The sequence below is a fragment of the Podarcis muralis genome, chromosome 7 (genome assembly GCF_964188315.1).
Source record: "Podarcis muralis chromosome 7, rPodMur119.hap1.1, whole genome shotgun sequence".
Lineage (NCBI taxonomy): Eukaryota > Metazoa > Chordata > Lepidosauria > Squamata > Lacertidae > Podarcis > Podarcis muralis.
This window is the reverse complement of record NC_135661.1, coordinates 49,169,620-49,313,798: the sequence shown is the minus strand read 5'-3', so window position 1 is coordinate 49,313,798 and position 144,179 is coordinate 49,169,620. Positions and strand designations below refer to the sequence as shown.

Genomic DNA, 144,179 nt, shown 5'->3' with positions numbered 1-144,179 from the left:
AACTCTTTCTCACACGCACATAATATGCACACACAATGACTCATACCATATGTTTTCATTAAAATAAATATACTATAATCGAGATAACATACAATATAACCCCAGGCCTCACTGCTGTCAGGGTTTCCTCTTGGAATCAGCATTTATGAGCACATAAGTCATTTCAATATGAAGCCTAGTTTGCATTAATTAACTGATAAAACATATTGTTGGACTGTGTAGATAAGCACCATGTTCAGGGCATTCAAAAACAGAAAGCCAAACACTGGGCTGAAGAGCTGTTTTATAACATTAAAGATCTAGGGGAAACTGAGGTCTTAGAATGGGAACTCTTGACATAATTGTAATGCATTATATAATATCATTTTTCTTTTTTGGCCAATGAAGGCTTCTCCTTTTTATTTTTAATGCAATGGTTGCTTAGAGCTCAAGCAGACTTCTTAGTCATCTTTCCGCATCAAAGGGCAGAGGTAAATATTTGATTAACAGATGTCTGAAGGAGGAAACCTTCGTGCTCATGCCAACACTTACTTAGCAAAGACAATAATGCCTGTTCCGCAGTTATGGTTATCATTGTTCTCAGACAGAAACCCTCCAGAACCATGGTTATAAAATATCCCTTTGTTGTCTCGACAGAATAATTGTCAGACAGAGCGCGGTTAAGTGGGACTTGGCCAGAAGCTTATAAATCTCCGTCAGAAGTTTATAAATCTCCCTTGTCAACTTTCCTCATCATTGTGGTCAGCTTGCACAACCTTGTTTGGAATTGTCCCTCCTTGTCAAAAACAGTGAAGAGTGATTCAGGCAAACAAACCTTCTTGGAGCAGATGGCGTTCTAAAATCACCCTAGGGGCTGAAATGTATCTTGACAAATTTAGCCATGGTCTTAGATGCATCCCTACTCCAAGAATGGGGGATGTCTTGTCCTTCAGATGTTGTTGTTGGATTCCAATTCCCATCAGTCCCAGCCATCATGGTCAATGGCTAGGGAAGATGGGAGTTGTGGTCCAACAACATCTAGAGAGCCTTTCCCTGCACTACAGTGTCAATCATAGCTGGAAAGATTAGTTCCTTCCCCATTCATAGCCCTGCCCTTCCTCTCCTATCAGTCCATTTTGGTTTTTAAAAATTTTTTAAATTAATTTCCCACATTTTTAACATCTTTACAACGATCATTTTTCACCTCTATTTTTTAAGTTCTTTTGAACCTTTGGGCTTCCTGACTTCCCTCCGTGGGTTCTTTCCTTCTCCCATAATTTACTGCATCTTTTACATTTTCCAATTCATTATATATATCACAAGTAACATATACAGTAGTAAAATTTCACATTACAAATATCTTCACATTCCTGCCAGTGTCTTTAAATTTTTACAGTGATCTTTTAAATAAAGTATAAATTTATTCCAATCTTTTTCAAATGCTTGATCTTCCTGGTTTCGGATCTTTCCTGTCAATTTCGCCATCTCCGCATAGTCCATCAGTTTCATCTGCCATTCCTCTTTTGATGGCACTTCTCCTTGCTTCCATTTCTGGGCTAGTAGTACTCATGCTGCTGTTGTTGCATACAGAAATAATCACTTATCTTCTCCAATTGCCAGATAAATCTAGATATTACTTTTTGCCATTCCTACCCTGTTAGTTGCACTGGATAAAGGGTCTTCTACTGTTATTACAAGGTCATCAGCAAAGACTTTCAATTTATATTGTTTTTGCCCCACCCAAATTCCTTTATCACCTTCATCAGATCTTATTGCTCTCGCCAGCCTATCAGTCAATTTTGGGTTATGAGCAGAGGTTTTTATTTCTTTCTGGGAATAAGATATCTCGTAATAGTAAGTGCTTTATACATAATAACTGATCTGTAGCAAAATGTTTCTCATCAAAGGCAATTTGCAAGTTAAGAAAAATGGGATATATTTTTGTTAATTTGTCTTTGGGAGAGGCAGTGAACATGGCAAACAGAACCTGGAAAACTCATTTCCTAAAATCTGGAATGATGCCATGTCACAGCATGGTATAATTTGAAGGATCATGCTGGCAGCTGCCTTCCCCCATCCCATAATGCATTGTAATCACCTGACTTTGAGTTGGTGCTGCTTACCAGATGGTAGAGGGAGGGAAGAGGTGGTGACAATGCTGGTGCGGCGCAAATGCAGTGATGGAGCCAACCTAGAGCTCCTGCTGGTGTGTTTGCACTGAACCAATATCCCTGCTGCCTCTTTCTCCCTCTGCTTCCTGGCAAGCAGCAATGATGTGACTGACCAGAAGTCAGGAGAGTAGCACCACCCTACTATGCTGCCCACTGTTGGTTGTGATGTAATGTCATTCTGGGGCATAATAAGGATTTAAACATGGGTAGAATTGTCAGGGGACCACTGGTGAGTTTCATGTCTCCCATCTGCAACAAAATGTGAAAATCAGTATTCAAAAATTCAGCCCAGTCCTAAACAACATGATGGTGGCTGTGATTTAGCTGTGATCCCTTCATTGTGGGGGTTTGGACCCTTCGGGTACTTTCCAACTCTACAATTCTATGATTCTGTGGTACTGAATTGCGGTCAAGCAATAGTTCAGAATCTCGGGGGGGGGGGGGGATGATTGCTGTGGATAAAGTCCCATCTTTCTTCCTCTGTACTCATTGGTGCCCTACTGTTTTGATCCCTTTAAATTGAGAAGAAAAAAATAATTAAGGACACAATTATTGGAGAAAGTCAACCTTCTTTCGATGGGAAACCTCACTCCAGCAGTGTATAATAATTATTTGATAGTATTATTCAGTATGTTGTAGATTCAGTAAACAACACTGTTGGATTTTCAAAACCTTTTCACCAAGTGTCTAAAAATGGCTTTTGAGGATATTATAGAAATGTCACCTGGTAGTCGATTTGCTTGGATGAATTTTACTTATTGCAGCCAAAGAATGTGTGCAAAGTACTTTGGAGAGGTAGAGCCTGTCCATGCCTCCTCAATAACCCTTGAGTCTTTACCTAACAGTCCTCTGTCTTCCATCCATCCATTAACCACTAGATTTGGCTTTACTTGCTCCCATCACCCACCAGAATCTTGGTCCACCTCAATTCTGCCCACTGGTCCTATCCATAAGACGAGGGAGGCAATATTTTTTTTATCAAAAGCAGAGACTCTCTCACCCTCTGATAAGTGAGGAGTTTTGGAGGACCATTATGCTCTCAAGAGAAGTTTTATTTGGAGTGTAGTCAGAACGTATCCCCCCTCCAGGTTTTTGCAGCCTGGTTCCATATACTTACTTCCAACCTAAAATAATAGAAGTAATAACTGGAACAGGAACAGGCAGGGGCTGAAACGGAAACAAGAGGATACAAGCTTTTCAAGATGTGTGGTACTAATTTTCCCTCAACACAGTACAAGTTAAACAGATTCTTCTGTTTGCTGATGTGCCGGGGACAAGACCCCCAGTTCCTACACTTTTATTTTCTTTAATAAAAATCTTTATTTGTATCATACTGCAAAAACAAATGGCCTTCTTATGTCTGCAGCAGCAGCTAACAGCCTACCGGAGGGTGCCCACGACAGGAGGGCTTTGAGAGAAGCCACCCCAAAATTCAAGAGACCTGCCCTACTCATTTAGCTTTGAAACCAAAGATTCTTGAGAACTTCTTACATTTCCCTTCTGAAACTCTGTCCTGCTTCTCCTGAACGAACCAAAACAACAGCATGCAGGTCCATGCAAGTCAAAAACCGGTAGGAAAACCTGGTATAAGTTAAGAAGCAAATTCCAGTGTTTCGGGGGGGGGGGGGTTAGCTAGCAGGCTATTGTGAATTGGGTAATAATCGAGCAAAGCAACTTGCTTACAGTTCAGAAAGTACAGGTAAAAAGTGAGACAAGGCTTCATAAGTTGGATTGGGTTCCTTCTTTGGGACTGTTGCTTTAGTAAGACCACATACATGTGAAAATATTATTATTGTTATTTCTTGAATTTGTATACTGCCCTATCCCTGGAGGTCTCAGGGCGGCTCACATAAAAAGAGCACAATATATAAAATTAAAATAAAAGCAATAACCCAATAATACCCCCCCCCAAGAGCCACATTTTTAAAGGGTATGGTCAGGTCAACAAAAGGCCCGGTTAAAAAGGAACGTTTTTGCCTGGTGCCTAGAAGTATACTACTACTACTACTACTACTACTACTACTACTACTACTACTACTATTTTGGTATCAATTCTTTACATAGTAAGCTTGATAGGAATCAGAATACTTCTGGAGGTGACTGAAAGCTTCAGAACTGCAGACTATGTCTCCTTTCACCTTGGTTGCAATGGTGGCAAAGAAACAGGGATGGGGGAGAAATCAGATCCAGTTGTATTTGAGGGCAAACCTACCAAAATCATACTTTCTGAAATAATATATGAGCTGAAACACAGCTGTCTTTCGAAATTCATGCTTCTTCAAATTTTGCAATGCAGTTCTTTAGGCAAGTAATGAATATAAAATGCATATATTAGGGTAACGAATGCGTAAAAATGCATGTCTTAGGGCTCTTCCACACTTGTCTCATGCTTAGAAAGCATGGATCCCCACTCCTTTCCTAGAGAAAACACCACTCTTTAATGTTAAATTGGAACAAATGGCAATCTACTTAATATCTGAATTGCCATTTGCTCCGAATGAGCACTAAAGAGTGTTTTTCCCCAGGTGAAAGCAGCAGAACAAGTGAAAGTGTGGATAAGCCCTTAGGGAAAATGTTGTGCAAATATAATTAGTCAGGAAAAATTGCTTTGCCAAAGTGTGCATATTAAGCACACAGGAGAAATCTGCAGTAAAATGCTTATGAATTTTCATGAGGACCTCTAGATATTTTTGCACACAGATTCCCCACTCTTGCCCAAGGGCTTTGCCATAGGTCAAGGTGTGCAGATAGGTTGTTGTGCAGATGTGGTTGGACTCCTAACACCAGAAGGCTACTGGTTTTCCACTGCTAAGAGGGGCAAACCAACCACAGTTGCCTACTAAAGCAAAGGAATAGGACTTGGAAAGTAACAGGAGTTACTACAGTGCTGAAATGCCTTCTTGTCCTTTAAGCAAGGGTGAAGGGGCAATGCAAAGCAGGAAAGACCCTTTGCTCACTTTATATTCCATCAGCCTGTTTGTTGAAAGACTTCTTATTTTCCTTGTCTCTTCTTTTGCTGCCCACCCAAATAGCCAAACATTTCAAACCAAGGTTTGAGTAGTGGAATGTGGACTACATTCTTCCCCTGCCTGGTGGGAACAATATGTGCACCATGTGGGATCTCACTGGTAATTATATATTGACTTGAAGTAATTCCGGGAGCATTCATTGGAGGGAATTCTTGTGTTGTCTGTAATGAGTCAAAACACTGCTCTTGAATTAAATAATCACTGTTGCTACCTCTTCCCGCTGTTGAAGAAATCCAAGGCAATACTTGATGAAGACAATTAGCATCACAATCATGTTCTTTCAGGCCCAAAGCACGTGTCACTTTAAAAGATGTAGTGGCTGCTGATCTATGGTGATGTTTTGTTAAAGTAGACATGCAGCGCCATCTCATTTATTTAGTATTAGTTTTAAACTAAATAGATGATGTCATTTATGTATTATTTAATTGTTTGGCCCCACCTTTCTGAAATCCTCTACCCAAAAGGAAACTAATGAGGCGTTAAATAGAAGAAACAAAATAAAATAAAGGATACAATCTCATAAGATGCTGAACATCATGTATACAACAAGCAGCTAAAAGCAGAAACAGCAGCTGACTCAAAGCTATCCACCATTACCTAGATGGAGAAGAGTACACTCAACACAACAACCCAATGGCCTGTCTGAACAAGTCTTTGCCTGCCAGAGGAAAGCAATTGAAAGGTCATTGAAGAAAGTTGCAAAGCCAGTGCAGGAGTGGGGGACCTCTTTCTAGCCAAAGGGCTGCATCCCTTTCTGGGCAAGTTGATGGCCATCACCACGTCTTGTGATAGTGAAGTCCGTAAATGTTTTTCATAAAGTAATACTTTCCTTTGTCTGTCCTGAATTTCCCAACATTCAACTTCATTGGATAGCCCTGGGTTCTAGTATTATGGGAGATGGAGGGGGAGAAACCCTTGTCTTTAATCCACTTTATTCACACAATGCATAGTTTTATAAACCTCTGTCATGTTCCTCCTTATTTGCCTCCCCCAAGCTCTAGAACCAGAAAGCCCCTAAAGTTGTACACTTTCCTCCTAAGGGGAGCTGCTCCACCATCAAGAGCCTTTTGGTGGTCCTTTTCATTCATCAAAACATTATAAAAATTCACACTTCCTGAAACAAGATGCAAATAAAAATACCGTCAGCTTTCAAAATCCACACTTTACCAAATTTTGCAATGCATTTCTCCAGCCAAGCTGTTGTTGAGAGTGTGCCTCCAAGAGTGAAGTCAAACCACTGCGTTAGCAGCAGCAAAGTGACCTCTCAGGGGCAAAAGCCTGGGCAATGTGTATGGAGGTCCTTGTGTTGCCCAGATGTCAAGACCCTCCTCTCAGCCTTGCTGAGGTGGTCCAAAGGAGAGCAGAGCAATATGTATAGCACAGCTTGGCTGCAGGAGTTGCCAGAAGGAGGTGCAGAAGGCACCATCCAGCCATCTTAGAGACTCCACTCCAGATTTGTGTAGGGTTTACTCATTAGCCTTTTATTTTTCTGAATATATTTTGCAAGGTAGCAGAGGTTTAGGAGGGACGCAGGTGGTGCTGTGAGTTAAACCACAGAGCCTAGGACGTGCCGATCAAAAGGTCGACGGTTCGAATCCCCGCAACGGGGTGAGCTCCCGTTGCTTGGTCCCTGCTCCTGCCAACCTAGCAGTCCGAAAGCACGTCAAAGTGCAAGTAGATAAATAGGTACCGCTCTGGCAGGAAGGTAAATGGCATTTCCGTGCGCTGCTCTGGTTCGCCCGAAGCAGCTTAGTCATGCTGGCCACATGACCTGGAAGCTGTACGCCGGCTCCCTCGGCCAATAAAGCAAGATGAGTGCCGCAACCCCAGAATCGGTCACGACTGGACCTAATGGTCAGGGGTCCCTTTACCTTTAGAGGTTTAGGATCCACCTCTGCCCCTCACTTTCCTCTACAGCACATGCAGTAATCACCTTCTTGACCATTAGACCTACTATTGGTCTCACCCACTCAATCTGCTGGAGCAAGTAATGTGTACAAGAATTGCGTACCCATGGGGAACTCAATAGCACAGCCAAAAAATGGAGTTTGAAGTGACTGCCTACCAGCTGGTGGGTGCTTAGTTTTAGCCCCCATTTTCTGCAGGGGTTGGCTGCAAATAGCTCAGCTCAGCTCTTTGAAGTGCTGCTGATCAGTAGATTGGTGGCACTTTGAGACACAAGGGGCCTTCAAAGCACCCTATTGCCTAATGTCATTGCCACATCAGGTGATTGACAGGTGGGTGGCCTCACCCATCAAATTTGGCTTGCAAAGAGTAGGGGAGTTCCTGATACCTGATTCAATAAATGAACAAATAAATATGGCAGGAAGTGTTCCCTGAAATATTCCACCAAGTAGGGCTTTCTGCATTAAAATGAACATTTTGAAGCAGTTGCCATTGCAGCTGTTTCAGTACAGATGCTACATGAATATTTGTTTGTTTATTTATTTTTAATGCTGCCCTTCAGTCAAAGTCTAAGCTTGAAGACATCAGGGCATGGATAGCAGAGTTTAGCTCTCCATCTTCCTGCCAAGGACAAATCTGGTCTACTAGCTGAAGTTGGTAGCAGCAAATACACATACAGAAGTGCTATCTAGCACCAGTCCTGCAATTAGGCAGAGTAAGGCAGACGCCTCAGGTGATGGATACTGGACACTGGGGAGGGGCTACATTCTCTGCTCCCACAGTTGATTCCTTGTGTTGTGGGGACAGAGCTGTGCGCACTCTGCTTAGCCTAGCCCACTACCCTCAAGGCAGTTGGAGGACTCTGTCTCATTGCCAGTGTTGAAGTAAGATTCATTTGCTTCTGTGCATGGAATGTGGTGGTAGTGGAGAATCATCCTGCTTTGCCTCAGGCAGCAAAATGTCTTGGACCAGACCTGATGTAAACCATCAATCAAGGTGACTGTCAGAATTCACCAATGAGTTCTTAAACATTCTCAAAATTTGTCTGGGATTATCAACATTTGTGCATATACGTTGACATTCACCCAAATGTATGTACTTGACCATATCTGTCAAAATCAATGGACTTAACGTGACCTGGATTATACCAATTGTTAAAATAACCTCCAAAGTCCCTGGTTCCTGGGTGGCAGTGATTATGATGGATGTGTGGGTACATTTATATTTAGTCTTTGTAAGACAACAATGTGTGGGAAAAAGTTGTAGAAAGCTCTGAATCTGTGAAAGTTAATTCTCCCCCCCCTTCAAAAATGAACCTTTCTTTAGAAGAGCTGTTTATTTAAATGTCAACAGCAGACATCTCTTTTATGTGCTTGGCAAAAGGTTACCATTTTTTAATTCATTTTGACTTGATTAATTAGACCACATTGAAGACATTGGAAGGAAGAAAGCTGACTGGTGGCTTGTCTCTCTTTTGTTTGAAAAATAAACACACTCTTTGAGACCACCACATTCTTCTGCTTGAGCACAAAAGATTATATTTTCATGTGTTTTGGGTTTTTTTTAAAGAAAAGAAATCAAATATAGTTCTTTTTTGCAACTTTTTTTGCACATCTGCATCAGTAATGGAAAGCAGGAAGAAAGACACAAATAAACTTAAGTAAGGCTAGCTGTAGCAAATTGTTTATGTGCAACGCTTTGCGGAATTTTTTGGAAAAAACAAGAGGGACCAATGGAGGTTTTGCATTGGTCCTACTTTGGAAACAGACCAGGCAATTCAGAATTGCAAAGCTAGGAGAGAAAGAAAGCATCACCAGTGCTTGGCATCAGCAATGGGCTCAAAGTGAGCCAATAAAATGAAGCAGAATCCTGAAAAGACATAAGTTGTTATAAGTCCTGAGTTCTCAAGGCCAGGAAGTGGGGAGATGACTTGTCCTGAATGGAGTTGCACTCCTCTGGAAGGAGCAGGTACATAGCTTGGGTCCTGGATCCAATACTGCCCAACAATGTCATTGGAAGCACAGGTGGTCTCCGTGGCTAGGAGTACCTTTTCCAGGTCTGGCTGGTTTGCCAGCTATGGCCCCTTTTGGGCTGAAAGGAATTGGCCACTGTACTCCATACTCTAGTAACCAGCTTATTGCAATCTGCTGCATGTGGGGCTGCCTTTGAAGATGTCTCAGAAATCTAAATTGGTCCAAAATGCTGCAGACACATTACTAGCCATTGTCCCGCTGATAACTCATATAATCCCCTTTTAAAAACAGCTGCAGGTGTTACCAGTTCTTAATCTAGGGTGGTGATGTCCTAAGAGAAGGCATTTGCTGTGGCAGCCCCTAAGTTGTGGGTCACCCTCCCTACAGAGATGTATCTGGCACAATCACTATGCAGTTTTTGTTGTATGCTGAAGATTCACCTCTGTACCCTGGCTGATATGTGAGGTGTATTACTTTAGGACCTACCCTATTCCCATGACTGCAATTTTGTTTTTAATTATTTTTAATGTTTTTTAAGATCGTTCTGACTTCCACTAGCTTCTTAGTGCCACCATTCTCCATGACACTTTTGATATCCAAGGTAAAGAACAAGATGATGCCCTCCATTCCGTGTACAGACCCCTGAACTAGACCAATGGTTTAATCTCACTTCAGTGCTGGTGATGGGGCACTGTCCCCCCTGCCCATCAGTGGGCAGCAGGCTCCATCCTCCAACAACTTGTCACCACTCCCTGTCTCCAGAACTCACTGCCCGATACAGCTGCCTCACTCTGCCAGTTATGACAAATTCACCATCCCTGGTGGAAGGGTTGTGTGATGGGGATAGAGGGGCAAAACCACTGACATGGTCACTGAATGTGTGAATAAGGCTTCTGTTTGTTTTTAATTCATTTCCCACTAAGAGTGTCAGAAACCAGGGGAATGAGGTGACATGTCTTCTATAGTTATATCCCAATTGTCCTGAATTTTTTTTTAGTTCCGCATCTCATTTTTATTCTGAAATGACAGAGAAAAGAAACACCCAAATAATCACCACAGTAACCTTTCCCTCTCTTAACAGCTTCTAAAGTATCGTTTTTGAAGAAGAAAAAAATCATTAAGCCCCCATGGTCCCAGTAGCTAATTGCAACAAATGTATGTTTAGGAAAATAAATCTAACCAGGAAGGTTTAATTTAAAGTAGTGCTAAAACCTTCCTGCCTTTGGAGATCTGTTTTTCTTTCCTAATTTGTCATGCTGATTTGCAAAGCTCCCTCATTATTCTGGTAATAGAGGCAACCAAAGATAATAACAGACCTTCTTTTCCTTGGACAATTGCCAGACTTGTAAGTACATATCTCATTTGTCCAGACAGTTTGAGACTCTCTCAATTTTAAATTACAAGTTTAGCGTCAGGAGTTGTAGCAACTAATTACAGATCGCCCATTCCAAAGGGCAGGGCAAAGAGTGTGCAAGAGAAAAAACTAGAGGAATGTGCTACCAAGCATTTTTATTTTATTTAAGATTTATGATAGATTATTAAATGAATGTGATATGAGGAGTGCCAGCAATAATTCTTTCCAAACTAAAAGGCCTTGACAATTATTGATTGTTCTAGTTTGGAATAGGACAGGATTTTCCTGTGCATCAGGCTGGCTGTTGCTACTTTTCCTTCCTCTCACTTTCTTGGCTTTCTCACTTGAAGCTGGATATATATATATATATATATATATATATATATATATATATATATATATATTTGCTTTCGTAGATTTTCACGGGTACAGGAATGCAGGTTTTGGTGTCCTCGGGTATCTTCCCGTGTAAAAGTTGGGGTGTCTAGGCGACGTTTCGACGAGGTCTCACTCGTCATCTTCAGGCTGGTGCTTTCGGCTTCTTGTTACTGGAACAGAGCAGGATCTCAGTGTTTGAGTTCCTATAAATACTGTTGAGGAGGTATGGTGTATAGCCTCCAATGTTCTGGGCAGAGAGGAAGTTCCCAGGCTAGTGTGCCTTTTCTTCTTTTGTTCCTTAATTGCTTGAGGGATATCTTGAGTGATTTCTTGAGTGATATCCTGAGTACCACTTAGGTGGGTCATTAGGTGTGGATTAGTTGCTAAAGCCTTTGTGTCTTGACCTCTTGAACTTTGTGAAGAGTTTTTCTAAGTTCAAGAGGTCAAGACACAAAGGCTTTAGCAACTAATCCACACCTAATGACCCACCTAAGTGGTACTCAGGATATCACTCAAGAAATCACTCAAGATATCCCTCAAGCAATTAAGGAACAAAAGAAGAAAAGGCACACTAGCCTGGGAACTTCCTCTCTGCCCAGAACATTGGAGGCTATACACCATACCTCCTCAACAGTATTTATAGGAACTCAAACACTGAGATCCTGCTCTGTTCCAGTAACAAGAAGCCGAAAGCACCAGCCTGAAGATGACGAGTGAGACCTCGTCGAAACGTCGCCTAGACACCCCAACTTTTACACGGGAAGATACCCGAGGACACCAAAACCTGCATATATATATATATATATATATATATATATATATATATATATCCCATTTATTTGGTCTTGTTTATTCTGTTTACCACAAGTGCTGTCTTGGATAGTATGCTTTATTTGAGAAATATCATTTTTAAAGGGGGGTGGTGGTGGTGGTGGTGGTGGAATTGATGTGACTCTAACTGTTCCTTCATCAGGAATTAGGGTCTTAGGCTTTCATTTTCATCTGTTCCTAAATTAATGCACAAAACAAAAGGAAAAGATGAGAGCTCAGTGGTGCAGCACTTGGTTTTTCATGCAGAAAACATGAAGTTCAACCCCCCAAGTCTCCAGGTCAGCCTGGGAAGGTCCCCTGTCGGAAACCCTGAAGAGCTGATGCCAAGCTGACAATGCTGAATTAGATGGACCGATGGTTTCACTTGGCATCATTTGCTTATTAGTTACATTTACTTCCCATGTCCCTATGCTCACAGAGTTATGGATGGATATGAATGGGTATGTGCTTTGGTACTCCCATATGGACTAGTCATTATTCTTTTGTACCACTTTGGTTGAGGGGGAGCACTTAGGGGTCTCTGGAGGCTGAACTAAGTAGCTACTATTTATAAGTGCTTATTCCATCTCCTGTCCAGGATCTTCCAGAGGTTGCACCATTATGGAGTATTACCAGGAAAGAAAAGGCCCATGTGTGTCTGTGTCTGCTGCCATTTCTCCCTCACGGTGTCCTGGAGCAACATAGTGCCCAGGTTGTTGTGGAGGAATACAGTGGCAGCGATCAAAAACAGTTCTACATTCACGGAAGGAAGGAAGGAAGGGAGGAAGGAAGGAAGGAGCAATGATCTTGGCTGTGTAATGCAACATCAACCTTGCTATGTGGGAATCAAATGCAGATGATAGCAGTGCCTGGAAGCAGGCTGTGAAGTCGTTTATCCATAGCAGTAACCAGAGGAGAAATGACCACTGGGTGGAGTGCAGAGAGGAGAAAAGCCATGGTGCATCTACAGCAGCAGCACAACTGAGCACCTTCATCTGTCTCAGCTGCAACAAAACATGTCTCTTCTGCATCGGTCTTTACAGCCATAGCAGGTGCTACAACCTTCCAACAGCTTGATCGTAGTGCTGGATTACCAAATAGGCATGGGCCCTACAACAATGGATCAAAATAACATTGACTTGGTCTTAAAGGAAATTAAAATCAAGCTTTCTTAGTTCAATGTTATTCCATAGAGCATGCAACCCCCCCCCCCCCGAGATTTTGACTGCCTAGAGGCCTCCACAGGGCTTAATTCAGCACTGCTTGACAAAATAGCCAGTTGCTGCAGCTGCTCTAACTTGTTAGGCTCCTGAACTGAACTGAAATTCTAGCTAGCTAGGCTGACTTCTGCGGCGCTGTGTCAGTTCACACCAGTCAGAGAATATGGCTTCATGCTCCCAGTGAGAAGCCTCAGAAAAATATAAGCTCCCCAATGGCTTTGTAATATGATGCTGGAGCTGCTATGAACATATTTGCTGAGAGGTGATGGGGATATGATGGGAGGTTATGAGAAAATCATCAGGTGTGTGGACTGAGAAACTACAGTTCCATTGAAGATGGAAAACATGTGACACTGAGGGTTGGCCTCAGACTAATGTCTACAGGTAGAGGAGTCAGCAATGAAGGCAGTGTCATGCAGTGATTGCTGTAGATGTTCACAGTGACTTAAGTTTGCATGAACAATTGTTTCAAGACAAGTTTTAGACTGGGGTGTGGAACCTTTTTCAGCCCAAGGGCTGTATTTCATCATATGTGGAACCACATGCCCATGATGGGCAGGGCCAGAGACAAAACTGGGTGGAGCAGCAAATGCAACTGTACACAAGGCTACATTGCAGACTCTCAAAAAGCCAGAGATATATCCACATTCATCTCTGCATCCCTCAAATAGGCAAGCAGGGGCATTATTGCAGATCAGGGACAAGTTCCAGCCTGGCAAAAGCACTCAGAAACAGGGCCAGTGAGGGGTGTGGCCTAAAAGGAAGGTATGGCCAGGAGAGAGTCCTCAGCACCAGATAGGACTGGGGAGCCACATTTGGCCCCGCAATGTGGGATTGGTTCCCACATCTGCTCATGACACTACCAGGAAATGGAGGAGGAGATGACCCATAGGCCACATTCTGTGACTCCCCTTCCCCAACATAGCTATTTCATGCCCAGTGGTGGAGCTTCATGCTCTAGCACCGGGGGGGGGGGGGGGCGGAGAGCAGGCAGGGGTGGGGCTGGCATGCATCCCGGGGGCAGGGTGCGCCACCTGTGGTGGCGTGGTGCCCAGCGCAAGCGGGGGGCCAGCCACAATGGCACCCTGGGGATCACGTTGCCGGGGGCGGTGCACTCCCCCCACACTCCTCTTCCTCTGCCAGTGTTCATGCTGCCTCCCTCTCTAAAACTGGTAGCTAAGGAGACCGCACCCCCAAAAGTTGAAACAGACCCTTTCTGTCCTCCATGCAATTTGAGCAATGACTACTATGCCAAGTGGTTTAAAAAAAAAATCAGCAGCAACAAATACAACAACTGATCCAGAATAGGAGCTTTTAACATGACTCTCTTGTTTTTGCTGCCATTTGTATTGGTGTTAGCTTGTTTTTAGGTAGCATTTTGATACTATTGTAATGTGTTAATTTTTTGAAAGTTGCTTTGTTTACATCTGTAAAAAGTGTAAAGTTAGTAGTAATATTGTAATAGGAGACTGTTTTCTTCTTCTTTTTGAACAATTAAAATGATCTTCAATGGTTATGGTCTATTCAAGACTACACATGTCTACTCAGAAGTAACTCCTACTGTTGCCTTGGGGCTTAGTAACACAGAAAGCGGCCTTATATCAAGCCAGACAATGGGTACAGATAGCTTAGTAATTATCTATGCTGACAGTCCGTGGTTGTCCAGGGTTTCAGACATTGAACTTTCTTTAACTGGATATGAAAGAAATTGAACCCAGGACCTTTGGCAGGCAACGTGCGCAATTTACTACAGAGCCACATCCCTTCCCCTACCTGGTTAACTCCCAGGTACATTTGCATACATACTTAATGGCACCTACAGTATGGCAAAAGTATCCTCATAAGAGGGCTATCAAAGAGTTAATTGCAAAAAGATTTAAGCCCTGTGATACAAAATCTTCAAATAGATTTTTCTTTGACCGAACAGGACAAGTGTCAGCAGCTCTGAATATGGTAGGAAGCTAGGAGGGGGTGGATGGAATAACCCTTTGGATTTCAAACATCTTTCAGTGAGGAATTAGTTTGAAAAAGATGTACAACAATAAGCCCTGAAAGGGGTCCCCAGACACCATAATTCAAGGAACAGAATATGATATAAAACTGGCAAGCCTCCAACTCTGAGCCAGGTGCTTGATTTGGCTTTGAGTCAAGTGGCCTACGGCCACCTACAGAGCTTTCAGGTAGGACGGAGAAGCTGCTCACCTCGATCTGCCCTTACTTTGGTTCTATTTCAGGTACATGCAAAGGATTCCCAGATGACTGGCTGGCGTCCAAAATAATATGCTTTCAGATCACATCATCTCTGCACGGTGATGAGGCTGCGTGGAGAAAAGAATGTATCTGGAAAAGAAATACTTCTCAAGCTCTTTGGTTTCTTCGGTGGAGAGCCTAGCTAGGAAGGGTATGGTTTGCACATGATTGTTGTATTGGTGGCTCATAATATATGATGCTGAGCACTTAGGATAAATAAATAAATACACTCAGAATTACTTGTAGGAACATCAGAGAAAACTGAAATGGAGTGGAAATTACCGATGTTCGCTTATTTGTCCCATGTCCAGAGCAAAAACCAATCCAGCAAATGCAATTGGTTACTACTTGTTGTCGTTGTTGTCGTTGTTTTCAGTCCCCAAACTATAGGTAATTGTTTTTCTCCTATTTGTATTGCATTTCCTTTGCATCGTAATGAGTGGAGTGGAAAAACGAGCATTTCAGTTCAATGCACACATGATTGGAACCTAGAAGTGGCCTGAAAAGGGGTGTAATGGGGGCGGGCATAATGGGGTGTAACAGGGTGTAATGGGGCGGAGTGGGCTTACACGTCACAAAGGGTACTGCAAGGAATGAGTACAGGGTGGAATGGAAAGTGATGCCTTGTTGTATGCCCAATTACTGGCAGGTGGTGATGGATGAAGGTGATTAACCTCACTGGAGTAGGGAGAGTGGAGGAGATTTTCAGCCTTTGATTTTGCTTTCACATCTTCAGTTGGAAGGTGGAAGGTGTCTACCGTAAATGCACCATTAATTGAGTGTGGTTTCTTTATTTAATTTGAATGTTAATGATGATACACTCTCACATATTAGGCCAATTGCAGTTAAAATATTAATTATAATAATAGCTTTTCATCTCAGTTCTTTGGTTCTGTGCATATTAAAAGCATAAAGTTGATTCCAGCCAAGTCCTACACAGAATAGACACATGGAAACTTGTTAGTTGTGTCCAGCGATTTCAGGGTGTCTACAAGACATGTCCATTAACTTCAATGGCTAGGACTAGCATTGAATACAGTGGTACCTCGGGTTAAGAACTTAATTTGTTCTGGAGGTCTGTTCTTAACCTGAAACTGTTCTTAACCTGAGGTACCACTTTAGCTAATGGGGCCTCCTGCTGCCGCCATGCTGCCACCGCACAATTTCTGTTTTTATCCTGAAGCAAAGTTCTTAACCCAAGGTACTATTTCTGGGTTAGCGGAGTCTGTAACCTGAAGCGTCTGTAACCCGAGGTACCACTGTACTACCATTAAACCTTATGGATAGGAACTATACTATTATTAATTTTTAATCTTCGACTGCTATCCTATACAGACATACCTGGGAGTAAGCCTTGTTGAAATCAATGGGATTGGCTCCTGAGTGAAAAGTTTAAAATGGTGCTGGTAATTAATGGGATTTAAGTTAAGTCATGATAGACTTTCCAACTTATTTCATTTGGATCCTGCCATCTCAGAGGATTAGACAAATTTGTAGAGCACGGGGCAATTAATATTTAATTTTATTTATTTAGAATGATCTGTAAGATGCTTGGCCCAGTGTCATCACTCAAGATGGGCTTGTGATCCAGCAGACCTTTGAGTGGGTCAAGGAATCACTTCCAGTTTCAACTGCTGATGTTTTGCCAGCTGAGAGGTAGAACACTATTGTTCTTTTTGTTAAATGTAGCTTGGAAAGAGCTGTCTGAGTTCGGGTCTTCATTATAGCTGTCAACTTTTCCCTTTTCTTGCGAGGAATCCTATTCGGAATAAGGGAATTTCCTTTTAAAAAGGGAAAAGTTGACAGCTATGGTCCTCATCACAGGCCGCAGTATGGTTTTTTGCAGCCAGCTTGAAGAACAATAGCTTTCCCCAAGGTAATTTAAAGAGCAATTGCTTTTCCCTAAAGAATCATGGGAACTGTCATTTGTTAAGGGTGCTGAGAGTTGTTAGGAGCCTCATATTACCCTCACTAGAGTTACTATTCTCAGATTTCCCAGGGAAGAGGGATTGATTGTCAAACTTCTCTGAGAACCATAGCTGCATGAGCAGGACAGGAATCTCCTAATAACTGTCAGCACCTTTAGCAGCTACAATTCCCAGGATTCTTTGGGGGAAAGCCATGGCTGTTTAAAATGGTATTATACTGCTTTAAATGTTTGGTGCAGGTGGGGCCTCAATTATGTTGCACTCCTCGACCCACTGAGCCGGGAGTGAGACCAACTGAAATTGTCAAGTCTTGCTTCTAAATAGGCATGCGTAGGGTTGCAGTGTCTTTGTCCATGGAGTTTTCTTGGCAGGGATACTGGAGTGGCTTGCTGGTTCTCCAGTAATGAGGGTGAAAGAGGAGAGCACAAAATATGGTTTGAAGCTCAACATCAAAAAAATTAAGATCATGGCCACTGGTCCCATCACCTCCTGGCAAATAGAAGGGGAAGAAATGGAGGCAGTGAGAGATTTTACTTTCTTGGGCTCCATGATCACTGCAGATGGTGACAGCAGCCACAAAATTAAAAGACGCCTGCTTCTTGGGAGAAAAGCAATGACAAACCTAGACAGCATCTTAAAAAGCAGAGACATCACCTTGCCAACAAAGGTCCGTATAGTTAAAGCCATGGTTTTCCCAGTAGTGATGTATGGAAGTGAGAGCTAGACCATAAAGAAGGCTGATCGCCAAAGAATTGATGCTTTTGAATTATGGTGCTGGAGGAGACTCTTGAGAGTCCCATGGACTGCAAGAAGATCAAACCTCTCCATTCTGAAGGAAATCAGCCCTGAGTGCTCACTGGAAGGACAGATCCTGAAGCTGAGACTCCAGTACTTTGGCCACCTCATGAGAAGAGAAGACTCCCTGGAAAAGACTCTGATGTTGGGAAAGATGGAGGGCACAAGGAGAAGGGGGCGGCAGAGGACGAAATGGTTGGACAGTGTTCCCGAAGCTACCAGCATGAGTTTGACCAAACTGCGGGAGGCAGTGGAAGACAGAAGTGCCTGGCGTGCTCTGGTCCATGGGGTCACGAAGAGTCGGACATGACTAAACAACAACAACAACAGAGTTGCAGTGTTAGGTCCCACTATGCACAAGGCTTTGCAACACCCAACAACCATCTGATTACTGGCATTTTGTGGACTATGGCAGGGGTCTGCAACCTTTAAGACAAAAAGAGCCACTTGGACCCATTTCCGAAGGAAAAAAAACTGGGAGCCACAAAACTCGTCATTATAAAAATAACTTTTTTGTCACTTTTTTATTATTTCTTTGTTTGACCCCTCAGAATTACTCCTCCTCATAGAAATAAACGTTAAATTAACAAGTTACCTTTTTGTGTGTGTGTGTTCTTCACTCCCCTTCAAAACAGTGACTAGCGTACATGCCCCCTTTCAATGCAGTGACCAGCGTACATGCCCCTTACAATGTAGCGGGCGGGCGGGAAGGTGACGTCGGGACGGTGCGTGACTATCGCACGCACCGCCCCCCATGTGACGTCACAGCCAGTACAGCACCCGCCACAGTGGGGAGTGTCGGGGCGCACAATGCACCTCCTCCCCTCGCTAGTATCCGCCCCGGAGCCGCGGCAAAGGTGTAAGAGAGCCACATGCGGCTCCGGAGCCGCGGGTTGCTGACCCCTGGACTATGGCTTTGCCTGCATGATTTGATTGAGCACCGCATAGGCAAAAACGAGTCACCTGACATCACTGTGATGTCAGGTGATTGACAGGTGGACAGCTTCTCCCACCTGTCAAACTTGGCCCATGGAGCAGGGCAGGGTGGGGTAGGAGGGAGAAGAAAAGGATCTGGCCCACCGGCTGGATCCAGTTCCCCAGCCAAAGTATATACACACACTTCCACAAAATATCGTATATCACATTAAAAATCTATTTTGAAACCGTTTTTAAAAACTTGGTTCTGCTGCCATTGAATACAGCTGGAGAATTGCTGTTGATTCCAGTGCTATAGGAACAAGCCATTATCAGAATAACAGTGTAATTTCATTTCCTGTTCATTCCACCCTTGTGAAATTTCAGATCGCACAGTTGCTGAGGTAGGCAAAACCAAACGCATTCCACTGAATGCAGACACAATAAGAAATTAAATAAGTGCTGTCACAGCAACCACTGGAAACAATGGTTTAGAAAATAACGTAAACCTCCTCGGCATGTCAGAGCATTTCTCTCTGGGATTTGATACCAGACAGTCAGTTGTCAGTTTTGTTTGCAAATTAGGAATTTTGCTTAAATAAATAAATAAATAAGATGTGTGAGAAATTAGGAATTGCAAACTAAAAACAGATACTGTCTGTTGCGAAACAAGATTTGTCAAGAATTGGCTCTTGCGTAGAAAGCAAGATTAATCTACAGTCAATGTATATTAGTGAGCAATTTGTTTTTTGTTTCTCTCTCCCCCCCCCCACCCTAAGGAAAGGATAAAATTACTGGAGGCAGAACTAGCTGCTGTGAGAAAAACAGAGATGCTGCTCTGCTGTGTTTCTCCCCAACTTCCTTGTAACAGATAGTTCAGCTTTCCTCAGCCTGGTGCTCTGCAGATGCTTTGGACTACAATTCCCATCAGCTTGTCCAGAACCCACTTAGAATAGCCCTGAATAAATAGCCCTGAATAAAGTGGCCAATGATGAAAGGGAAGGGAAACTTTGAGTGATGGCTTTGAGAAACCAGTAAACAGGACATAGTCCAGGGTTTTGAAAAATAAACAAATCTGCAAACAATGACATTTTGTAAGGGGAACAAGCCAATTTTCTCCTTTGCCTGGGACATGGATTTTGAAAACCATGACCAAAGAAGGTAGGCACTCATGTCAAGTTCAAAATACTCAACAATCATCATAACAAAGCATGCCATTGGAGGGCATAATGTTCTGGTGAGCACAGCTTCTATGGAAGGGAAGACAAAAAGTGGCTTGCCATTCATTGGCCCTGTCTCTGACCTTCCTCCTCTGATCTGTGCTCAGTTCAGTCCTCAGCATCTCCAGGGAAAGGGATTATTGGTGGAGGGCCAGCTTTGTAAGTAGAAAGTCCCAGATTCAATTCCCGGTGTCTCTAGGTAGAGTTGGGAGTGTCCTCCATCTGAAACTTGGCAGAACTGCTGCCTGTCACTGAGTGGTATGTGGCTTGCAAACCATCTTAGGAAGAATTTTTATTGAAAATCAGTGTACAAATTGATCATCATAATTGTTATTTTATTAATAATACTAAATAGATTTGTGGAGGTCAGGAGCAGGGACAGTGGATACCAAGGTTGGCACCAACACAGAGCCAAGTTCAGCAACACTGGGAGGGTCAAAGGTTCCCCATTGTTGCCTTAAGGGATCCTGAATGGAGTGGCAGCAAGTGGAGAAGCTGGGTCTTCCATCTGCCCTATTTCCTCACTGAAATCACCTTGTGAACCTGCTCTTTGCTCCCAGTGATGCAGTGTTTCAGAAGTGCTGATTTTGACCAGGAAAATAGTGTACAGTGAAGGGTCAGCTCTCCCCCTCTCTATAGTATGCTGATGTTTCTAAGAAAAGAAAGAAAACAACCCTTGCGTTCACATTACAAGAAAAATGACACAGGCCAAACATTAGGAAGAACTTCCTGACAGTAAGACGTGTTTGGCAATGGAAGAGACTGCCTCAGAAGGTGGAGGACTCTCCTTCATCAGAAGTCTCCCGCGAGAGGCTAGATGAGCTGGCTACTATCAGAGATGTTGTAGAAGTGGATTTTCTGCATCAAAACAGGGTTGGGCTTGATTTCATGGAACTTTGGAGTGTCAGGCATAGCCCTACTGGCTTTAGCCCAAACGTAGCAGAGTTTTCCTTTTTAATAAATCCTGTAAATAGTTATTCTGAGTCTAGCTGACTTGTCATTACTGCCGCAACTAGCTTCTTCGCTGTGCAGGAAAACTCTGCTACGTTTGGGCTAAAGCCAGTAGGGCTATGCCTGACACTCCAAAGTTCCATGAGGTTATGGGCATTGTGCTGCCAGCCTGAGTTGCGGTGGTGTCAGCATCAACGGCGTTGGTTCCAGTAGTTCCAGAAGTTGTTGTTCCTGGCTGGTTCCTGACCGTGGTGAGCTGGTGACGCAGCGGACAGAAGGACAACAGCTGCAGCGTGTGAGTGCTGGGTGCTGTGGTTCCTGTTCTCTCTCTCGGTGGTCGTGAGTAGCTGGTTCCGGGTTCCAGGGACATCGCTCTCAAGATGGCCTCACAACCAGTTCAGATGGCTTTTGAGCGTCTGAATGACTCCAATTACTTGCTGTGGTCGGAACGCATGCAGGCAGTGCTGCAGAGGGATCGTCTCTGGCAAGTGGTGAGTAAGTTTCCTGCGAAGCCTGATGATGAAGACCTCGATAAAGACCAAAGAGCAAGGGCCACAATTGTCTTGGGGCTGGAAGATTCCCAGTTGCCGTATGTGAGGGGAATCAAGACAGCTAGAGGTGTGTGGCAAGCACTTAAAGAACTCCATGTGCGTGAGACAGCGGTTTCCAAGCTGTTCATTCGCAAGGCATTGTACAAGGCAATGTTACAGCCTGGGGTTACAATGCAGGAACACCTACACAGTTTACAGTTAAAGTTTGCTGCGCTACAGGAAAGAGACTGTGCGTTAGACCAGCAGGAGAAGGTGGCTATTATTTTGAGTTCTCTCCCGGAAAGCTGGGATAATTTAGTTTTGTCTCTAGAAGGCATGCAGGAGCATGATTTATCAGTCAGTTACGTTACTGGGCGTTTGATTGAAGAATGGCAGAAGAGGCAAGAAAGGTCGTTGGCTGCAGAGGCTTCTACAGGCGGGCGGTTTGGAAGGAGTTCTCATGCCGTGCCAGAGGTGAAGCAAGAGCAGCGTACCGGTGAGGAGTCAGCGTTTGCTGTTAGGCGTTGTTTCCGACGTGGGTCTTCAGCGCATCTAAAACGACAATGTCCGGAGTTGGTCAAGTCTCAGTTGCCGGTGCAGGTGCAGAGACGAGATCAGCAGCAGCAGCAGCGTAAAAAGAAATTCTTCAAACAAAAACAGTCGGCTCAGCTGGTGACCGGCGAGGTCAAGATTGCTGATGAGAAACAAGCGGTCTGACCATGCCCCCTACTTTGAGAGCCCCAGATCACTCCAGATGGACCCAGTCTAACCTGGGGCTGTCTCTACATGCTTCAGCCGAATTCTGGGTTGGCCCAAACTGGTTCAATCATCAGAAGCTGATGCACAGTCCTACTGTTGAGTGTTATTGAAACCAGATCTGAGAACTATGTCCTTCCAGATGTTATTGCAGAACAGCTACCATTATCCTTGACCACTGGTTGGGACTGGTGGGAGCTGTAGTCTGGCAGCATCTGGAGGTCCACAGGTTTCCCAGTCCTAGATTAGTGGTCCACAGGATACAATGGGAATAACCCTATAAGTGCCACCATGAGCTTCTTACAGTAAGCATGATGCAAATGTGATAACTAAAATACATCTCAAGGGTGATTCCACCCCCTCCCTGAAGGTCAGGAGACAGACTGCTTAGCTAGAATGGAATGCTCAAAAATAACTTTTTGTCTGCTGGGATGAAGCTGGTTTGGTTGATGCTTAAAAGACAAATATCTGCAGAATTGCTGTTGGTTGATGGTTAAGACACACATTAAATCCCACTCCTGGTTCTTGGCAGTATCTGCTTTCTATCTCCAGTATCTCCTGTGTTAGACAAACGAGGAAGCTGCTGCTGGTACTGGCTGAGAAATGGGTAGATCAAATTTAATTCTTAATTGGAAAGGGCAGCTGAAATGTTAAATAATTCTACAGAGCAAAAGTTCAGAAAAGTCTGAAGCATTTTGGAAAGAAACACTATTGAATAAAGATGTTGCCTCTCCACACACGGAACTATTTTATGACTTCTAGTGACCCAAAGTTAAAATATAAATAATGATAAAGAGCTAAATGTTTGAATAAACATTTGAAGAACTAAACACACACTGAGTTCTCATAGGAAGATCCTTGTTGGATGGGATCAGGGGCCCACCGTGATCAGTGAAACTCTGGGTAGCCTGCAAGTCGAGCACAAAGGCAGCAATTGCCATCCATTGGTTATCCCCTGAACCGCAGCTTGAGACAAACTGCTTCTGGATACAAGATGGGATGTAGCCCAGAACCTGCTTTAATATAAATGGCTCTGCTGTGCGAAGCAGGGTCAACCTCAGTGGGGTGGTCCCTGAAGAAATTCTCCTCTTTGGCTCCTCACTTCAGGGACACGCAAGGGGAGACCAGGCACTGTAGGAGACAGGCATGTGACCCTTACCTAAGGTGAGAGCCTGTGGGAAGGGAAGTTTCATTTGGTGGGTTCCCATTGAGTGAAATATGGGGGAGGAGAGCTGTAGTGATATTACTATCTTCCACCTCATAGTGTGAGGGGAGTTGCAAAGATGCTTCCCCAATTTCATTGGTGGTGGGCAGAAGAACTTATAATTGGAGTGGAGTGTCTGATCATCATTCTAGATGCTTGTTCCTGGTACCCTGTTTCAGTCACCCAGAAGTTACCAATAGCTTATCCACTGAACCCTCTGGTTTGGTGGGGCTGTTAGTGAATGCCAGTCCAGTTCATAATAAGACTATTCCCATCCATTACTTATTCCAAACTCAATGCAACAATTTAGATGAAATACTTCATTAACAAGCGAACACCCATTTATGTACAAGATCCATCAAATGAACTTAACATTCTCAAATAGAACAAGCTAACTGACAGTCTTTCTCTTAATAGTCTATTCTTCTTAAAGATACATTAACAGAGTTGTGCGCAAAGGGAGCTGCAGAATTGGAGAGAGGTGGCGGCATGGGCATGGGGCGATCTAGGTGCAAGGGAGAGTTGAGAAAAGTAAAGAGGAGGGTGGAGAAAAAAGGAGTGAAAGTGAAAATTGGGGAGCAAAGGGGATTGCATAAAGGAGGGAACAGGAAGCATGGGAATGGGATTGAAGATGAAAGCAGGGTCATGAAAGGGTCCGAAGAGGAGGGAGTCTCTCCCTAGTTGGACAGAAGGTGAAAAGGGTACTTAGCAATGTGTGGGAGAAGAAAGATGTGGGAGATTACCATGGGAATGGCTTGTGGGGTTGCAGAAAAGGAGGGAGAGGGGGCATGGACATGGGGGTGAAGGTGAAAATGGGGAAAGGGGGACTGCAGAATAGAAGAGAGAAACAGAAGGGAGGAGGGACCCGACACCAGATCTCCATCTCCAGTGTTGTTGGGAATGGAAATCCAATGTACCATTTGGTCCCTGGGATACCCTCCCGGGAGCCAAATATTTTAATTCACAAATAACAACAAATTTATTAAAGATTATATAAACACCAGGCACATTTTCGCTCCAACAATCTTTTTCAGTGGCACAAGGAAATAATGCACAATCCTAGCCTCACCAACAAGCACATTGTGGGCAATTTAAACAAAGAAATAGAATTTAAAAGATAATGAAATATTTACACAGATTTGTGGGCCACTAACTACAGGTGTTTGACTTCCTTTCAATGATACCTAATGTACAGAACAACCTGAACCATGTCTTCCCAGTGCAATTGAATACAATGCAGTTTATTCCCAGTTAAACGGATTAGGATTTGTATTGATTTGCATTAAGTTTGCTACTTCAGTTATTTCAGATCAGTCCAGATGTTTGAATAAAATGCTTCTTTATGTATTTCTGATCCTGCTATTGCTGATTACTGTGTAAAGGTTTAATTCTATTTTTTTTATGATATTAAGAATATATTTGAAATTATGTTTTGTTTCGTTTTTACTCCCAGAACGCTGAAACTTGTATAGCATAGATTTGGAAACGACACCCTTACATCTGTCAAAAGGTGCAATTCATCTATGCCATTCCATCCCATTGTTCCAAAAGAAAGGGGGACATTTTGGCATGCTTACGACACTGTAAAGTGAAAAAAGAAATGTTTTTATTAGAGTTCTGTGAATTCAGAGTTACCTGTTCTTTAATTACGCTGGGCAAGCTTCCAGGAAACTCCTCTAAAACAGAACACTTGAAAATTCTAATTTGGGCCACCCACAATGACACCCCTTTTCCTGCCCTACATTAACTCTGCTTACTGATGGATATTTTATTTAATTTTCCTTTGGGGAGGGGGGTGAAGAGAGAGAGAAAGAGATCCATGTCCTGAATCACAGCTTTCCCCTTGTTCATTTTGCAGCCATCCAAGTGTTCAGTGCATTAAGACAGAAACTCGTGATATTTGGAAGCTGTCCAAAGGAATTTGCCCACTTTCTAGGATGTCTCTTTTGCTTTCCTGGCTTGGAATTCCCCTTTCTAGTGTGTGTGTGTTCATGTGTGTGTGTCTTTTTCTTTTTAAAAAATTGCTGGTGGTGACATTGGAAAAGCTAGTCATTTAATCTCTATTCAAATCCCAAGCATTAGCCATTAGCGATCAGTGAACAAGAACAGAATCTCAGAGAAGGTGCTGTGTGTTAGCCCTTAAGCACTCAGTATGGAGGTGCAACCTTCATTCTTCCCTGGAATCCGGATCAGGCAGCAAAGCATGGAAAATACAATACAAGGATGTCAGCAGGATAGCTGGAACTTCATTTGCAGTGCCAGGAGAGAGGATATCCTAGCAAACATAAATAAATGTGTAGAACTAATCAAATTAGGATGACCATGCTGTGCGGTACAGAGCAATTCATGAAAGCAGAAAATTGCTATTTAATATTTGTAATCAAAGCATCTATTCGGGACCGGAGCAGTTTGAACACTCTGTGGAAATGTAAACACTGATCTCTCTTGATTTCACTGAGAGTTTGGGGTGCAAGATGGAATGTGAGTTCAAGGCCTTTGTTCCATCTTAACCAGATTATGAAGCTGTGCAAAATGAAATTATCAGGATAACAATAACAACAACAATAATAATAATATGAATATGCTGACAACTAATTCCACTGAGATTGCTTTTTATTGCTCAGAGCTTGCCAAGATTTGTAGGTCTCAGTCACAGAAATTGTAAGTTTTAGAGCTCTTTGGAGGAAATAACTCTACTCCTAAAACGATGTTTTGAGGCTTCTGCAGAATGTAGAATTTAATACAGAGACTGGGGAGATGATTGGAATTTTATTTTAAGAGTGTTCCTGGCTCACAAGGCACATAAATTAATGGAGGAACCATACCATTTCAAGCCATAGATGTTTGTTGTTACCTAGTCTGTTTCCATGTCAGCTGAAATGTAGTTATCAGTATGGCGTGGTAGACTGTGTCCAGGAATAATTCAGTTAGCCATAAGCAAAATCAGCCTTCATTGTGGGATGCTTTAAATGTTATCTTGGCTGTGTGAGGGCTGATTTTTCATGAACTGTTGCTCATCGTCATGGCTTTTGACCTGTGGGGATGCATAATGGTCCATTCTGTCTCCTATGCTATTCAACATCCATATGAAACCATTGGAAGCTGACACAAAGGGATATGGACCATGGTGACTTCAGTAGGCTAATGGCACAGAGTTCTATCTTTCCATTCTATCTGAATCAAGAGAATCTGTGTGGGTGGTGCCTGGAAGCAATGATAGGCTGGATGGGGGTCAGTAAAGTGAGGCTGAATCCAGATTTTAAAAAAGTACTGTGGGTGACCAGTCCCTGTGTCCAGGATTTAGGTGGACAACCTGTTACTGGAATGGTTTTATTTTCCTTGAAGGAAGATTTTTGCAGTCTGGAAGAACTCTTGACTTTCAGTCTGTCACTAGAGTCCCAAGTTGCTTCTGTGGCTAGGGGTGCTTATGTTTAGCTTAGGCTGGTCACCAAATATGGCTGTTATTGGACCAATTTTTTTAGTCTTAGTTATACATGTCCTGGAGACCTCCCAACCCAGACTATTGCAGTGAATTCTATGTGGGACTACCTTTGAAGATGATCAGGAAGCTTAAGCCAGTACAGAATTTGGTTCATTACCTTCAGTGAGTCTACTCTGAGTATGTCTAGCATTGCATACCACTCTATATGTCCCATTAATCTATAGTATCTTATCTTCTAATATTCAACATATTCTCTATCCCAAATGGCAAGCAAAGAACACAGAAGTTTCATGGTAGGAATTGATGGGAGCATCTCTGATTGATAAAAATGAGGAGACTACCGCTTTCACCCGCATGAATTGGCATTGGAAAATGAGGCCAGAGTTGTCACATAACTGAGCACTCCCAAGTTATTTGCTTAGATATACTTAGTGGTTGCCAGTGTGTTGCACAGTGAAGAATTTGCTCAAACAAAAGAAGCCAAAGCAAATAAGCTTATTTGTTCTGCATGCCTGTCAGTCCTGCTGATGTTAATATGAATTCTGCATGTGGGAAAAGACTGGAAGGCAAGAGGAACTCTTTATCAACTGTTTAGTGCTGTGACATTGGTTTCTCAGGAGAAAGAGAGAGAAAAATACTTGTTTAAAGGGGTGCAACCTTTTTCTGGAGTATCTTAATACTTAATACAGTACTTGCCCGTGCAAGGTGAAAATAGATGACCAACAGACATTGGACTACAATTTTCATCCTTGCAGACATTGGGCAGATGGGAATTGGGGTCCATCAACAACTTTAGGGTCACAGGTTCCATGTCCCTGATCTAAGGAATTCTTTCCTACCCTGATATGGTTATGGTTCATAATTTATATGGGATTAGACAAATTCAGTGAGGATGGGCATTAAGCAAGAGAAGTGGGGCCTGCAACAAAACATGCAGAACTCCAGTTCAAAGTTGCAGCTAGCCAGGCCCAATTCCAGGATACACCTCCCTACTTCCACTTTCTCCCACAAAAACCTGCTATTTACCACTGAATCGGAGCAAATGTCCATCATGTTTTCTCCAGGCTGATGTTTACTCTGATTTAGCACTGAAAAGTGGGTTTTTCAGGGGAAAGCAGTGGGGAAAAGGCAAAACTGCTTGGACCTAGAAACCACAAGACAAGCTTTTTAAACCCATATGAGGAAAGTTGCCCATGCAAAAGTTTCCATCGACCAGATGATATTGCCACAGCGACTGCTTTTTTTTTTTTTTAAACTAGGGAGGTTGCTCAGGCATTTATTTTGGAAATGAATACATTTTATCAAGAGTGGGGATTGGGGAGAAACTGGATCTTGTTCACACTTTAATGAGAAATGATCTAATTCACGCTTCTCAGGAAAGAAACACAGCCAACCTTCTCTCAATTTTGCAATGTGGTTATCCAACCAATATACACAAAAATGCATATATTAGTGCAAAATGCATCATATTAGGGGAAATGACCAGTAAAAATGTGTGTATTAGTAAAAATTGCATACAAAATAAATTTATTAAGAGAAATTCTCATTTTAAAGTTGCCAATTTTTTATGAGTCCCTTCCTCTTTTAAACAAATTGAAATTTTATGTGAAAATGTAGAGAACTGACTTTATTATTGGAAAATGAGAAACGGAGATAAACTGAAACTGACAGATTTATCTGTACCTAGTTCTGCTTATTGTATTTAGAAAGTGATAATGTGCCTTCTCCAATTTTGTCAAGGCCACCCACAGTAAATAGCAATACCCATCACTCCCAGTGGACAGTTAGGAATGATAGGAGTAGTAGACCAACAACAATTTTGCCAGTGGAGGTTTTTATATCCAAGTCTGCATCTGTATTGGATTTGAAATGGTTTTATACATGACATTGTCCTAATTGTTTCTATATGTGAAATTGTTTTAACAGTTTTTATTGTTAGATCACTTCGAGAGGTTTCAAAGGAAGTGATTAACATTTATTTATTCATTTACTCCTTCCAACAATTGATATGCCATTTAATAACAATGGTCTCCAAGCGGTGAACAACTAACTCAATACAAATGCAGATAAAAGTCATTAGAGTTATAAAATCAGATTTCAGTTAACATTCCTGCTGGAATTCTTTCTTTCTTTCTTTTTTAAGTATTCAGTAGGCACCATTCAGCAGGGAGGGTCTATCTGATTTCAACTGGAATTGAGTTCCACAAAACTGGGCCCATAAATAGAATTAAATAAATGATTTGGGAGGGCTGATGTCCCCCTTCCCTGCTACAGAAGGTTGGAAGGGAAAGAAACCATTCCAAGCTAAGGAAGTTATTTAATGTTTATGGACAGGAAACAATGCAGAGAAGTGAAATGTGCTTATTGGGCTGCATAATCACATTGCAAATAAACACCTTGCTTGTAAAAGGCAATTGGACATCTTCTCAGCTAAGTGTTTTTGGGTTCACAGCTATGTGAGACTGGAGCTGCCAAAATGGGCCCTGGCCCCTTATTGTGAGGAAGAGCTCCCCTCACTCGACATGTTTTCAAGTGTTCTATACCAGAACAGTTCAAACAAGGGAGTTTAATCTCAAGTGTCTCCCTTGAAACACAAGTGGCAAAAGCTACACCACAAAAAATAGATCTGGGTGGATTTTCCAAATGTTAACCCCAAAAAGAAGCAAATCAAACCCTGCAATGACTTTGGGTCTAATTCAGCCCAATTCACTTCAAATCTCTTGGGTCATTTCCTCCCCACTCTAAGACCACTTAAATTTATTGTCCTTTGAGAAGGATTCATGTAGGGAAGCCAGAAGTAGCATACAGTTAGGGTCCTTTTCAGATGAAGTCTTTTCTTGCTATTTCCTTGAGATGCTAGTTTTTCTGTGGAAACCCTCCCCCTCAAATAGAGCACCATTCAACTATGCAAACCCCAAACTTGGTATAGCCCTAACATAGCTTTGGCACCTCAGCAAAAATTCAGCCTTTGGTTTAACCAGTGCAAAGTGACTGCAAAGTACTGTTCAGAGGGACCCCAACCACAATGGGTTCATTGGTGAGGGGCTTATTTTGGTTGCACTGGAATTTCATGGTAGAAACCATGTTTTTCTATATCAAGACCTGTGTCCACTCAACTTCCATGGCATGGTTGAAGAGATATGGTGGTTATCTAAAGCTGGTATGAGCTAGTATGACTTTTTTTTTTAAGAGGGTTCTGCTGGGGTGCTCAGACCCTGACACCTGTGAAAGGATGCATTGGTGCTAACCCTAAATTCAATGCTTATGTGTACACAATGAGCACAGTCATCTTCAGAAGACATAGGGACATTGGGATCTATATTATACTGAAGAATACCATTGGCCCATCTAGCTGAGCGCTGTGTACACTGACTGGCAGTGGCTCTCCAGGGTTTCAGGCAGGGGTCTCTCCCAACCCTACCTGAAGATGTCAGAGATTGAGCATGGGCTCTTCAACATGCAGATGAGGTGCAATATCATGGAGCTTTGGCCCTTACTTATTGAGCTTCTCACTACTCAGGATAGTGAGTAGCTCCACCCAGAGCATCCATGTGCTGGCCCCATGCCTGGTTTCACATCCTCTGCTCTCATGTTGTCCTCGTGTTGGTGGCAAGCCTGCAGAGGTGAGGCCTACTAAACATGCACAGGATATCCCCATTCACAGTGCTAGCAGATGATGTGATAGCAGGGGTGGGGCCAGCATGTATGGTTGCACTCTCTGCTTATATGAACACTTTCTTGGAATGTAGTACATCTTTAGATGGCTGCCACAGTTTTATAGACATGGGAGAGCAAAACAACTTTGGACCCAAACTCCTGTCTGAATTTAAGCATCATCCTGGATGTATCTTCAGATATGTGAACTTGGGCAAAAGTCCCCCTATGCTGAAGTATACTTATATTCTTATACATGCACCTTGGCTTGCTATTGGGAAAGGGTGAATCTGTCAATTTTATTTTCCTTCACTTTCTCATTTTTCCAACCTTATGTCCAGTTTGCCAGATTTTCACATCAATTTGCATTTTTTCTTTAAAATCTGCACAAAATATCCACATTTATGTGTGGATTTCTCTTGATATATATGTATTTCCACATGCAATTGGGCCTAATATATGAATTTATTCAAGTAATTTCTCCTAATATAACGTAGGTTTGTACATTATTTTCACTCATTGCTGCCCTAGGATCCCTTGGGAGGAAGGGCAGGATATTAATTTAATAATTGATAAATAAATAATATATGCATTTCTGCAAACACCTTTCACACTGGATTTTTTTGGGGTTGGAGAATTGCACCACAAAATTCAAAAAGTGCAGATATACATAATTTTTTATTGAAACTTTACATCATGCAATACAATTCAGATTGTTTATTGGTTCAGAAAGTGCAAATTAATTTGGCTTGCATGAAAATGCAAAGTGAATTCTTTTCTCCCTAAGGTGGTTGACAAGTTCTGATGCCATCTCTTGCAGAAATCTGTGATTAGTAGGGAATGTAGTGGATGATGTTTGTCCAGATAGTGGTGGCAAATTCCAGAAAGGGAAGTAGTGCTCATCTTTTCCAATAAAAATGACACTGTTAAAACTAAGCCCATTATTACAACATATGTTTTCGCAAGTTAGAAGCCACTTCATCCCATTCATGAATTTTAACATCTGTAGTGAGTGAGACAAAAAAATGTTTAATTAGGATGGGAAAACTAGGAAGACAGCACTGCCACCAATTATCACTCTGTTGTGAAGGTCGGTCACTCTTTCATTTCAGTTTTGCATGGAACAGGCACATACTGAGCAGTGATGGGGAACAGTGACAGGCCAGGATGAACTGCTACCATATACACAGAAGGGATGATGATGTCATCTCCTGGGCCATTATTTGCCAATCCTCTGCATGACAAATAAATAAGCTTGGGGTCACACCGGATAGCTAGATGATGATGTCATCCAGTGTGGGGCAGCTGTGAATAAAGGTACCGTATTTTTCGCCCTATAGGACGCACTTTTTCCCCTCCAAAAATGAAGGGGAAATGTGTGTGCATCCTATGGGGCAAATGCAGGCTTTCACTGAAGCCTGGAGAGCGAGAGGGGTCGGTGTGCACCAACCCCTCTCGCTCTCCAGGCTTCGCGCAGCTCTCCGCAAGACGCAGGAGCCCGGCGCTGGGCTCCCGCAGCTTGCGGAGAGTTGCCTGCATGCTGAAGCCTGGGCGCGCTGAGCTCAGTGCACCAAGACTTCACACAGCTCTCCGCAAAGCGCGGGAGCCTGGCACTGGGCTCCCATGGCTTGCGGAGAGTTGCCTGTTCTGGGGGCTGGGGTCAGGGGAAGCTCGGGCTTCCCCTGCCCCAGCCCTGCGCCTGGGGGGAAAATAATTTTTTTCCCCTTTATTCCCCCCCCAAAAAACTAGGTATGCCTTATGGGACGATGCGTCCTATAGGGCGAAAAATACGGTAAATCACGGTTGAATGGTTGATGGTTTCCCATTCCAGAGTCATGCCTAGTGTTGAACTAGGACTCAAGTTCAAATTGCCACTCATCTATCAAACCCACTGGGTCAGACCTTTGCTACTTCAGGGGATTGTTGTGAGGATTAAATGGGTGGGGAAAGCGCCTTGTATGCTTTGCTGCGCTCCTTTGAACAAGTGTGGGATGCAAATGTAATAATAAGGTGTGCTTCCTGAATTGTCACTATTTCACAGGAAGGATTCAAGCACATTTAGGTTTGTGCAACCTAAGTAGATCAAGTATACTGCCACCCTAGTACAACAAATCCACTCTAAAGAAAGAAAAGGGCATTTTGTGGCTAGAAAAGTGGTGGGGAAATGTATTGAATACTATGAAATGAATGAATGAATAACAGGAACACATATAAGCCTACCACAAGCAAATCAGGATGAACGATCATTTTTTATATAACCTCTACACAAACAAATCAGAATGGATGCTCAATAAAGACTGGATATAATCTAACCTCTTCATAGACTTTCTGCAAGCAAATCAAGATGCATGCTCATTAAATAAGTTGTTTGGAGTTCTAAATAAATGAAGTGTGGCAATGGGGGGAAAATCTGCTAAATTAATGTTTATGACAAAGGCTCTAGTTAATCACTGTTTGTGCCACAATGAAGCTGCAGTCCTATTATACACTTATCTTGGAGCAAGTCCTCCTAATTTCATCCAACAGAACACATGTCTGAGTATACATGCATAGACTTGTTGTCAATCTGCTTATCTTTAAGATGCCAAAATACTATTAGGGTCCTTCTTGAGTGTTGCTGTTTTGTGAGAGGGAGTCAAGCTCATGCCAACAAATTCAGGTTGCACAATAAAAGTGGACAACAAAAAAAATAACACTACAGTGGTACCTCGGGTTACATACGCTTCAGGTTACAGACTCCGCTAACCCAGAAATAGTGCTTCAGGTTAAGAACTTTGCTTCAGGATGAGAACAGAAATTGTGCTCTGGCGGCGCGGCAGCATTAGCTAAAGTGGTGCTTCAGGTTAAGAACAGTTTCAGGTTAAGAACGGACCTCCGGAACGAATTAAGTACTTAACCTTAGGTACCACTGTATTTGCTGTGATGGAAAGTGCACACTGGAAAGTGTGGCATAACAATTGCTTGTCATGATGTGTAACCCCTGCAAACAAATCAGGATGGATGCTCAATAAACAGGTTGTCTGGAAGTTGACCTTGAACTCATAGACCCTAGAAGCAGAGGGCAGGCAGAGGGAGCTAGAGCCTCTTAAGCTTGGCTGGGGGCACAGAGGGAATATTTGACTGGCACTGCAGGCAAGGCTGGCTGGTGTTCTAGAAATGTTCTGGGTTTGTTAGCTTTTATTTTGTTCTGTTACCAGTTCTGAGATTCCTTTCCCCCCCAATCAAGCATAGGTATGGCAGGCATACCTATCAACAATAGCCCATGAAGAAAGCCAGTGTAAAAATCCTCATAGAAAAAGGCAACATCATCCATGCCCTGACCACCTTTCCCCCTCTCCAATACCCCTCTCTCTGGCTATAGTCCTGTTTACACTTGCCTGGGAATGAGCCACGTTTGGAACATGCTTCTGAGTGAACCTGCTTAGAGCTGCTCTGCGATTTACTCCCTCTCCTCCTTCGCCAACGATGATGATCATTATGACCATGATTAGGAGCACAGGAACCTGCCACAACGTCATGACATTGGTCCACGTTGTTCAGCACTGTCTACACCAGGGATGGTTGACCTGCTGCCTCCAAATGTTGTTGGATTTCACCTCATATCAGTCCCAGCTAGCCTGGCCAACAATACCTAGAAGGCCACGACATAGCCACCTGATCTACACTGAGCTCTAGCAAAGTCTCAGACGGGGTTTTTTAGGATTCTAAGCGATTTACAACCAATTACACAAGTTATGATCATTCCTCCGGTGTATTAAAGCTAATACTTTATATCCAATCTTAGTCCTAGTTAGAGCAGCGCCTCTGAAATCAATGGGCATGCCTAACAGATCTATTAATTCCAATGGCTTTGCTCTGAGTAGCACTTAGATCACAGTAGCAGCACTTTGTATCCAAAGCTAGTTCCGCCGTCGAAGTTAATAGACACAACTAACTTAGCCTTGGTAACCAATGGGCCTACTGTGCATAGAGCTCGGCTGAATACAATGCAACAACAATAAGAAGAACAGTAAGATTCCAATGGCTGAAGAAGATCAAAGAAACAGAACCCAGGAAAGAGCAGCCCAGAGCAAGGGGAGCCTGCGAAGGGCCGATCCTTCTCTTCTCTTCTCTCCCCTCCCCGCGCCCGCCCCATCCCCGGTAGTTGAGAGCAGGCGCTGCTGCCAAAGCGCCCGGAGCCACCAAGCAGCCTATTCTCTCTCTCTGTCTCTCCCCCACCCCCGATTGGTGCGCTCCATCGCTGCGCCCCCTCCGAGCCGTTGCTCCCGCTCCCCGGGGGCTGCGGCGCGCAGCGAGTTAGCGAGCGAAGCGGGGCAGCTGCGCCTTGGGGCCGCCGCGTCCTGGTGGCGGAGCTGCAGCCGATTTCAAAAGCTGCGCGCTGGCCGCGGAGGAGGCGGGGAAGACAGGCGGGCGGGCAGCAGCAGCAGCAGCAGGGCTCCCCTCGGCGCTCCTTTCTGCATGGGCTGCCCTGCGCCCGCGGTGGGCGGTGCAGGCGGGGGATGCCAATCCCCATGACCATCTCCCCGAACATGTGGCGGAGGAGACGGGATCTCCCGCTGCACGTGTCTGCTGCTGCTGCTGGAGGCGGCAGCGGCGGTGGCCGCGACAGGTAAACCCACCGCACCCCCACCAACCCCGCACTCCTGGCCGCCCCCTTCCCAGATGTACCGAGGCGAGAGGAAGAATCCATGGATTGCCTCCTGCTTTTCCTGTGGACTTTGCCCGTGGCGATCGGCGACGCCACCCCGATGCACTCGCTCACCATCCTCTGGCTCGGCAGCATTGCAAAGGTAAGTGGCGGTGGGAGACAGCGGGACGAGATCCGATCGAGGTTTCCCCACGTATCCCTGAGATACCCCTCTTTTTTCTCTCTTTTTGCAGAGTCTGCAGCTGTGCTGCCTCTGTTGCGTGTCCTTGGCGGCCGCGTTAACCGGTGACAGCGGCGGCATCGGCGGATTCAACCACGGTTCGTACCCTTTTCGCTTTCAATGCGAATGAATGAGCCTCTTTCTCGCCTGTGCGGGAGCCCATGGGAGCAGGAGGCGGAAAACTGTTAATATTGTTTGGTTGGGAGTAGTTTCACCGGAGGCCACTGTGCAAACCATAGTTCAGCAGGGAAGAACCATAGTTTAGGGGCAGAGCACCTGCTTGGCAGGCAGAAGGTCCCAGGCTCAATCCCTGGCATCTCCCGGTAGGGTTAGGAATGGCCCCTTCTGAAGTCTTGCAGAGCTGCTGCCTGCCAGTGTGAATGCTCTTGAGCTAGATGGACCAATGCTTTGATTCCATCAAAAGTAGCGATGACTCGATCATTGTGGTGGATTGAGTGCTGGAAGTTGGACTTAAGCGACCAGGTGTGTTCAAATCCTGATTTGGTTATGGAGTTCAATTGAGGGTGTGATGCTATACATACTTTCCTGAGAGTAAACCATACGCAAATCAGTGGGATTTAATTCTGACTACAGATGTGTATAGGATTGCTCTGGGGTGTGTGTGTGTGTATTGCCTCAGTGTGGTTCATCTGTAAAATGGGACCGTTTGAGGGTTGTGACAAGTGAGCAATGCAATAATTGCAATTAACTATTTCTTTGCTGAGACAGAAATGAATAAGAGGCTAAACATTGTGATGGCCAGTTGTGTTAGTGGTTTGGTAAGAGTTGAACAATTTTGGGGAGAACGGCTTTGTTAATGGCTATTGCCATTGATGTTTAAATAGAATCATAGAATTGTAGAGTTGGAAGTGACTGAAAGGGTCATCCAGTCCAACAGAACGTTAAAATGGCTATAGAATCAATAGACTATAGGAATAGTCTGGAGAAATTGGTGGAGGGATTACAGAATATGTACCCTGATAGCTCAGACCCAATTTAGCTGTAATAGAAGTTCCATTAGTTTCAATATGGAGGATCAAAGGTTGGGCTACTTGGAAATTAATGTCACTGGAGCCAGAAGGGCTTGCTTCTGTGTAAATGAAATAGAGGTGGAGATCATTCCTGCTGACTGGTGAACAAAAACTGGTGAATATCAGTCTCTTTGCACAGCTCTTTCAGCAATGTGGAAAGAAACCAGTCAGAAGTGTGAAAAGAAAGGAAGACAATAAAGAATATGTGCTTAAGGATTTGTAAGAAATAGATCAAGTCTCTCTCTCTCTCTCTCTCTCTCTCTCTCTCTCTCTCTCTGAAACATCTCAGTAGAAAGAATTTTTACACTTTCAAAGCACTTCCAGCCTTCTGCCCAAAATGAAAGAAAGAGAATGAAATGCTAATGTAATGTAGCAGTGTATTAAAACGTGTGTGAACAGGCAGGCAATGATTCCTAGATTTCAAAGAGAACAGGTGATTGCAGGCAATCATGGACTGAAGACGAAGCTCCCATTTTTTAAAAAAGATAAGTTAATGTTACAAACAATTGCGTGGCATGCTTTAGCACTCCAGCTCATATTGCAGAAGAATACAAAAAAACCCTACTCATGTTCTGTATGGATATCTATATACAAATAGATTCAGCAGGATGTCCAGCTGTGAATGTTCTGTAGCTCAGGAAGATCGAAGCGTGATGCTCTTGATAGCTGGGAGCGTTAACAAGTACAGTGCGCACAGGACTGGGAAAGGCAAATCCTGGTGTGCCTTGTGTCTGTTCGCTGGGGAATTCCTCCCTCTCGCAGCTGCTTGCATTTTTGGCTACCAGCCTGTTTAGCATCCTGAACTTCTGCCACTGATTAACACCACTGGAAAGTGAAAGGCTTGTGATATATCATTTCCACTGTCTAAGACAAAGGCAACCTATTGCTGCTTACATTTAATGGAGGCATAGAGCTGTAGAGATGGAAGAGACCCCAAGAGTCATCTAGTCCAGTGTTTCCCAACCTTGGGCCTCCAGCTGTTTTTGAACTACAATTCCCATCATCCCTGACCACTGGTCTTGCTAGCTAGGGATGATGGGAGTTGTAGTCCAAAAACAGCTGGAGGCCCAAGGTTGGGAAACACTGACTAACCCCCTGTAATGCAGGATGGGCTAGTTAGCAATTCTGCACCACTTTAACTCTATCTCTAGCATTTGTCCTGCCATACAAATTTGGCAGAGAAAGGTGCTCCGCCAGTTGCTTTCCTTGTTCAGATTATCATTAAGGTAAAAAGAAAAGCATTGGATTGTATCCAACTCAATTTTATTCAAAGTAGACCCATTGACATTAATCAATCTTCACTAATTTTAACAGGCCTAGCTTTGTATATAGTCCATTATGATGATGGCATGTGGAAAGAGATGTTGCTGAAGATCTAGAACTCCTAGGAAATCTGGGATTTTTTAAAGAAATGCTTTAATTGGAAGGGCAGAATTTCCTACGGAGGCATACTTATTATGACAGCTATTCCCCCACAATGTGCAACCACTGGGGAGTTGGGGGCATATTCCAGGAAATGTTCTCAGTTCATTTAGAACTAAAATCAAGCCTCTACAGAAACCTTTTTCATTCCTTCTGGCCAAACTTCTGAGGGCTCTATTCCAGTGGTGAGCAGGACCAGAGGCAAAACTGAGCAAAGCACTTAATGGAAGATTTACCTTTGGACAGCAGGCTAGTTTACTCCAGGCCAGCAAGAGCCATGATCAGAATTCAGGGATACATTCCATCCAAGCAAAAATGTAAAGGCAGGAGCAAAGTGTGGGGGGTGGCCTGAGGAGAGGGCTAGTAGCTTGGGTAGAGTTCTGAGACCCAGCTAGAGAGACCTGCAGAGGTCACACACCCTGCTGGGCCTCCTCTAACTCCCATTGACTGTTTTGACAGGTGAGCTAGTTCACTTACCTGCCAATCATCTGATGCTTTGCAGGTGCTGCTGATCAGCTGATTGCAATGCCTGCAAATTCTCCTTTTTGCAGGAAGTCACATCTTTACCTGATGCACACCTGCTGTCATATAGAATGTCAGGTTCAGGGCAGGTGGGCATGGTTTCTTGGACCCAGAGGCACCCCATTGCTGTACCAAGCCATCTCCTGATTTTCTTTGCTATCACTGCCTATGCTTGATTGCTGTCCCCAGGCATGCAAGCCATGACATGAATTCAGACTTTCCACCTGCCAAAATGGGCGGGCAAGTGTGTGAGCCACAATGTCTTGGAGCAGGGGGCGGTGTGCTATAGAGAGAGGACCTACCCCTCTGTAGCGCCTTGTCTCAATTTCAAAACCTGGAGCCAGTATTACATGAATATGTACTCCTTTCATGTTCATCCTGTCACCTATGTGCACATAGGATCATAATCAGGTGGAGTTAGGATGCCAGTGATCAGCAGTGCAGACCAGGTTTAGGAATTTTGTTCTAGGTATATTGCCTCACAATCTTTTCATTGTACTTCTTTGCTTATTTGATCATGAACAAGAAATCACACTGCAGCTGAATTAGCAGAAACAGGCAAAATTTGCAGGTTTGAGGTGATCTTTCTCAGCAGGAGGTCAGCTACAACCTTAAAAACCAGACTAGCCAAGCTGCCATTGGTGAGTTTAGTGGAGGAGAACGCTGAATCCTTTGAGACACTAATAATTAAATCCTTTAATCCAGTTGAACAAATTGTGTGCAATTCCTCCTGGGACTGCAGTATTCTTTGCTCTGCTTTTGAGAGACAGGGAGATTGCGCGGGGGTGGGGAAGCCACCTTCCCATTTGTCATCAATTAATTGAAGGGACGAGGGAGGGGAAAAAAACGACACCTTGGTGATGACAAATGTCTTCCCCAAAGTGACTGTGGGAAACTTCACAGCTACGCCAAGCCGTCTCTCCTGGCGGGAATGATCAGAGGGCAGAGAGGAAACTAGTCCAGTTTTATAATCCTTGTCATTTATGTGGGGCCGGCTGACATTGCTTTAGAAGTATTTATGCATGCATGGCTGTATCAACACAGACTGCAGACTCCCTGTGCCACTTTGCAAATGGTGATAACGAATGTGCCCTACTGGAAACCTGCTTTGCTGCATAAAAATGTCTTACAGAGGTTAATTTTTTAGGCAAGAAAGCAAACTAACCAACTAATAAATGAACAGGCATGCCCTTGGCTCATGAAGGCTGATGGCTAATAAACCCTTTCCCTTTCCAGATTACATCTTTGTCACCCCTGTTGAAGTGGACTCCAGTGGATCGTACATCACGCATGATGTTTTGCGCAGTGCTAGAAGGAAACGATCAACCGTGAGCTCTAAGAGTTCCTTGCACTATAAATTTTCAGCATTTGGACAGGAACTTCTCTTGGACCTCCAGCTTTCGGCCTTTTTTGGCAATGGTTTCACTGTCCAAGTGCTTGGGGAAGATGGCATCGTGCATTCTCAGGAACATGAAGTTGAACAGTGTTTCTATCAGGGATTTATAAGGAACTATAGTTCTTCTTCAGTAGCCATATCTACATGCGTAGGCTTGGTAAGTGTATGTTGTCCCCTTAAATGTAACCTAGCCTCCAGTCCCTTTCCTTTATTGCCTTGGCTTGTACCAAGAACTCTGTTAGGGAACAGTGGAATCCTAAACCTGTTAAAGAGAATGCAGGTGGGGTGGACTCATTTTGACACAGTTATTATGAGCCTGCAACATTCAGTTTGACATACAATCCTTCTCCAAACTCCCCACCCCCATTACCTGTCTTGCCAATGTAATCATATTCAACAAGAGAGCTATAATTACAGATGAGATCTTTCTGTGCTAAACTAGTGGTTATCTTAAGATTGGTTCCTCAAAAGACAAGCCTTCTGAAAGTACTTCTAAGGGCAATTATGTGCAGATGTTAATCCTTGGGAATTTCTTTTCTGCCCAAAATATTCACAGTGTATATATGTGTAACTGGTTGGAAAGGTTTGAGATCCTTCCTGTGTGTGTGTGTATGTATGTATAGTCTTTGCTCATACTTCTTCTGCTGTTAGCTCTCATTTCCTCACATGAACCACAGTGAAGGGCAGGGAAGCATAGAGGTTGTTTTCACTGAAGGCTACTCATTTGATGGCCATCATGACTAACACTCTTACTAAGAACATAGGCTATCAAAAAAGGGTCCAAGTTTTTAATTGCTGCAGTTGGTGCCAACCAATTGTCTATTAGACTCTTAGACTGTGTTTCTAGTCTTTATGGATGTGAATAATTTTGGGGGGAGTGTGTGTGATGAAATCACGGAGGCTGGGAATGGAGATGGACAATGGATGCTACTGACTGGGGACTGCACTTTAGTAAACTGCAGAAAATTCTCACCCCAGAAGTCTGTTTTTTAAACTTCATAGTTGATGTTCACCAACTAACAGTGTCTCCAGCCTTCCGCCTTCTATCATCCAATACACTCCCCAGCTGCCCCTTTCTGCTGGTATCTGTAAGATTCCAGCGCAGTGCAGGATCCCACAAAGAAGGTGGCAAAGTGAGAGGTGAGGAAAGGCAGGACCAGGCTGGAGGAAGGCAGAGCAGGAGGCAAGGCTGGGCAGAAGTTGCAGAGCTACAGAGAACTCAAGGATTCAGAGGTTGTGGCAGTACCTTTCTAGATCATTGCCTTGGTATTTGCATTTTTGAGGGGAAAGTCTTTTAAAAATGTTATTAGTGTGGGCTGCTAGTGTCAAAATTCAGGGTCATTGAAGCTCTCTCTCAGTGGACTTGATAATATTGGGTACATCCTTGTCCCTTGCACGTGTGTGTGTGTGTGTGTGTGTGTGTGTGAACTTCGAGGCATCTGTGCATGCAATTTTACATCCCTTTAACAGGGGTGTTCTTAACTGTACCCCATTATGTTTTGTTTTTCTGATATGTTATTTTGAGAAAGACATAGGGTTGGATCCAGATGAGGGTCCCATTGATATCAATGCAAAGATTTAGTCACAGCTAACTTAGATCCCATTGATTTTAGCAGAGCATCTGAAAGAGCAGCATGGAGCATTTTTCTGGTAGGGTCCCCAGATGCTGTGTACCCAAAAAATCATATACAAGGCTAAAATGTGTGTAAACATGCATATATTCATGAAAATAACATACAAAAATGCATTATATGAGTGGAAATTGCTTACAAAAATGTCAGAATCATTGGGTTGTATGCAATTAACTTTACACAGAATAGGCCAGTTGAAATTAATGGACCTAAGTTAGTCATGTCCATTAATGTCAATGAGTCTACTCTGAGTAGAGCTAACATTGGACCCAACTCATAGCAACAAACAAACAAACAAACAAACATTTAGAGCCCGTTCTTATGATTATACTGTTAAGGTTGTATGCAGATTGTCATATTTTGTGGGAGGGATTCAAGAACACATTGGAAATTTAGGTTTGTGCAACTGAAATGTATTGAAGTGTTTTTTGCTCCAGCACACCAGATCCACTTCAAAATACACAACAGACTTTTTGTAGTTAGGAACGTGATGGAGAAATGCACTACAAAGTATGGGAGGATTAGTGGGAAGACATATAAGCATCATGCAAGTATATTATAGTGAATGAAAATGAGATGACTGCATGTTGCAGAACTTTCCAGCATTCAAATCAGAATGAATAATCAGTAAAGACCAGGCATAGTCTAACCTCTGTGTAAGCTTTGTGCAAGCAAACCAAGATGAATGCTCAATAATCAGGTCATATGGAAGAGTCCCCGTTTTTGTTTTGAAGTAAATTGGTACATATGCTAAAAGAATGTTCTAAACCTCAAATCCTAATTAATTACTTAGCAATAGGTTCATGTAGGGTAGCTGAGTGAAAAAGAGACTAGGGGTCCTGCATATGTAAAGTTACACTTGGTAAAATTCCCTTTCCTACTCAGTTCTTCAAAGCATGGGATCCCTGTTTCCTTTTTTAGCTGGCCACCTTCAATTACTAGTCACTGTCTTTTAAGGTAACAATATCAGAATGAGATGCTATGTTAATTGCACACAACTATGTGTGTTATTGGAGGGACGCGGGTGGAGCTGTGGTCTAAACCACAGAGCCTAGGGCTTGCCGATCAGAAGGTCAGTGGTTTGAATTCCCGTGACAGCGTGAGCTCCCGTTGTTTGGTCCCAGCTCCTGCCCACCTAGCAGTTCAAAAGCACATCAAAGTGCAAGTAGATAAATACGTACCACTCCGGTGGGATGGTAAACGGTGTTTCTGTGTGCTGCTCTGGTTTGCTAGAAGTGGCTTAGTCATGCTGACCACATGACCCAGAAGCTGTACACCGGCTCCCTTGGCCAGTAAAGCGAGATGAGCCTTTATGTATGTTATTATATTACTTACATGCAACTAAAATTAGCTGTGGCCCTGGTGTGATTTCATCCAGGGTTATTCTCAGTAAGCATTGAATCCCTGGAGTGCAATGTTGGCAGCAGAGTGGATTTGAATGTTTTGTGGTTTCAGAAAAGACTGCAATGATTAAGCTTTTTAAATAGCTTTTGAAATTTAGCTCAGAAGTGCAGACAAGAATGAGATACTGACAGTTACAGTAAAGTGATGTGCCTGGCTCTCACTGATGAAACTGCGTTGGGAAAAATCTAGCACTTTTTTGTTAGGTGAATAAATGAAGTTGCCCAATACTCTACAACTAAGCATGAGATGGAGATGCAAGACATTCTTCAGAGTGATTTGTCAGAAAGGATTGGGAAGAAGGTTATAGCTTAGTGGCGGACCACATACTTTGTGCACAGAAAATCTTAGGTTTTGTTCCCTCTTTCATCTCTTAAAATTACCTCAGGTCTCAGGGCTGGAAAGACCTATCTGAATATTTTGAGAGCTGCATTCAGAGCCTCCCCAACCTGATGCTCTCTAGATGTTTTGGACTACAACTGTGATCACCCTCAGGCATCATGGTCACTGGTCAGGGATGACTGGAATTGTTGTCCTACCAGGCTGGAATGGACAATGCTTTGATTAGATGGACCACTGGTTTGATGCTGTAGGACTTCTTGCCCCTGTGAATGAGTGAGGAGTTGGACCACACCTGGTGGTCCTGCTCCTAATGTCAGCTGTTCCCAGTTCTTACATATTCAGGTCTGAATGAGATGCCTTCATTTACTCAGTGTTACCTGTTGCATGGAGAACATAAGTCAATAACCACTTTTCTATCAGTTTGCAATAACAATGCAATAACAATGATCAAGATTCTGTAAACAAGGAGTAGCTAATGTGATGCTTTTGTCCTCTGCACCAACCCTATACCCTTACTTAGAGGACAAATAGGCTTTTTGGCACTGTTACCTACTGAGTGCCACTCCTCTGCTTCTGGCAATTATGGTAGGTTCCACCTGTCTTAATAATGGGAAATCTGCCACCCTCCATATGTTGCTGGACTCCTGACTTCCATTATTCTTGACTATTGAGCATGTTGTCTGGGGCTGAAGGCAGTTGCGAGCCTAAAAACATTTGGAGAACTACAGGTTCTCCAGCTCTGACCAATCTCCTGGAATAAGAAGCAAAGCTCTTGATCAAGGGTGGGACCCTCCAGACATTGTACTCCATCAGCCCCCAGACAGCATAGCTGATTATCAGGGATGTTGGGGGTTGTAGTTCAACATGCTGTGGAGGACACCATTCTGGCTGCAGGGGTGTAACCATATGCTTGGAATCCTGTGCTGTGATTGAGAGTCTCTTGTGGACAACCACCATTTGTGTCTCCACCCCCCTTCCCTTACTATGTTTTGTCACTTGGCTAGCCTTCTTTCCTATTTGCTTTGTTCACTGCAATTAAACCGAAAGTGGTGTTGCTTCTACATGGTTGGTAGCACTAATCTTTCCATTGTTCCTTTCATTAGCAGTAGCTTCTCCACAATAAAATGGCAGTGACCCATTCTTTTAAGCCTGGAACACCACAATGTGATTTGGAAGCAATTGTATTTCAATAGACTGCAGGGATTCTTTGATCTCACTTGTTTTTTGGTCTCTCTGTGTGTAGTGCGGGGAGCAGCATGCTGGGGAGCATTCTCTAATTCAGCAGTTCAGATGTCTACTTCGTGCTTTTGCCTGGATAGAAGATTATGAAGAGAGAAGAAAAGTCCCTCTATAAGCTAGCTGGGTGGGGGAGGACCGAGGACCTGGTGCTTTACTACAACTCTGCAATGAGGCTGACATTGAACTCCATGTGTCATTGATTGACATATTCATCATGCTCTGTTCTTTAAAAAAAAGGGGGGGTATAAGAAGTTGGACCTTTGGTCGTTCTAGCTCTGTCTTGTCTACACTGGCGGGCAGAAGCTCTCCAGGATTCCAAGTGAGACACTTTCTGGTATTATAGGAGATGGAACCTGAAACAGTTGCTCTAACAGTGAGCTATGTCCTCCACTCAAAGAAGAGCAGAGGAAGTGGACTTATCCTGAGTCAGACAATTGGTCCATCTAACTCAGTGTTGTCTGCACCAGGGGTGGAAAACCTTTGGCCCTCAGGCCAAGTTTGGCTCAGCATGGCACCCAGTTTGACCCATGACTGTTTCCCATAACTCATGGCCATTTGTCCCACATGCCAGTGATGCCAAGTGTGGGGCAGATAGAGATGCACCTGGATCAGCTGCATGGCTGAGTTCTGCATGTGGGACTCACTTGTGAAGCCACTCCCTGCAGAATGCAGACTTGAAGTCACTGAATACTGGCTGATGTACTATTTTTCAAGCCTACTGCTTGCAGATCAGCTGCACTTCAAAGCACCATGCAAGGCTCTTTGCAAGGCCTTTGTAGTGCTTTGAAGTCTCAGCAATCATCACCTGACATCTTTGTGGTGTCAAACCTGGCCCATGAGGGATCGGAAAGGTGAGGATCTGGCCCACTATCCAGTTCAGTTTTCCAATCCTGGTCTATACTGACTGGGAGCAGATTTCCAGGATTCCAGATACAAGTCTTCCTCAGCCCTGCCTGGAGATGCTAGGCATAACAGTAATAAATAACTTCAAATAAATAATCAGCATGTCAATAACAATAATACAATTCAAACATTAGCATGTACAAGTGAGGCCTGCAACAGAATGCTGCAGCATAGTGTGCTGATGTTTGGGATTCCAGCTACTTTACTCCATCCCCAACCCCCTTATTTTCATTCCTCTTCCAACCGTCAATCAGAATTCATACACACACACACACACACACACACACACACACACACACACTTCATATAGACTGGACTGGCCCAAGGCATTTTGCTGTCTGAGGTAAAGGACAAGATGATGCCACCTCTCCAAATCCACATATAGAAGCGAAATGGACTTGCGCTTGAATCTTCCTTCAGCATTGATGATAGCGTAGCATCATTCACAGTATCTGAGGGAAGCAGCCTAGGTTAGGGTTGCAGGGCAGATTGGGTTGCGCACGCAGCTCTGTCTGCTCCACAGCCCCTGGCGTCTGCTGCCTATCTCACTCTGTCTAATGGTAGGGCCGGCCCTGCATGTAGACATGGTCTGAGTGTAGATTCCTTGGATAAGAAAGCCACTGATTATGTTGCTGTCTGCCTTTCTGATCCTATCGGTGGGGAAAGGGGCTTTGCTGCTTTCTTGCCAAATTCTTTTTTGGCAGGTCTGCTATGAATTTAAAGTGCACAGCAGGCACTGTGCACTGATATGCTCTGACATTGAATTGACTGGCTATGGACTGATGAAAGCTAAATTAGTTTTGGTTTCAAACAGTAGGGAATAGACTAGAATGCTGTGTATATAAAATTATATATATGGTTAAAAAAATCAGTTTTACAAAGGTGGCAGTCATGTTGACAAGGAACATGTCAAACGGGAATTTCGTTCCAGTTTAAAACTGATAACAGGGGATGCCAAATTGCAGTTGCTGACAATGAAATCTTAAAAAAAAATTTTTTTGCTGTCTTCAAATACAGAAACTTGTCAGTTCTTGAAAAATCTTGATATATGGGTTTGCTGATGATAGGAGTGTTGAGAAATAATATCAAGCAGATACTTCTTGGCTTCCTTCTCCATATTTTTTTGGGGGGAGGGATTTAACAGGTGCTGAAAAACAGTTAATGTGAGTTGTTGAAGGTCAATGCAGCTTAGCTGTAAAACCTTCCCAGAAATGGCCTGTACTACCATTAGGCCAGATGTGGAGAACCTATGGCCCTCCAGATATTGCCAAACTACAACTCCCATCAGCCCTAGCAAGCATGGCCAATGGTGAAGGGTGATGAGAATTTACTTATTTCATAACATTTTCACACCGCTTCATTGTAAAAAACCAAACCAAAGCAAACCCTCAAAAGTGGTTTACAGAAATATAAAACAAGTAAATCAAGAAAAAATGACAACAGTACTTTAAAACATAACAAAAGTTAAAATATTAAAACTGATTAAAATTACCTCAACTTTCTAAGAATCTAGGCAGGCTTGTCTAAACAAGAGTTTTTTAAGCAAGTGCCAAAAAGAAATGCATGCCTGCTTGATATCAGTAGGCAGGGAGTACCAAAGTGCAGGTGCTGCCACACAAACTGAATTCTTACAAATCAGAACCAGTATTATGTAACACTTGTATTAGCAGGGACACCATCTGGGGAGGGGCTGAGGGCCTTCTTGGCAGTGGCACCTTCTCTGTGAAACGCTCTCCCATCAGATGTCAAGGAGATAAAGAACTATACAATTTTAAGAAGACACCTGAAGGCAGCTGTGTATTGGGAAGTTTTAAACATTTGATGTTTTATTATGTTTTTATATGCACTGGAAGCTGCCCAGAGTGGCTGGGAAACCCAGCCAGATGGGTGGGGTATAATTATTATTATTAATTACTTTATTAACCTGGCTCTGGATGGATGTAATAATGTTTGGGCACCCAGTGTTGAAGAACAGTGCCCTAGAAGTTACATTACCAATCTTTGCGACCAGTTTGCCCAAGCACTAGACAGCCTTGGCATTGTCTTGCTAGACATATGGCTAGATCTAGTCCTACTTAGCATCAGTGAGATAGTTCTTACTAATGAAAAGCCTGATGCATTTCAGGTGTAAAAGCCTTTCTAAGGCAAACTCTCCTGGTGCATACTGTACATATGAAAATCATGAAGAGTGAGGAATCTAGACTGAGCCTACTCTGTCCTGCCCCAGACCCTAGCCACATGTAATTTATACATACATATGAAAGATCTGTTCTGACCTTCAAAAAGTTTTTAATTTGTTTTATAAAATGCATGGACATCCGGAGTTGGGAATCCATATGCAATCCATACCCCCCTCCATATATTTGTGGAACATCTGTACAGGGCTACTGGTACCTACAGGGTAGAATCTTGAAACAGGGGTGGCCCAAGACATGTTGATACCTGATAGGAAGGGCAAGATGGAGTCCCATCTGCATTCCATGAACAGAAGCTGGCTGGACAGGCAAGTTGAATTTTACTTCAGCACCGGTGATGGGATAGTATCTGAGCAGTGATCACATGTCTAGTTTGGTCCTTAGAGGGACCACAGATGCACTTTCTGCTAAATTACCAGTGGCAAACCAACTGAATGTTCATAGAATAAATAGATCATCATAACCCTAGCATTAGAACCAGTACAGTCATCCCCACCCCCATCTCTCTCTGCAAACTTTTATACTTAATTTGAGGAAAAAACACATATGCATGGGAATGTACTTATAGGGGAAAATAAACTTAAGTTCTGTGCCACATTCCTAATTCTGCATTGATTTTTTTTCTTCCTTCAAAAAGGCTTAGGATGTAGGATGTTATTATCAATCCCATATGCTTTCAATTAGACTAGTCCAAACCACAGGAAATGTTTAAAGTTAATATTGTAATTGAAAATGTTTCTTGTAGGTAGAAATATATATAAAAATAGTCAAAATTTAGAAAACCTGCCAGTAGTTGGAAACTGTGTCAGATGAGAAGGCTGGGAACAAATTTGAGTTAGGAAGGCAAGTTCTGAAGCATAGCACCTGTTGTGCTGAGAGGATTTCCTGGGGAAGGGTTGATGTGGCAGGTTATTTGTAGGCAGAGATTATTCATTGTAAAAAGATGTGCATGTCAGAGCTTGAGATTTAGATGTTTGAGATTGGGTAGCATGCTTCCTAAATATATTTTACTTGGAATCAAGATTGTGCCCATTTGCCCCACACCGGCCAATTTTCAAAGCAGGAGTGGCTGATCTGTAATTTCAGTCCAGATACTGTTGGACACGAACTCCCATCAGCTGCAGCCAGGGATGATGGGAGCTGTAGTCCAGCAACACTGGGGGTGCCAGAGGTTTCCCAACCTTGACCTAGGTGCTCGAATCATAGGTCACCTGTTCTGCACCAGTTACACTTACTATCTGTCTGGCATTCTGTCCCAATTCAAGGTGCTGGAATTAAAGTTTTAAGCACCAAATGTTTTCTAACCACACTATCTGAAGGATCTCCTATGCCCATGTAAACCACCTAAGCTTTAAGGCTGGCAGCTGGGGCATCTTCTCTCTTGTATCGTGCAATGCCAGACACTTACCTTCTCGATGCCAGTCTTTAAATATTTTTGGCTGACAAAAGAAAATGAGGATTGAAATATCTGGACTGTTAGGATTTTATTATTTATTATTTTTTTGATAAAAGTTCATCTGTGCAAGAGTGTCTATGTTAAGCTTTGTAAGATGTTACCAAGTAGTAATTCATTTAGAACTTGAAAAGATTACAGACAGTGAACAAATGCACCCCAGATCAAGGGCAAATGACCCTCTTAGTATGGCAAGCTAGACTAAGACATTGGCAAGTGGATGGCACAACCCAACTGTCATTCACTTGAAATCATTGACAGGTGGGTTGTCCTGCTTATCAGTCAATGTCCTAAAAATCTTCATTGTGACAGCATGGTGGTTCAGGGTCTCAGTTGCTTTGTTTTTTAGGAGGCACAAGGCAAGCCACACAACTCACACAGCTCTGTCCTCCATCTGTCATTGTCCTTCAGCATCTGCTTGAGATGGTCACTCACTCTTCCTAATGAAAGAACCGGCCCTGTTCAGAGTATGATGTGTGGCTTTTAACCCAACAGATGAACACCAAGGCACTATACCACATTGCTTCTCTTTTAAAAGAAGAACAAAAGAACTAATATCCTAGTAATGATAAATGTGATGAAGATATAGGTTTCTACCTCAGACTGTGGAACAAGTTTCTACAACCTTTTGGCATTTTTTTTTAAAATGAATATGCATTGCAAGGGGTTATTTGTGATATATATCTGCCAAAGTGGTGAGACTATGTTGTGATTTCAAACATAGTTAAATATAGCATAACACATTTTGTACTGTTGAAAATAAATCACAACTCTGAAGTGCGAATATAAGGGGGGAAATGTCTCACTTACTCCAAGGGCAGACTATGGGGAAGCAGCCCTGAAATGTCAAGGAAATGAATTAGATCTGTTTGAGATAAGTCTTTCCAATATATCATTGTATGTGTCTAGAACAAGCATGGTTACATTTTGCAGGTGGTTAAAAATATATGCTAGATATATGCAGGTAAAAGAAGATGTTCTTCTGCAAATCATTGCCTGATCCTTGATGGATAGTTCAGTTCTGGCTGCAATGCAAACAGTGTCACATGTCTTTGCTGCTAAACAAGGACTCTTTGTAGGAGTAGCATTTGATGTGACATGTAATCTTAACTTATGGTAGTTCACCTGTGATTACTCTTATAGGGTTGCCAAACGTCAATGAAATTTTCTGTCCGATTGTTTGAAATATGGCAACCCTACTTTCATGCATTCAAGCTGATTTGAGCTTGCTTCCTGCATTATCCCTTAGGTAGCAGATGCTGAGGAGTGGTGGTGAAGTGTTGTGGGACCCAGTTGTGTGGGCTGCATTACCTCTGCTGTCCCCACAATGTTAGTTTGCTACTCTTCGGAGAAAGCTATCCCCGTGTTGAAAAAAAGATTGTAGTCCAATCATTTTCTGTATGTGGGATGGAGGATGGTGCCACCTTCTTTCTCAAGTGGCAAAATGGCTTGGACCATGCAGAAGATCCTGTAGGGTCAGGCTACAAGCCCTGCCCCAATATTTCATGCCTTCCTGCCTCCCATCCCTGACAAAAGAGTTGTGTGTGGCTATCTGCATAGAGAAATCTGAAATCTTATTGAACAAGGTTCCAGATCATGTGGAATCCCATGCACATAAAACTCTGCATGCATGGGCTTTCCCTGTTCATATGCCCATATGAGATGCACAGATGTTGGAGGACCAGAAAGTTGTAGGATGTTGGAGGCAGGGTCAGCTGTGTGGGTCCACTGTCCCTTCTGTACATGGTGCTGGATAACATATGAATGGAGGCTTAGATGTTGTTTTCATCAAGTTGCATGGGGCTTCTCAAATCTGTGAAGACACACCATTCCAAATCACTCTAGAAAGCATCAGCAGTGCATACCACCTAGATAAAAAAACAGGGTAACTTCAGGCCAAGGAAATCCTCTGTTTGACCCCCCAGGCCATAACCTCCCTGAGTGCTTCTGCTGGGCTTCAATGCATGAATTGATAGTGCCTCTTGCTTGCTTAGCAGAAGGCTGGAGAGATGTGGTGTGTATGGAAACCTCTGGCTTTTGTATGGTTGGAATGCAGCCTACTGCACAAAGTTAACAGCCACATCCATTGGTTTGCATACTCTTGTGTCTGAACCTGCCCATCATGTGAACCCAGAAGGTTGCCCACAAGAGAATGCTGGCCTTGGATTGAAAAGAAGGTTCCCCACAAAATGACCTCATCATTTTGATTCAGAGCACTGGCTAGCTGTTCTTTAATTCTGCATAAGTGGTGTAAATCTGAGTCCTGGAACACCCCCCAGAATTCAAAATATCTGAAGAGTCTGCCTTCTTCCTGACTAGGAGCACCTCTGCCTTGTCTGGATTAAGCCTCAATTTGTTAGCCCACATCCAACCAATTACTGCCTCCAGGCACTGATTCTAATTTCAATAGGCTTCCTTTGTATTAATCACAATGAAGCGAAATTAAGACCAGGTCCATGCTAGTGCAGTCCTGTCCTCACTGCAGCCTTGTCACACCCTAGACCCACCTAGGTAATCAGCAGTGTCAAGTGGGTGGCTCTCTGGCTTTGTCCCACCTCATGGGTCACAACTGCTAGCAAGGCAATTCTTATATAGGCCAACGACTTAAAATATCTGAAGCTTATTGATATTAGCAGCAGTTCATGCATATAAATATACTCACGCCTTGCCTACCATTCAGAAATTCTTCAGTTTGGGATTACAGTTCTTGGAGTAACAGCCTTTTAGGCTGAACTCAAAGGGCCAAGTGCATGTAGAAGCATCACAGTAGATTAACAAGAACAACATATTCCTGAAAGAAAGAGAAATTTGAGCCAATAAAGGGATTACTGACTGTCATCCATGAATAAATCTCCAATTTGATTCTGAAGAAATCCTGTGAAGTGCACCCAAGCACCGAATTTCTGAATATTGTTATTCTGCTGGTCTGCACAAATGCCCTGAATAATGAGAGACAAGTCTCTGCTCACTGTGCAGTGGTCTGGGTCAGTTGCAGCGAGGGTGTTCTCTTTAGGTCATGGAGAAATCATTATGAATGGGCTAATGAAACTCACCTGCTATTCAAATCAGTCACAGAGTTCTTGCAAATTCTTTCTTGGAAAGTTTGCAAGGCTAAATATGGTAGCATATTGTCGCTTGGAGAAAGTGAATGCTCCCAAACAACCTCTGTATAAAATGAAGGACAGAACAATGCTATTTCATGGTGTTATTTCCTATCTACCCAAGACCACCCTCACTGGTGTAATGTGAGTTTCTTTTGTGGTGCTAATTTATCTGGTTTATGAAGATGGCTGATTTAAGAACTAGTTTCTTCTGCTACTCTGGATTGCTACTTTTCTGTGACATTGCTGTATTGTGGTACAATGAATTGTTTGTGTGCCCTTTGCGCTGAAAGGTGGGTTATAAATGTAATAATAATAATAATAATAATAATAATAATAATAATGGCAAGCGGTGTTTTCCTATTATGACTGTTGCTGTTCTTATATTTCTGGTGATCTGCATATACTAATGTGCATAAGGCAGTGATTCATGTATAAATGAGAGCAGTGTGGAGATTCTTGGTTTTGCAATCCTACAGCCCCTTGGAGGGTATTCTAGGGCCATAAGAAGCACCAGACGAGAGAGAGAGAGAGAGAGAGAGAGAGAGAGAGAGAGAGATTCAAACTTGAAGAAGGAGGTCTGATATTGAATGCTTCCTTCTTCCACAGGCCTTACTTTACTATGTCAGAGCTCTGAGTTGTTCCATCTAGGTCAGTATTGTTTACACTGACTGGCAGAGGTTTTCTAAAGTTTCAGACAGGGTTCTCTCCAACTGTACCTGGAGATACCAGGAATTGGTCCTTCAAAGCAGATTCTCTGCCACTAAGTTACAACTCTTGCACATATGATGTCAGTAGGGCTGAGAAGGCAGCATGGTGGGGGTGTACTGAAGGCATGCTAGAGCCAGAGCAGGGGGGTGGGGAGTGTTGCATCCAATGCCTCCACAGTCCCCTGATATGCCCCCAAATCAGGGAAGTAATATGTTAGCCCTAAATCTGGAATAGTTTGTGTCATCATTTCAGTTAGGAGGAAAATGGTTATCATCATCACCACCACGACCACCATCAACATAGATGGGGGGAAAATGGAGGAGCATGAGAATACCCATCCACCCAACCAACATGAGGCTAGTAGGGTGTTCATTGGTGTGGTTCGGTTCTCCTTCCTACCCCCCATTTTAGGATTGCAGCCTTAGAAAGATGAAAGAAATTCTTTGGCTGCATCTGACTGAGAGCTCTCACTAAGCAGGGAAAGTAGGCTGGAAGTTCAGCAGTCATACCCAGAGAACCAGCTGTTGCAAATAATGTACTCCCAAGTCTGGCATCTGGAGATTACAGCTGCCAGATTTACTTCCCTGTGAGACGAGAGTGCATTGACTCTGCTGCCAGAGCGTAGTAGTAACTGCAAAAGAACAAAGAAATAAATGACTGAGATCCAGGCCGCTTCACTGCTGGACTCTCAGGCAAGGCACTAAGGGAGAATGCTTGTTCCAGTGGTGCTCCAGAAAGGAGCATCTTCAACACTTTGCCTCCATTTGTTCAACACTTTATTTTCTATTGTGCTCAACACCCATTTCATGAACTTGATAAGTGATTTGCATGGGTGATTTATCACTATCACATGAGACAATAAATTCGAGCATGTGGACCTGATCACAGTCATTTTTAATCATTCACACACACAAAGGTTGTTGAATGGGAACTGCTGCTGTGAATTTTCCCATGAGTTAAGAACAAGCTAATGTTAAAGCAGCACTGGTCACATGTCCTGCATCAAAACAAAGCCTAATTGGGGTGCACGACAAGTTAAGATCCAAACACCCAAACCACTGGGTGGAGTGGAGTTACTGCACTGGCCTCCTGGAGGGCATTGATGCTTACCAGAAGGGAGAGGGGGAGTGGCAAGCCAGCAGAGAGGTCAGTGTGGGGCAAATACACTGGCAGGACTGCCATATTAGCTCCAGCAGTGTGTTTTGAACCATGCTGACCTCCACCTGCTTCCCCTTTCTCCTGCTTCCTCCCAGTCAGTGACAGTGACTCGCAGCTAGCGTAGTGGCTCTGCCTTACCCAGTAGCAACCACTTCCCCAGCCAGCCATCTCTGGGCATTCCCCACAATTGTAGTGCAGAGCCGGGTTTGCCATGTGACCTACCCGACTCCACCTGCAAACTAGTTCTGCTGCCTGCCCATCACCATGTTGAAACAATATTCAATTGCCTAGTCCAGTTGGCTTCTGTATACAGAATGTGGGGTAGGGATAGATGAATCTTTCACTTTTGGTTTCTTGGTTTCTCATTTTCCCAATCCTAAATTTGGTCCTCCACATTTTTGCAGAAATCTTCATTTAAAAAAAATAATTCAAACAGCCTCATGAAAATGTTTCAGCATTTTAGCGCAAAATTCTCCTAACGTATGCTTTTTTGCAAGCAGTCATTAAAATAAATCTTTTTTGCAAGCAATTTCCCCATATGCAATGCATTTTTAATGTTATTTTAACGAATGCACATACTTCTATGCACATTTTCCTTTAATAGATGCATTTTTGTCCACATTGCTTCTTTACAGTGCAAAATTCAGAGAAGCTGAACTTGGATGGATAATTGTGGTTTGGTTTCAATATTGGTTCGAGAAGTGAAAAGTAGGTAGTTTTTCATTAAAATGCAAATAAAATCAACTTCTCCCCCCACCTCCTCAAAAGGGATGGGTACTATTTCCTTGCTGCAGGCAGCAAAATGTCTTAGACTGCTCCTGCAGTTCCATATTCTTTTTTCCAAGTCCCCCGTGAACAAATTCATTGATAATATAATACACAATATATTATGCAACTATCTATCTGATTGATTGATTTTTTTTTGTTCCCTTTTTACACACCTCTTTTAAGAGTCAACATATACCAGAAATGGATATTATTTCCCCTGGAGATATTCTATTTGCAATTAGGGTAGAAAGTTGTCCTAATTTGTATAGATACTCTGTCAATTATAAGCAAACACCACACTTTGTCAAGCCACCCCTTCATAGACTGTCCCTGGGGGCATTTCCACTCTGAAGCCAGGTGAAATTTGGCTGCTGTTAACAAAAGGCTTATTCATTCATATTGTGTACTCGGAATAGGTTGCTCAGGGTGGATATAGAGATATGTGTGTGAAGAGGAAGCCCACCAACAAAAGAAAAAGATTCTTGACTCAGTTGAGAAGTTGCTAAGAAGTCTAAAGCTAGCTACTGTCCCACAGTCTTCCACTTGTAAGAAGAGGATAATATACAGTACAGATATTCTGTACAGAACTGTTATAGTGATGATTGAGATAATGAATGTGGGGTGCTTTGAACACTCTCAAGCAAGGACAGGAAACCTGTGATCCTCCAGATGTTGTTAGACTCCCATCAGCCCCAGCCAGCATAGCCAATGGTCGGGGTGATGGGATTTGTATTCCAGCAACATTTGGAGTACGTAGGTTCCTCACTTCTAAAGCATTGTGTTAATGCAGAAAATATTATTAAACCCACCATTAAGCCTCTTCTCGTGTCACTGATTTGCTGGTGGTCCCAAGGACCATCTTTTGAGAACATGCTGTTCTAGGTAGTAAATGTTGGAAAGCCTCCACTTGGCAAAGGTTTGCATCAAGAAATGGTACTCGCAAGCTTGAAACAAAAATTAATCTAATACATGTCTGCCATATGGTAAGAAAATGTTCAGAAATCTCTCCCCACCCCCAGACTTGTTTATAAACATCTGAAAAGAAAACAAAGTGGGGAAGGAGGGAAGGAGTATAGCTTCATGTAGCTTCTCTCATGTCACCCATTCCTCTCATCTTGGAATTTCTGTAGGACAGCATGTGACTGATCATCTTCATGTATGAAAATAAGAAAATAGATGCTCCCGCATGGTTTAGGGCATATACAGCCATTCCAAGCAAACTGCAAAGGCATAGCATGTAACTGCTTTGTATGGAGTAGGGAAGTGCATAATGTTGCTGTGCTAAATGGAACATTTTTTAAAAATAACAATCTTGGGTTGTAATCCCCAAACAGGTTGCACTGGAATGATACTAAGGCTCTTTAAGGATCTGCCTCCACATTTACTTTCTGCACCAAAAACATGAGGCATATAGCTGGCAGTGTCTTACAGCATGTACAGAATGTGCTGATGTGGTGTAGAGCCAGTGTGGTGTAGTGGTTAAGAGCGGTAGATTCATAATCTGGTGAACCGGGTTCGATTCCCCGCTCCTCCATCTGCAGCTGCTGGGTGACCTTGGGCCAGGCACACTTCTCTGAAGTCTCTCAGCCCCACTCACCTCACAGAGTGTTTGTTGTTGGGGAAGAAGGGAAAGGAGATTGTGAGCCGCTTTGAGACTCCTTAGGGTAGTGATAAAGCGGGATATCAAATCCAAACTCCTCCTCCTCCTCTGATACCACAGAGTGACTGTAGAAGATTCCCACCCACCCGGAATTGGGGAATGGGTTTTCAGAGGACAGGATGATGTTTCCAGGGATCTCTCTTCCTAGAAATTAAAGATTGCTAGTGAACACATTCCAGCCAGGCAAAAGCACTTGAGAAGGGCTTGGAACAAGACTGGTGATGGATGTGGCCTGGGGAAAGTATTGAGGGCTGAATGGAGAGGCTTGGAGACCTAAAGTTCCCTACTGTATAATTCCAGGGCAAACTATTTGTTTGTCTTTCCTAGTCTTGCCTGCTCTGAGCAGCAGTGGTTTCCCAGGATATCAGGTGGAAGTGTTTCCCATCAGCTACATACTTCCTGAGCCTTGCAACTGGAGATACCAGAAATTGAAGATGGGATCTTCTGTGTACCAATCTACTATGAAATGGCTCTTCTTTTCATAGGTCCTTCATAATATTCAATGTGTTGGGGAGGTTTGTGAACTTGTGTCACTGTGTGCACTTGCATAGATTTCTAGTCACATTTGTTCCACAAATCCTGTGTTTGTATGCACAACTACAGCTTAGTTGAGTGCTATAAAGCCAGTTTTATGACACTGGGTTTTTGGCTCAAGAATGTGTCATTTTTAACAGACAGCATAATGATGATTCAGTTGTAGTTTAACAGGCATGCTTTGCACTCTGGGATCTGTTTGCTATTAAATCTGGAAGTTTGGGGATGTTTATCTGGTTTACTATATATCTAAGGTTACAGTTGTTATCTAGGTTTCTTATTGTTGCAGAACATCTTGAGGGAAAGAGCGAAGAGATGGGATCTTTAAACCTGTTGATCTTTAGCAGAAATACTTGCTGTTCTGGAATTCAGATTTAACACAGCCTGAACTGTAGCCAAACAGGAATAAAATTTACTACTTTATCACCCTTTAATATCAGAATGGGATTCAGATGGGCCAAGAATGTTTCTTTATTGTATATGGGCAATTTCTGGAAAACAAAAAGGATGACATTTACTGTCCTTTCCCTGCTGATTCCCAAGGACAAGCCAAGTAAACTAGTATCATTCAGGGAAAAAATGATCACAGTGATCCTATGAACATTCCCATTGTGTTCAGTACAAAAGGTACCTTTTGGGATTGTAAATGGAATAAATAAGGGGGAGTAGGCTGAGGAGCAATGTGAATACATGTAGGAAAATCATGATCAGGTTTAGACCTTCATGCATTTCTCTGCAGATCTAAACAGCAATAGGGCAGAGGAAAAGTGTGCACTGGCTCTGGTTTGGACTAGAGAACATGGACAGATTCAATTTTGTTTGCATTTAAATGAGAAACTACCTAATTCTCACTTCTCAAACCAATAGGAGAACTGAAACACAGCTAGCCTTCAAAATTCACACTTCTCTGAATTTTGTGTTGCAGTCCTCTAACCAAACAGGTGCATAAATTTGGGGGAAGTGTGGCATACATTGAATGTATAACATACAAAAATTATTTCTATTAGTGAAAAATGCATGCAAACATGTGTTTAGAGGAACTGAATTAAAGACTGGAAGAAAGAGAAACAAAACAAAAATGACAGATTTCAGATCACAATTAGGCACTCAGCCTTCAGCAGGTGTCCAATTTGGTTCAGGTGGAAAACTGAATTGCTTTTTTGCTAAAACATATCTATCTCTCCCTGAAGCTTCTTTTAGACAATAAATGCATCTGTTCAAAACACTTCACTTGCCCCTCTACAAAGGTCTGTTCCACAGAAGGATGTGGTATCTGATGTTTTACCATATTTGGTGTGTTGGGTCTGTGGGCTTTTATGCAAGAGATTTGAGTGGATTGAGGTGGTGGTGATTCCCATTCAGTACTTAAGGTGTCTAGTCAGGATGAGGCCTAGGGCCAAACGTGACTCTCTAGGCCTTCAGAACTATCCACAGTCCTGCTTCGCATCAAAGCGTTTTGCCTGTCTGCAATGTGTCTTTCTTGCTTATCTGCATGGAGGGTAGAGAAGGGTGAGGGTTAGAGTTCGAGTTCAATAGCATAGGAAGGGGTGTGTGAATGTGTGTAGAAGCTAGCCCACTGTAAAAAGTTAAAATTTACATTTGTTCTTCTGCCTAGTTTTGCCTCTGGCCTCACCTACCGCAGGCATGTTGTTCTCAGTGCATTGCAGTGAAATAAATGCGGGACTTGGACTGAAGAAGCTTCCCTATTTCCTATGCTTAGTGGTTCAGCTTTAGGCTCAATTGGCATGTGAGCAAATGGAGACCAGATAGTGGATGAATGGAGAATGATTGTGGCAGATCATTTTGATAGATTTCTTTTGTGAGCTGTTAATCAGGATATCTCAACACTAGAAGTGGGGCAGGAAGTTCCATGGAGGGGGAGAAGATCTCACAGGAACCGGAGGTACATTCATTTCAGCAGCAGAGATTAAGTGCTAGCCATGGGATATGTGGCGAGGCAAGAACATCATGAGAACATCTGGCTAGCACTATTTTAATGTTCAATGTCTTTTGTGTTTTAATTTACACATATTTGTGAAAGCATGCAAAATGAATTATATTCTAATAAATCACTTTGCAAAAATGTGTATCTAAGGCAAAATTGCATACAAAAATGTTTATATTAAGAGAAATTCACACTAAATTGTTGATGAATTTTAATGAGGACTTTTTTTAATGCAAACTGATGTGGAAGTGTGGACAACTGAAGCGTAAAAAAAATGAGAATGTGAAAGAAACTGAAATTGCCACATTCTCCCATCCCTAGCTAATACTGACCAGTTTGAGCCCAATTTCTCCCCACCTGGTTTCACTTAAGATTAAAGTTTTAGAGAGTGGCTTCCTGGTATTTGAACTAAACCTTACATTTATTTTGCAGAAAATAAATGATTTGTTGCTTTTTTATCATCATTCTTTACAGGGATGCATTTGTTTCTGTTCTCTTTATGACAACTCTTTCTGTATCACTCACCTATATTTTCAACATTTCATCATTGGTTCTTGTTGGTGCATGAGAAACAGTTCAAACATATGAGAAATACTGCACTGTCTTCCTTTCACAACAAAACAAGTGAAGCATTAGGGAATTCAGAGCATAATCCCATGGCTTCCTGTTTGCTTTGCAATGCATTTTGGAACTGTCATTACTAATAAAATATCTAGATTTTTATCCTGTGCTCACAGCAGCCTTGCTTAAACAGTTCCCCTTGACATAATTGTCAAACCTATCTTAGGCCTGTTTCTTACTGTGGACCAGAACTGTTTGGAAATGCTATTTTGAAAGGGTAACATATACTTTTGATTTGAAATGTAATAGAGCAGGGGTGAGGAATCTGCGCCCCACCAGATATTACTGGTCTAGGAACATAGGGAGCTGCCTTATAATTAGTCAGACCATTGGTCCTTCTAGCTCAATATTGTTTACACTGACTGGCAGTGGTTTTCCAGAGCTTCACACAGCTCCTTTATCCATCCTTCCTGGAGATGCCATGGATTGAAATTGGAACCTTCTGCATGCAAAGCAGATGCTCTATCATAGCACCACATCCCTTCCCAATACAGCTTCCATCATCCCTGACCCTTGGCCATGCTGGTTGGCATTGATGGGATTTCAACACCATTTAGAAGGCAGCAGATCTTTCTATGAAGGACCATGGAAAAGGGACAAAAGGGGAGATTTAAGGGTGGATTTAATAATATTTGTAGCATTTACATAATGCTCTAGAGGCAGGGAACCTGTGAACTCTAGATGTTGCTAAAATGCAGCTACTATCGCATTGAACCATTGGCCATGCTGGCTTGGGCTGTTGGGCTACAGTTCCCCACCCCAAAGTATGCAAAGTGTATGTGTAGCTGGTAAGCAAAGTCCTGCTTGCTACTTTCCTTGGAGTGTCCCTAACCCCAGCTCTAAAATTGGGGTTAAAGCTGATGCACATTGCAAAGAGGTGGGTCTGGGAATAGGGCAGTTTATATCTCTGCTCTCCCTTGCTACAGGCAGGCTTACACACTTTGAAGGTACATGCAAATAAAAATCCATCTGGCATCCATTAGAGTGTGGTTTTGCACTGCATTTAACAAGGCATATCTTATGGCTTGTAGTCAGCAAATGCGGATTTAGGATGGAGTTTGGATACAAGGAATTACAAAAAAGGAAGCAATGATTGCCAAAGATAAAGGGATGGAAGATGCTTCCACCACCTTCACAGTCGTGAGCAGGAAGTGCTTTGCATATGTTGAATTGCACTGCCTGATGATGGCTTTGTGCTTGTGGTAAACATTTCTACATCCTCCCATGGCACCCCAAAAATTGCTTGAAAGTTGAGTGACTAATGGAAATATTATGAGATATGGAACAAATTGCTGCAGCTCACGAAGAGAGACTGATGAGAATCGAGTGTTTTTTTCCTTGATGAATGGAAGCTCTCATACCTGGTGAGGCCTGTACTTTCCTACATGCAGATTTAATTTGAAGCCTTACCTCATTCCTGGCCACTGACTTTGCCTTGAGTCTTCATTGGTCCCACATGAGCGACATGAGCAAGCACACTAGACAGGAAGTACAAATGTTTCCCCACAGGTCATAACATTGGCTAAAGAGAGTATACTTCCCAGAAGATCCTGTAGTGTGATGCACAACAAGGTTTGGGAAGCTGAAGCCCTCCAGATGGTTTTGGATGACAAGTCTCATCACCCCACCCAACATTACCAATGCTCAGGGATGATGGGAGCTGGAGTCCAGTAACATCTGTAGGGTACCTGTTTCCAGATCTATATGGTGTATGATGAAGGCAAATGAAAGATAAGGGAGCCCCTATGGTGTACAAAAGTCACACTATTTATTCAGCCCAATGAGTTTCAAATAAACCTTACTGGGAACACTGGGAAAATAAAGCAACACTATTCTCTGTGTGTCCCTCAGCAAAGCATACAGGAAATTAGTTTTGCTTTGTTTCCCAGGACCTCTGATGACAATCACTCAAAATGATTTTGTTTGAATAAACAGTGTGTTTTTCCACAAATTGTCTACACAACAGAATAGTACGGAACAGCATACAGCATACTATCGTGAGGCAGAAGATAGGAAACTGTCATAAACTTGTCCCGTTTCAACAGTTACTCCCTGCTTCATAAACCATGGCTTATGGTTAAACCATATTTCATGAACTGAGGATCAGGGCTGAGTGCTCCTGCCTCATTCACCCCCTCATTCTACAGGCAATCCTTGTTTTGCACAGGGGGTGCATTCTAGACCCCATTTTTGGTGGGACTCATGTAAAACATTCTGCCCTTTCCTTGACCTAAAGAAAGCCCAAGCTCTCAACGAAATAAGTCAACTAACCACAAAACAATTGTGCAGAGAGAATACCAGCAAGGGCTTAGGGGTATCTGCATGAGATTATTCAAATAACTGAAAGATGAAATTACTGCTCTTCTGTGTAACTTGTCCCCAAGAACAGTTTTGCCCCCTCTTATGGAGCCAAATGACCAAAGTCTGCCCCTCCCCCAAGCATAATGTTAAGAATAGCCATGTCCTTTTTTGCCTTCACTTTGAATTCTACTCTTTGAATCTGTTGACTGTATGTGTGGGGGGGAAATGTTAAAGATTATGAAAGAAGAAACCACAGGATTACATATAAAGTGTAATTCCATCAGACATTCATTGATGTAGGGAGCAGGGGAATAGGAAGCAAGGCATCACTTTATTTTATATTTCAGCATTTCATTTTACAGAGAAAGCCAAATAATTTAAGTACAGAGGGGAACATTCTAAGATTGAATGTAGAGTATTTTACTTTGTTCTTAAATTCTGTACTTTATAGTATGGAACAATGCATGATTTCTTAAAAACCCAGCCCAGGAAATGGATTTAAATACTGCATCATTGCTACACAACGTTGGAAACGGATGTTTCGGAGATGTTTTTAAAAGATCCACTCAACTGCCAAAGCACAAAGGCACCATTCAGTGGAACCTCGTCTCTCTCTTTCTCTGTTCATATCTGAATAATTAGAAGGGAGACTAGTTTTCCTACCTTGTTTTTAACCATTGCTGAGCATTCAGAAATAGCGTTCATTCTTGTGGCACTAACTTGAACTGAGCGGTCTTCTAGCCAAAGAACAAAATGGTTGTTTGAAGGTTCAAGATCACTGAAGATCCTTTAATTTGTGGGGGAACTAAAATGCTATGTAGTTTAAGCCAGCTTAACATTTGAAGCTTAAAAATATAGAGTCTTCAAGAAAGCTATGTCATTATGCTGAATGCATCCACACACCCCTTTCATAGCAAAACTGAAGCCAGGCAGCTTGAAAGCATTCATCATTTAAAGTTTGTCAGGATTTTTGTTTTGTTTCTGCTCATCTTTTAGTCTTATTTTTAGCCCAAGTCCACTCCTCATCCTACAACACAAGTTGTTCAACACTTGTTACTTCATCTGACTTCAATCATTTGGATCCTAAATTAACTTAAGGGATTTTTACTAGTTCTGTGACTTGTGTAATAAAATGTGTTGTTGTAACCAAAGGAAGTTAATGAAACATTTCCCCTCCTCTCCCCTGAAATGCCCTGAAAAGGCACTCTGGAGAGTATGGAACTCCCCTTGAACAATGTGAGGTGGAGTTCAGGAGGCTGTTAGGGCAGTGGGAATTACAATGTGTATCTGAAGAAGTGTGCATGCACACGAAAGCTTATACCAGAACAAACTTAGTTGGTCTATAAGGTGCTACTGGACAATTTTTTTATTTTATTTTAATGAGAATGAGAATCATCATTGGCAAGGTAGAAACCCACTTTGAATTTTTGCTTTGGATCTTCTGGTGCCTCTTCTTGGGCCTCATACACAAACTGCCATTTCTTTCACCTTTTTCTAACTTGTTCTATCCTGAAGTTTGATGGTTTTTCTAGCTACTTTGCAGTCTCAGTAGCATCTATCAAAATTTGTTGAAAGTCCCATCACACCTGCAGCCCACAAGGTAATTCTTGGTCACTTGCAATTGGTTTGTAGCTGAATTTAAATCAGCTTCCCTATTTTGTAGTAGCTTGCTTGTAAAATTAACTTCTAAAAAGGATGTTGCAGCATGTAAAAAGAGATACCACAAATTTGAATTTACAAATTGTATCAGCAAGGGCTTCAGCTTCAATTTGGGAGGTATTTTCAGATAAACTTTTTAGGCATGTATCATCAAAGATCTCTATTTTGAGATGTATCTCTATTTGAGATACATCATATGTATCTCAGTGGTTTCAAAGCATCGATCCAATTCTCCATCTTGTTTTGCTCAGTGGGTTAACAGTTATACCTAAGTCTGATACATGGCTAGTTAGAATTTGCTAATGCCAAGTCGATGCAGAGAAATAATTATAGATCTGTTGAACAAAACTGAAGAAACTAGTTGCTTCCAGGCAACACTTAGTGGCATTATTGACTACTAAATTCAAAGAGTGTGCATTTCAGGGCAAAAAAGAAAAGAAAAGAAAGAAAAGACGTGTGTTTATGTCCAGTATTCTCTTTTATACTTAATTTTCTTTGCCTTTCACGTTATCATAACCTTGACCACACAGATACTCAATTCATAAACCCTTTTGTTCAAGAGTTTCCATCATAAAGGCACTTGTAGCCTCCTTTAGTGGAACAAATCCCAATAAATGTTCTCCAGTTCAGACATCTCATTATCTGATTGTTTGATTACATCAACATAACATTCATTTGCTCAATATGACTAACATCAGGTATGCAGTCCAGAATAATTGAGTAGTATTTGGCTGAGTTTGCATGAACTAAATTTTTCTGCTTTAGTATCTGCTAGAAGTTGTATAAGGTCACCCTACACCCAGCTGTCATCTGCCTTGCCTCGCCTTGCCTTGCCTCTGCACAGAACATTCTCCTTCCTGTGGTCATGGCTGACCATTTACTTGCTGCCGCCTTCTTTGCTCTGTCCACACAGCAAACCAGAGAGTGTGATGAATGCTGAAGAGAAGAGCCAATAAACAATGAGCAGCAGCAGCAGCAAGGGGTGGGGGCACCCAGGGGTGAGCAGTTACCCCTCTGCAGTGTTATGGGTCATGACATGCATTCAACATCCAATGCTGCAGTGATCAAGTGTTGTCTGTGGAAGTGATACTTTGGCATGTATGAGTGCGCCAAGAGATATAAAATGCTACAGGTGAAACTTACATATCAGCTTAGATTATGTCAGATGCAATCCTTTTCAACTGCGTCACTTTGCACGTTCAGCTGTGAGTCATCGAGTAATGAGTAATGAAGTGATATCTATATCTACATTAGAGTGTGAACCACTTCTAGCAGATGCATCATTAAAAAGCTTAATGTTTTCTGTCTGGAGGCTGGGCTCAAAACCACGGCCACCACCAGATTTTTATTCTCTCTAACCAGATGCAATGCAAACCACCATGACATAATAGCGATACAGCTATTGTTCAATTACATTTGAAGTTTTCCAGCATAAAATCTAAAAGAAAGAAGAGGGGAAATGCAAGTTGTACTACGTAAATCAAGGATAGTGTAACACAGTGTGATCAGCTGCCAACCTGTTCCCTGCTGTCATCAGCACTGGCACTTCAGCAATAACAATCACACTAGACTGTGTTATGAAACCTATGGCTGAACCTATCTCTGGCCTTCTGGGTGCACAGATCTCATGGCTTGATAGTATATCAGCAATCTATGTTTTTTTGCAGTTGGCATGGGGCAAAGACTAGGTCACGTTTTCAAGTTGTTGAAGTGGCGGCCTGCTGTTCTGTGCATACCAGTACTTCCTAAAGCTTTTTAAAAAATATTTTAAAAATACTAAAGATACCATGTCACAACACACACACACACACACACACACACACACACACACACACACATTCTCTCTCTCTCTCTCTCTCTCTCTCTCTCTCTCTCTCTCTATTTTTCCAGTTTGTTTAAACATTTAGGCATTATGCAGATTTATTTTGATGATTCAGATATAATTTCTACTTATGTTTAGTCTCAATTGGGCCTTTTTTTGGTACATCATTGCCATACATAAGAAGATAATGACTTCTAATGAGAGATTGGAACTAGTGATGTTGTTGAGCCTCACCATTATTACCTGGTTTGTTATATGAATTGGTCCAGCTGTCCAGTGAGCAGATATATTACAATAGAATATGTGGTGGAGGCACTTAGCCAACATCCAGGCAAGTGAATTGCTGCTGATTGTTGAGGAGGAGACAGGCAAGGTGCGGGGAGGGTGGTGCAGTGCTGATAGACCAGAGGAAGTACTTGATTGACTGTACTGGTTTCAAGGGTGCCAACACGAATAAAATATTGGGTGGAGGCAGATAAGCCCCACCCTGCATAATCAATCACATGATGTGGTACACACACACCATTTGAATGGCAATGCCCATTAACTCTGTGGGGGGCCTGACCCCCTCAAATATTTTATGGGGGGACAAAGGGACCTCGGCCCCTCGGCGTTGGCTCCTGTGAGTGGTTTGATTGTGCCACAGTGCCCTCTCCTTCCCCTCCTGGTAAGCAGTAACGACTCATCACACCATCCACTACTAGTTATGAAATTATGGCTAGATTACTATATTATACTAGAATAAGGGAAGGAAGACAGGGCTAGAACAGATTTATGTATAGACAGAAATACAAAACATCTCACTCTAATGGGGAAGACTTTGACCAGAGGATCTGAATACCTGCTCAGTCTGCTGTCGATGGCCAAATTTAAGGCTCCTGATCTCTGTCTTTAGGGTTCTTTGTCTATAAATGGACCTTGGACTGGGCAGCCCTACAAACAGAAGAAAGACTTCTGACAGCACTTCAAACAGAGAACTGTCCTCTGCGAAGGGGACAACCAACCAAACAATACGAACAATTTGAGTGTTTCACTGTTTTCCGTTAAAGTCATAGGCCTCAGTCACAGCTTCAGTTCACAGCTAATGAAATATTTTAAAATATGGCAATGTGAAAAGATGCAGTGAACTTACAAGCCAACTTATGACTTTTTCAAGTCATAAACCTTACCCATTTTCTACCACAATGTTGTGCAAAGGGAAGTTTACCCCTCACAACTTTGAACTGGACTGCGGGGTTTAATTGGCTTAATCAACTGATTAATCAACTAAAGCTTTGATTAATCAATGGGGAACAAATTTAATCAGGGAGGAATAGTTAAATTGGCAAGGCTCCAATTAGGGATACATTCCTGTTTGTTTGTTTTTTGATGTAGTTTTGGCATGTTACAGTAATAGGAAATAAAAAAAACCAAAATATGAATAACAACATGTTGCTAAAATTGTTCATTAAATTATTCTTACATTCTTTTCAGTATCTCAAAAAGGCACCCATTTCCAGCCTTCTGTAATATGCAGATTTATAATAAGGGATGGTGATCAATCATCTGAGCATTCTTTAATCAGCGGACAGTCCTAATAAGTTCCTTACACATCATTGGAATTCTCAGCCCACCAATGTGATGTCTGCAATGCAGTGCACATCACAAGCAGGTTCTTGAAAGGGAAACACAGACAATTCAAATCATATGGTTCAAATCATTTATGAAATGAATCCTCTAGGAATAATTTCAGATGTTGGAAACCTTTAGAATAGCAAAATAAAGAACAGATTTACTATGTTTTTCTGTCTCTCTCTTTCTCTCTCTCTGTAAAATCAGTTAGCAGATGCCCTGTTTCTGGTGCAGAATACCAGAAGACTATGAGGTTCCCTTCCCCCCCTTTTGCCCAGAACTTCGTATGAATGGTGTCATTTCTTAATAAATGATGACATAAATCTTAAGGATTAAAATATCAGTTCTGTCCCCTGTAGGGATCTGCTTCTCCATGCCCTAGTGTGGCTTGCCAGTTTGAAGATTACCAGCACATTGAGCAAAGCAAGCAAATGAATTAAGCCCTTGCCAAAGATGAACTTCTTTTGTATTTTCATTGACAGCAAAGGTTTTACTCCAAAGAAGATGTTAGATGAGGCTGGGCAGGCTTAGTTAATTTCTTTTGAAAAAAGGAAGGAACAAATAGCTCCCGGTGAAGTCTCTTTTCTTATTTTCATAGTGTAATAAACTGCAGCCACAGCTGCATGGGGTTTGAGGAGGCCCCTGAGCAAAGTGTCCTCTGCTGGGCCTCCTGCTCTGTCATTGGCTTTTCATAGGGGCTGCTATGACAGTGATCCAGGGAGCATCAAACAGCCCTTTACATTTACAAGTATGCCCCAGAATGACACAAGGTCAGGAGGCTAGAACTCTCATAATGCTAGAACTTAAGGCCATCCAATGAAGCTGAATGTTGGTAGAATCAGACTGAAAGAAAGTACTTCTTTACACAGCACATTCATGAAATGATGAGATTTTCTCCCTGAAGAGGTAGTGATGGCCACCACTTTGTATGGCTTTAAAAGGGGATTAGACAAATTCATGGAAGGTAGGAATATCAGTGGCTACTTGCCATGATGGCTATGTTCTGCTTCCACTAAGAGACAAGATAATAATAACTATTGTTATTTATATACTTGCCCATCTGGCTGGTTTCCCCAGCCACTCTGGGCAGCTCACAGCATATATCAGAACATACTAAAACATCAAACATTTAAAACTGCTTGATACAGGGCTGCCATCAGATGTCTTCTAAAAGTCAGATAGTTGTTTGTTTCCTTGGCACCTGAAGGGAGGGGATTCCACGGGGAGGGTGCCACTACCGAGAAGGCCCTCTGCCTGGTTCCCTGTAACTTTGCTTCTCGCAGTGAGGGAACCAGCAGAAGACCCTTGGAGGAGGACCTCAGCGTCCAGGCTGAATGATGGGGGAGGAGATGCTCCTTCAGGTATACTGGGCCGAGGCCATTTAGGGCTTTAAAGGTCAGCTCAGAAATGCACTGGGAGCCAATGAAGATCCTTTAGGACCAGTGTTAATATGGTTCTGGAGGCCACTCCCAGGCACCAGTCTAGCTGCCATATTCTGGATTAGTTGTAGTTTCTGGGTAACCTTCAAAGGTAGCCCCACGTAGAGCGCATTGCAGTACTCCAAGCAGGTGATAACCAGAGCATGCACCACTCTGGTGAGACAGTCTGCAAGCAGGTAGGTACTCTGGTACTTCTTGGTGTGCCAGACCAACAAATAAATAGATACATGGAAAGGGTGGGGAAGGCATCAGCAGTAGAAACTACTGGGCAATTGGAGCCCTTGCAGTTGCTCAAGGATACCAGGTGCTGATTGCAGCAATCATATCATGTAATTTTTTTAAAAAACAACCTTCTGGGTGACAGTGAAGGTATATCCAATCCAGCATCCTGTTTTACAGTGGGATACTTTATGGAAACCTGCAGGGAACTGTTGGCCAACTACAAGTGCATGATTTTCATATAAACATATAAAGCTGCCTTCCACCAAGTTTAGATAGCACTGGTTCACCTAGGCCAGTATTTTGTTTTTGTTTTTTAAACTGGCAGCAGCTCTCTGGGACTTTAGGCAAGTTAAAACAGCAACAACAAAAACTCCCGCTGCTTCATTTCCTTTAGCTGAAGATGCCTGGGACCACGTTCTTTCTCTCTGATCTGTGGTTCTGTGAATCTTTTCCAAACTAAGAATATGCTCATATTAAAACTTACTCTGCATTCAGTGTGCTCCCACTGCTAGATGTTGAAGCCACAGTCACACATTAGCCACAATCCATATCAGTCCTGCAGTTTCTTGACAAATATTTGATGCATTTTTTCCCCTCAAACCAGTTTCCATCTGACTAGAAAACTGGATGCAGAGTAGGCAGTAGTAGGGACATTTGAAGAAGCCATTGCACACGCAGAGATCATTGTGCACACAGAGATAACAGCTTCATGGAAAGGAGTTCCATGGGAGTGGGGAAACCAATAATGTACATTGGAGGAAGACATCTCTGCCGCTTCTCAGATTGGGGATGGGGAATGACCTTGCTGTGTTTTAAGCTGCTAATGTGAAGATATCCTAATTTTCAACTAACAACATGAGATAAAATCCGTGTAGTAAGAAGGATAATAACCCAGAGTATCCTATTTGTGTGGAAACATTTTAGGTCACCTCTAGACTGTCAGTACTTTGTGAAAGGGATTCAAGTGCATACTGGAAATTGAGGTTTATGCAATGAAAGTGGATTAAAGAGCTCAGCCACACCAGTGCAACAAATCCACTTAAAAAACAACAACCTGCATTTTTTCAGTTAGGAAAGTCACAGAGTAATACATTGCAAAATGTGGGATGATCACTGATTAATGGGAAAACTTATAAACACTCCACAAGCAAATTAGAGTGTGTGCTCATTGTTGTATAATCTCCCTGCAAACAAATCAGGACAAATGTGCAATAAAGATCAGACATAGTTTAATCCCCACATCAAGTAAATCAGGATGAATGCTCAATGAACAGGCCATCTGAAGGAGTTCTTAGGATGTCATCATATACCCAGTAACCCAGGAGGAATTTAGGGTGGCCACATATGTATAGTCAAAAAAGTGTTACTACGTTACCAAAAAGGTCAAAAGAGGACACGTATCTGCATGCTATTGTATTTCTACCACAGCATTGGACCTCATGGTATTTATTTGTGAAAAAAATCTATATACTGCTTTTAAATGTGAAATGGTCAGGGCAGCTCACAAAATACCATTAGAATACCATTACAACATTGTACCTTGCTTCTGAGTACACAGTCTTTGAGTAACCAAACTTATTTGCACATCTGGTTTTGATGAATCTATTACACATATACTACAGAAGCTGACAAGTGGTTAACAAGGTTTGCAGCAGCACAGACCTCAATAAAGTCCATGTTGGCCCTTTAAACTAGAGCTGGATATATTAAGAACAATAATAAGGGAATGGGTTGTTTTTTGCATTTTCATTCCTAATTCGGGTGTGTGTGAAGGAGAGTGCACAACTTTGTGATTCACAAAGCTTTGCCAGCTTTCTGACTTGTGCACAGTTCTGTCGATATTTTAAATACTTTAATACCTAAGAAGTGAAACGTCAATAGGACTAGCAGATATTTACAAAGAGATTTGTAAATGTTCACATGCCTAGCTGCCTGCAGTTCCTTAAGAGACATGGCCGAATCTATCAATTTTGGTTTCTCTCAGTTTCTCAAATTTGCAATCTTAAATTTGATCCTCCATATTTCCACATCAGTTTGTGTGTTTTAAATTGTGAAAACAGTAACACTTTCTCCCAAAGAATTCTGTGAGCTGTGGTTTTTAAGGGTGTTGAGGGTTGTTAGGAAACCCCCTATTTCCTGCCCAGAGCTACAATTCTTAGAGTGGTTTAATAATCAACCCATCATCACAGGGAACTCTGGAAATGGTAGCTCTGGGAGGGGGATAGGGATCTCAGCACACTTAACAAACCATGGTTCCCAGAATCCTTTGGGGGGAAGCCATGATTGTTTAAGACTCTATCATAGTGCTTTCAATGTGTGGTGTGAATGTGACCATAGTGTGATCAAATCTCATACAAGGCAACAGAGCAGGTTGGTGACCTGCTCTTAAGATTCCTTGTGGCTGCATTTGAGAAACTCTTTGCCTAGTGAACCTAAGTATAACCTTATCTTTTCTTTATATTTATCTCTTTAGTCAGGTTTGATAAGGACACGGGAGAATGACTTCCTTATATCTCCATTACCTCAACACCTAGCACAGGAACACCACTATACGCCACCTGCCGGACACCACCCTCATGTATTGTACAAACGGACCGCTGAAGAGAAGGTGCACAAAGTAGATTCTAATCCCCATCACTTCCCCCCTGGCCATGACAGAAATCACACTGCCCACAAGTCTCACGTCCAAGGTCACGGTTACCACCACGGAAGGTTTCAAAAGCAGCATTTTTGTGGACGTCGCAAGAAATGTATGTAAGGAAACTTTCTATCTCTTTTCTTGACGTAGTAGTTCTTAGATTATTAGGTGTTTGTTTTTGGGGTGGTCTGCAGGCATTGCTTTGGTGATTGCTGCATTTTTAAAAAAAAATGTCCAAATAAAAGAGAATGAGCGGTGCCTCCCCCAATCTGCACTATACATTTAAAGCCCTATCGTACCATTGTAAACAGCCCCCCCCCCCAAGAATCCTGTGTACTGTAGTCTGAAGTGTGTTAAGGGTGCTGAGTGTTGTTAGGAGACCACCATTTCCCTTCCCAGAACTACAGTTTCTAGAGTTCCTGGGGTAGAGGAATTGATTGTTAAATTGCATGTAGAATTGGAGTGGAATTGTGGCTGGTCTGATGGGAATTACAGTCCAAAACATCTGGAAGGCACCAGGCTGGCAAAGACTGGCCTGCATACATAGCTTCCCAAATCCATAAACAGAGGCTCTGGGCATGTTGGCCTTAAGCATCTGGAGTTCAAGGGGCAAGAGGCAACCACAAATTCATTTCTCCTAGATTAATCCATGACTGCTTTGGATAGCTTGTTTGCTTGCTTATCCCCATTATGAACACCAAACCTGGATGTATTTGGCAATCTTATTAGGAAAGCAAACCTGAGTTACAACGGGAATTGATTGCTGCAGCTTCGGCTGAGATTCCTTGTTTTTTTCTGGATGTTAGTGTTCCCCATTAGAGACCTAGTTATTTATTTGTGTGCTTTTCATTTGCTTCAATTTGAAAGATGACTTTGTTGTAGTTTTTAAAAAGACTGTTTAGTTAAACCCACACTTGTAATAGATCAGCTTTAAAAAATAATAATGGGAAAAAGAAAACTTTAGCACAGTGCAGCATTTACGGCATATGTGTAACATTTGCCCCTTTTAACTTTCTTTAATAATTGCACTCAACATGCAGCTTGTATAGAACCAGCATTAGTCAGCATTCTTTTCAAGCCACTTATCCCAAGATACATAATTACAGAGCAAGGCATGCCAAGTGGATCGTGTTTAGCAAGTCACGCTTTAGTAAAATTCTTCCCCCATTTTTTAATAACCCCTTTCTTCCTAATAGTAACAGCAAAGACAAGACTAATCTCAAGACAAAGTGGCCTGAGAAACTACTGTCTGCATGCACTAAACATATATATTATGTGAAGAGCATATAATCTCATATTCCCAGCTAAACAAATGAAGTCATGTGCTTTGTGGCTTGACTTCAAAAGGCAAGGGGACGGAAATTTACTCACACAACTGATCTTTCCCCATGTTCTTCCTGCTGTTGCTCCCTGAGCCCCACCCCCCAAAGCCTCTGTGCAGGATTAGGGGAGGCAGTGGCAGCCTGAGGACCAGGCTATGGATCCCAGGACTGGAGTGCCTAAACAGCAGTGCTGCATCAATATCAGTCCTTTATCTTTCCTATCTTTCTAGATAGTCATGCTTGTTATGTTCATTTTTCAGAGTACTCTGTCTTTGGACCATGTGATTACCTCTGCCACTCTCACCACCTAGAAAGAGAAAGGGAACAAATGGATCCGTTTTTTTTGGGGGGGGGGGTGAGGAGAGAAAAGCGCCCCCATTTGTTCCTTTTCAGTCACTTGGTGAGTGAAGGAGAAAAAAAAGGAGACTGAGGTTGGTGATTATGCACAGGCAGGTGCACTGGATTGGTCTGGTGCAGTTGTACTGCACAAACCTCCTCATTGCCTGGCCCCTTTCCCTGCAGTAAACAGTAGTGACCCACATGCCAGAAAGATAGTGTAATTGCTTCACGCCACCCAGCAACCTGCTTCTGGCTAGAGCCCAGCTCTCAAATAAAGTATGACAAGATGAGGTGAAAAAAAAAAGTATGACAAGATAGGGGAGTCCTCATTAAATCTACAGACCAACCCCTGACTGCTTAACTTAGCTAAATCTTGCTTCCCCAAGTCAACTTCCAAAATAGTAGCTAGCGGGGTAGTCAAATATGGTGAATGTCATCTTTGCCTCTCCAACCCTTTCCTTCTGCAGCTGCAGAACAGTAGCTTGTTGGCACAGTCAAAAGATTTGGCCAGCTAGCTGCATTTGGAAAGAATTTTGACACAGTTGTGGCTGGTTTCCAAGGGGGAAGCCTATTTATTTGGAGGCCGCAGTTGGTAGTGGGTTGCCACTGGTGGATGAGTTCCAAAGGGAAAATTCCGAAGGAGAGTAAGTTTCTCCCTTGAAATATGGCAAGAGTGAGGGACCTCTGGCATGGACTATTGCTTGTGAATGTGTTTGTTCTTAGGTGAAAGGCGGAAGCAGCCTCTCTTCCCCCCTCTCTGTGATTGTCTCTCTCTGTGTTAGCCTGGTCTCCAACTGAAAAGTGACATGATTGATTGGCTGTACTCTTTATTGTACTTTTCTTTTGTATTAATATGTTGTTCACTGCACTGGAGGCCTTTGGACCAAAAAGTGGGATATAAATAAACCATAACATACCTTATGGTAGAGCTTTTCCCCCAATGTGTCCATTTTCTTTATGCAGGTATTTTACATATTTGTGAGCACCGAAACATGTGATTCCTACTTGCAGTTTGAATAGATAAGTATAGTCAAGCAGAAGCTTCATCTGGTAATACTGCTGATCTCTACAGTACCTGATTTGACCAGTCTTGTAACCCACTTCTTTGTCTAGCACAGAATGGCTTGATAATGCTCAAATGGCCCAAACGTTCTCTTGCCACAGTTTTTTTTGCAGTAGAATACCATATGCATGATCAAGTGAATGAAAGCATATTTTGTAGGGTTGTGCACTGGATTCAGCTGACGCAGAATGCCAAAATCAAATTGGGCCAATTTGGGTCGACCTGAGCTTTGGTCAAATTGGATTGATATAACCCTTGATTGCTTCAGGTTGGGTCAGCTCACTTGGAACTATCCAGAGCTGTCAAAAGGTGGGGCTGTCAGGCAAAACAGATGGGAAGAGTAGCTGAAGCCCATTTGTATAAGCTGTATGTACATTACCATAAATTGCTCCTTTGTATCACTGTAATACATAGAAGTTTCTACTCTAATCAAGACTGGTTCTATTCAGCAAGGCTCTGCGCAGACACAGTAAGAGAGATGGCAAAGAGCTTATAGATATATCGAATTCCAGGGTTTGAAGGAAGCAAAACCAAAGTTCATTAAGGGTGGCCATCTGTCTTAAGGCATGGTCCTAGTGGATTGTCTCAGATGACTCAAACAACAGAGCAACACTATACAGAAGGGAAATAATAATGTTGTGGAAATAGAAAAAGCAGCTAAATGATGGGATGTCTGGATTTATAAAATAAGGTAGTATGATAGACACATATTTCTTAACTTAGCTGTAACGATAGTTATCTACCGTACCTATCCCTATAATAAAACATTGGGCACAGAAATACATTGTCTGGTGAGAGAAACTATGAAAAGTTTAAGGTGTTGAGTAAAAGGCTTTGGGTTGCATCCAGCTAAGTTCTACTCAGACATGACCCACCAAAATTACTGAGCCTTAGTCATGTTCATTAATTTCAATGGGTCAACTTTGAGTAGAAGTAACATTGGATACAATTCAATGTTTCCCATGCTGTAGATACAAATCCCATGGTTGGCTCTGAGTCATTTCACAAATTATGCAGAGGCAAGGGAGCTGCAGCCAATCAGGATTCCTAGTAAGTGCATTTGCACAGTAGCTGTCCAAGCAGACATGTACAGGCATTCATACTTAACATTTTTAGGTGTGCTGTTAAAATAAATGATCTCTACCAAGGGATAGAGGAGAAATTCATTTCATTTCACATTGCAAGTTGAACCTAATTTGTAGTTTCCAAAACAGTATGTGAACTACATAGCCACTTGTCAAAATTCACACTTCTCCAAATTTTGCAATACAGTAGGCCAGCCAAGCAGTGTGTACAAAAATGCATATACTAGGGTAAAGTGTGCATAAAATGTCTGTATTAATAACAACAACATGCAAAATGCATAATATGAGGGGAAACTGTTTTGTAAAAATGTGTATATTAGGCAAAATTGCACACAAGTGTTTATATTAGGAGAAATTTGTACTGCAACGCTGACACATTTTCATGAGGATTTTAAAAATAAACAAATAGATCAGAAACAGATGTGAAAATGTGCAGGACTGAATTTAAGATTGGAAAAAAATGAGAAAGTAGGAGAAACTAAAATTGACCGATTCACCCATCCTCAGATGTATCCTTGACATGTCATGAGTAAAGAGACCTGAGTGTAGGCTTCTGCAGCCCTTCAAAATCTCATGTGCCTAGAAGTGCAAGTACTGTATGATAAAGACACAGAATCATAGAATCATAGAATTGGAAGGGATCACAGGGTCATCTAGTCCAACCCCCTGCGATGCAGGAAACTTGAACCCACAACTGTGAGATTAAGAGTCTCATGCTTTACCAGCTAAGCTATCCAGTTCATCCACAAGCACATACAATTCATTATAGAAAGAAAGACTCATTGGTCATCCCACCTTCAACTCTCTTAAAAATGCATGGTTTCAACCCTTATTTAGAATCCTTTATTTGATGGAGGGGTTGGAACTTTGTCTGTTAGGATAAATTAGCATGAACTATACACATCTGTTTTCATTTGGTCCAGAAGGCATCATGCTTATGGTCAACTGGTTTCCTGCAACTTTATTCCAAAGCAGTAACCATAATATTGGTTGCTGTTGCAACAATCCTAGCACAGTTTGCTTTGTGCATGTGCTCTTGGGGCTGCTGCTGCTCTGAAGATTGGTGTACAATGCAGCCTGGGGTGTGTGGAATCATCAGTGGGCCACACACACAGTATAGCTTTTTGAATTGGTCCCTAGATATACAGGAGAATGTGTGTGTGCGCGCACATACCCCATAGGGAGATAACAAATAATTAGGTAGAAATTGTGAATGTTTCCCATATAAGCTTGTGAAACTCATTCTTTTCGAGATAGATTTTTTTCCTCTCTGTGACATGTTGTATTAAGTGTCTTTAAAAAGAAAATTAACAAAGACGGACAAATCAGGACTTAATAATGTATTGAAAAGGACTCCCCAGATAACAACCCGTTTTAATCAGCATTTGGCATCTATCACAATATCCTAGATTCATTCAGGGTTCTAGTCCCTCAACACTTTAGGACTGAGCTAAACTGGTCATAAAGAAAGAAAAGTCAGTTCTGAGCAATTTCCAAATCTCTGCTCTGTTTCCTTTTAGACACACCTAAACCACCCACAGAGGACACATTCATCCTGTCTGATGAATATCGGAGCTTGGCAAGGCTGAAAAGATCCCCCATTAAAAGTCAGAAGAGTGGAAGTTTGAATGTTGAAACTCTAGTTGTGGCAGACAGGAAAATGCTGGAGAAGCACAGCAAGGAGAATGTGACTACGTACATCTTGACAGTCATGAACATGGTAAGAAAGGATAGTGCAGCTGATGAATCCTTTTATACAGTACATGAAGCCCTCAACTTGCACTTACTTTAGTTAGGCAGGTGGGGAAGTAAAATTAATAAATGGAGAGACAGGGAAACCTACTGCTTTCTGCTCTCCATTTCTTTACCCCCCCCCATCTGCGCACCCAGTGTGTTTTTCTCGTTTACTGGGAAGGGAGCTGGGAGGGCTCTGACAGCACCCCGGAACCCTTGCAACACCTTCTCAAAGTCTGGTAAGCTTGACAGTGCCTTCCTTACCAGCCTCTGCCACCTCACTTACTGGAACCACTTACCACAATGTACATTTTGAGATGAGCTTCCTAGAAAATTGTCATTAGCTGGCAATGCTACAAGCATCTACTCAAGCTCCTTACATACTGGGGCCAGTGTTAGGGGCTGGCATCTTTGTGTGTCTATTGAGCACCCACACTTTGGTACCAAGAGTCTCCTTGACCTGCTCATTCCCTTCACTGTTGCAACTTGCTTGTTCACTCTGGCCCCCACCCAGTGGTGGTGGTGATGATGATGATAAGGAAGAACAGTAGATGCTGCTGCCTGCAGTAGGCACTATTCCAATAACCTGTCCTGTTAATGCAAGAGCAGTGGGATTTTTCACCCTCTGTGCACTCTGCACCACCCCCAGATTTGCTTCATGTCATGAAGCCTATGAACACAGGGGTAGTCAGACGACAAGGTAGAGATTGGGGATTTGGAGGTGCCCAGCCTGGGGGAAGGTGCTGGAGGATTGGAGTATAGTAATCAAGAAACTAGAAAAGAGTCTGACCTCAGGGAGGGTCAAAGTGGGGATCTGGACTGGGAGAAAGGGCCAAGCAGGTAGTCAGAAGAACAGCCCATAATAATAATAATAATAATAATAATAATAATAATAATAATACCCCACCCATCTGGCTGGGTTTCCACAGACACTCTGGGCGACTTACAGCACATAAAAAAACAGTAAAACAAAACATTAGACATTAAAAAATTCCTGATAAAGGGTTGCCTTCAGATGTCTTCTAAAAGTCAGATAGTTGTTTATTCACATCTAATGGGAGGGCGTTCCACAGGGCAGTTGCCACTACTGAGAAGGCTCTCTGCCTGTAACTTTGCTTATCGCAATGAGGGAACCAGCAGAAGACCCTTGGAGGAGGACCTCTGTCCAGACAGAAGGATGGGGGAGGAGATGCTCCAGTTATACTGGGTTGAGGCCTTTTAGTTGTTTATTGTTTATTCTCTTGACATCTGATGGGAGGGCGTTCCACAGGGCAGTTGCCACTACCAAGAAGGCTCTCTGCCTGGTTCCCTGTAACCTCACTTTTCACAATGAGGGAACTGCTAGAAGGCCTTCGGAGCTGAACCAAAGTAATCAGATACCCTGAACACAATATCACTGCTGTTGGAGAGGGCCTTGGTGCCTCCCATTAGTGGGAAGGGACCATCCATCTCAAGGGATGCACCTAAGGATAGATTTGATAGTGAGGTGCCCCGGTTGTCTCTGTGGAGGTAACTGCCTGGCTTGAAGACACCTTGTGAACTTTGTCTACTTACAGGTGTGACGGCTTGCTTGTCCAGTCCCAGGTCTGGGGGAGATGACCACACAAATAACTGTGCCCCCCTGCTCTTAAAAGGGGGAGCTCAGGGTGTGTGTCAAGTGTTGGAACAATTTCTTCATTTTTGCCTTGCCATGGATTGTAGAGCCCTACCATGCCTTAGGAATCTGTAACCTCCAGTTCAACCTTTGTTGGGACCCTGTCCTATTTTTTGGAATAAAGTTTACAATCATAACACCCAAGCTGAGAGTCTGAGTTTTGAGTTGGCAGTTTAGGGGCTGTGTGGTGTTGGAGAGAGGGAGAGAACATTCTGTTGTGCAAGGAGAATTCCTTGCGCTGACAGAATGCTCGTCTTAGTGCTATGTTGAATACAACCCAATTATTCTAATTTTAATTGTAAACCAGTTTGGACTATTTTTGTGTTGGAAACGTGTGCACAAATGTTTTCTTTTTCTCTCTTTTTTTTAAACCCCCCCCCCAACATAAATGTGCACATGTGAATAGATACAGTTGTGGGGGAGGGGCAATAATGGAGGGTGGCAGCAAGAAGGAGGGCGTTGGAACAAGGTAAACTTTCAGCAAATGGAGTATTCCCTCACCACCCTGCCAGTATTTTTTTGGTTTGGCTGTGCTGACTATACGACTTCCAGAGCACAGATGGAAATGAGAGAATCCTTGGCAGAGCTTTGGTTCAAAGCTGCCTGATGGTCTTGTGTAGCAAAGATAGAATGAAATATATGTATGGAGATGTGCTTTTCTTTCTTAAATCATTTCCTTTTTCACAGCAGTGCTTGGCCTGGTCCACGCATGGCTTTTGTACTTGCAAGAAGCTGTGTCATTTTAAATTAAAGAGCACAATGGACTCAAACCCAAGGCCTTGTTTGAGTGATTAAGCCTTGCTCCGATGTGAGGAAGGAAATAAGGTTATGAACTTGCTCCTTCCTTCCCCTTCTGACCTCTCCCCTTGCTTATGCTAGCAAGAGCATTGCTCAGAAGTCTGAATGCCTCCTTCTTTGGAAATCAGTCCAGTCACCCTTCATTAATGAGGGACAGGGTACAGATGGTTGGATCTGAAGCTAAGGGCAGAGGGGAAGGATGTGAAGGAATACCACACTTGCTTTTTCTACTAGCTCATAGCTTGTTTCCAGGCACAATTCTTGCCCTATGAAGTTCTAACCAGGGTCACAACAGTACTTTTTCACCTGCACTGGCTTCTAATTCATTTCCAGCCACAATTCAAGGTTCTGGTGTTGATCTTTAAAGCCCTGACACCTGGGTATGGAATAGAAGAGCTTCTCCCATAAGTAGCTACCCAGTGGTGTTTAACTGCACCTTGTGATGTCATTAAATTGACACAATATGCTTAATGTTAATTTTGACTTCAAATGATGGGTTATGAAGCTGGCTTGTTTTGCCAAACCATAGTTAGCTGTGGTCACTGTTGAGGGGTTGAATGCAACACTAAAGTGTGGTTAACAGAAAACAGAAGTAAAAGCTTCCTTTTGCCTCCTTATGTGGCTGTGCCAGAGGAGGGGGGAAAGAGGGGGGCACATGACCTTGGGGCTTGCTGTGGCTCACTCCATGTTCAGATGTGACCATTGGTAAGCAACTGAGCTGTGAACCTGGAAGAACCCCAGTTCAAATTCTGGCACTGAGTCATCAGGCTATTGTATTGAAGACATTGGGCTGTCACTGCCATTAATGTTTGTCTGCAAAAATGTTTAAGACTGATGATCCAATTAATTTCATGTTGTGAATTGCATAGAAATATTTCCTGAAGGATCATGTCTTTGTAAATTAATATGTCATCCAGCACATCTTCGTGCTGTCTGCATTTAATATAGTACTTGTGAAGGGATGGATTAAAAACTTATTTTCCTTTTGCTTACTACTTGTTATTTTCCTTTCTTTTTTGTTTGTGCTAACCTTCACATAGGTATCAAGTCTTTTTAAGGATGGCACAATTGGAAGTGACATCAATATTGTAGTTGTGAGCCTTCTTCTTCTGGAACAGGAACCCGTAAGTGATGTTTCATCAGACTCAGAGAGGTTGTATACAAGCTCAATTCCGCAGAGGGAATTCCATAGGGGAATTCTCATGATGTTGTAAATCATACATATGAACATGTGTCATTTTTGTACTACCAATAATTGAGGCTACAGTGTGCCCAGAAAGCAGGCACAGTGACAAGGCAGGCTTGTTGCCATCTCATTGCATCTCTCTCTGGCATGCATCCTCAGCTCAGCCCCACCACTCCTGCCTCACATTTGCTGAGTGACAACAGCAATTACCCACCCTCTGTTTAGAGGAGAAGGAGACGCAGCTCACTGGCCTTGGAGCCAATCCCTTTGGAAAAGTCTCTTTCCCCATTCCTGGCCAACTGGGAATTTTGCTGCCCACCTAGCTTGCCACCCAGGTCATACACCCCTTTTCTCCCTTGATCTGGCCCTGTAAATCTTTCCTCACAAGACTTTCATTGCCTTTGAATAATTCTTCCTTTTTCAGTTGCTTGTAGTAGATTTTTTTCTTCTTGTCTGTAGGGTGGACTGATGATCAACCACCATGCAGACCAGTCATTAAACAGCTTTTGCCAGTGGCAATCAGCTCTGGTTGGAAAGAATGGGAAGCGTCATGACCACGCCATCTTGCTTACTGGATTTGATATATGCTCTTGGAAGAATGAACCATGTGACACTTTAGGTACGGGCATATTCTATGGCAGCTTCCCCCAACGTTGTGTCATCCACATGTTTCCAGCTATGGGGCTGATGGACATGATGGATGCTCTGGGAGGGGTGACTTCCTAGGCAGGAAACCATTTGCTAGGATATATTATAGGGTATCACGGCTGAGAAATGAACGTATCTCACGTTGTCATAGATGCAATCCAGCTGCAAAGTTGTGCCTGTTTTAAAAGCATTGAGAGTTCCAGAGAGTTAAGGAATCATTACAACAAGAAGCTTTTAAAATAAACTGAAAACAATGAAAGAAACTTGAGAGAAATAGCTTGGAATATGATCTTTGCTTTGGTCATGTTATAAGGAATCAAAGGAGGCACATTGCCCACGCTGTCCAAAAACCACATATGAGTTTCCCAATTTTAATGCCCTTCCCTCAACAATATACTTACCTTCATTGCTCATCCAGTCCCCAAGGCAGCCCAGCACAAATGAGTCAATTTGAAAGTAGCAAGTTTATATGTCAGTCTTTCACAGTTTTCTACAGGATTATCTGATCTGCAGCATTTTGGACTTAGTGGTATTGAAATGAAGGAAAGGGTCTTCTGGAGGATGGGCACTGTGCCCGGGGAATCTTCAGTGCAGTCAGGTTGCTTTAGATTTTTGAAAATATCTCTGGCCAAGGGCACTCTCATTCTTTCTGGCTGACCTTCAGGAAAGAGCTGGCGCCCTTTTCCAGAATAGCTTTCCTAACTGACGGGACTGTTGTTGAGTCAGCAGAGAAAAGGAGCCTGTGTTAGTTTTGTAGGCTAACTGCTGCAGACAGAATGCATTTTTCTTGGATCGGGCCCAGCATTGCCATGTGCATGTGAGTTTGCCTTGTGCATTCTTCTACATGACAAAGCTTAAATGAGCACAAAATCTTCCTAACACAAACTATGTTCTGAATCTCTGTGATGTTATGCGGCAGAATAAAGATATAATGCCATTCAACCATCCTTTCCCTGGCAGGTTTTGCTCCAATCAGTGGAATGTGCAGTAAATACCGCAGTTGTACAATCAATGAGGACACGGGGCTTGGTTTGGCATTTACTATTGCCCATGAATCTGGACACAAGTAAGCTATTCCTCGTGAGTCTTTCCCTCCCTACAAGCTACTAAAAGACTGTTATTATTATTACTAAAGACAGACACACACACTGCTTTGGCTGATATTTTATTATTATGTTTGATAGAGGATGATGACCGTGTTGATCTGGCAGTGTTCCATCATTACAGCTGTTATCTAATGCAGTGCTAAGTACCATCAGTGAAAGGATTTCTGCTTCCACAATGGGACTTTCTCCCCTCTTCTCCAACTATGCACATCCCATGCCCTCCCCAAACCTGCTCTAGAGTGTTGGGGAAAACTTCAAAAGAGATTTAGGGCAGATTTCATAGTGCAGCTGATCCTTAGTGGGATTTACAATCTGTGCTGATCAGCTGACTGGGACCTACAGAAAGCCCCTGTAGAAGAAGATCTTTTCCATTATGGCCTGAATTTAAACTGGGAACTCCAAAGGTAGAGCTGGGAGCAATTAGCATTTTTTAAAAAATGCTAAAAATTCTTCATCATTTCAGTGTAAATTTATTTTAATAAATAGTTTTGTATGTAATTTTGACTGATGCACACATTCTTGCAAACATCTCCAAATATAAGGCATTTTTGTATGTTATTTTCATTAGTTTTAATGCATATTTTTGCCTAAGATATGCATCTTTGTAAATTATTTGGTGTTTAGAGAACTGCATCACAAAATTTAGAGAATTGTGAATTTCAAAGGATATCTATGTTTAAGTTCTCACACTGTTTCAGAAAGTTCAGCTTTGAAAGATTCACCTTTAAAAGTATAGTGAATTAAATTTCTCCCCCATCCCTAGTCTAAACCCACTGGAGGGTTGGGGATCTGAGGTTTTGGATGATTTAGTTACATTTGCGTTTTAATCAACTATTTTACATTTGATCTTTAAAATCAATTATTTGCTACCTGAACTTTTGAGATGAGGGATTGATGAATGTTGCGCATATATATATATATATATATATATATATATGAATGCTTGCTATGACATTGCGTTCCCAAGGTATCAGTTGCAGGCTAACCGTGGCTTTGAGCACGGAGGCAGAATTAAATCCAGAATTTCTTTTGTTCAGGAATCTGTATGAAAACACATCCTGCACAGAAGCTCCTCATTGTTGGCTTGACAGTTCCATTCAGCTTGTCCCCTTTTGTCAATGGGCATGCTGCTGTCATCCCATTCACTTGCTACATGGATCTCTGATTCTGCATGACTGCTTGGAGCTATTCAGTTCTCATTGTGTAAATATACTGTAGAGCATTGACTGTGACCTCATGGCTATATGAGTGGTCCTTTTGCAGGTCCATCGGAAAGGAAATGAGGAATTAAAGGCTAATCCTAAACCTAGTGGTAACTTTGTCAGGGATTTCACTGGGGGGAAACAGGAACAAATATCTGATGGAATTCAGAACTATATCTTTCAGGCTATGTATAAATGTACATAATTGCGTTGGTGGGATTGAGAAGGAAGCACACTGTTAGTGGTTCATACCAATAGCCTTCTTCCTAGGATCAGGTTCCCCTGTTGGAAAAGTCTGTTTTGCTCATCACTGATTGGCTGGACATTGCGTCAGCCATGAAAAAATGTTACACCTCTTCTCAGAGCAGTACAACACATAGCACAGATTGGCTTGTCTTTCCATCCGTCACGAAATCTCCTTTCTCCCCAGTATAGGTGCCATCTCACACTGAAGATTGTGGGTGCCTGAAACAAAGGGCTTCAACTTTGCCCATTGACTTTGTGGGGGCATAGAGGGAAATGTGGGTGGAGCCAGAAGCAAAAGCAAGTAGAGCAACGGATAGGAACACAGAAGCTTATACTGAGTCACACCATTGGTCCCTTTAGCCAAGTATTGTCAACCTTGACTGGCAGTGGTGCTCCACAGTTTCAGACAGGGGGCCCTCCCAGACCTGTCTGGAGATGTTGGGGATTTTCTGCATGCAAGGCAGATACACTACCAGTGAACTTCATCTCTTCCTTTGTACATACCAGACATGCAAAAGTCAGAGGCTTCTATGCCCATCCACCATGCAAACAGTTTAAGGACATGTTCCTAACCAAGCAAAATCACTCAAGGAAAGTACAGAACAGGGTTGGTGAGGAGTATGACCTGGGAAGAGAGAAAGAGACAGGCAGGGGAGGGGCCTGGGGAGAGTCCCAGGAGCCAGACAAAGAGGTTCCTGGTTTCTGCTGTATTGGAATTAACTCCTTAAGAGAATGCTGCTGTGATGCTCTCTTGTAGAAGCCCTATAGAAATTAAATAGGGACAGTGCAAGAGGACACTTCCTACAACTGATTGATTGTGCCCAGAGAAAATAAGTAGATAAAGCTGGGTAATAAGCACACATTTTTGCATCTTACTTTCTTCTATTTATCATTAAGTAATACAGATCATTTGTCATTCCCTTTAGGAGTTGTTTCTTCTTCTTCTTCTTCTTCTTCTTCTTCTTCTTCTTCTTCTTCTTCTTCTTCTTCTTCTTCTTCTTCTTCCTATTATAACCTTCCTTTTTCAGCTTGGCATATGAATGCTGATATCCGGACAGGAAGGATTTATGAAATGCCTTCCAAAAAAAGTATCTTGGAAAGACTGCAATTCTTTCATTTGGCAATAACTGCTAGAAATTTCTTCCATTGTCATTTGTCCAAGCGTGTGCCTTTTCAGCTGTATAATATAGGAAATTGGCAGCAATGGCCTTCGGATGCCTAGAGGCAGATGATCCTTAGAAGTGTTGCCTAATGATCCTATTAGCAGTCAGATAGTAATTATAGATGGGAGGGAACGTTTCAAACAATTATAGGATTTTTTGTCAAATAAATCATTTAAAGTTTGATGGAACTTCCTTCCCTACAAAATGAAGGATACCACAGCTTAGCTCAAGTTTAATTACAAAAGCCAGAGGCTTTAAAGCTGGAAATCTGGAGGAAACTAGACCTGACAGTTAAACTTCCACAACTTGAACATAAAGTCACATAAAAAGATACAACCGGTGCTTGATTCAAACACCACTTTTGCTTTTTAAATCAGATCTCATTTCCCTGTTTTGCATATATGGGCTGGTTGTGTGTTTAAAGATATGGGATTGGATCCAAAGGCTCCCTTTCTCTGACATATGGAGTCTTCTCCCCTCATAGAAGGAGACTTTCCATCAGATAGAGTCATTCCATCAGATGAAGACTCCTGCTTCCATTGACCCTTTGGAACCAACCTGTTCTACTTTTGGTTTCATACCTAGTTTGGCCCTTTGTGCAATGATGATTGACACATCTACAATCAAAGGTTTACAGGCCCTTTATCATTTTGGTCGTCCTCCTCTGCACACATTCCAACTTATCAGCCAACCAACCAACCAAACCAATTGCATTCTGTATCAGTTGTCATTTCCAAGTGCTTACCCATGTGGAGCACTCATGAAGTAGTCTAATAATTTGCATTACCACACCATTGCCATATCATTTGTCCTTACACATTGTGAAGGCCTCTGCTTTTGTTTTATCTTGGAACTTTCTAGTTTTGGCATGATTCATGATGGAGAAGGGAATCCTTGCAGAAAAGCCGAAGGTAACATTATGTCTCCCACCCTCACGGGAAACAATGGAGTGTTTTCGTGGTCAGTATGCAGCAGGCAGTATCTCAACAAATTTCTCAGGTAGGCTTCAGCTTGGAAGGGCATCTTTTTGATTTCTGATACTGAGGAAGATAGCCTTGAAAAGTAAAACCCTACTGGAGCATAGTGAATCAAGTGATTAACATCACATTGAGCAGGATACTGGGGGTCACACCTACTAGCTGAATGTCCCAGTTGGTCCTATTCCTTACTGACATGGGCATAGCCCGGGGGGGCAGGGAGCAGCTGTCCCCCAATCAATAAAACAATAAAAATCAATACAAATCTGAGGTTCTGTCCCCCAGCAAAAGCCTGCCCCCCTAAGAAAAGCCTGCAGCCTAACAAAAATCCTGGCTACATGCCAGTGGTGGGTGGGGCTAGTTTTGTACAGTTAGCTAGTTTCTACATAAACTCACATGCTGTTCAGCCAAGCAAGCAAAAGTCATTAAATTAAATTATAAAATTAAATTAAATTAAATTAACACGGACACTTATTTAGACAGGAATAATGAAATGTTTAAAAGCAAGTGGGACTTGCAAGTCTGTTGGAGTACATTATGGTATATTCTCCCCCCCCCCCCAAAATGTGAAAGTATTTGTTAAAACTCAACAATATATTACTGTACTCATGATGCAATATACTGCCCTCTCTCTCATTTCTTTCTTCTTTTAATTTCTGTACCCCCCCTTTTCTTATAATTTTAAAACTTCAATCAAAATTATATGGAAAAATAAAGTAATATTTAGATACATATTCTTAAGACTTAAATAAAATATAATAAAACCAGACTAATACAGAAACAGACCAGAATAGAATTATGGGTGAAAACATGTGGACCTGATTTGAGCTAGAAGTAATTAAGTCCCTTGATCTCCTTATCTAAGTCTCCCATTTCAATTATTGTGTTGTTTTAATTGGATTGCTTTATTGTATTTTTAATTGCAAATATTTCTATTTTAATGTTTTAGTGGGACTGTCATTTTGTGAATTTTAATGATGGATCTCCATATTTTAATGTTGTTTTTTAAAAATTCTTATAAACTGCTTAGACCACCACATGTGATAAAAAGACCCTAAGCAAATGTATTCTTAACAGATGCTTTCCTTCCTTCCCTTCAGTACTGCTCAAGCAGCTTGCCTGATAGATGAACCCAAACAAGCTGGACAATACAAATACCCCGATAAACTCCCAGGACAGATCTATGATGCTGACACCCAGTGCAAATGGCAATTTGGAGCAAAAGCAAAACTCTGCAATCTGAGTTTTGTAAAGGTACGAGATTCACATCTTCCAGACAGACGTTAGAACTTGCACTGAGGAATAGCAATGAATTATAAATGGGAAGATTATGAATGAGTGGAGGGGTTCCAATGAGCTCCAGGGTCTGCACTGTTTCTAAATCTTAAATAATTTGGCAAAGCCATTGCCTGCTTTGAAGGTGTTGGCTTGGATGGAAGTCAAGGTGGTCCAGCATAGCTGCAGGGCGAGATTGTGCTTACAGGATGCAGAATCTAATTGCAATGAACGGGGGTGGGGGGGTGGGATAGAGGCGCAGGGGATGCCCAAGCTTCACTGTGCTTTTAAGAATATTTTAGTGTGATTTCTTGCCTAAGATGGAACTAGGCTGATCAGTTTTTTAAGCAGTGTATAGTTGTAGCAGAAAAAGGGATGTTACAGATATGCTTGCAAACTGCATAGCATAAACCAGGTCTAAAATGGCATTACCTGTAGTAGTAATGCTACTATTGCTACTAGAAGTGATAATAATTACATTTGTAAAGCACTTTCAAGTCTAGAAGGCTCTTCCCATGCAGTAGCTAGATGACAAAAGAAAGTACTTTTCCATGCAGTGCATAAACTATGGCATTCACTCCTGCAAGTGGTAGTCACCTACTAGGATGGTTTTAAAAGAGGATGAGACAAATTTGTGGGAGATAAGGCTATTGGGGCTCCTAGCCACAATGGTTATGTTCAAGCTCCATTGTTGTAGGCACTATGCTTCTGAATGCAGTGGTACCTTGGGTCATGAACTTAATTTGTTCTGGAGGTCCGTTCTTAACCAGAAACCGTTCTTAACCTGAGGCACCACTTTAGCTAATGGGGCATCCCACTGCCGCCACGCCACCGGCGCACGTTTTCTGTTCTCATCCTTGGGCAAAGTTGTCAACCTGAGGTATTACTTCCGGGTTGGCGGAGTTTGTAACCCAAAGCATTTGTAACCTGAGGTACCACTGTACCAGTTTCTGGCAGAGCTTGGTCGAGCTCAGCTCCTGCTTTTGGGCTTCCCATAGGCATGGTCAGCTGCTGTGAGAACAGGATGCTGGACTAGATGGGTCACTGGTCTGATCCATCAAAGCTCTTATGTTCTAATTCTTGCAAGAACCGTATATCAGAGATTGGGGACTGAGGGTGTGAGAGAGAGGGGCTTTGTCTCAAGGCCACCTAGTGATTTCATGGCAGAGATGGAATTTGAATCAGGAAATTCCTGATTCACAACTCGGTTTTTTAGCCAGTATGCTACTCTCATGCTTAGGTTTGAGTTCTCATCTAATTGATAAAGCAATCAATAAGACGCAAAAACCTTTAATTAAGCACAACTTCATTAAATTGATTTATGTTATACATATACTTGGGTTTAGGAAAAAAAAGAGTTAAAAATTAGTTATGAGCAGAGTGGAACAGTTGCAGCCTCTTATTGCACAAGGATTCCAACATCTCTTTAGTTCCAGTTTAATTTGCTGTAAATCCATATTTAGTTTTCCCTTGAAAGAATTTCAAAAATATACCTCTGGATTCTGATCTTAAAACCCATCCCACTATTTCAAGTTACTGTTTGGAAAAACGTGCTTGAAACAAGCAACATCTGGTGTGTAATTCTTATGAGGCAGATTCTAGAGCCAAGAGGCCATGGCAGTCATCAAGTACAGCTTGTGACACCTGTAAGCAAAGTTTATACGTATATAAGATAGCATCATGACAATTCACAAATTAATTATTGGCAGTAACATGATATTGGTGGTTTTCCTATGCTAACACTGGTTGCTAGAGATTTAAAACCTTGGTCTCAATTGATTCCTAAATGAATAGAATCAAATCAAATCTAACAGCTGACAAAGGCACTGAGAGGTGACCAGCAGGAGGTGGGGAAAGGAAGGCAATAAGAGCATACTAGGCAAAGTCAAAGACTGATATGAAAGAGTAAATGCATCTATGAAAGGAGAGGAAGAGAACACAGGATGCCAGGGGGTGGGGAGAGGCGTACAGTTTCATGCTTTTAGACAGAGTGGAGGAAATGGAGTGATAAAAGAGAGCTAGAGAAGAGGAGCATGCAGTATTTGAGGCAAGCCACAACAAGACGAAGGGGACAGAGTTTTGGCAGCTATAATGGGGAGGAAGGGGTGGATCTTGTTAATTTCAAGGAGGGAGAAGCAGAAGCCTTTGCTGCAGCTTGAATTGTTAAGAGGCAGGGTGGGCAAAGGACAGGGTATGGAATCCAAAATAGCCATGAGGGGATTTGTTTAGGAAACCAGTTGGATAGTAATGTTGATGAAAGAAAAGCAGCAGAACAATAATAATATGAGTCAAGCATGCATTTGGATCAGACTGGTGCACATTGGGGAAAGCTTTTCAGGAGAGCATAAGAATAGCCTGTTGGATCAGACCAATGGCCCATCCAATCCAGCATTCTGTTCTCATAGTGGTCAACAAGATGTGTATAGGAAGCACAAAAACAAGACCTAAGCAGGAGAGCACAACTGGAGCTTTCCAGACTAGACCTTTCCAAATGAAGGGCTCCTTGGTCCCATTCTTATACCCCAGTAGCAGAGTGGGTGCTTTTTCCTCAAGGTCTTCTGCCCCCAAATCATACCTTGATGGCATTATTGTGGAGGAGGAAAAGTTGGGAAAGTAAGTTAGTGTGCAATACGGGTTGGTTCATATATCCCTAGTGACAGCAGCAGCATGGGAAAACTTGAAGTTGACTAGATGAGTTATCACAGATCTAAGACTACAGAAAGAACCTGTGACAATGACAGCACACAAGCACCTATATAAATTTCAGGCCTCTTATTCACATCAGAATAGACAAGTTGGATTTTTCCAGTCAGGAAAGACTGAGATTAATGGGAGTGTCTTCTTCTTCTTATAAATTTCAGGATATATGTAAATCACTGTGGTGCCATAAAGTAGGCCATCGATGTGAGACAAAGTTTATGCCAGCCGCAGAAGGAACACCTTGTGGGATAGGCATGGTAAGTTACTAAGGCTGCAAAAGTGGGGGAAGGGCCAAAGCTCAGTGGGAGAGAACCTGCTTTGCATGCAGAAGAATTTCCAAGCAGAGCCAGAGGAGATCCTTCTCTGAAACCCTGGAGATCCGATGCCAGTCAATATAGACAGTACTGAGGCTGACCAACCAATTTAGCACGAGGCAGCTTCCTATGTTCTGAAAAGGCATATGCACATAAAATTGTCCTCAACAGTGTTATAAACATCCCAGATGAGATCTAGGAATGGCACACACATTCTGCATCTAGGCACATTGAATTGTATGTGTGTGCCCACCCTAATGTATTATTATACCCAGTGACGGCTGGTACCCATTGCCACTGGTAGGGCAGAAAGCTGGGAGCCCAAATGGTAGCTGGAGCCAGAGCCAATGACAGGCAGAGTCAACTAATTCTAGCTTCGTTCCCATCCTCCCTCTTGCTGAGTTCTACAACAGGCAACACTGAGATTAAGGAGGAGGAAGGTGACAGCCAGAACCACCTCCTGGACTGGTTTTAAGAAAGGAAGCAGGTGATGGCCAGCTGAGGACAGACTGAGGCTGATGGAGCAATTATAAATTTCTATATTGCCCTTCATCTGAGGATCACAGGCCAGTTTACAGTGCCTCATTCTCCCAAAGCAGGGGTTGGCAAGGTTTACCAGCCATGGGCTGGATCACTCCCATGGACTCGCACAGCATGACACCAGAAATCACATCTGCGCATGCCTGCAGTGCTGAAAATTGCTTCTGTGCATGCCCAGACGCCGAAAATTGCACCTCTGCAGAAGTGAGTTTCAGCATCTGGACATGCGCAGACATCTGGACAGGTGCAGTCCGGTGAGTCCCTGTGCCACGCTGTGCCGGTTTAGCGCAGCGCGTGGGGGACTTGCCGAGTGGGCGGCTCGGTTCAGGGGTGGCTCATGGGCCGGTAAAATGGTCTTCGTGGGCTGCATCTGGCCCATGGGCCACATGTTGCCGACCCCTGTCCCAAAGGAACCAACCTCCATTGGTTATAGCTCACCTGGGACTGTTTTGACCTTAAAGGTAGGACAGGGACAATGGTTGGGAAGGGATAGGAGGTGCATTCACTCAGATCTCTGCCACTAATTCCAGTTCCCCCATTTTCTTGCCACCTACTCTTTGCCTTAGCTTCCTTTCCACTCTAGTGGTTCATAACTGATTATAACTGGTTCTTTTTTCAACCTTACCCAGCCATCCTGGTAGATACTGACAAAGCATTGGTTTTCTACATTATCTCCTACAGTGGTGTCGAAGAGGTCAATGTGTACAATATGGAGACCATGGTCCCAAGCCTGTTAATGGCCAGTGGTCTATGTGGTCTGAGTGGTCCAGTTGCTCTCGGACCTGTGGGGGTGGAGTCACGTACCAAGAGAGACACTGCAATAATCCAAAGTAAGACATTGATATGAAAAGGTATTATTTTTAATCATTATTTGTATCCTATCAAGATAGGTGGCAAAGTAAATATTTGTGTTAAGTTTACACACCCACACCCACACACCCCTTTATAATGTTTATGGGATGGATTCAACCAAATTTGAATGTTTTGAATGTTCAAATGTTTAAAGAGCATAGGGTAAGGAAGAGTAGGGTCTCACCAATCATGGGAGGGTCCGGAACACAGGGAATTGATTTATATGAAGCCCAGACTGTTTGTCTCTCTAGTTCAGTATTCCCATACTGACTGGCAGTGGCTCTCCACAGTTTCAGAGAGAGGTCCTTCCCTACCTGGAGACATCATTAGATTTACCACTGAGCTATGGCCTTCCCCAAAGGTATTAGGTTGAAAACATAGAATCCCCCATCAGACCTTTCCAGTAAACATGGGAAATTGGGGGTGAAGGGGGTGGTGCACATTTATAACACCTGACATCTGGAGGACCACAGATTCCTTCACATCAATTCCTTAGCAAAAGAATAATGTCAAGTGATTCATATTTTTTTTAAATGACACAGCCTCATAAGATAATTCTGAAGAAGGTATCTCTTAACTGTGGAGTCTCAACTAAATTGAGTGTGTGACATATTTCATTCAGAGCTGAATGCCGTTTCTCATGCTGCGTCAGCTATGTATGGAGAGGATTGCAGTAGATTACATTTCATTTATGGATTATGAGGGTTCTGGTATGAGCACCTGCTCCAGTGTCTGATGTTGGTTGATCCCTCTTTCTAGTGATAATTCACCTAGAGCTGAAAGAAGTAGATCTTAAACCCTATCAGGATTATGGCATGTCCAGACAACTCTAATTTTGGCTAGTTAGTTATTCGTTTGCATGTTGCACATATTCAGCTTTCTGTTCAAATTAGGCTTGCAGCCAGGCAATATAGAGGATTATATAAAGCTAAGATCTGCTTAGCTTTAGCTCTAGGATTGTAGGGCAGTTCTCACAACATACCCCCTACAATGTGCAAGTGGGGCCAAGAGAGAAGGAAGATCACCCCTGCTGTCCCACTGTTGGTCTCTGTATATTGTAAGCTTGTTCAGGCATTACACTTACACAGGTACAAGCTGTATGTATAACTGTGAAAGAGTGTACTCACATTGATTTGTACAGCTACACATGAACATAATGCACTCATTGAATGTTACATGTGAATAGCAGTACGAGTATATAGCTCAACTATTTGTGTACACAAGTACACAGATTACACAGTCATTAAATGCAATGTGTGAACATACCTTAGCACAGGCTTCCTCAACCTCGGCCCTCCGGATGTTTTGAGACTACAGTTCCCATCATCCTTGACCACTGGTCCTGCTAGCTAGGGATCATGGGAGTTGCAGGCCAAAAACATCTGGAGGGCTGAGGTTGAGGAAGCCTGCGTTAGCATATGCCACATGTTCAGAACACTGCATTCTGCAAGATCACTGATCAAACATTTTGCAGGATCTCTGAGCATACAGAGACAATCAAAACATGGTGTCTGGGGGACAGGGACACTGGATTCAATCTGGTTTCCTCCCTCCACATGTAGATCAGACATATATATGTTATATGACCAGTGGACCCCTCCCATGGAATTATTGTGAAAAGCCAAATTCATGGTGGAAATATTTGTTGTGGACATGAAACTTCAGTATTATCTTGAATGGTTGGATCTCAACCTCCTAATCATAAAATGAGTACGAAATACATCAAGCTTCTGAAGTAAAATGCCATTGAGAGATAGAATCATCACTTCATTGAGTTATGGTGGCGGCAGAAAATTAATATTGTCATATACTTGGTAGGAACCTTTTAATCTTTTTTTGTGCCATAATGATTCATTAGCATTCGTGGATGGCTCACCTGGCACCTCTGTTACTTATGTTTAGGTGCCAGGCAAAAATATTCCTATTCTCTCAGGGCTTTGGCTAATTAAAGAATCTATGGGCTTTTAAACTGTAAGCAGAGGAAGGGGGTATTGTTTTTGTTTGTTACTATGTTATGTCTTTTTGTTTTTCTATATTGTAAACTGCTCTATGATCCTTGGGTGAAGGGTGGTATGAAAAGGTCCAAATAAATAAATAAATCTCATTTTTCTGTTTTGTCCAATTAGTACATGTTATGGAGTTCATTGCATATACAGACAATCCTAGTTCCATTGATTCCTACCACATGGTGACCACATGGCTCCTATTGTGGGGCTGTTGTCTGAGCCTACCATTTCTCATAACCTTTTGTGTTTAAAGTTATGATTCTAGCTTTCCCCCCCTGGCATAATCAGCAATTTTATCATTAGAATGTACAATATAAATGGAATGTGTTGAGCTTGTAAGAAAATTGGCCCTGGTATTCTGAACATCTCATGGCATTAGCTACGAACTTACAGCACCAAACACCTTTGGAGGCCATCCACAGTACAACAGAACTATGCAGATTTGCTAAAATCATTATGTTTGTACAAGCTGCTGTAGTGTAAATTCGTGGATCTGTTTCCCATACATCACAATATTTTACAATCGAGATAGTTTTCTCTGAGAAAGAAATAGATTACATAATTTAATAGCTTGGCTGTAAAGAACATGAAGAGAGCCCTGGAGACAAACGTTCATAGTAACTCATATATGTAGGATTGAGTCTTACCTGCTGCATAATAGTGTATTGTTCACAAAAATATTAGAATGCAATTTTAGATGTGCTTGTACTTTTTAAAAAAAAAATCTACCATAGCAACAAAATAGCTTCAACATATGTACTTTTTATTTGCTGCATGCTGTAGCTTGATGAGTGATCAGGAGGGCTGCAAATGAAACTGGAGTGTACAACTAAAAACAGTAATTAGTCTAATACTGGAGGGATGGTGCAAGCATGGAATTCCATAAACCTTTGACTCTATACAGAAAATATAGAGCTTTAATAGCCCAGGCATGACCATGCTTACTTTGAAGAGGTGTGACTTTAATAGACCATAAGAATGCAAGCAGGGGCCTAGCGGGTGAAACTGAAGGCCCATCTAGTCTAGCATCTTGTTTCACACAGAATCCAGCCAAAAGCTTCTAGCAAGTTCTCAAGCAATGCAATGCAGGGAAGCAATAGGCTCCCCCCAATGTCTCTCTCCCTCCTCACGCCATCAACTGGTATTCAAAGATTTACTGATTGTGAACCTGGAGGAAGCTCCATTCACCTCTTGGAACTAAGATGCACTGACAGATCTATGCCCCTCTTTAGTTGTTAAAGTCCTATTTGAAGCCATCCTAAGTATAGGATGGCTTCAAATGGGACTTTAACAAATACACAGAATTTAACAAAATCTACACAGAATTTAGTCCCATTTAATTCAGTTGTGCTTGCTCCCAGCTAAATGTACATAGGACTGCAGCCTAAGCTCCTATCTTGTTTATTAATTCAACTAACATTATTTCTAACATTTATATCCCGCCTTTCCAACGAGAAGATCAAAGTGGCACACATGGTTCCCCCCTCTCCCCATTTTGTCTTCACAACAACACTGTGATATAGTTAGACATGTCAACCATGACTGGTCCTAGTTCAGCCAATGAGCTGCATGGCTTGGTAGGGGTCCCTGGTTACTAGTCCAATAGTGTAACCATAGGAGCCAACTCCTAAGGGCCGAGATCCCTTCACACACACACACCCAATAAAATATTTGAGGGGGCCACCAAAAATTGATAGGCATGTGCTGTATCTTGTGTTCGGTTATGTGAGGTGGGGCTTACATGCCCCCTCCACCATATTTTCTTCAAGTTAGCACCCTTGACTCTAACCATTATGCCACACTGATAATTACAAACTCCAAAAAATAAATGTTTCTGACTTCAGAATGTGAGCAAGTTGTAGTAAAAGTAAGACAGTCTGGTGGCATCTTAAAGGTTTGCAGATTTATTGCACCATAAAGTTTTAATAGATTTATTGCAGCATAAAGATTACTAGGACCTATTTGAATCTGATCAAGTGGGCACTGGACCATGAATATGCAGTATATACCATGATCAATCTGCTAGACGAAGATGCTTACTATTGCACAGTCTCAGGTTCATAAAGTGGCTGTTTGGGGGGTGGGATCGGGGGAGGGGGTTGCAAGAATTTAGGCCAGAACCAAGAACTTCACATTTACTAAAAAATTAGATCCAATGTTAATCAATTGCCAGTGGTTGCAAGAGGATATTCTGAATCAGAATTCTAGCTTTCAAGGCACACAAACCATGGAAACATGTTCCAGCTTGTTTTGTAATAATACAAGAATTATAATGCTGAGTCTGAGCAGAGGAGATATATATATATATATATATATATATATATATATATATATATATATCCAGGTGTGTGAGATATATATATATATATATATATATATATATATATATATATATATATCTCACACACCTGGATTTCTGTCCTACATATGTTAACAATTTCCCCCCATGATGGATTCAACTGAATAGGATATTAAGAGATATGTATTTCTAATACCTCAAAATAGGGCCTCTGTTCTGTTGTATGTAACTGACTTAACATTCAGTGGTAACTATCTATATAGGGATTTGAGCACCACTGTTGAGTAAATATGGTGGGTTAATTTGGAAACATTTCTCCCTGTCATGTACCAGGGCAATTTAATATAATGTAAGGGGTCCTGTATCAGGTCAACCAAGATTAGCCCAGGGCTGACTACATGACATGTGTGTATTTAGAATACATGCTTGGGTGGTTGATGACATTTGAAGACAAAAAACAAAAACAAAACTGGAACAAAATTCATCTTGCTTGCTCAAGGAATGCATTATGTAATCAGACCTGTGGGAGAACCTTCTTTAGGTCAGCTGAGGAAAAGTTGCATGATGTGTAGAAGTTCACTGACCAGTGGAACCAAATTATTTCTGGCCAATTACAGCTGCATAATAACCTGTTATTTTATTTTATATTATTTTAAAATGTCTTGGTTTTCCAGCTATGCCTTGTAGTCATGTGTGTGCGTTGCAGTAATATTCAGAAGTATGGGTGTTACAGCTGAAGAGAGAAAGTATAAATCACCCCTCCCTGTGTATTGTGATCTTGGTCTCAATCAGCCTACAGCTGTAATGTGTTTGAGATACACTCGAGATACAGCTACATGCTACATATGCTGGTCTCCCCACACACTTGTCCCTGACTCCCCCAGTAAGCTAAGGTGTCCAACAAGCCAGGAGGCTAGCATAGTGACTCTGCCCTACCAGCAAACAAATTCTGGTTGAATCCATAGATAAAAGAAATAGGAGGGAGTTCATACCCCTCTACCACTGCTCCTCTTCCCAAAGCTATTTAAGTGTAAAATAATAAATAAATGTTCAGTGATTGACTGGATTAGGAAACTTACTATGTTCTATGTACTATGTGACATCCATTGAAGGGATAAAAGGAAGTACCTTTTCATTGAGTGCATAGTTAAACTATGGAGCCCATAGGAGGCAGTGATGGCCAGCAACCTTGATGACTTTAAAAGAGGATTAGACAAATTCATGGAGGAGAGGGCTATTGATGACTATTTGGCTATTCGTGGCTACTAGGCATGATGGCTATGCTCTGCCTCCACAATTGGAGGTAGGATTGCTTCTGAATACCAGTTGATTGCTTCAAAGTTTGATTGATTCAAAGTTGCTGGGAGCCATAAGTGGGATGAGAATGCTTTTGGCCACTTTGAGAACAGGATGCTGGACTAGATGGGCCATTGGTCTGATCCAGCAGACTTCTCTTATGTTCTTACATCCTGGACATGGAAGATAAGTTGATCCAAAACAAGAGAGTGTTTCCTGATTTTATTTAGGATGCAATGACCTATCAGGTAACAAATCATTTTGTTGAACATATATTGGTTCTTACCGGATGGCATGTTCTACCCTCATTGTTTTGATTAATGAAGCAAAACACAGGATCTGAAACAAAGCTTCTTGGATTAGAATTTTTATTTTGATTTTGAAGTAGATATACAGTGGTACCTTGGTTTACAACCATAATCCGTTCTGGAGGTCTATTTATAAACCAAAACAGGTTGTAACCCAAAGCGCGCTTTCGCCAATGGGGCCTCCAAAAAAAAATTTGTTCGTAATCCAAAAAAATGGGTTGTAATCCAGAAAAAGGTTGCAAACTGGGACATGCACTTCTGGGTTTGACTTATTTGTAATCCAAAACATATGCAAACCAAGACTTATGCAAACCAAGGTACCACTGTAATGATATGCATGTAAAAGTTGATCATCTGCTCTGTGTTTGGTCTTGCAAAAATGTTTTTCTTTCTCCATAGGCCTCAGTACGGTGGCAAATTCTGTCTGGGCTCAAGTCGCATTTATCAACTTTGCAATGTTCAACCATGCATGTCTAGTAGCCCTGACTTCCGTGCCCAACAGTGTGCTGAATATAACAGCAAACCTTTCCGTGGATGGTACTATAAGTGGAAGCCCTACATGAAAGTGGAAGGTAAGCCAGGAACAGCATGCAATCAGTTTCTGATATGTCTTGAATTATTTATTCAAAATTCTAACACCGTGCCTTGCCATCATAACAGACCCTCAAGACACTCTCCCACAAATTACAGAAAATCGACAATAAAATCCTTAATAACAACAGCGGCAGCAGTATAAGCTGTTGACAGCAACACAGAGAAATGTTGCTTATGAAAGATCAGGCATCTAAAGCTTTACTTGATCTGACAGTCCATAAAGAGAGATGTAGCTGGAGGAGAATGACTGTAATGTAGTGGCTAAGAGACAGAGAGTTGCAGCTAATGCTAGTCATAATCAAAACAGACCCCTTGAAGTAAGTGGACATCAATAGCTTAAGTTCATTAATTTCCATGAGACAACACTAAGTAGCATTTAGTTAGATACAAACCAAAGCTGCAAATCAGGAAGCCCCTAGTTTGAATCTCACCTCTGCCATGAACCCACAAGGTGGTCCTAGGGAACCACTCCATTTCACCCTTAGTTTTCCCAGCAGGAATATGGGGGATAATAATAATAATAATAATAATAATAATAATAATAATAATAATAATAATAATTTATACCCCACCCATTATATTGTCAAAACAAAAAAATTCCTTCCAGTAGCACCTTAAAGACCAACTAAGTTAGTTCTTGGTATGAGCTTTCGTGTGCATGCACACTTCTTCAGATACACAATTATATTGTGTTATCCAACAGCAGAGGCAGTGAGCTTCAGGCCTCTATCTGTCTCTCAGGACTCTTCCCAGGCCACACCTCCTCCCTAGTTACACAGCCTCTCCTTTGGCCACATACCTCACTAGCCCAGCTTTGCATCCTTAGGTGTTTTTCCTGGCTGGAAAGTGTCCTTGAACTTTGAAGGATACTAAGTGGACTAAGACCTGGGTGATCAGGGTTAAAATCACTACTCAGCCATGAAGTTTACTATGTGACCTCGAATCAGTCATTCTCTCTCAGCCTAACATAACCCTCAGGTTTGTTGTGAGGATAACATGGCAAGAAGAAGAAGAGTTTGGATTTGATATCCCGCTTTATCACTACCCTAAGGAGTCTCAAAGTGGCTCACAATCTCCTTTCCCTTCCTCCCCCTCAACAAACAGTCTGTGAGGTAAGTGAGGCTGAGAGACTTCTGCCTGTCCCTGATTTTGAATTGGGGGAAGGATGTGTCTTGGTGTGGCCAGGTGGTAAGGTATATTCCAATTTACTGACCATTCAGAAACAGTATTATTAATTACACAAATGTTCTGGCTACCTCTGTCCATTTTATTCCTTGTGCTGTCATCCATCTCCAGGATGGAATGGCAACACGGTTTAATAATTCTACTCCATAATTTGCCCTTTTAATGTCTTTTCAGAGGAAGATCGCTGCAAACTATACTGCACTGCAGAAGACTTTGACTTTTTCTTTGCAATGTCCAACAGAGTAAAAGATGGAACCCCTTGCTCCCTGTACAAAGATGATGTGTGCATTGATGGGGTTTGTGAAGTAAGGTTAAGCTAAAAGTTCTCTTTGCCACTTTGCTTTTTTACAGCTCAGTGGTAGGGCAAATGTTTTGCATGCACAAGGTCCCACCTTCAATCCCTGGCACCCCCAGTTTAAAAAAAGAGTATGTTGGTAGCAGGCAATGGAAAATCATCTTTGTCTGAAAACTCAGGTAGTTTCAGCCAAGTGGCATACAGGACTGTATGAACCAATGGAACTGACGCCTTTTCTGCATATACATTTAACATGCTATGATACCACTTTAAACACTCATGGTTTTCTCCAAAGAATTTTGGGAGCTGTAGCTTAAAAGGTGCTGAAATTTGTTTAGAGACCCCCTGTTCTCCTTATCTTGTAGTTCATTCTCTTACATGTATTTTTCTTCTTCTTCAGACTCATTTGACCTTTAAGCTGAAAGATCATAACTGTTGGGGAAAATAACTGAAATAATTCACATTTCATGATGTGTTTTCCCTCCCCCCTTAGCCTTAAGTATATTTTTTACTTCAGCACAGCAGCTTGTAACCTTCTGAATGCTGGGGAAAAAAACAACTGAGCACAATTTGGATGAACTTGAATTGAACTGTGAACTGAACTGAATGTGAATTGAACTTGTTCATTTTGTTAAGCAACAAATGTAAACTAGAATTAATTCCTTTTTGGACATGTTGCATTAGAACTAGAAATTGTTCCTTTTAAAAATGAACTTTGCAAGCTTGGGGAGGGGGGGGGGATAGCCTAACAGCCTAACGTACCCTTTTAATGTACTCATGTTTTCTTTGTTGCAGCAAGTTGGGTGCGATCGTCAGCTTGGATCTAAAGCTGTTTTGGATGCATGTGGAGTTTGCAAAGGAGATAATTCAACATGCAAGTTCTTCTCTGGCCATTATTTGACCCAACATAGAACTAATGGTAAGAAAACCCATTGAGCTAGGACTTTGTGGTATATCTTCCTTTGCACTGTGATTTCTCATAGTTCAGGATTCCCGATGTGGAACACTGAGATGAGATAAAAGGTGAGATAAAAGTTAGAAGTGTATGTAGCAGCAAATCTGTACCTTCCACAGAGATAGAGTTGTCCTAAAAATGGACCCTTTCTTGGTTCCACAGGTAAACTCACCCTTCCACCGACAAAAGTAGATCATCCTACCAACCTTTTGCCCAGCCCCATCTCATCCCAAAGAGAGGCAATGGCAATTCTACAAATACATAGAGCACTGAAAATTTACATGGTTGGACCTTAGTCATTTTGGATGATTGACCCCCCTCCCCCCCTTTCTTCCCTCAAAACTGGGTCATAAAGTTTTCTCTTCCACTCTTGCTAGGTGGATTGAGGCCTGCATCTCAATGGCCTGTGATGTCCAAAGGATATCACTGCTCATTTTTTGATTCAAGTAAACAAGTTTATTGTGTTAGCCAAAGGCCATGACAACTGCAATATACTAATAGCATAAAACACCAATTTTATTAGCGTGGTCGCAACCTTCTCAATTAATGCCCCCTGTGAGATGTGTGCTGGGCATCCATGTGGACCAACACAAACACCTTCAGCCAGTACTACAAGAACCTGCCCAAGGAAATTTTGCTCTGGTTCTTGCTTGTATTCCCAAAGCCTTGCCTGTCTATGGCCATATTGTAGCCAGAAAATTGTAAGTAGGGTTCTGTATTACCAGAAAGTATTACCTTCCTAGGGCAGAACTGATAAGGTCCATGATCTCTGGATAATAGTCTTACCTTTTACAACAGAAAAAAGCCTGTGATATTCTGGTTTGATTAAAAGGAAATGCTTTTACGACTGGAATGAAATCCCACATTACAACTGGAATGAAATCCTACATTTTCTCCAACTTTTAGATTATTACCCCATTGTTACGATTCCAGCAGGAGCCCGCAGCATTGAAATCCAGGAAGTGCAGATGTCTAGCAGCTACCTTGCAGTGCGCAACTTGAGCAAAAAATATTACCTAACAAAAGACTGGACAATTGATTGGCCTGGGAAATTCTATTTTGCTGGGACCATGTTCGAGTATCAGCGCTCGTTTAGCCATCCAGAGAGGCTCTCTGCAACTGGGCCAACTAATGAGACACTCATATTTGAGGTAAGCTTTCTTCTCCTCATTCTTTTCTTGATGCAGACAAATTGAGCTTGGTGCAGCATCTGCCCAACCGGTTAAATCACACAAAAGAACAGGAAGCCATTTTCCTCTTTAGGATTGTTAGCATAGTCATGTTGGAAGGTTTAAAAGCATGGTTTACAGAGTTATGAGACAATAGTCTTGGGTGTTCTACAGAATATTGTTCCTGCCGGTCAGGGTGAGGGGTGTTTGCCCTCATTCCTCCATTGCCTAAAGACTTGGGTAACTTCAGATGCTCCGGTGGGGGGGGGGGAGATCATGTGTCAGCCTGAAGGCCACCATTCACTTCTGCAGTTCATATTGATGTTGAAGATGTTCTGATAGCTGTTTGAAAGATTAAAGGTAAAGGTACCCCTGCCCGTACGGGCCAATCGTGTCCGACTCTAGGGTTGTGCGCCCATCTCACTTAAGAGGCCTGGGGCCAGCGCTGTCCGGAGACACTTCTGGGTCACGTGGCCAGCGTGACGAAGCTGCTCTGGCGAGCCAGCACCAGCGCAGCACACGGAAACGCCGTTTACCTTCCCGCTATAAAGCGGTACCTATTTATCTACTTGCACTTAGGGGTGCTTTCAAACTGCTAGGTGGGCAGGAGCTGGGACCGAAAGATGGGAGCTCACCCCGCCGTGGGGATTCGAACCGCCGACCATGTGATCGGCAAGCCCTAGGCGCTGAGGTTTTACCCACAGCACCACCCGCGTCCGTTTGAAAAATTACTGAACTATAATTGACATGAAGTACTTTCAACACTAAAGGCACAAATCTGTGCATCTTAACTTGGAAGTAAGTTCAACTGTATTCAGTGGTGATGGTGATTACAGCTACTAGTACAGCTTCTTCTTCCTCCTCCTCCTCCTCCTCCTCTTCCTCCTCTTGCTACTACTAGCAAAATAAGTATATGGATGTTTAAAGTAGGCAGGACATGGGGAGTCATTTTGCAATGCTTCTTGATGTCAAAAGAATGCATTATGTATAGATTGCTGATTGTGAATTTACAGAAGCCTATAAAAACAGATACAACTAAAACATAGCATCTCTCTAGTGGATTCCGAACTTAATCCTGCAAAAATAGGCAGATTCTGACTGGAGGGTGGAAACTAGACCAAAATGGTAGATGTATGATAGGACAATGATCACCTGGTATTGTAAATCAATGCCAGCTTTTAGCACATGGTTTTGGTAATGTAGACGAGTTGCCTTAAGTGGAGACATGCATATTTTTTTAAAAAAATGTGTAATCCAGTTAAACGTTTAACACTAAAACGTTTTGTTAAAATTCTAGCATAGGTAATTTAAGGTCATCTGGTTTCAATTTATAAAACTTGTTTAAAGACTTAGATGGGAGGTGGATTGGCTTTGGGCAAAGAAGACCCCATTCCTGGTTCATCATTGCTTTTACTGTAGTTTAGCCTTAAAACTCAAGACTTTAGAAAAAGACAATGAAGCCATGATCAATCTTAGCTCTGAGCATGGATTCATTTTTGGGTTCAATTTCTGTTTTCCAATTTTCTAATTCTATGTGTGTGAATTATGTATCTAGAGATGAGCAAATCTGTCACTTTCAGTTTCTCTGCTTCTCATTTTCTCCAGTCTTATATTCAGTTCCCCACATTTATCTGTCAGTGTGCCAGGGGTGGGGGTGGGGGCATTGGCCTTATGAAATTCATCAGCATTTTACTGTGATTTTCTCTTAGTATTTAATTTATTATGCAATTTTGCCTAATATACACATTTTTGCAGAAACCCCCCTAATATACTGTATTTGTGTATGCTCTCCTTTACAGGTGTGTGCATTTGTATGCACACTTTGCTTAACTAAATGCATTTTTGTACATATTACTTGGCTAGAGAGCTGCATTGCAAAATTCAGAAAATTGCAAATTTTAAAAGATTGCTGTTTTGTTTCACATATTGTTTCAGAAAGTGCAAATTAGGTTGGTTCACCTTTAAATGTGAGCTGAATCAAATTCTTCCCCATCCCACCTTAGGCCTAAACTACTTGCCAAGCAGCATTCTGTGAATCTTCCATCTATATGTTTTGTTTTGTAAACCCAAAGGAACAGGGAGAAGATTGCTCTGAAGTAGGAGAAAGGCAGACTGAGAGTGATTAAGTAAAGATGTAAAGACCAAGTATCTTTCCCCTTGTGGGAGCAAAAAGCAGTTTGGGGCAGGTGATTTTGAGTTGGATAATTTTCTTCAGTTCGCATTAAAGTGAACTAACCTAATTTACAGTTTCTGGATTTATATGCAGATTAGAATGCAGCTAACAATTGGATTGCAGACATCTCCAACCTTTGTGATACCAATTTTGTTTGAAAATGAATATGAAAATGTATATTTTATGGATGAAATGTGTACTCAAATGGATATTTTAGGCAGAATGCATAGAAAAGCATACAAAGTTACGTATTTTCAGGGTGAAATTCATGCAAAATGTGCACAAAGTGCCTATTGTAGAGAAGAGTGTGTATAAAAATATGTGTAATTTAAATGTGTGTGTGTGTGTGTTTATTTTTAAAAAGTCTCCAGAAAATGGCATGGAACAGACTTGGGACTGAACATTTGTAAAGTTGATATGGAACAGAAATAGACTGATAGGCCCATCCTTATTTTTGAGCTAAACAATACCAGGAGGGGAAAGAGTTAAGCAGCCTCTCCCAATTTGCTTTGCTTCTACTCAGAGGAAGCTTGCTCCAGGCTGATTTGGATTATAAATAAAATCAAATTCTGAGCAAAGAGTCCCGAGCTTAATGCATAGTTTCAACCTCAGATTTCAAGTCTGATAGCTTGACCTTATATCAGTTTCTCCAGGCACTCGAGCAACAATCAGTAATAACATTAATCTGATAACAAAACCACCTGCTTCCATCTTTTGAAATGGTCTGCCATGTGTGAAAACTTTAAGAAGGTTTCGGTTAAAAAAGAAGAAGATTATGACCTGTCACAATATAAATGGGAATATGGCAACCTTCAACAAAACTGTCTCATATTGAATGAGAGAATTAGCAAACTGTCATAGAACTGGATAAGTTTATCTCCACTGCAACATGTAAGAGAGGGATGGGACATTAACCAAAGTGGCAATCATTCACTCAGGGTGGAGAGAGAAAAGAAACAAGGCAAAAGGGAACATACTATCAATGCAGGAAAAGATGTCTAATTAAAATCGATAAATCATTTCTTCCCCTCTTTGGTGATGGGAAAATGAAAAAAGGAAGCCAGGTGGAAGGACTTTGCTGATAATTTAGGCTAGCAGTCACTGGGTGAAAGCCAGCTTGGAGTTTGAAAGCCTTGCTTTTATTATTAGCTACTAGATGATAATTTAGCTCTGATTTCCCCTAAAGAGAGTGTGTGTTGGACAAAGCAAAGCCTGGCTTATGAGATACAGATGTAAATTCAATGTAAGGGATAAAAGGGTTCTGCTTAAGTGAAAAAGATTAGATGGGCTCTATCCTTTAAATGGGTGCCTTTTGCACATGATGTTTACAAAAGAAGAGGGAGCGAGAAATATATACCATGACAAATATAAGCCAGCTGAAGAAGAAATGAGATCATAGGAGGACCTTTCAAAGGCTACCTTTTCCTGTCAATGCCCTCAGTGGGCTTGTGTGAACTCTCCATTTTTCATGTCACTTTTAAGATTTGCTTTCTAAATGCCCTCTAGAAATAGCAAGGCACATAAAACCTCCCTGTCTTCGATTTCAAGATTTTTCTCAGTACACGCAAGTCGGAGTTGCCCACCCTAAAGTTTCTTTGAGTGTGTTCCACAGTCATTCTGAAAAGTCCCTCTGCAAGAAGTCTGCATTTTCTCCTGTGGACAAGATCCATTTGTAGCACTCTGGTTGCATAATGAACTTCCACTAGTGCAGCCCATCAGGGCTAGTAGCCATTGACAGCCTTATTCTCCTTCTGGAGTTTGTTCTAGGAAGGAGTCGATACACACACACACACACACACACACACACACACACACACACACACTTTCTGTTGCTCCAGAGTGTAGCTTCTGGATCAGTGTCCAGAAGAGGGTGACCAAGATAGTGAGTTCTCTAGAAACAAAATCCTATGAGAAATGGTTGAAAGAGTTAAAGAGGTTAAACATAATGATAAACATCCTGCTTGTATGAACTGTTTGACAGTGGAGCAGATTGGCTCAGGAGGTAATTTACTCTACTTCATTAGAGGATGTTAAGTAGAGGCTGGATAGCCACCTATCAGGATACTGTAGCATTAGACTTCCTGTATGAAATATTAGTGGCTGGTGCTCACTGGTACTGGTTAAAGCAAAAGGCAAGATGGCCAGCAGTAGATGGAGCCAGAGTCAATGATAGGCAGAAGCAACTAATTCTAGTTTTGTTCCCAGCCTCTTCCATGACTTTTGAGATCCCTCCCAACTTTATGATTCTGCTTTATGAATCTATAACCACAGTGTTACTTTATGCAGACCCAAACAGTCGGTACATGATGCGCATGGCGCTGTGGCCTCTTGGGCTTCCTAATCAAAAGGTTGGCAGTTTGAATCCCTGCAATAGGGTGAGCTCCCATTTCTTTCCCAGCTCCTGCCAACCTAGCAGTTCAAAAGCATGCCAGTGCTAGTAGATAAATAGGTACCGCTGCGGCGGGAAGGTAAGTGGCATTTCCATGTGCTCTGGTTTCCGTCACAGTGTTCGTTGCACCAGAAGCGGTTTAATTATGCTGACCACATGACCCAGAATGCTGTCTGTGGACAAACACCAGCTCCCTCGGCCTGAAAGTGAGATGTGTGCCACAACCCCATAGTCGCCTTTGACTAGACTTAACCATCCAGGGGTCCTTTACCTTTACCTTTTACGTGCCATTCCATATTTGCTGGCTGAGCAAATCTTTAAGACATCCATTGAATGTAATTCAAGGTAATTAATTGCAAGTTAGTACTAATTGCCAGATGCATGTTTACAGCCTAAAATCTCCCTAGGAAGTTTGATGACCTAAAGGAAGTGTTGATGTACATTTACAAGGAATTGCTTCAATGATCCACAAATGTACATAGTCATTTACACATCAGTAATAGCCAAGGGAAGGAAGGAAAACCAAGACAGAGAAATAGATGCACAGCTGGTTAAGAATATTTATTGTTTTTACTTTGAAATAAAAATTAACAGGAAAGGAAAAGGGCTGTTTGTGCAAGAGAGTTCAATTTGTCCATTGTTTCATTTTTTTTATGCCCTAAGCAAAAGTTTTGCTCTTCTGAATAGTTCTGGCAGATATTAGCCATTGAGCTTGTGTTTTTTTCAACGTACAAAGTTGTAAATTTTATAACTCTGCGCCCTGCGGTCAAAGCTGCTGAGTGTTGTGTCTGAAGTCAGGTGGTTGGTGTGTTAAAGGTAGACATTAAACAGTTCTGTGGAAGACCTGGAAATGTTTAAGGAGGTTGTTTGCCAGCTGTAAATTTGGGAGCAAACGCCAATTGGCAGGGAAGTCTCTGGAATGTGTCCAGTTAAGTAGACTGAAGCACTGGAGGTCTTTCCAAATTTGTAGTTTTAATAATATGCTGCTGCTCACTGACTTCAGATATTGGATTCCCATGGAAAAGCTTTCTAAGTGAATGCTTGACACTATTCTAGGAAGAGATAATGTTTTATATTCTACAAGTTCTTGTCACTTTGAAAAATGACAAGCTGAGAATAGCTCTGCCTTGATAATGGAAAATAAATAGTATCCTTAAATAAATATTATATGGTATTGTAAGATTAGACTGTTTACTCTGCAGCTATGCAGTGCTTGATCCACTGTCTATAACAGAAATGGGGATCCTGTGGCCCTCCAGATGTTGTCAGGCTCTCATACCCAACAGCCCCAACAATCATGGCTGTAAGATTGTGGCTTAAGAGCATGCCATAAGTTGAAGTCAGCCCTGATCAAGTGTAGCACTTGCACATTACCAGAGATATTGCAGAGAGCAGTAGGGGACATGTAATATACTTTAATTTTGTATGTAAGGGACATATGCCACCTATTTCTGTAGCCATTGTTATGGCCATGTGCTTGTGTGCTGTGTGTGTAGGTGGGGCTCCTCTCCAAAATGTACACTTTTCTTGCATACCTCAAGGTTCCCACACTCAGTTTAAGTTTATGCAGGATTTGCTATTTGGTTTATAGCACATTCACACTAGATATATGCCTTACTTTTAAGAGGAGTGTAATTGTATTCCACTAGTGGCAGCGAATTTTTTCTTGCTGATTAGCTGAGGTAGTTTGGTGGCAGGAAATGTTCAGTTACTCAGAGGAGCAAACAGTTTGCTCTCTAGTTCTGTGAGGGAAATGAAAGTTGTCAGCTTGGATGGGATGGCTGAGGACTGGGAAGAGATAGTGGATGGGTAGGAAAGCTAAGGAAAGATGATCCAAAGGTAAGAGGATGAAGGAAGGATGCACAGTTGGTAATGGACTCAGGAAGACATTGACAAAATGGAGTGGTGTCCAGAAGAGGGTGACTGGGATGGTCAGTGGTCTGTAAACTAAGTCCATTGAGAAATGGTTGAAATAATTGGGTACATTTAGCCTGGAGAAGAGAAGAATAAGGAGGGGCGTGATATTGATATTCAAATATCAGAAGGACTCTCCCACAGATAATGGAGTAGGCATGTTCTGCTTGTTTTAAAGAGCAGGACTAGAACCAGTAGCATATCTCAGCTAAACTTTAGGAGAAACTTTCTAATAATAAGAACTGTTGAACAACTGTCTGCCTCAGGAGGTGGTGAGCTCTCCTTTACCGGAGATATTTAAGCAGGATCTGGACAGCCATCTGTCAGGGATGCTGTAATTGCATCCTGCATTGCAGATCAGGGGATTGCATTAGGTCTAAGGTCCCTTCCAATTCCATGATGGTAGTATCTGTGTATCATTGCAACTTCTTACAATTTCTTCTCTCTCTCTCTCACATGTGCACAATGCGCATGTGCTTGCTGTCTGTCTGGGTGGTGCAAAAGGGAGGCTGATTACACCCCTGGTCTCCATAAAATCTCATACATTATTTTACATTTGCCTGATATTAGGTGTTTCCTCAACCCTGGGTCTTGCAATAAAGCAGAGAGCCAAGCTATTAGTTTTGCTGGATATATATATATCTGGACTAAGCCATATATTTCCGGTTTGGATCTCTACCAGAATTTGTGGACTGAAATAGAATCTGGCTAATGGGACTGGAAAATATATCATCCTTTTCTCTGTCTCCTCTCCCTCCTCACAACAGGCACACTTTTCTATAATAACAGTAAATAATAGTGAGCTACATGTTCGTTGTTAATGGACTGAATATGCAAATTTATTTTACTGTTTTTCACTATCATAGCTCATTGCTTCTCTCCTTTACCTATTCCCCTAGGTGTACATTTTCTGAAGAACTAATATTCACTTGTCTACCTTGAAAAACGTTAATTGTATGTTCTTGGGATTTTTTTTAATGTAACCTTTACTGCTGATTTTTCATAAGCCTTTCTCCACACCTGCTCCAATTTAGATTCCGTATCCATTCATAGATTTAATCCAAGCAGGACTGGTTTGATATTGGCAAGCCACCGCAATACCCTTCAGGCTTTGTTAAAATGGAGAAGTTACCCAAGATTCCAAAATGCATGTGGAGCCTCCACAGATATATAATAACACATAGGGAATACACAGGGAAGGGCTGTAGCTCAGTGGTGGGGCATGTGCTTTGCATGCAGAAGGCCTCAGGTTCAATTCAATCCCCAGCATCTCCAGGTAGGGATGGTTGAGAACCCTGCCTGAAATACTGGAGAGCCATTGTCAGTCAATGTAGACAATAGGTGGACACTGTAGATGGACCAATGGTCTAACTTGGCATATAATGCATCTTTCTATGTTCCTAACGTAGGGCACTGACTTATACTGAATCAGACTATTGGTCCACGTAGATCAGTATTGTCTACTAAACTGCCAATGTCTCTCTCCATTGGGAATTCCGGCTGGGGCTGATGAGAATTGGGAGTTCAGTGTATGAAGGACACCACATCGGCTATCCTTGGGCTACATTGTCTAGCAGCAGCTCACCAGGGTTTCAGACAGGAATCCTTTCCTGCCATACCTGAAGATGCTGGAGATTAAATCTGGGCCACCCTGCATACTTGTAGAGACATTGCAGTCCTATAGTACTCAGAAGTAAACCCCTATTGAGTTCAGTGGGATTTACTCCTGGGTAAGTGAGGTAGGTTAGGCTAAGAGATGGTGACTGGCCCAAGGTCACCCAGTGAGCTTCCTGGCTAAGTGGGAATTTGAACCCTGCTCTCCCAGGTCCTAGTCAAACACTCTAACCATTATGCCATGCTGGCATAGGGATCTGCACATTCCTAGTTTGAATGAAAAATAGAATTCCTTGTAAGCCTTTCTGAACCTTGTTTTATTTATTCCATCTTTTCAATTAATGCAGCCAAAGTCTCAGAAACTGCTTCTGCAGGGTACAATAGAATTTACCTCCAACAGCAAGCCTTCCTTGAGTTTGTAGTTATCTGAACTGAAGCAGATGGTTTTTAGTAATTGGCCATTGGCCTGTTCAGAATCAGCAACAGTGTAAAATTAAATGGCCCATGATGGAAAAGACAGACTTTTCTACACACACACACACACACACACACACACACACACACACACACTCATTTTGACTGTACAGTATTGAGGACTTATGAGCTACGGGACCTGAGTTTCTTTCTTTCTTATGCATGTCTTCCACCCTTCCTCCCAGGAGTCCAGAGCAATACATTGCATTATCTCCTTTTATTCGTGCTAAATCCTTGTGATGAGGGTTACATAAAGGTCGAGTTGTCACTGAGGTGGTAAACTGGGCTGTTCCTTCTCCAACTGAAAGTTGGTGCTCATTCCCACTCTAGCAAATGGAAGAAGCCCTGGGGTGTGTGTACTTTTCTCTTTAGTGTGAAAGGAATCTCCTATGAAAATGATTAATATATGGGACTTACCTGGGTACCCTTTGCAGGTAAGGATCTTCAGATACACATCAGTGCCCAGAACCACAGCAGATCAGGGTGATTCTATTATATCTTTAACTGCATATTTTAGGCACAGTCTTAAAGGCATCTGCTTCCTGGTAAATCTTGTGGTATTCAGCTGGGCTTTCACCCAGGTAAGCTTGTCTGAGACTGCAGCCTTAACCTTTCTTTTCCCTTCATTCTTCATAACGTATTTCTCTCTCCATGCTGTCTAGATCCTTTTACAAGGCAACAATCCTGGCATTGCTTGGCAGTATACCTTCTCTAAGATTATAAATGACAACAAGATATTCACAAAGAGACATAGCTACTCATGGGTAACAGTGCAGTCAGATTGCTCAGCTACGTGTGGCGGGGGTGAGTAACTTACTCCAAAAGTCTGAATTCAATGAATATGCCAAAAATTCATGAAATATAGTTTCCAGCATTATTATTATTTTTTAATATTGAATAATACATTTGAGTAGGGGCTTCTGATTTCAGGAATCCTGGTTGATAAACTGAATTTCAGTTGATTGAATGTGCACAATACATTATTGCTTCTGATTTCCCTTTCTTTAGTCTGTTGTTGTTTATAGGTCTTTGTGTTATTAATTTGTTGCTTTTATTTATATTTACATATATATTAGACTTTCCATACCTACTAAACACAAAATATCTTGCAATTTAAAATAAAGAGAGCATAAGGGGCTGGATTCAATTAAATAATTGTGTTTACAAGTGTCAGCATAACAAATCCTTCTAGCTCAGTGGGGCTTTCCTCCTTCTCTCCCCCATATCTGTGCCCCCATGACCTCCATCAGCTCTGAGGGTGAGAAAAAAACCCTGGACAGAGGGGAGATAAGTTTGTATTAGTGCAATTCCACTGTATTATTAGGTCACATTTCATCAATTCTTAACTACTTCTTCTTCTTCTTTCATTTATCAGTCACATTTTTGTCATACCAACTTAACAAACAAACAAACAAACAAACAAACAAAAAACTACATTAAAACATCCCAATCATGCAAAAAGGCCATAGATAGTTAAAAACCAAAAGCTTGGTTAAAAACAAACATTTTTGCCTGGCACATAAAAGCAATGGTATAGGATAGCCATTGTTAATACAGCACTGCTCTGAGCAGTATTGCAAAGGTTTCTGTTACTTATTCTCTATTATCTACCCCCAATTTTCTGCATTGTCTTTGTTTTCCATGACTTTTCCATATTTTGTCTGCCATTTCATGGATCAATTTTCCCAATATTTTCATTTTATATTCTCCATTATTTCAGGCCTTGTGCTATCTAGATTTTAAAACCCCATTCTTTCCTTTTGTCTCTGAATTTCCTTCTCTTTCTTGCCATCTCACGTTTCTTATCCGTCCTCTTACATTTCTGATCGTATCTTTTCTTCAAAAAGATCTGAATTCATGCCTTAATTGTTTCCAAAGATAAACTTGCTTGAGATAGTGTCTCCTCCCTGTGACCCTGTTCCCCTGCTTTTCCCTGCCATCTTCAAGAAAGCTACAGTACATTATTGCTTAGCCATTTCCCCCCACCCCCAACTTCAATGCATTAAATAATCCAGTACAGGCTCCCCTTCTTTTTTAACAAAACCTCAAAAACCTTATTCAATGGTTCGATTCCTTCAAAACCTTCAAATTAATTGTAACTATGCAACATTTAAAATTATACTGAAAAATATCAACACACATTGTGAGAATTCCTCCGACTCATGTTTTAAAACCAGTAAGAATGCTTTGTAACATTAATAACACTAAGGCTTGTAGCCAACATTAGTACTACTCAGAGTAGATCTTTTGAAATTAAGACCTAAGCTAGTCATGCCCATTTATTTATTAGAGCTCAAGGTGGTGGCATTTTCATCTGAGGGTCACATTCCCTCATAGAGAACCTTCTGGGGGCCACATGCCAGTGATGGGGGTGGGGAAAGGCTGAGAGGCAAATTGCCTGATGAACTACCGTGCTATGTTCAGTTACTTTTTCATTTCTACAATAACTTCTTTCTCTCGTACATCTTTTTTTTATTTCTCTTGGTTTTCTCCATAGGGCACTTGATAGCGAAAGCTGTATGTTTACAAGATCACCGTGTCCGTGTCAATGCCTCTTTCTGTGGCCCAAGCACAAAGCCCTTGACGGAGACAAAGATATGCAATGCAAATCCTTGCCCAGCCTAGTATGTATTATGAATTGATCATCCCTTCCTATTTCTTTTATGGGTCTTTGTGTTTGAGTCTAAATTCACAAATCTGTGGAATAAACCTATTTTGCTTCCTAGACAGATGGTTCCAAACCCTCCTCTACAAAACTTGGAAGAGTTTGAATTGGGACTAGGGATGGGGCAATAATTTGAACCTTCCTCAAATTAGTGCAACAGAATCAAAGCAGACCCATTCCAGCTCAATTCTGCTTCCACGCCCAACCTGGACAAGCCTATGAGTGCAAATAGCAGGAGACAATAGGCTTGTTCACATGTTACACTGAACACAGATACAAGGTGTCTCTATACATGTACATTGTGTGGAAGTGTTTATGTTTGTTAATTGGTACACATGCTATGCACTTGGTGACTGTTACATGTAAATAACTGTGTGAGTGTACATCTCAAATATTTGTGCACACAGGTACGTAGACTGTACGTACTCATTGAATGTAACATGTGAACACTGCTATGAACATCCCAGTGCCTTGGGGATGAGTATGGTTTGAGTATGGGATTGAGTATATGATCCTCTAAGAGTTGCTAGGGGGACAACTACAATTGCGGGACAATAAGTGGGGAAGAACAGCCAGAATAATGGAGCCAAAAGGCAATGTGAATGGAAGTAAGTGTGTTTAGCCTAGAGCAGTGCTCTTTAGCCTTGGATCTCCAGGTGTTGTTGGACTATAACTCCCATTATCCCCAGCCAGCTTAGCCAATATAGATGGATGATGGGAGTTGTAGTCCAATAACATCTGGAGACCCAAGGTTAAAGAACAAAGAAGATGAAAGACAGGTATGCTGTCTGTTCTCAAATATGAATCACATAAAAATTTGTTTTAATGAAAAAAAGTTCTACCAATTCGTCATCCTGTTTCCAACAGCAGCCAGCCAGATGCCCGTGGTAGCTCATATCTGTGCATGAATGTGATAAGCATCTTCTTTATTTTTTCTCAGCATCTGGTATTTAGAGAGATACTGCTTCTGTTAGTAAAGATTATATCTTCCCAATATTTAAGCCATTTATAGACTTACCTTCTTAGTGAAAGGGATATAAGAAAGAAAGGGAACCACAGATGGGGAAGCTCATCTGTTAACCAAATCTGTCCAATTCAGAGGAGCAAATGAATATATACTGTGTTGGTATCCATAAGAGCATCCATTAAAACATTAAAATGTCAATAAAAACTCATTGGTTTCTAGGCACTTCTGTCTTCTTCTGTGCTATTAGAAATGTGGGCATTGCTATGGTTGTATGATGGTTGTGTTTTCAGAGCTGGGAAGGAATTTTCCCTGCTCTGCATGTTTTGCTTTTCCCATAGCAATTGTCACAACTTTGGCAGTTTAGGCCTTGGGTGGAATCCTTTAGTCTAACATCTGAAGTTGAGGTGAAGTGATGACTCACTCGCTTCTTGAGGCAGCGATAACAGGGTAGCCCATTAGAGGGGGTCATGAGGGGAGTCTCTGTCCAAAGCACATGGCAGAAGTGCCATACAGCTCCCCTCAGCAATTTGGGGTGGGACCAGCTGCGTAAACAAGTGTTTTCTGTTGGTTCCACCTTCCCCTAACTGACCCTGACATGTCTCAGACCCCCAGCTGGGAGCTGAGACGGATACACACCCAGTGCCTATGCCAAGGTTTACCAACACCTGAATTCAATAAAGTTGACGTTATCGTGTCTTTTCCTTTTATGAAGGCCTGCCCCCCCGGGGGGGGGGGGCAGGAGTGCTGCATCTGGGTATGCAAATATGAACCTATTTGCTGTGCAATTCAATTTGTCCAGTGCACAATTTAATAAGTTTTACATAAACCATAATTTTTCACCCACGGAGTAAAATCGTATGAAGAAGTGTGTGGGTGTTTCCCTCCGTGATGATAATGATGATGATATATCACCACACAAATATACTGCATAAGATCGGAAAGGAAATTATAGCAGAACCACAAGAAGGCAGAGATAAAGTTTAATTGGAGTAACATATCGTGTGACAGCTACTGCAATTTCATTGCCTAGCCCTGAGCCCCAACATTGTCTGAAAACTAATTTGAAGTAACCTCCCCTCACCAAACAATCTGTTTTGCATGTGACTAATCTTCTGCCAAGTGTTATTTCTGTACCCATGGGCTCTACTTCTTGCAGACAGAAAAGTCTTCCATTACGTTTCCTTCAGCTTTCTCCGGTTTGTTTGTATTTGCCTTTTAATTGTGGCTGGCAACTTCTAAAACGTAGCATTTATTTTAATCGCCAGAAAAAGCCACACAAGTAGCTATCATCATTGCATGCCTCGACTCTGACGGGAAACTCTGTGTGCACTTTGAAGATGGGTGTGTGGATCCTAAATGTTGAGTTTGCCTTTAGCTCTGGCTCCACCAATTCTTGATCACTCTGCCTTCCACGCTACCAGTTTCAATGTCTCAGACCATGTACCTGCTAGTCGCAAAGAAAACAAAGCTCCTACGGCTGCCAATGGGAGCTTTCCTCCCATTGTGAGGAAATTCATCTGCTAGTTGGTAGCTTCTAAATCTTCCATACTCTAATTACAGGATGGTTTAATTTAGCAAGATATTTCTTCCTTCCTTTATTTGAAAGATGAGTTGAGATTGGTGAGAGCCTTTGTGGTGTAGTGGCTGTTATGCTGGATTTAGACCCAGGGAGACTCAGGTTTTTAATGTTCACTGGATGATGCTCAAACACAGGTCAGCAATAGACTAGCCACAGTGACTCATGCACTGGTAACCTCAAGATTCAGTTAATGCAAAGTGCTCCACTCAAGGGTGGTTCGAAAGCTGCAGCTAATGCAGGATGTAGTGGTCAGGCTGCTAAGTGCAGCCGCCTACCATGAGCATATCATATTATTTCCAAATGAATTGCAATGGCTACCAGTTGGCTACTGAACCAAATTTAAGATTTTGCTGTTTGGTCTGGGGAGGACCTGCCATTCCTAGAAGACTGAACAATGGCCAATGTTACTTTCAGATTTGTTCAAATTAGATATAGCCTGTGAATCAGGAATTATACAAATGGGGTAAAATTCAAAGCAAAAGAGGAAGGAGGAGAAAGTGTGTGTGGCAGGAGGTGTGTGAAAAGCAGTAATATATGGAGAGAGAGAAAGAGAGAGAGAGAGAGAGAGAGAGAGAGAGAGAGAGAGAGAGAGAGAGAGATCAACCCAAATCTGATGGGAATTACCTCAAGTTTAATCAGAAATGTTAACTGCCCAACATGTTTTTGATAATCCTTCTACTGGGGAGAAATATGACTATTTATAATACTCCAACTGAGGAGCAGAGTAAATATATGTATTTCTATCTTTCCTGCCGTTATAGTTTTTCTCATAATGTTGTATATCAACATCCTTTGAGGCTGTAGCATTCCATTTAAGTACTCCAAACAATGAATGTATAGGGGATTGCTGCTGCTTTCTGGTTCCTTGATGGAACAGTTTAGTAGTTCACTGAAGAAAGGTACAATCTGTCTCTACGCATGTACAAGTGTTTATGTGGAAGAGTGTACACTTGTTGATTTGAGTACAAGTGTACTTGAGTACAGCTCCATTCTTGTATTCACAGGTGCGCAGATTTTACATTCATTGAACGTTACAGGTGAATAATTGTATGAGTATCCAGCTCAACTGTTTATGTACACAAGTAGACATATTGTACACTCATTGAATATAACATGTGAACCCCCTAGTAGCTATAATCATAGCTGATATAGAAATGTCTCCTTTGTTTTGCGCTCATTGTCTGATTCTTGGCTATCTAGTCAACACATGCATTCTTTCTTGAAGTTGGTCAGCAGGTGAATGGAGTGTTTGCAGCCAGTCTTGTGGTGGAGGGCAACAAAGTCGTCCAATCCAGTGTGTCCAGAAAAAGGCTTTTCAGAAGGAGGACATTGTGGCCCATGCTCTCTGCCCAGTAACCACACCAGCACAAATCCAGGCATGTAACCATCAAGACTGTCCACCGGAATGGAGTCCTGGCCCGTGGTCTCAGGTAATGAAAAGAAAAGGATCTCCATCTTCTTTAGCATCCTGTTTCTAACAGTGGCCAAGAAGATGCTTCCATGAAACTCACCAGAAGAGCAATGAAGGCAGTAGCCCTCCCCACTGCTGTCCCATAGTAATTGGTATTCATTCGCCATAAGGGAAGACCTAACATTAGTTAGTGGGGAACCTTTTATGGCTGGAGACCAGACCTTTATTTCTTGACTCCTGCCAGGCCAAATTTGACAGATGGGTGAAGTCTGTGCATTTCAGTATCCCGATTGTTGGGACAGTGCTGGGATGTTCAAAATCCCTTTTGCAAACAGCATGGTGCTTTTTAAATATCCGAAACCTGGATCTTCAAAGAACAGCAGGGTGCTGCTTGCAAAAGGGCTCTGTTCTTTGACCCTCTGGTGGGCTTGTTTGCTTTCTCATCAAATCTCCCAAGACAGCACCAAAAGCAAGGTCTCTGAAAATTGATCTTAATTCCTGGACCAGCAAGCATGGAAGCATGTCTAGAGAAGCTATGAAGAAGTGCTCCTACATATGTGACCTGCTTTCATATTGTCAGAGGTGGTTTTAGGATAGCCCAGCTGGTTTGGCTGCACTGGGTGCCGCTCCACAAGTGGCTCCACAATAATGATGTAGAACAGAGCACGAGAGGTGGTAGGGTGCTGAATTTTAGCATCGCACAGGGCACCCCTGAAATGTGAGCATTCAGAGTCTGCCACTGGTGATGTGGATGAGGTCAGTGCACATGCCAGTAGTGGGTGAGGCCAGAGGCAAAAGGGAGAGGAGCAACAAGTGCAAATATGCTTTTGTACTGTAGGCTTCTTTCTACACACTCTGTCACAGCCTCTCTATGCTCCATCCAGACAAGCAGGAGGCATTGTCAGAGTTCAATGACATATTCCAACCAGGGGGGGAAACAACACTCATGGTCCAAAGCAAGACCATTGAGACATGTGGTCTTGTGAGAATACTGAGGTCTAGATAGAAGGATGGAGGGTTGCATTCAGCTCCTGATCCTCAAGTTGCCCACCTCTGGCTTAAGATGTTCAGCTGGAGTAGAGCAAAGAGGCATTTAGGGAAAGATATTTCTTATCTCATCAGTTTGCATACATTAACCCCCCACCCCCCACTAATCAGGCGTCCAGTGTAACATGATTATGGATAAATCCAGGATGACTGATGTCTTCCTCTTTTTGATAAGGTATCATTCCAAGCAGCTGAAAATCCTGGTACAGTTTTTTGTTGTTGTTTAAAAAGCCCTGCACTTAAAAGTAGAGTTGGTAGCTTGGGGCCTCAGGCAAATTCCAATATATGCACACACCCCTGCTTCAGAAAGATGTGGGGTGTCTGAGAGCTTTTATTCTGAAGTGAAACACATATACTTGTAATGTTGCCAAGGGAGACATATCACAATTTTTTATTTAAGTGAATTTGCTGGTGCAAAAGCATTCTAAGAGCCAGTGTAAATTTATGTAATTTACACTAATTAGTTTTACTCCTGCCTAATTAGAGAGAGCAATCTAGAATGGTGTGTTACAGTTTCACCCATTGAGAAATGGCTAGCAACAGCAGTTTCCTTTACTTCCTTTCCTACTTTGGATTGGGTTTAGGTTCCTGAAGGGTGAGGCCAGTGACCCTTGGCACAGTGTCATCCAAATATGAGTCTCCTAAGAGTATGTTAGGACCCCTTGGGGGCTTGCCGTAGTGGTGCTGCTGATTCTATATGGCAACCACTTTCCCCCCAAACAGAAGACAATGACCAACTTCTGAGACATTTCGGGGGGGGGGGCAGGTAACAACCAATCCAAACCATGACTGGTAAGAGAGTTTGGTGGTGTTTTTATTTGTTTGTTTTAAGAAGAGAGTCAAGGGCCGGTGTCAGTGGTGTGATGTCACACAGGGGCGCCGACTTATAAAAAATATTGGGGGGGCCCATACCGGGGTCCTGCCCCGGGAAGTTGTCAGTCAGCCGGGGCTGAAAGGCAGACTTTCTCCCTTGGCTCGTCGTTTGCCCGGCCGCCCGTTCGGGATCCCACCGGGGAGGCGGAGTGCTGAATGCCGTTACAGTTTTATTTTGGGCACCTCCAGTCTCCTCCTCCTGCTTTCCCCCATAAATGGTGACAGAGGCGACAGAAGGTAGCGGCGCGCGTCACCTTCTATCCGAGGCGCGTGGAAGCGGAATGAAGCGGCTGGCAGAGAATCGCCGGGGGGGGGGGGCGTAATGAGGCCGAACTAATAATTTTCTTAAATTATTGGGGGGGCAGAGCCCCCCCAAACGAATTTTTGAGGGGGCTCGGGCCCCCTCAGGCCCCATGGAGTCGGCGCCTATGACATTGTCACATGGCACAGGGGCCCTAGCCATTACCCAAACATGTTGGTTGCTGACATGCCCCGGAAGATGACAATTAAATGAATTGCCTGAGCATTGTCCAAAGGCACTTGATGGAGCCAACATACTGTGGGATGGGCCACCACCAGCCTAGAACCACATGAATACTGCCTTGAATTCCACAGTGAATTCCAGGATGGGGTTGAGAACCATTTTGTTTGTTGTCCTACTTTGGTATTTCTTGTTTAGTCATTTAGTTGTGTCTGACTCTTCGTGACCCCATGGGGCATAGTAGTGTCTATTTAAAGTCTTTAATATCCAACTTTCTCAAATTCCCATAAAGTGTTCCAAAACTTGTGGAAGAGGACTTGCAAAACGTGATGTCGTCTGCAAAAGTGTAGGGACTTCCACACTGAAAATCCTGCCGGATAACATGTGCAGCAGTCAAACAAAGCCAGAAATGCAGCAGACGTGTGTGTTGGAACGGTGCCCCAAAAATGATCGTCTACAATGGGTGATTTCTGCTTGGAGTGAGGTATGACAACCAACATGCTCTACAGGACTTAGATAGCCAGAGGGTGATATTTGAAAATCAAATGATGTTATATTCAAAGGAGTGTCAGGCTTCGTTGGTCAGACAATATCTGTTGTTAATAATGCAAAAGTTAATAATGCCCCTTTGTCGCTGGACTTCATGAAGAGAAGTTTGTCTCCTTCCTTGGAGCTGTGAGGGGAGACAGTTGATGCAGGCCCACCCACTGTGGGGCATGTGGACCTATGGCAGGGATGTATAACCATTTATTTTTTTCAGCCCAAGGGCCACCTTCTGACCTTCAAAATGCACAAAATGCTGAAAGAGGAAGTGGGAAAGAGAGTCACGTTTTCCTTCAGCTCTCTGTGTATATTTCAAGGGAGGAAAAGCTAGCCACACTCACCACCTCATGGCCAAGAGAATAGTGGGCTTAGTGGCTTTGTGGGCATCAGAGGAAGACCTGAAGGTTGCCATTGTGCCAATAGGCACTATTTTGAGCTTAACTCTCTAAATGAAACTCCATTATCCAGTCAGTATCTTTTAAATAAATTTTCTGTGTGTACTTTGTTGTCCCCTGTTAGGAATAGTGGTGGTGGTGGTGGGGCATTTGATTCAGTTTGTATTTAAAGGCAAAGTTTCCAAGTCCACATTTTCCAAAACAACATGCAGACCTAAACAAGACATCCTTCAGAATTCACACTTCTTCACATTTTGCAGTGCATTTATGCATCCAAGGAATGCACATGCTTACCTCAGAGATATTGTAGGTTCAGTTTCCAACCACAACAATAAAGTTAGTACTGCAATAAAGTGAGTCACACACACACACAAATTGTTTGTTTCCCAGTGTGTATTAAAATTATGTTTAGATTATGCTGTGTGAAATACCATTATGTTGTTGTTGTTTTAAAAAATGTACATACCTTGATTAACACATACTTTATGGCTAAAAATTCCTAACCATCATCTGAGCCTTCAGCAAAATGTTATCATTTTGCTCACAGAAGGTCATGCCTCAGCGTTGATGGCTGCTGATGGATCAGGGTGGTGGTTGCTGAAGGTTGGGGTGGCTGAGACAGTTTCTTAAAATAAGTAGCTTGATGGCTACCCTGAGAAAACACGCTTAGCCTTCCCCCAGGCCTCTCTGGCTACAGAAGTGGGTGGGCTTTAGTCCTAGCCAGTTCCACTGCGATGGCCAGAAGAGGGGAAGCAGGGTGGGGAACTTCCTTCCCTTGGAAATGGTTGGGCTGCCTGTTGCTGCACCCACATTCTCATAAGGAGCAGCAGGAGCAGGTGGGGGAATAGGGTCCTGCAGCCTCACCACCAACCCAGCAGCAGCAGCAGCTGTTGCTCCTCCAGTCCTTCAATTTGTAAAAAATGCAATTATCTGCAAAGTGCAATAAAGTGAGGCATGCCTGTATATAAAAATGCATATACTAGTGTAATGTCTGCTTATAAATGCATATATTACATATAAAAATGCATTATAGTAGGGGAAATTGCTTGCAAAATATTAGGCAAAAGTGCATACAGCAAAGTGTATATAAGAAGAATTTCATACTAAAACACTGATGAGTTTTATGAGGACGTTTTTATTTTCTAAAATGCAAATTGATGTGGAGAAAATTAGTCTGGAAAAAATGAGAAAAGGAGAGAAACTGAAAGTGACATATTCTCCCTTTCCTGCCCATAGTGCTCTGCAACCTGTGGCCCAGGTGTGAAGCGGCGAGAAATGCAGTGCAGCGAGAAAAGTATCAGTGGCAAACTGATCACCTTCCCACAGCGCCGTTGCCGAAACCTTATGAAGCCAAACATCGAACTGGAGGAAGGCTGCAACAGAGGAGCATGTCCTCTGCACCATTTATACCACAGGGTGCCAGGGTGGTATTCTTCACCTTGGCAACAGGTGAGAGAAGAGGCTTCATATGGAGATCTAAATCAGTCATTTCTACCATGTTTCATAATGTTTGTTATCACCAAGTGCTTCCCTTTCTCTAGTTTAGGGAAAGGGAACTTTTTAAGCCTGAGGGCCACATCACCCTCTGGGCAACCTTCTGGGGGCCAAATGACAATGGTGGGTGTGGCAGAGGCAAATTAGGCAAACAAAAAAATGCATATTTTGCCTTTGCACAGTAGACTAGTTTCTTCAGACTTGCACATCTCTTGCACATCTATCCTCCATCCAGGCAAGCAAGGAAGCATTCTCAGCGTAGAAGAGCACATTCCTGTCAGGCAAAAACACTCAAGCAAAGCGGGGCTGGTGTGGAATGTGCCTCAGGAGAGTCCCAAGGGCCACAGATAAAAGTCTAGAGCAGGGGTAGGCAACCTAAGGCCCCGGAGCTGGATGCGGCCCAGTCGCCTTCTCAATCCGGCCCGCAGACGGTCCAGGAATCAGCGTGTTTTTACATGAGCGGAATGTGTGCTTTTATTTAAAATGCATCTCTGGGTTATTTGTGGAGCATAGGAATCCGTTCATATTTTTTTCCAAAATATAGTCCTGCCCACCACATGGTTTGAGGGATGGTAGACCAGCCCACGGCTGAAAAAGGTTGCTGACCCCTGGTCTAGAGGCTGCATTTGGCACCTAGACCTGTTCTTCTTCTTTGTTTTCCTGTCCATTGACAGTGTCGCTGTGATTTGTACATCACTTAAGGAAGAAGAGGAGAATCGACAGCACCATTTTGGTATAAGTGATTCATTTGTCTGGAAACCGATAAGTGCTTTATATAACAATGTTTCTGCTGCTGCAGCTATGTTGCATTCCACCGTCTTTTCCATACCAATCTTCAGAGGGCTGCACTGTGGTTGAACCATTACAAATCTTTATGCACAATGTCCTTGGGGATCTACAGAGATTGTCTGGAATTCCTTAAATAGTGTGATTGATTACTGGATCAGTCTGTGTTTGTTTCCACAGTCTCTCAAACAAGCTTCTGTATTTTGGAACTTGCTTACTTTGTCAGTCCCATATCCCTAAGACAAGCATTTATTTGATAGCATATACATGCCGCTTTTGAACCTGAAGATTCATAATCAGATGAAAGCGTCGTGGGGACATTATCTTCATGGATAGTGGGGTTTCTTGAAAATAAAATCAGGGTATTTCAACCATACCGGGTCCCCTCCCCCTTCAGAAGGATAGCAGGCAAATTCCTAATACCTCTTAGCCATCCTGAGGGATTATTCAAAGCCAAGTGACAAGGGGTCTTGCACAGCATTTAATTAATGTTTTAAACCCTGATTAAACAAGCAGTCAGGAGTTGGGGAAGGAGAAGCTTGCAGACTGCCTACATATTTCCTTCTTCTCCCATTCTCCTCACTGCCAGATTCTTCCCCAACTTTGACAGCCTTAGGTTGCTCGGGGGGGGGGGGGGGTTGACCCAGTATGACCTGAAGCAGCTTCAGCCCAACCCAGTCAAATCCCTGGTCAACCCCAGTTGGCCTGATTTATTTTGAGATCTGGGATTTAGGTGGATCCAGTGCACATCCTGACTAGAAATACAGACTCAAATGTGTAGACCTATCCAGGGAGAAAGTTCCACAATGCAGGTTGTAACACTTAAAAGACCCAAAAAAACTTTGGGTTTTTTCCTTAACCTTTCAGCGATCAAGTGTCAAATGCATATAATCCTTTGATGGCTTTGTATAGAAAGATTCACATGGAAGAAATGTAAATGGAAAGGAATTCAATGCTTGAAGCTCTGGAGGCCCTCATAGAAGTAAAATCTCTTCTCCTTTCTGTCACTTACAGTGCACGGTGACATGCGGTGGAGGAGTGCAGACACGGACTGTCCAGTGCCTTCGTCAGGGTCAACCAGCTGTGGGCTGCCTGCCTCAACAGAAGCCCGCAATGTCAAGAGCCTGCAATACTAACTTCTGCCTTGCCCCTGAGAAGAAAGGTAAAGACTGTCCCACTGTTTAAAGTAAATGTGTAGCAGACTAGATCTCCCAAGCTTTGCCCCTTTCTGAGAGCTGATACATAAAGGCCAGTGAGAACTGAATGGTTGAATTGTTTGACAAGACAATTCTGCCTGAGTAGCTGGCAAAATATGGGTAAAAATATATGGAAGACCTGCAGAACTAGGCATCACCTGTCTATAGTGGTCTATTGGGAAAGTCTCATGGGAAGTTTCCTTATTCCTGATAAGACTGTCCACCTAACCTAACCTAACCCAGTGTCATCTACTCTGAACAGCAACGACCAAGGGAGACATTAGCAAATGGGATACTGCTCCACCTGACATCAGCCACCCTGCCCTGGCATCTGCCTGCTTACTTACATCCAGCCCAGGAGATGGCACTGGCTGTCATCTTTCCCCTTCCTAGTCTCTGTATTGCCATTAAGTAGCTAGGAGGGTGGGGGCAAACCTAGAATTATTTGGCTCTGTCTGTCATTGGCTCTGGCTCTACATGCTGTTGGTCTCTCTGCCTTCCATCCCGCCACTCCCAATGGGCACCAACCGCCACTCACAGCAGCTCTCCAAGGATGCAGACAGAAGTCTCTCCCAAGACCTGCTACCTTGTTATTTTAAATGGAGATGCAAAGTATTGAACCTGTGACCATCTGCACAAAAAGCCCGTGTCCTGTTACAGAGTTGGAGTCCCTCCACAAGTCATGTAGTGAGTTGTTTTCATCTGTGAGGTAGACCTAAATCATTAGAATCAACTGAATCTTGGATAGTCAAAAGGGATGAACGAATAAATCCTAGCCTGAATTTACTGCTTCCTTATTTATTCCTACCATTTTTATATAAAAACCCACAAACATAACAACTTATTTTTGCTGGGTTCCAGAGATTTTTTGGTGTGTGTGTAGATCTCCTCCCCTCCTTCAACTTCCAGGAATGGATCATTCCAAGAAGTTCCTGGGTCTAGTTTCATCCACCTTTATTTTTGCCCAATTAATACCAATAATAATATCCACTTTCTGTCCTGAGACGGTATTTTTTCCATTTCTCTTTCCCTAACTGGATTTCTTGTCCAGTGTCTGTTACTCATTTCACTCCAGTCTCTTCCCTTCCCCCTCCCTGCAGCTGTAGAAGTCCATCTGACTTTATTGTAACTAGGTCTTCAGGCTCTGGAGATCAATTATTTCTTCACCGTGCTGTAAGTCTCTGTCTCCACCAGCGAACACAGCCAGCTGTGCTGGAACTGTATTGAAGCCAATCACTCTCAATTACCCACCACATAGTTCCAGCCCTGTGAGTCATTGGGGAGAGATCATGAGAAAGAAATGAGCCTTTCAGGGAGAGTTAACATGCTTCCCTAGACAAGCTGGGTCTGCTCCTCTGTTCATTTTCCCCTCTCCTCATTTCCATCACTCAGCAGGGTACTGTAACTCAAAGCTCAGTGGTGGCTGGTGGGGCTGAAAGGCAGAGAGGCCAACAGTAGGTGGAGCCACAAACAGGTACAGCTAACTAATTCTTGTTTTGCTCCAATCCTTCTTCCTACTTATTGGCAACACAGAAATGAGGGAGGCGGAAGCTGACAACCAGTGGCACCTCTTGTAAGAAGGCAGACTTACGTGAGTAAGAGGGCTGGTAGATAGCAGGAAAACCTGTTCTTTACTGCTGAATCAGAACAAATGGCAATGCAGATTTTTGGTGGATTGCTGTTTGTGCTGATTCAGTGGTAAATAACGGGTTCTCTTGAGGAAAGTGCCAGCAGGGATTTGGGGGGGAAACAAAGGGGCTCAGACATGGAGTTTTAATCTACGGATCTATGGCTAGAAACATGGTACAAAAGGAAGTCTGGATGAGCCCTTTATGAAAACAGCTTTGGATAAGTAGAGCTGTTGGATAATTCCAACAGACATAGAAATAGGAAACTACCTATTTTCACTTATTTGTTCCATGTCTGGAATGGAAATCAGTCCAGTGAATACAAACAGTATTTGCCTTCGTTGTTGCTTTTAGACTGCAAATGATACATAACTGGTTACCTCCCCCCCCCCCAAATCATTTGCAATGTGTTTACTTTGCAATGAATTGAATAGGGTGGAATAATGTAACAGCAATATGATTAATTATAAAAATTACATAAATTAAGTAATTTTGCCACATCAGATGGTGAGATGAATAACATAGGTTTTGGAAGAAGAACTTCAGTGGAATGGAAATGGTGTTGTGTGGAATGAATACAGGGCAAAACTGAAAAGGATGTATTCTTACATCCCTGTGGGCAAGACAATTGTTTGTTTTTGTCTCCAACACCTAGCCTTATAGGGCAGGCTCATGTGGTCCTTACTGGAACCATAACTTTGACCAATAATTTATGGATTATCCTGCGACCAAAGCCATGACGAGGGAAATCTGTAGAAGTCAAGCGTCTTTCTGCCACTGACCTATTTATGTCACAGGAGATCTTTGGGCCAATAGCTGACAGCCTGTGTATTATGTCAAGATGTGAGTGATTTTATGAGAATGAGAAGAGTCTCTTCTGTGCCATCAGTTTTAACCCTTTCATCTGAAATAAAAAGGATGCGGATTAAAAGCCATGTCAATTTCCTGTACTATGAACTACTAGTTTTGAGGGCAAACTGGAAGGCTTTCCCATGTTCCAATAATAGCTGAACTCAGCAGTAAATCTTTCCCAAGTTTCACTTATGTTGCTTTAATGCTGCAATTTAAATTGTTAAGGAATGTATTTCTAGAGTAGCAACATGATTCATTGCTATTCACTTTTAGGTAAAGCATTAATCAGTTGCAGCCAAACTACAGAATGCTTCAGCTATGCAATATTTTAAACCAACTGATCTTTGCTTTTTCAAAATGATAGTCTAAAAAAAAGGGGGGGGTTCTTTTTTGGAGAATTTGGGCCGTACTTCTAGTGCATGGAAGGACTCTTTTCTCCTTCTCTTTCTCCACCCTCTTTTTCAACCAGGCACTCTGCAATGCACTTACTGATGTCTCAGTTTGCATATTTTCCTCCTCATCATCATTGCTATTTCCTTTTGTGCCATGTCCTTTAGATTGGGAGCCTGAGGGGCAGGCATTGGCTTGTTTTTCTTTTTATCTGTAAGTTGCTCTAGGGGACTTTTGGTTCAAGAATGGAGTAAAAATAAATACATAATCTGAAATCCTCCTGCACCTCATAGACATTTGTCAGTTTGCTTCCCTCCCAGTGTGCTCCATGACATATGGACTACTCTAACAGATAGTATGCTGTGGCTGCATATTCCATGTTGAGAGAGGAGAAAGCCACTGAACAGATTGGTGTACAGCAGAACTTCATGTAACAAGCATAGCACATTGTGTCCAGCACATTAAGCAGCATGTCTCTAAGTAGATGTTCTGTGGCTGGAGTGGGGACTATTTTTCACACTGAGAGCCACATTCCTTTTTAACCTTAGGGGTTAGGTCCCATTGAACTGAATCTGTAAAGTCAGTCATGACTTAAGTCCCACGGGAACTAAGTGCAACAGTCTCATTCTGGATCAAACTCAATACTATTACCAAAACTTAATTCGCATATATGTGAAAGAGATTTCTTTGGCTGACTTTCTTGGGCATGAGATGTGCTGAACAAGAGATTCTCCTTACAGGTGTTTTCAGGTATCTTACAGGTGTTTTCAGGTATCTGCATTCTGGTGGTTTGTGTTTTTTTTTTTTTGGTTAAGAAACCCATCCCCTGCCCCACAGCTCTTGACATTCTCAGACAGAAAATGCTTAAGTCCTTGGAGGTGGCTTACATGTATGAAACGAACCAGCTAATAGGAGCATTCAGCTCATATTTGCATGACTTGTATTCCTTCTGAAAAGAAAGCTAGCAGAAATTTACAGGTAGGTATCTACGATCCAGGTATGCCATGAGTCTTGTATGCTGACTGCAGCTTTTCTGCAATCCCGAGTCTTCAGTGTTAATGCAGATCACATGAACAGAGCACTCATGGGAGCGATTAGATGTCCATGTCATCAACCAGTCCAGGTGCATAAAGTGTCCCTGAGCTTCAGTGTTCCTGAGACATACTGCAAAATACTAAATATTCTTGTCTGGAATTTCACCATTGCAGATGATCCTTCTTGTGTGGACTTCTTTACTTGGTGCCATCTGGTCCCCCAGCATGGTGTCTGCAATCACAAATTTTACGGCAAGCAATGCTGCAAATCGTGCACACGGAAGAACTGATGTGAATTGAGTCAGTCCAACACTTCAATGTCAAGAGCCTCCCTTGCAAGATGATGGCAAACTTTTCTAGAAGGTCTTCCAGAACCACAAATGACCAATGGGAGAGACTTGGGTACTGTAGAACAAGATGTTCTATGGTACAGCTTTTAACCAAGGATTAGTACACAAGGACTGGACTTTTTCCAAACAGGGTATTTTTGAATGCTAGCAGATGGAGGCAACTTTTAGCCTTCTTTCTATTTGTCATTAACCCTACTCTGTTAATGGTCATATCTGATCTCCAAAGTGGAGTAGCACAGTCAGTATGGTGCTCATATTCTGCTCAGTGGTATGTACACAGAACCTGCAATGAGTCAATATCATTGTAATACGAAGAGATATGTTGGCTATTTCAATGTTAGTTAGCATAGCCCTTCAAAACAAGCAGAAAACAACTCCAGAGAAATTACGTTGGTGGCTGCTGAGATAATGTGTTGCTGTACATAACATAGGCATTATGTTATTCACAGTAAGCACAATTACTGCACTATCAAGATAAAAGGTGCTTTTCTATTTCACTTGCTGCTGGGAAAGCAAGGCTTATATCATGGTAGAATTTTAGTTTTATTTTGTTCCCCATTTCACTTTGATTAGTAACTCAGTCATGGTTTACTAACCACTTGAGAGGCAGGCACTCCTTGAGATGCCCATCCAAGAGAACAAAACAGGACTTTTCTTTAGAGCATCTTCATTTAGGGCATTGCTATGTAGTATGAGCAGACTAGCATTTTATTCTTCAAGTAACTCATGAAAGCCACACACTTGCTGTTAGGCATCATTATCATCAGCGCTGAAACAAATGATCACCAGAATCCCAGAATCCCATCGGCGTCCAGAATATGCTAATTTAGAGTTCAGTTTTGAACACTCACAACTTTTGGAGAACTTGCAGAAACTAGGTCTTTCACCTGCAAAACTTGAGTTTCCAGGCACTACACCTAGAAAGAAAACTCAGCTGTTGCCAGAAAAGTATAAGTGGTCTGCATGAAATTCATAAACCAGCTTCTGGAAACTCTGAAGTTGCAAAATTAATCTTGGTGAATTCAAACAGGGTTCTAAATTAATATGGTTGTTTTTAGATTATAAAGTCAATAGATAAGAACAAATTGCATGATTCAATTCACTGATTGATGTGTCAGTACAATACAATGCTTTTTGCAAATTGAGTCATTTATTTTCTCTTTGCCACCCCACCATTATTCCCTCATGTAAAATGCCACTCTGGAGGGTTTTCTGGCCTCCTGGAGCCAATGCACAGTTTGTAAACAGGGGAAAGCTATTGATGCCTTCTGCATGAACATGTGCCTTTGTTCATGTGGGACCCAAGCCTATGATCTGTGTTATTTGTTCTGGGTAGCTAGCCCAGAATAATCAAACACCAACACAATTTATTTTTTGCAGTGGTGCTGATATTTGTACGCTCAGAATCCAATGGAACCAGGGCACACAATATCTTGGATGCCCAAACTGCAAACATTTGGAGGACCAAGCTATCACCTCTCTCTCTTTACCAAAACTGAGACAACTAAAGAAAGATTGTAACCTAATGAATTTTTCTGAGCAATGGCTAAAAATGACATTTCCCTCTGTTTCTACCCAATTCCACAGTTTCATTTGATGAATGTAGTTCAGCTTCACTGATCCAAACTAAAAGTAGCCCCATCAGCACCAATGCAGACAGTGGTCAGTTAAAAATAGGAGTTGCTTTTGCAAATGCTTAAATGAAACAAAACAAAATACATGTCTTCTCTGTGATATGCTTAAGAAATGATTATTGGAACCATATCTTGGCTTCTAAATTCTCCATGTCTTGAATATTGAACGTTGTAAACTTATACTTTCTAGGGGACATTTTCCTCCCCCGGCAAACTTTTGTTCTAAAAATGTGTCATTTTTTATTATTTGATGTAAAAATATTAATTTATTAATGCATAGCTCCCCCCTCTTTTTATTTTCTCACTTGCTTCCCAAGTAAGTGGCAGCAACAGCAAAATAGTGTTACATAGAAGTATGGATTACGGTGTAAAAAAAAGAAGAAGCGCAAAGTATAAAGTGTACTATTTAATTATTTTATAAGTTTTATAAGAAAAATACTCTAACTGTTTCATTATGTTTGGTACACATACACGTTTTGAATAAAACATGGAAGCTTGATGTACATTCAGAGCAATGTGAATGACATTTCTGTTTCTGCATACAACTGCTGCCTTGAACATTCTCATGCCTGGCATATAATTTTGATATCCTGGTTTACTGTAGCAATACGCACCATCATTTAAAGGCTATGTTGATATATAGAAAGCTTCATTTTAGGCCTGATAGCTGCCTCATACCCTCCAACATATCTTTGATGAAAATAGGGATGGCCTATTCAACAACAACATTATTATACCCCACCCATCTGACTAGGTTGCATCTGGGTAGCTTCCAACATATAAAAAAACATAATAAAACATTAAACATTAAAAAACTTCCCTATACAGAGCTGCCTTCTGATGTCTTCTAAAGGTTGTGTAGTTACTTATCTCCTTGGCTTGGGGGTTGCTTAACTCCATACCCTCCAACATCTCTCTGATGAAAATAGGGAAATCTTCAGGAAAAGTGGGACATTCTGGGATCAAATCAGAAATTGGGATGGCTTCTGTAAACCTGGGACTCTCTGGAAAATATATAATTCTTTAAAGAGGTCATGAACTCAGGCATGCAAAGCTGGTAACAGGCCTAGGCCAGAAGGGAAATGTAGGCTCTATTTCAATCATCTTTACCAAAGATCTCCCTTTGCCTCTACCAGGAGGACTTGGAGTAGGCCCTTTCAAAAAGGTAGGTGCATGCCAATTGTCCTACCTGCCCCCCAGCCTCTGTTCTAGCCTGGTCATGCAGGATAATTGTGTATTGGTATTATAGATGCACTGTTTCTGGATAACGAAAAGCAGATTATTTCCAACATAATACCGTGTGGATCCACATTCTTTCGCAGTGCAAGGGCTGTAGGTGAAATGGAGATTAGAATGGGGATTGCATTTAGAATCTTGAAAAGCTCCAAATTCTTGGAAGCAACTCAAGCCAAGCTTTTTCAGATTCCTTAATGCTACAATAAAACAGCCCACAATCTCAGATGTCAGGCTCTCAGTTCATCCATGCTGTTCTAGTTTCAGGTTTGGGACACCCATTGAAGGAACTGGAAATTTATTCTGGATGTCGGACAACAAGAGGTATTAAAAAGCCAGATGAGAAGGAGGGAGGCTAGGCGACAATGAGAAGGGACAGTGTATGAGTGGGAATGTCAGAGTATTCCAATGAATACACAAATGGGGGGAGAAATTTACAATGTTCATTTATTCATCCCATGTCCAGAGTGGACATTAATCCAGTGAATATGCTTGGTATTTACTGCTGGTGCTTTCAGGCCTCAAAAAATACATAATTGATTACATTTTCCCCCATTTGCTGGTGATAATGGCTTTGTAGTACTCTCCATTCCATTGAGAATCCAGGGTTTATGAAGCATTGCTGCCCCCACACCCTCAACCCCTGTCATACGAGCGCCACATAACCCAAATTTCAGGACTAGGAGGTATAATAATAGTTAATATATTAGAGAAACACTCTAATTGGGGACATGAGTCAAAGCTTTGAAGTTTGCAATTTGTTGGGTCTATTGGAGCTGTCGAAGACCAAAGACTTCTCTTTGTACATTGTTGGCTATCTCTTTAATGCATCACAAGACAAGAGAAAACCCATCCCTGAAAATAGAGGATTTGCATATAATTGGCATCTGCTAGTTTATATGTCTAGAGGCAAATGTAGAATAATTACTATAATCTAAGTAGAAACACAGTCTCACCATAGCAGGGAAGGCTGCGACCAGATGACCTGTGTCCCTGACCAGGTGTTGACTGTGGACTAGCAACTACAAGGACCCTGTTCTCCCTTCTTGTGGTTCTTTATATTTAAACTGGTCTTGGAATGGACCGCCCTTCAAACAGAGGGCTGTCCTAATAAAGCTGGACACATAGTAGCCTTACTTTCTTTACAGGTGGAGAACATTTTCAGCCTAAGAGCCACATTTCCTTCTGGCCAACCTTCTGGGGGCCACCTGCTGGTGGTGGATGAGGTATGAGGAAAAGGTCTGCAGAGCAAAAAAAAATGTTTATCTTTGTACAGCAGACTCATTTATACTCACACTCACATACCCTTCTTTAGACATTATCAGAGTTCAAGGACACAGACTAGCCAGGCAAAAAACAGCTGAGGAAGGTGCAAAGCAGGGCTGATTAGGGGTGTGGCTTAGAAGGGCATGTCACCAAGCAGAGTGTTTCAAGGGCCAGATAGAGAGAACTTGGGGACCACATTTGACCCCTGTGCTTGAGGTTCTCCAACTGTGCTTTGTATATCAACACTGTTTATATTCCAGCCCATATTTTGTGGTTTTGCATCATTACAGGAGGGGCCTGTTCCTGTCTTCTCACCAGTGGTACTGACAGGGCAGGACTGTAGGGTAAATTTCTAGTGCTCCACTCAGCAGAATGAGCAGAAGGTTTCCCTAGGCACAGCAGAGCTGACTCACCATATTTTAAAGTAGGTGAAGTAATACACATTACCATCTAAAGAGCTCCCCACCCTAAGACCATGAAGTCCAGAGTCTAAAATTACCTAACGGCACCACTGCTTCTCTCCAGCCACAGAAAGCCCTTCCCAAGCTTTGCTTCTGGTTGAACATTTTGTTTCTTGACCCAAGAACATTCTCAGGAAGCCACAGTTCTGGAAAGTCCTGCCCTTATTTTCCCTTCCTTGTTTAGCCTCCCACCACGTTGGTATATACGCAGAGGACTTTGTTCTATTGCATTCAATTGAAAGGTTATAATTTGGACTAAAGAAAAATGGCAATGTGAGCTAAACAAATTCAAACAATTTCACTAATCAGGGTTGCTTATCTAACTTTTCAAAGGAGTTTTTTCTCCCAATGTTCCATCCCACTATGTGCAATTAGGCTAAAATAGTAAAAAAATGAACTGTTTAGCTTTCCCATATCATATTGTGTAGTCTAAGTTGATGGTAAAACAGTAATCACAAAAAAACTTCAGATTTGGTTACCATTACAGCCAAAGTAAAGGTAATACTAATTGTGTGGATAAGAACATATGAAGGCCCATCTAGTCCATCATTCTCTTCTCACAGTGGCCAGCCAGATGCCTGTGGGAAAACCTCAAGCAGGGCATGAATTCAATAGCCGCCTTCTCACTTGTGATTCCCAGCAACTGGTATTCAGAAGCATATTGTCTATGAGGGTGCGTTGTTATGGACAGATATGGATGGAGTAGGAAGAAATTGGATAGTTTGTTCCTCATCTTAATTATTGCCCAATGGCTGTAATAAGATAGTAAGAAGAGCCCTGCTGGATGAGGCCAAGGACCCACTCTGTTCTCACAGTGGTCAACCATATGCTTATGGGAAGTTCACAAGCAGAACCTGAGCACAACAGCACTCTCCCCATCTACAGTCCCTAACAACTGGGATTCAGAGGGATACTGCCTCCGTCAGCAAAGGTCAAACATAACTATCATGACTAGAAACCTCTAATACCCTCCATGAATTTGTCTCATCTCCTTTTAAAGCTAGCCAAATTGGTGGCCACTTCAACTTCCGGGGGGGAGGGGGGATCCACAACTACGCGCTGCATGAAGAAGTACTTTTTAAGGAAATGTGTCCTGAATCTTCCAGCATACAGCTTCATTGGCTGTTCCTGAGTTCTAGTATTTTGTTTGAGAGACGGAAAAATACCTTCTCAATCCACACCATGAATAATTTTGTACACCTCTATCGTGTCCCCTCCTTACCTTTTCTATATAAAGGAGTTCTTCATAAAGGAGTTGCTCTATCCAGTTAATCATTTTGTTGCCCTTTGCTGGACCTTTTCCAGCTCTACAATATCCTTCTTCAGGTGAGGTGACTAGTAGTGTGGCACCTGATCTACGAGCCTGTAGGATTTTGAGATGCATTTTTTTAAAAAAGAGGGGGCAGGGGTGGACATAGGAGTCACAGACCAGGTACTCCATCCCTTGACATGAGTGAAGTCTCATCACATTAGAGAATTTCCATCAAATTTTTCCCTGCATGCATACTGCTTCTTGCTTACAACATGTCCTTTTGAAGGCTAACATTTTCATTAAAAGGATGTTTTAAAGGAGGGAAATGTATATTACGTTTCTTACATGGAAACTGTGGAGTTCCTCATAAGCCCAAAGAAAAACAAGTCATAGTCAGGGAGAACCACATCCCATAAAAGAAATGAGACAACCACAATGAAATGAAATGAAGCCCCACAAAGGAGGTGAGTGGTTTGGCTAGAAGACCATGAAAAGGGCACATCTGGTGAACTGATGACTCTCCATGAAAGGAACACAGAATGATGCTTGTATTGCATGGTAAAATTATCTGGCTGGCAAGTGGCCTTTAAGGCAAGACCGCTGGGTTATTGGACAGTTTGTTCCATTATCTGTGGCTGTGTGCTGTGATTACTTGCCGCCTCTTGTGAGGTTGGTCATCCAAAATGTAATGCTTCAGGGGTTCACACTGATAAGTCAATAGGAATATTTCATGAATATCACTACCAGCTGGGAAGCAGAGTAATATTTGGGGAAAGGAATCTGATTATAAATGGGTCAGAGGACTCTAGGAAATAGCATCATGGGCTGGAAGGTGCCTGCTGGTCATAAGTTGAATCCCTGGATTCAGAGAATTCATAAATCACCCTATAAATTTAGCATCAGTTACTAAATTCATATCAGTTTTGTTCAGGCATGATCACAGTGCCAACTCTCATCATTTTTAAGGGGCATTTAAGAAACGCAGGAAGCTGTCTTATATTGAATCAGAACATTGGTCTATCTAGTTCAGCTTTATGTACACTGACTAGCAGTGACTGTTCAAAGTCTGAGATAGGAAACGTGCAGCCTTACCTGGAAATGCTAGGGATTGAACCAAGGATCTTCTGCATTTAAGGCAGATGCTTTCCCACTAGGCCATTCAGTAACCTCTAGGGCCAGATGATCCTAAGTGCTCTTCTACCCTAGCAGAAGGTATTGATCACTGTGACTCCAAAGCTCAACAAGAAGTGACCTGACCATGGCAACGGACAGGTTGTAAAATCATGTGCTTTCAGAAAACTATCATGTCTAGATAGAGAAGACCAATTCTAGAGTGTGCTCTGCTATATGAGTTGAGCCAATGAGGTGTTGGGACAATCCTATGGGCATCATGGCCTCCACAAAGCTGTTGTGGAGTTGTTGTGGATTGAGTGGTCCTGACATGGTTATGAAGATCTGCCAGGGCAATAAAATTTAGTTTGGCTGTTATCACAAACAACCCCATCTAGCTGAGCATCCTGTTCTCACCGTGGTCAACCAACCTATAGAAAGCCAGTAAGCGAGATCTGAGTGCAACAATTTTCTCCCCACTTGGGGTTCCCAGCAACTGGTATGCAGAGACATACTGCCTCCAATTCTGAACATGCTTGTGTGTGGTATCTTATCAATGTGCAAATGCTGGATAAAGACCCTTGATGTGATCATGCATGGAATCACATCACGTGAATTAACCCTAATATGCAGAGTTCCCCAGACTGCCCTCTCCATGATTATTTGTGCATTTAGCATTCAAAGCAATCATTCTAAGAGCACAACTGCACCTCCAAGGAGCATCTCATCTCAAGATACGAACCAGCAAGCTGTGTTTTTAGCAGCTGACACTGCACACGTGTGGAGCGGACAGTGACTGGTATTTTTAAAAACAAATTGTCATGTTGCTTTTGCCCAAGCATCACTGGTATCATTATTGAAACCCACCAGTGTTTAGTGGAAGTGCCACTGCTACACACAAAACCACGCCCAGAGTCTCAGATTTCTTAAATATAGTTGTGCTCAAAGAGTTCCTCTCACCACTTTGTTGGAGTTGGCTTCTTCTCTCCATTCCTAAAGTACTTTTAAAACACACACAAACACACACCAAAATTACATATCTATCAATGTGGCAAGTTATTTTTAAAGTTTCCAAGGATCTACTTCCTCAAGTAGATCACCTTTTCTTCTTGAGAGATGTTAACATCACACTGAGCTCTGTCTCCAACTCTGAACCCTGGAACTGCAGGATTGAAAAAGCTCAAAGGGCTTCAGTTCCTGCCATCCACAAAGGGGGTGGCAGCAAACTAACCAGACTGCCAGGCTCCCCCAATACTAGCTAGCCAACACTTTTTTTTTTTTTAAAGCTTGGATATGGGCAAGTGGTAGGTCACAAGGTTGTGAATGTCTCCATCTGAAACCCTAGAGAGCCATTGCTGGTCAGTGCTGAAAAAGCTTTGTGAGATGAAATAATGATTTCACTCAGTTCAGGGCAGCTAAAAGGGGAAAGCTAGAATTAATTGATAACTTTATGTTTTCTTGCATATTTTTAATTGAAACCTATGTTGTTTGCTTTGCATATAAACTTTTTAAAAAACAGTGATATGCATTAATGAGATATAGTTTCCTGCAAGCAACCTTCCAGAATTAGACTTATCTTTTTTAAAAAATGTCTCCATGAAAAATTCACCAGCCTTTTAGTGCAAATTTCTCATAATGTATGCATGCTTCTACGCAATTTTCATTTTAAAAACATTTTTGTAAAGCAGTTTCCCCTAATAATCGTGCTTTTTAAAATGCTATTTTCACCATAGAATCATAGAATCTTAGAGTTGGAAGGGACCCAATGGTCATCTAGTCCAACCCCTTGCAATGCAGGAATCTCTGCTAAAGCATCCATGACAGATGGCCATCCAACCGCTGCTTAAAAACTTCCAAGGAAGAAGAGTCCACAACCTCCTGAGGGAGACTGTTCCACTGTGGAGCAGCTCTTATTGTCAGAAAGTTTTCCCATATGTCTTGTCAGAATCTTCTCTTTTGCAGCTTGAAACCATTGGTTCAAGTCCTACCTTCCATAGCAATATGTGCTTTTTTATGCACACTTAACCCAATGTATGTATTTCTGAATGAATTACTGCATTCCTAAATTTGTAACAGTGCACATTTTGAGGAATGGCCACGTTTTGGTTAGCATACAGTTTCATGACGTGCATTAGGTAGGTTTGCCTTTAGATGTGAATTGAAGTTTCCCTCCATCTCTACTCACAAACACCCTTTGGCCACAACAAAAGTAAGATAAGCACCTCAGAAACTCTCAAACTTGCCCATGAGAATTTCTTCAAAATGTTGTCTCTACTTTAATAAGGAAATAAAATACATTTGAAAATTATCAAAGGAGAGAGAACAGTGATTCTGCAGAACAGTAGATTTCATGCTCTGTCTATGGCTGATAATATAATGTGCTTTCATCCCAAAACTGTCTGCTTAAGACAGCTTCCCCTGATTTTGATAATAATAATAATAATAATAATTTATTATTTATACCCCGCCCATCTGGCTGGGCCTCCCCAGCCACTCTGGGCGGCTTCCATAAAAACCAAAAATACAATAAAATATCACATGTTAAAAACTTCCCTGAACAGGGCTGCCTTAAGATGTCTCTTGAATGTCAGGTAGTTATTTATCACTTTGACATCTGCTGGAAGGGCGTTCCACAGGGTGGGCGCCACTACCGAGAAGGCCCTCTGCCTGGTTCCCTGTAGCTTTGCTTCTCGCAATGAGGGAACCGCCAGAAGGCCCTCGGCGCTGGACCTCAGCGTCCGGGCAGAATGATGGGGGTGGAGACGCTCCTTCAGGTATACTGGACCGAGGCCGTTTAGGGCTTTAAAGGTCAGCACCAACACTTTGAATTGTGCTCGGAAACGTACTGGGAGCCAATGCAAGTCTTTCAAGACCGGTGTTATATGGTCTCGGCGGCCGCTCCCAGTCACCAGTCTAGCTGCCGCATTCTGGATTAGTGGTAGTTTCCGAGTCACCTTCAAAGGTAGCCCCACGTAGAGTGCATTGCAGTAGTCCAAGCGGGAGATAACCAGAGCATGTACCACTCTGGCGAGACAGTCCGCAGGCAGATAGGGTCTCAGCCTACGTACCAGATGGAGCTGGTAAACAGCTGCCCTGGACACGGATTTGACCTGTGCCTCCATGGACAGCTGTGAGTCCAAAATGACTCCCAGGCTGCGCACCTGGTCCTTCAGGGGCACAGTTACCCCATTCAGGACCAGGGAATCCTCCACACCTGCCCGCCTCCTGTCCCCCAAAAACAGTACTTCTGTCTTGTCAGGATTCAACCTCAATCTGTTAGCCGCCATCCATCCTCCAACCGCCTCCAGACACTCACACAGGACCTTCACCGCCTTCACTGGTTCTGATTTAAAAGAGAGGTAGAGCTGGGTATCATCCGCATACTGATGAACACCCAGCCCAAACCTCCTGATGATCTCTCCCAGCGGCTGCATGTAAATGTTGAAAAGCATGGGGGAGAGGACAGAACCCTGAGGCACCCCACAAGTGAGAGCCCAGGGGTCTGAACACTCATCCCCCACCACCACTTTCTGAACACGGCCCAGGAGGAAGGAGCGGAACCACTGTATAACAGTGCCCCCAGCTCCCAGCCCCTCAAGACGGTCCAGAAGGATGCTATGGTCGATGGTATCAAACGCCGCTGAGAGATCCAGCAGAACTAGGAAACAGCTCTCACCTTTGTCCCTAGCCCGCCGGAGATCATCAACCAGTGCGACCAAGGCAGTTTCAGTCCCATGATGAGGCCTGAATCCCGACTGGAAGGGATCCAAATGGTCCGCTTCTTCCAGGCGTGCCTGGAGTTGTTCGGCAACCGCTCGCTCAATCACCTTGCCCAGGAATGGAAGATTTGAGACTGGGCGATAGTTGGCCATCGTGGCCGCATCTAAAGATGGTTTTTTAAGAAGCGGTTTAATAACCGCCTCTTTCAGCGGGTCTGGGAAGGCTCCCTCACGGAGGGAAGCATTCACCACCCCACGAAGCCCATTGCCCAGTCCTTCCCGGCTAGCTTTTATAAGCCAGGATGGGCAAGGATCCAGGAGACAGGTGGTTGGTTTCACTCGTCCAAGCAGCCTGTCCACATCCTCGGAGGTAACAGATTGGAATTGATCCCACTCATCTTGACTAGACAGAACTCTAGCACTCTCCCGCCCCGGCCCTGCTCCCACGGTGGAGTCCACTTCTTCCCGAATCTGAGCGATTTTATCTGCAAAAAACTTTGCAAAATCATTGCAGGAGAACATGTGGCCCGTACTGGGCCCCGATGTTGCAGGTGGTTCCGCTAAATTGTGAACCACCTGAAAAAGTCTCCTGCTGCTGTTTTCTGCAGATGCAATAGAGGCGGTGAAGAAATTCTTCTTCGCCGTCGCTATCGCCACTTGGTAGGCTCGACGTTGAGCTCTAACCTGTGTCCGGTCAGATTCGGAATGAGTTCTCCGCCACCGGCGCTCTAGCCGTCTCAACGATTGTTTCATTGCCCTCAGATCCGTGGAAAACCACGGGGCTGTCCGGGCTCCATGCAATCGGAGAGGGCGCTTCGGAGCCAAACAGTCAATAGCCCTGGTTAACTCCACATTCCAGCGGGCCACCAGGGAATCAGCTGAAAGGCCATCAACATGGGATAAAGCATCCCCTACCACTCTCTGGAAACCATTTGGATCCATTAAGTGGCGGGGGCGGACCATCCAAATTGGTCCCACCTCCCTGCAGAGGGGATGGGTCGCAGAGAAGTCCAGTTGCACCAGGAAGTGATCTGACCATGGCACTTCTTTCGTTTCGCTTTTACTTAGTGTCAGATCACCAACATCCATAGAGGTAAACACCAGGTCCAAGGCATGTCCACGGCTATGGGTTGGGCCAGACTTATTCAGGGACAGCCCCATGGAGGCCATGCTTTCCACGAAGTCCCGAGCGGCCCCTTGTAAGGTCGTGTCGGCATGGATGTTAAAATCCCCTAGGACGACCAAGCTAGGTGTCTCCAGGAGAACATCCGCCACGACCTGAAGCAGCTCGGGCAGGGAATCCTTGGTGCAGCGGGGAGGTCGGTACACCAAAAGGAATCCTGTACTGCCCCTATTGCCCAACTTCCAGAACATGCACTCAGAAAACTGGGTCTTCCCAACAGGACGCCTGGTGCAAACTAATGACTTCCTAAAAATCACTGCAACCCCCCCTCCCCGCCCACATGACCTGGGTTGCTGTGCGTAAGAGAAACCTGGTGGACAAGCAGCGGCAAGGACAGGCCCATCTGCTTCATCCAACCAGGTCTCTGTTATACAAGCCAGGTCAAATCCTCCATCCATGATCAAGTCATGGATGGCAGTGGTCTTATGAATCATTGACCTGGCATTGCACAGCAGCACCTTCAGGTCATGTGGGTATCCCTTGCTGATTCTAGTATCCATCCGGTCAGGACCAGACCCGGAGGCAGGGATAGTCCTCAGACAACGACTAAACCTGCCTCCTCTGTAATGATAGGGTCTGGTCTTAGCGTAACTCCTCCTCCTACCCGTGATCACTGAGATCGGTTGTCCCAGTGCATCCCGCCCTGTGGAACATGCCCCAGCCATTTTATGGGCTGGGGCCCACTCCCCGGCAGCCCTGAACCCTCCCCCTAAAAACAAAAACAAAATAACACCTTAAACAAACAACCAAAACCAATAAAACAATACAAGCGAAAAATGTAAAAATTACAAAAACATCAAAATAATAATAATAAAATAATTCCCCAAGCCCAACCAACATCCATCCCACCCCCACCCCGCACATACAAAAAATCCAAAGAATTAAAAAACAAACAAAAAAAACACATTTTAAAAACACTCTGTGCCTCTCCGGCAGTAACAACTGTCCTGGTGAGGCCTGTCAGGCCCCGCCCTGGGCCAGATGGTAAGTGGCAGGAAGGAGCAGGGCCCTCAAGCACTCACTCAGGGAGTCTTCCTGGGCAGCAGGCCGCAAGCCGCACGCAGTCCTTATGAGGCCCCAGGCCCCGCCCCAGGCCAGATGGTAAGTGGCAGGAAGGAGCAGGGCCCTCAAGCACTCACTCAGGGAGTCTTCCTGGGCAGCAGGCCGCAAGCCGCACGCAGTCCTTATGAGGCCCCAGGCCCCGCCCCAGGCCAGATGGTAAGTGGCAGGAAGGAGCAGGGCCCTCAAGCACTCACTCAGGGAGTCTTCCTGGGCAGCAGGCCGCAAGCCGCACGCAGTCCTTATGAGGCCCCAGGCCCCGCCCCAGGCCAGATGGTAAGTGGCAAGAGCAGGGCCCTCAAGCACTCACTCAGGGAGTCTTCCTGGGCAGCAGGCCGCAAGCCGCACGCAGTCCTTATGAGGCCCCAGGCCCCGCCCCAGGCCAGATGGTAAGTGGCAAGAGCAGGGCCCTCAAGCACTCACTCAGGGAGTCTTCCTGGGCAGCAGGCCGCAAGCCGCACGCAGTCCTTATGAGGCCCCAGGCCCCGCCCCAGGCCAGATGGTAAGTGGCAAGAGCAGGGCCCTCAAGCACTCACTCAGGGAGTCTTCCTGGGCAGCAGGCAGCAAGCAGCATGCAGTCCTTATGAGGCCCCAGGCCCCGCCCCAGGCCAGATGGTAAGTGGCAAGAGCAGGGCCCTCAAGCACTCACTCAGGGAGTCTTCCTGGGCAGCAGGCCGCAAGCCGCACGCAGTCCTTATGAGGCCCCAGGCCCCGCCCCAGGCCAGATGGTAAGTGGCAAGAGCAGGGCCCTCAAGCACTCACTCAGGGAGTCTTCCTGGGCAGTAGGCCGCAAGCCGCACGCAGTCCTTATGAGGCCCCAGGCCCCGCCCCAGGCCAGATGGTAAGTGGCAAGAGCAGGGCCCTCAAGCACTCACTCAGGGAGTCTTCCTGGGCAGCAGGCAGCAAGCAGCATGCAGTCCTTATGAGGCCCCAGGCCCCGCCCCAGGCCAGATGGTAAGTGGCAAGAGCAGGGCCCTCAAGCACTCACTCAGGGAGTCTTCCTGGGCAGCAGGCCGCAAGCCGCACGCAGTCCTTATGAGGCCCCAGGCCCCGCCCCAGGCCAGATGGTAAGTGGCAAGAGCAGGGCCCTCAAGCACTCACTCAGGGAGTCTTCCTGGGCAGCAGGCCGCAAGCCGCACGCAGTCCTTATGAGGCCCCAGGCCCCGCCCCAGGCCAGATGGTAAGTGGCAAGAGCAGGGCCCTCAAGCACTCACTCAGGGAGTCTTCCTGGGCAGTAGGCCGCAAGCCGCACGCAGTCCTTATGAGGCCCCAGGCCCCGCCCCAGGCCAGATGGTAAGTGGCAGGAAGGAGCAGGGCCCTCAAGCACTCACTCAGGGAGTCTTCCTGGGCTGCAGGCCGCAAGCCGCACACAGTCCTTATGAGGCCCCAGGCCCCGCCCCAGGCCAGATGGTAAGTGGCAAGAGCAGGGCCCTCAAGCACTCACTCAGGGAGTCTTCCTGAAGTGAGAGAACAGCTAAGGAAGTTTGTTATTCTTGGGGGCTGGCTTTTATACATGTCTCTTCTTGATTTTTGTCATGACATTTTCTGAACCAATTGTTGATTGGAACCAGGCCAATTTTTTCCTGACAAAAAAAATCTTTTAAAAAACTCCCTTCTCTGAAATTGTTGCTTTTCATGATAACATACATACAAACCTAGCTGATAATAGCTATTTCAGTTGTTGCCCAGTGCTTTAAACAAGCTTTAACCATTGATAAATTTTGCATTTCTTTGTACATCAAAATGATAATGGAAGAAACTTTGACACAGTCTTTTAATTCCTCATTTAGCCCCCAGTTTATCCCCTCATCAGAACGTTCTTCTTCAGATAGCATTGATCACCAAGCAATCCTGCAATAATTCATTCTGACATAAAAACTCCACTGATGAATATGTTGGGCTCTGGAACGATTCTGCCACTGGCTTTTGAACCACAGTCTACATAAGAGAGCTTCCTCTCTGTTTACAACTTAGCTGTCTGTGGACAAACGCCAGCTCCCTTGGGCTGAAGTGAGATGAGTGTCGCACCGCATAGTTTCCTTTGACTGGACTTAACTGTCCAGGGGTCCTTTACCTTTTTAAAACTTAGAAGTTATCTGTAATGAAGAAGTAAGGGAGAAGGGAAACTGAGAACTGAGAATGCATGATTATTTTGGGGGAAACAAATTCCCCTTGGGTCCCCTGAGAGTTATCTAGTCCAACCCCCTGCAATGCAGGAGTTGCAGATTTAGGCAAGAGAGGCAGATTTAGGCAAGTGTGACTGGTTGTATTGGGCATGGAGCCTTGGGCGACCTGCAAGTACAGGGCCGTCTTTACCCGGGGGTGCAAGGGGTGCGGGGCACCCGGGTGCCAAATTCTGGGAGGCGACAGGCGCCCACTGCTGAAGCCGCCTAAGAGTATTGTATTGAGCTGCTATGTGGCAGCGGGGTCAGCAGCACCTTTGACATGACTGATCTTGCACCACCTGCCTGCTAATGCTGCTGCAGGGAGAGCTCTCTGGAAAGTCTCACTCACCAAAGCTCTTGCAAGGGCCCTCCCAGCTCCTCTAGAAATAAGGTTGCTCCCACAATGAAAGGCTGCCCGAGATGGCTTTCCCACACATGCGCACAACGCCCACCCATCTCATCTTTCAGACACCTCCCTACGACTGTAAGCGCATGCATGGAGTCTTTACACCGATTCCCAATGTGTTCTTTGTCTTCTTTAGAAAAGCTGGTTTTAAACAAAACACACACACAAACTCCTTTTGGAGCCGCACAGGTGTGAGCACTATTTATCAAAATATAATAGTGACATAAGGCATAATAAAAGTTAATTTGGGGGCTAAAATACATTTGGGGGCGCTGGGCGGATCTGGGCAGCACATATGCTAATGACGGCTCTGTGCAAGTATGATGTAGAATGAGAGGCAAGAGATGGGGGGCACCAAATTTTGGCATCACACAGGGCACCATGGAAATATGAGATCCCAAGGTCTGCCATTGACTAAAGCATCCACGGCAGACCTCTGCTTAAAAACCTCCAAGGAAGGACAGCCCACAATCTCCTGAAGGAGTCCATTCCAAGAGCTGTTGAACAGCTCTTACTGCCAGACAGATCTTCCTGATGTTTAGTCGGAATCTCCTGTCACAGGCTTGTGACAGCCCTTTAGACATTGGAAGTCGGCTATCTCAGTCTCCTCTTTTCCAACTCCCTCAACCATAAGGTTTGGTTTCCAGACTCTTGATAATTTGGTTGCCTTCCTCTGCACATGTTCCAGCTTGTCAACATCCTTCTTAAATTGTGGCACACAGTATTCCAGGTGTAGTCCGACCAAGGCAGAATAGAGTGGTACTCTTACTTCCCTTAATCTGGACAGTATATTCTGCTGATGTAGCCTATAATAGCATTTGTGGTTTTTTTGCTGCTACATCTCATCGTTGACTCATGTTAAGCTTGTGATCTTCTAAGACCCCTATATCATTTTCACATGTACTACTAGCAACCTAGGTGTTCCACATCTTATATTTGTGCAGCTTGTTATTCTTGCCAATGTGTGGAACCTTACATTTGTTCCTATTGAAGTTCATTTTGTTAGTTTGGGCCCAGTTCTCCAATATGTGAAGGTCATATTGAATCACGATTCTGTCTTCTACAACA

General features: G+C 42.7%; 1 protein-coding gene across 3 annotated transcripts; it reads left to right on the top strand.

Annotated features, from left to right (window-relative positions):
- Positions 1-34,617: 34,617 nt before the first annotated feature.
- ADAMTS18 (ADAM metallopeptidase with thrombospondin type 1 motif 18) lies at positions 34,618-129,768 on the top strand. Of its 3 annotated transcripts, none has more exons than XM_028739637.2 (23): positions 34,618-35,254; positions 35,346-35,430; positions 39,544-39,860; positions 70,893-71,169; positions 76,387-76,586; positions 80,093-80,176; positions 80,698-80,857; positions 81,847-81,952; positions 85,465-85,602; positions 86,681-86,834; positions 89,717-89,812; positions 91,091-91,239; positions 97,570-97,742; positions 99,124-99,254; positions 100,040-100,163; positions 101,133-101,350; positions 110,595-110,736; positions 112,430-112,556; positions 116,369-116,573; positions 119,248-119,439; positions 121,130-121,342; positions 123,188-123,335; positions 127,448-129,768. In XM_028739637.2, exons 1-23 carry the CDS (start codon positions 35,153-35,155, stop codon positions 127,561-127,563), a joined length of 3,657 nt encoding a protein of 1,218 aa, XP_028595470.2. In that variant the 5' UTR covers positions 34,618-35,152; the 3' UTR covers positions 127,564-129,768. The 3 variants fall into 3 exon arrangements, with proteins under 3 accessions (XP_028595470.2, XP_028595469.2, XP_028595471.2); XM_028739636.2 differs by having other exon boundaries at positions 101,106-101,350; XM_028739638.2 differs by lacking the exons at positions 34,618-35,254; positions 35,346-35,430; positions 39,544-39,860 and having other exon boundaries at positions 70,970-71,173; positions 101,106-101,350.
- Positions 129,769-144,179: the final 14,411 nt, after the last annotated feature.

Excerpts from the sequence above, each read along its gene's own strand:
- ADAMTS18 (XM_028739636.2), top strand. The coding sequence starts at position 35,153 with ATGGATTGCCTCCTGCTTTTCCTGTGGACTTTGCCCGTGGCGATCGGC. Across the intron at positions 35,431-39,543 it reads CATCGGCGGATTCAACCACG|ATTACATCTTTGTCACCCCT; the intron begins GTTCGTACCCTT and ends TTCCCTTTCCAG. Across the intron at positions 86,835-89,716 it reads GCAATCTGAGTTTTGTAAAG|GATATATGTAAATCACTGTG; the intron begins GTACGAGATTCA and ends TATAAATTTCAG.